This window comes from Artemia sp. Qi Xiang Cuo, chromosome 1, assembly GCF_049724085.1.
Source record: "Artemia sp. Qi Xiang Cuo chromosome 1, ASM4972408v1, whole genome shotgun sequence".
NCBI lineage: Eukaryota > Metazoa > Arthropoda > Branchiopoda > Anostraca > Artemiidae > Artemia > Artemia sp. Qi Xiang Cuo.
The window spans coordinates 29152056-29296234 of record NC_142794.1 but is presented as its reverse complement, the minus strand read 5'-3'; the positions used below and the strand labels follow the sequence as shown (position 1 = coordinate 29296234).

General features: G+C 35.3%; 2 protein-coding genes and 1 pseudogene across 2 annotated transcripts; 1 reads left to right on the top strand and 2 right to left on the bottom strand.

Moving 5' to 3' along the window:
- Positions 1-5359: 5359 nt before the first annotated feature.
- On the top strand, positions 5360-7077 carry LOC148956187 (uncharacterized; annotated as a pseudogene).
- Positions 7078-23131: 16054 nt separating this feature from the next.
- On the bottom strand, positions 23132-30589 carry LOC148956186 (uncharacterized; the record flags this gene model as incomplete). Its single annotated transcript, XM_089097568.1, has 3 exons — positions 23132-23439; positions 27297-27408; positions 29567-30589. Coding segments are annotated over 3 exons (1443 nt in total), but the record flags the coding sequence as incomplete, so codon positions are not given.
- A 42710-nt stretch (positions 30590-73299) lies between these two features.
- LOC148956185 (uncharacterized) lies at positions 73300-114331 on the bottom strand. The gene is made up of 8 exons (XM_089094364.1): positions 114229-114331; positions 98547-98725; positions 96239-96386; positions 88019-88253; positions 85331-85521; positions 80694-80925; positions 78002-78192; positions 73300-73513 (listed from the first exon to the last, which is right to left on the bottom strand). The coding sequence occupies exons 1-8, from the start codon at positions 114229-114231 to the stop codon at positions 73382-73384; spliced, it is 1311 nt and encodes a 436-aa protein (XP_088950490.1). The 5' UTR covers positions 114232-114331; the 3' UTR covers positions 73300-73381.
- Positions 114332-144179: the final 29848 nt, after the last annotated feature.

Genomic DNA, 144179 nt, shown 5'->3' with positions numbered 1-144179 from the left:
AAACAGCGCAACATACCGCTAGAGACGAGTAGGACTAAATTAAACCAACATAGGCATATCAAAAGACGGACTAATAACCATAACAATTCGGAAATCAAGCAATTCAAGAAATAACCAATTAATGCAAAAAGAAGAGAATCCCTCCAAAAAATTGACGTTAGTTACAAATACTCATATCACAAGACAGTATTTAATAATGTTTACTAACCTTATAAGCCAGTTACGACCCCAGATCTCTGCTAATCCTTAATTCCCCCAATAAGTAATATGGCATGGTAAACCACATGTTATTCACAAAATTCAAGCCTTGTGAAAAGCACGGTATTTAAGAGTTCGGAGAATGCGCACTCACTAGTGAGCATGTACTTAACTAAAATTAATAGAACAAAACGAACATTTATACGAAGCATGAATAACTGAAGGATAATTTCTAATGCAATTAAGTGAAAGCAGAAGCCATAAAATGGATTACAACACCTGTGTGGTAATTTAGCCCTTTGTTCGGACATACGCTTCGAAGACCCTAAATCAACAAGGATAAATTATCAAACTTTCTCCCTGAATCAAGCTCTTACAGAAGGATAACCTACTAAAGATTATAGCGATAAAATACAAAAAAAGAATTACAGATATTATAAGTAGTATTCTAATCAAATTTATGAGTTCCCCCCTTCAGTCGTGCGGCATCTTCGTGGCATCAAAGTATGGCATCAACAAATGTATTTTAATTTTCATTTGGGAAATATAAAAGAATTAAATTCATATGTCTTATGAATAGCTCCGAAACTGTTAGGTAACACCGCACTGGATAATAAGTATTACCGCCACGTTGCGTTAACTCCGCCACGGGAGAAGAACGATCTGACACCTTAAAAGTAAAGTTACACTTCAACTCACTTAACTCCCATTAAACTAAGAATATACAAAGCCGATGAAAGTAATACTTTAGTCGCGTCACGACTAAATGAAATATCAAAATAAATGAAAAAAAGCATTACAGCCTAATAGCGGAATTTTGAATGCATTAAAAAATAAGTCTATATTTTCAAAAAAAAGGGCCTTAACGAAATTAATTGAAACTATGGATTTTAAAAAAAAGATTGTTTAAAAAGAAAAATTTGCCTCTAATCATAGATTACTTAAGAAAAATTTTGTTGTAAATAAGGGTTCAACAATTATAGAGATCGAATGCCACAGCAAATTCTAATAGAAAACTTTAGAGTTCCCTCAAACCGATCGACAGATATCGCACTAATTGAAATATGCTAACCTGTAATATAATACAATCCTTTACTTAACGATTCAAACTCTAAAACCCACTCAGACCATGTAAAAGATAATTTTGGCAAAAAACCCAGTAGTAGTACCTCATGTACTTCGCACGGTAAAAAAAAAAAAATTTATTTCAAACAATCACACTTAAAACAAAGCGAAGCATACTCTTAGCTGAAAAATCAGTAGTAACATCCCTCACACTTCGAAGGTAACAAATTTTTTTCTTTCGGCGATTAATAAAAGCTCAATATACATGGCAATTCTAATTCATAAAAGCAAAATAAAATAATCAGCGATCAACCCCATGAAATGCTCTAAAAATGGAATATGAGCAATAATTCAAATGTCTATACAGTATACGATAATGAAGATGGATCAACCCCCAACCATGGGAGGTTAGAACCGAGGATTAGCATGGTGTATATTATCCCACCATGCAATCACTTGACTTTCACCCTCTGTTAAAAAAAAGTTACATGAATACGAGACTTGATTGCACAACAAGGCGTTGCTTAGCAACACTTTATTTGTCAAACTTCTCGAACGAATAGACCCTCAGTTGTGGGTAGCGGTGGCCACAGGGGAATGGCAATGGTGTTATTGTCCTTCTGTTGCCATTGCCATTTGGTCCTAGCCCTCTATGATTAACAACTATGGAAATACAAAAGGCGAATAAGCAACAAAAAAAATAAGTGACAAATGAATGGCCCCTCGGTCGTGAGAAGCTGTGGTCAAGCGGTAATGTTGGGTGGTGTCTATATAACATCCCATTACTATTTGGCCCTAGCTCTCTTATGAGAAACAACCATGCAGTTGCGAAAAGCGATCAACACATAATGAAAAACTACGGTTTGAAGTTGGATGAAACTAACCTAAATCGTGGGGAGCCGTTGGGCAGCGGTCGTGAGGCATGGTGCCTTGTATTCCCATTTGTCGTGACTATTTGGGCGGGGAACTCTCATGAGAGGATCAACTAACCTCTCTATAAAAAGTGACCCGCAAGAATTACCATAAATCATCTCTACCACTAGAACAATAAATGTGACGACAAAATGACCGTGAAAGAATCATGAAATGAAAAAGGCAAACGAAGTCTGGTACGTGAGGGTGATACGTTGAGCAGTGGTGCTGGAGACGTCGAGTAATTTAATTTCGTGTTCAGGCACCGTGCCTAAGGTATTTCTTACGAAGATCAACTCAAATAGGAAAAGGAACCCAAGGATACCAGTGAAAGTTAAATACCATAAACTAGAAGGCAAGTAAACGTACATAATACAACTAAACAATAATAAGCAAATGACGTTAGTCAAATTAAAGGCACCTAATCTAATCTATTATTATGCCTTAATCATTGTAATCATTTTTATATTAAATTAATTTATCTCATAATTACTGATAAATTTTACATAAGAACGCATTTCCAGATACGGTGTATAAGTAACCTTCAACCACTGGTTAAGGGAATCGCCGAAACAAGCGACCATACGGTATGTTGCTTATATTAGCACAAAATCTAATAGAATAGTCAAAAATAGTAACCATGATAAGATACCCAAGTCATCAACAATTAAATAATCGTAGACGGGAAAATAGAATCTTATGGAATCTTAAGATAAGACATAGCGTAGACAATATTAATGTTCCGTTAAGGGAATGGGGACTTATTGACAATTTAATGAAAGAAGAAGAACTTATTAAAGCAGTAGAAAATCTCGACTGTTCAAAATTTTTTTATCTTCTAAAATATCAAAAGACTATGTTGGAACAAAGAATAAACCTAAGATTAACGGCAAGCCTAGTGCTATATAATTTTAGTGCACGTGCGATGACATGAACACTAGAGCACACTAGACGAAATGCCAATCTGGCCTTCCAAATCTTAGTATAACATATCCCATAAACAAAGTATAGTTCGTTGTCGAAATATATTGCCAACAGTATTTGGTACGATCATGATGATAATAATATAACTACAATTTGGCCCATTAAATTTCTCTGCACATTAATAGATCAAGGACACATGTTGAACTCAGAAACCTTTCTTAAAATCTGATACGTTAAGTGTGTAAATAATACGTATCTAAATCCAATAAAACCTTCACTCGGATCCACAGTTTTCCAGGTTACCCCAAGGGATTATGAGGACGTAAAAAGAATAACCCAGAATTTCTTCCATGAAGATGCAAACTTCGGAAGAGGAATAGTCCCTGGGTTAGATATAACTGTGCTTGAGCAATTGTGCTGTTGCCAATCGCAGGTAAATTTAAGCTTCTCTGTAGTAAAGGTAATAAATGACACATTGTCATTAGCTCAGCTATGCCGAAATTTCATTCGTCAAAATATGTGAATGAATGACATAACCACCACTCTGGAAGGACTGCACCTCCCAAACCAACTTTTATTATACTTAATGTACCTAAGTATGCCTGAAAACGGTAAAAATGACATAGTATTTGAGCTTCAATTCCTCAGCCCAAATGTTTCGTCATGGGAAAATTATCGAATTTTAGATATGTTTACATCTCCAAATTCAAAGGCGGCACTGCCAAACGATTCACCCATATTGAAATTACAACCCAACCTCAGTGGAAGAAACTGTATATATAGATAGTCTTGAATTAAAATGAATGATACAAGAACCCTATAATATTACCTGAAGTGTTATAACTATGAAAATCAATTAATATCAAAAAAAAAATGCGTTATAGACCGGTATTGTGTTAATATTTATGGAACTATGAATTAAAATAAATATCACGAGCTCTGAATACATTATAAATATATTGACAAAAAGGTAGTTTCTCGAAAGTCTCTATACTTTTAAAACTATAAAGCGACCGCAAAGTCGTTAAACTAGAGTACGGAACTTTAGGGAAGTAACTATGTTCGAACACACAAATAGCCAGGTGCAAGGAGGCACCGGTGAAAAAGTAGTTCAACCTCAACCTGAAGTTACCTTGTTTTTCACTCAAAATTGGTTAATATGGAGCTCAGATGACTCGAATTACGGTCGAATGAATAAGTACCCGATGTATTGAGGAAATGCCGGTGAAAAGGTAGTTTGACCTCGACCTTGAGTGTACCATAATCATAACCAATCTTGAAAAAAAAATTGTTAACTAATCAAAGATCAATAGAAACTCCCTCTTATGTCAGAAGAATGGCCAAAGCAATTATTGAGACGGAGTCATGTGCATTAAACATGCCAAGGAGAATGTCATGTACTGAGCGGCAATGATCATTGTGGATAAATCAGGGGAAGAAGTCTTTGCGAAAAAATGGGATGTCAAGTACGACTTAAGGGGATACGACATAGGATCATATATCTTCGGATTACGTCTAGCAAATACGCCCAAATATCGGCCAGCGAGAGGCAAATTAGGAATCAAATATAACGGTAGAAAGGGAAAATACCTCCATTTTATTCAACATGAAATTAGGAAATTACAAAAACAGTATAAAATTCGATACTGGTATGTTAAGGGTCCTTGTCAGACAGATTTATTGCTCCTTGACAAATGTAGAAAGCAGAAGTTAGTTTACAAGATTGAAGGAAACCCAAATTGTGTAAAATATCAAGGTAAACATGACCCCCTCCAAGAAATAAGATATTATAAACAATATTTATATAATCCAAAAAGTGCAATGTATAGCGCAATGAGAAATGAAATTATATTTAAGAGAATAAAAACCTATGTAGCAAAATCAAAAGCAACCAAAAGATAAAAAAAACTGCGCCAACCGAAATGATTAAAGTTAACCAACCTCTTACTTTAAAGGAAAAATTCTTACGTTAAAGAATTAAAATACCTATCCCCCCAGCTTAAGAATCACCCGTGTGATGCCCCTAAGAATCGCAACAAATTAAATAACAGCAAGTTTCAATCTCACCGTGTCTCCTTCGGCCCACAAGAATTATTCATCGAATAGTAAAAATATGATGTCAAACCAGTCCCTTGTCTCCCCCCCCAAAAAAGAAGAAAGAACAAAAAATAAAAATCTGAGTCCTCATTCAATAATCAATCATGAGAAATCTTTCTGTACAATGTCTAATGAAATATTAATTCCAGAAACAGCAAAAAGGATGTGGATAACAAAGGTCATAACAATCTTCATTTCTCAAACTATAGCCCAAGACATCGTAAAACACGGAATAATCTTTAAACACGAAAACTCATTACTTGCAAGCCACAATGCCTGGAGAATATTCATGCAACTAGATCCTAAACCGATTGAGACCTTGTTTCAACAGGTAATAAGACTGGAGAAAAACACCAATGAATTAAAGGATTCCATATTCCAATTTTTAAAATCAGATAAAAGCTTGCAGACCACAAAAGACATGCACCACAAGGAAAATACAGGAAATCTACCTCCCATTCTTCCCAAACTAAAGTCGAAATTCATAGTGGACGATTTTGACAAGAAAATGGCAGAAATCGATAAAGCTCTAGGAACTAACAATACAGGAAACAGGAGAAAAAGAGAATCAAGCAATATGGACGGATCTATAAACGAATATACCACGGCAAAATATACTACCGATTCCCTCTTGACAACTTCTAAGAAAAATAAACTCGCTGATGGAAATTATGCCATGCTAAATGAATTACCGAGCGTATGGACCTTCCTCAAGGAATTGTGGCGAAACCATGCCAAACAGAATGTTACGGAATAAAAATTTTCAAAACTCAAGAAGGAAAAAGACTACAGACAAATTATTAACCTAAAGGAATTAAAATTCTCAAACAAACAACAAGATGATAAGAATAAAAGTCCTACAGAAAGAAAAAGAAAAGACACCAAGACAACCACGCCTACATATGAGACCCCAGTGAGAGATATACAATCTTCAATGTCAGAATCTACGACGAGCACATTCACCGAAATGAGTGTACTTAGCAAAAAAGCACCAAAATATTTGACCACACTAACTTATCTAAGACCAACGATACTTACAAAATGGACGTGGTCAACAGGACCCATGCATTACCGCACCCAGTCGGTTGGAGTATTTACTATAGGCTTTAGAGCAAGACTCCCGGTAAGACATACCGAAACACAAACAATAAAAGTACAAGCGGTTCAACCAGTGGATAAGAAAAATGAAACTAAGAAAGAGGAAGAAGACGATTACCCACACAAGAAATGTTGGACAATAGACGGTAAACGCACTTGTGCTAGATTAGCAATGGCCGATGAGCCAGCAAAGGAAAATATTGAACCATTACCTGAGCCAAACGAGAAAAACGCTCTAAGAGTATCAATTCACCAATCCTTTCTAATATTATATAGACAGAGACTGCAAGCACTATTTGAATTGTTCAATACAGAAATACAAAAGTTGAAACAAAGTACAACAAGAATTTTCAAAGTATTTTTTCGAAAAAACAAATATCGGAGATCAGCTAGTCTTATACCTATCGTGGGAGAATTAGCCTCACGCTTGTTTGGCCTTCCAACTGAAGAAGACCTAAATATACTAAGGAAAAACGTAGGAAAACTAAATAACGCCATGAACGTGACCTTACATGTCTAAAAAATACAAGCTAGTATAGCTAATTATCAGAGGGACAAAATTGAGGCAATCTCGAAGAAAATATCAAAGACAGTAAATATAATGAATTATTTAAAAAATGAAGTAGATCGTGTGATTACCGATTCAAGCCTCACCATGGTATCACTAGACATAGTGACAATGTCATTACTTAATCTGGCAACTGACGTTAGCAAATTTGAATTTGCATTATTTGCCCTTACCGGAGGAACCTTGTCGTATGACCTAGTGGATCCTTCGAACCTAAAAAGTATCTTGGATGAAATAAAAACACATTTAACGTTCAGTCTACATCTACCAACAGACCCAGAAGTGGCAAACTTATTCCACTATTACACCAAGCTGAAGGTTCACATCACAGAAATTAACGAACAATTATTTGCAGTAATAACAATCCCGTTAATAAATCAACAATCAATATATGACTTGTATAAAATTTCCACGTTTCCAGCCAACATAGGTAAAACTAATTCGTTCATGACTATCACCCCTGAAGCGGAATACTTGCTAGTCGATCAAGATAGGAGGAAATATGCCTTAGCAAATCCACAGGACCTAAAGGAATGTGTAGTGTTCAAAAACCTAGTATGTCAACTAACACTGCCCATTTACAACGTAAAACCCGGATCTTGTATGTTGGATATATTTTTAAAAGAGACTCAACAAGAAGAAATTCCCAACTCATGCGAAGCACTAGTAGGCAGTACTAAAAGAGAAATATTTGTACACCTTAGAAATGACTTGTGGCTGTTTTCTGTTCCGAAAGAAACAGTTGGGACTATCTCATGTTATAATAACACAGAAAGAATTGATCCAAGCTACAAAACTGAACTACTATTACAATATGTGGGAACAATAACAATAAAACAAGGATGCAGGCTGGGGACCAAGGAAGTCACGGTGCAAACACCACTAATAACAACAAGTACGAATGTAATAAGTCCTAAGATAAACAGCTTCCAACCAGTCGATCTATCGTATAAAATTCCCAATATTGATAAAGAAGGAGTAAGGGCCACGATACGGTAAAAAATAGAGAATGTTAAAGGAAAATTACCACTAACAAAAATAAAAGGAGCCTTAGACTCTCTAATTCCCCTATTTACTAATGAAGATCAAAGACTGACGTATGTAGAAAGTAGGTACGGACTATTTTCAACAAATTTTTGGTGGCACACCCTCTTGGCGATAGGATTCGTATTCTTAATCTCGTATTCTATACGAATCGCATTGAAACTAAATTATGGAAGAGTATTGAGAATAACACGAAGAAAAAGAGAAAATTCAGATCACATCGAGCAAAGCGAGATGCAAAAGCTGAACCCAGAACTCCCTGAAAACCCTTAAGGTAAAGAAAAAAAAAGTAAGGGAGGACGTGATCGAGCGAATGGGAATAGAGGTCCTCATTCATGCCATGTCCAGTCCCAAATTTTCACTTGATTCTTTGAGCAAGCCCATACAGCTGCTACGATATATTTCTTAAGCGGCGTGGACGCGCATAAACAGTAAAGATTTGAAAATTTATAGTAAATTGAGACCTCTCACAAAAACCTAGTAACCTACCTCGCAAGTAGTAATATAATAGAAAATTAAATGCTAAAGTAGATGAGAGTTGAATAAAATTTAAAAATGTATTCGACATACAACATGTGCCCAACGCACATGTGTACATGTATACATATAGTCACCAAATCTTGAAAATCTTATAGTGTTATTTTTTTGTAAACAAAATCATTTTTCTTATAATAACTTTGCTTATATCATAGTAATCTAGTGATTGCTGCAACATGCATGTAAAAGCACGAAAGTTGCTTTAGTTGCTCGATTGAATTTTACTGTACCCATACTAAAATTGATATTATTCATATGACTAATCACGACTATTATTTATAAAATAGTCCCCGCATAGTATTATGTAAATTGTATATTATTGCTGTATGTGTCGTAACTTGTGTAATTATAACGAGCATATGATTCTGCCCAGATATTTATATTCTAGGAAGCAGAGTAACCAGTGCAAATTAATTATTGGTGTACCAGCAAGCAACACGGATACAACCCAGTAGCATCTACTCTCATCATTCGTCAACCACCGAAAAGTACTTACCAAGAAAGTCCCTGAAGACAATATCCTGATGACATTCCAAGTCACCCAAGCCTAGTACCAGGTAATATTATCTCAAGCAATATTGGCAAACCAAGAACCCCACATATACGTATATATCTGAATTAATAATTACCTAGAGAACCACCACGACCGCAACGTCGTAAAACTACGGAGAGACCGTCGATGACTATCCTTAGACGGCAACGGCCTTAAGATTTAATGTTTGAAACACCAAGAATAACCCTAGAGTCAATCCCTCAAGGATCATGTATCTTAAGCCCAAAATCAGAGACAATGTGTTGAACCAACATAAAAAGCTGAAGTTTTGACTCTATCCAGTCATTATTAGATGTCACAAAACCAATCCATCCACCATGAGAAGAACCAAACATGATCAATTTAATGGGAAATATAAACTATACGTGCTAGAATTCTTTTTCCCAAAAAGAAGTGTTCAGAGTAGAAAATCAACCAGTTATTAATGTTTTAATCTCCATAATCAAGCCCTCAATGATTGTGCATCATTTAACGGGGAATCAAAGACAATGCGTCGAGCCAAGGCTCTAAGATCCAGTTTTGATCCCGCCATAGTTAACGTTAAATGTAGAAACACAGCCCATAGTCCAAATAAAAGATGGACTGAGCATGAAAAAGTGAACAATTTACGGGAAATACAGACTGTACGAGTATTAGATTTTCCCAAAAACAAAAGTGTCCAAGAAGGACTACCAAGCCAGCGATCAAGATACCCATTTCATGTAATCAATTCCCCTAAGAATATGTACTCAATAGACATTCCAACATCCCTGTGAGATCAAACCCGCGTATTTCACAAGACCAACCATGCACGGACAATTTTGTGCGATAGTCATACTTATGAACAATGCAAACGCTCATCCCAAGCAACAAGTGACAAAAAGCGAAACACCAAGAATACAAACCATAAACAATTATCCAACCTAGTAATTAATTGAATAGAAGCCAAAAATAAGAGTGATAACGTATGTGAGTATTATAGACACGTAGAATGATGAAGTAAGTGTGAAGTCTCGTGTATCTAACTTGTAACTTTAACAAATATTGTTAAACGTATCATAACACAGATGAAAACCAGTGCAAGCTACCTTATCAAAGTGTTGCCATCAAAAATTAAGTTAAAAATGTCAACGTGTAAAATTTTTTTCCTCCAAGCTATTTTTAATTCATACATATCAGTGTATTATTGTTAGATGTTTTAGATGTAGTTAGATGTTTTTGCTGTCAAATAACTATCGTACCAATATAATGTCAGGTGGAAGTATAAACTAGCATTAGAAGTAGCGAATATGTACCACGTTAAATAATGAAGTAATTACAAAAGCGGAACTTAACTAGTTCGAGCCATGTAAAAGTATTAGCACATCAGGTGAAGGAATTTTAATATTAGGTGAAGGAATAATAATATAATCGTACCTATATAACGTCAGGTGGAAGTATAGTCAAGTGTAAAAAAAGGGCAAATATGTACAATTTACTGCGATAAGATAATCATATCGGGTGGAGGAATTTTGATATTAGGTTGAGGAATAATAATTATGATGTAATCATATTATCTTATGTGTTAGTCAATAGTGACTCTTTGGCCCTTTCGCCAAATAGAGTGAGCAGGTGATGGACTTTAAAATAATGTTATCACGTATATAGTCTAATAGAGCAATCGGGGATTTGTAAAAAAAAAGTAGAATAAATTTTACCAAAACAGAGCTAATTCAAGTACTAAAATAAGTTCTTTTAAAGAAAAATCAAAATTTGAAAGTGTAAAGAGAGAGCATAACACAACGATGAGGACATCGTTAAGAATGGGGAGGATGATATGTAATGGAATCAATTTCCAAGACCCCGGAATTTTCCAAGTAAAGAATACCAAGAATATAAACCCAAACAATTTAAGTAACAATTAATTGTCAAATTTAAAAAATAGCGAGATATTGTGTTAAAATAGAAACTATGAAAAAATCTGTCCCACAAAAGAATATAACAGCTATAAATATGCAGAATAACCAATTTCACTTGACAATGTAACCAACCATGTAATCTAAATTTTGAGATGGAAATTCCAAACGATCGACAGATGGTCTCTTAAGATAAGAAATAAAACGAAATGTTCCGCTCTAATCACAAGGTATAAACCTTACAAATATTTTCTTGAGATACAAAATAAAACTAATATTCCGCTGAAATTACAAGGTAAAGCTTTAAAAATATTTTCTTTAGATACAATACAAGAATGTGCAGCTGGCTTTAATTATAGAGTACAAACTTTGTTCAGGTAAGAAAAAAATTCCAAAGTGAAGTCTTAGAGAGTAATAAATTGTATCAAAAGTTAGTTAAAATCAAATAGCTGATTGGTATAGCACTGTCCAATAGTGATGTAGGACAAATAGTGCAGCCAATAAGGACTGTAAAATATACTTGTGAGCAACGCCCGAATGTAACCTCTGGTGAAATTAGGAAGAGTAGATAGTTAGAACTTGGCATTTATTGCGCCAGTCTTGCAGGAGTCTTAGACGAGTCTTAGAGGAATTTTACACCAGTTTCATATGATTTATATTATGTGAATCTATTCCAAATAAACTTTCGAGAGAACTTTTTGTCAGTGCATTAACTTTTGCATAGCGTTGCTCCAGATGACAATTTTATATTAGTGTCTTGTATTACAAGTGTGTTGATATAACCGAAGCTCTGCGACAATTATGTGAGTAACAATAAATGCATTACTTTCTTATTTTATTCTCCCTATGTTAATATTTCTCAAGGTTGTTAGTCCTTGCGGCTCCACTCGCTCCTAAGGGAAACTGAAACTTATCAGTCTGATTTCGACTCAGTGCGGCCGTTAATATAAGCTCCCTACATGTACTCCTAGATTAAGCTCCCCACTCTAGAAATTCAGCCTCTACTCAGGAAGGCCAGACGCGAACCGTCAGATAAGGGCATGACTACTTCCCTATCGAATTACTTGGTTGGAATCTCCATGTTAGGAAACATCAGAAGATATAGGTCCAATTATATTTTAAAAGAAACCCCCACAATTGCACATTTAAAAGAAAACCCCCATTAGAATATTTTTAACTAACCAAGTTCTGCCATTGAACAGTTAACATAACCCCCCCCCCCCCCCATTAGAGTTGCAATAGAAGTCGTAGCTGGATTAGTAGTAGTAGTAATAAACGTAGCAGTGATAGAAGTATTAGTAGTAGCGTGTACACAATGGCTTTTGGTCAGATGTTTCTCCCTTTTAGTGTTCTCTGAAAGTTACAACTTAATACCCTAATCAGATCTTGAGATACGCTCTTTTGAAAATGTGGGTGCACATAGCGTCTTTTGATTTAGTTCAAATTTTCCCTCAACATTATAACCCGAGTAATGTGGTAGTAGTATGTAGTAGTAGTAGTAGTGGTAACAGTACTCGTAGAAGTTGTTGTAGTAGTAGTGGTAGCATGCAAAAATCCCTTTTTGATCATCTTCCTTATCATTTTCCTGAAAGTTCCAAATTAATATGCCCAGTTATTCATGAGTTACACTTTTTTGAGAACTCGTAGCCACATAACGGGTTTTGATTCAGTTCAAGACTCCCCTCAACATTCTCTGAAGGGCTCACCTGAATCAGCTCATCAAAATACAAGTTTTTGGTGATATCTATTTCAATCTTTGGTCAAACTTTAGACGAGGGTATCATCAAATCCACCCCCTCAAAAAATTCGGGGTGTTCAGAATTTGCAATATCCAAAGAATTTGAAGGACCTGAAAACGATGTCATGGCTATTAAGGATCCAACTGGCCGCTTACTTAGCCAGTTGATCTTTAACACTCTACGAATTTGATTCTGAAGTTGTTTTCCATTAAGGAAGGCGGATTTGCACTCCCGACCATATGTCAAGGCTACAAGCCAATGCTGTTTGAGAAGTGGTTTCTGCTTTAACTTCGCCGCCGGATTTAGACTCGGCTATGTTCAAACGAAGCAAAAAAGAGACCGGTTTACTCAAGAAGTAATGGTGTATTTGCACTGCAAAGATGTAATGCCTTTGGGTGTGGAACAAAAGGTTATCCATGAGAATTTCTAATTTTTTTGTTGTTGTTATGGGAGGTGTTTTGGTGCATAAGTTTTTTCGTTCCAGAAGATTCATTAGACCCGAAATTCATGTTGTTCCAGTGTTGCAATCAAAGTTTCTGGAGATAATAGAAGCATTTCACCGTTCCCCGTTCTCTAGCCATTTGGGTACAAAAAAAAATGTTTGAGAGGTCTGGAGACCAAATTTGGTTTTCAAATATCTATGCAGTTGGCAAGATGTATTGTGTTACTTGTGAAACGTGTCTACGTCGGAAAGCATTGAATTTGCCCAGGTTCTCCGTTTCAGAATTTACCAATACCGTCAGTAATTTGAGAAATTTTTTTGTTGATTTGGTTCACTCCTTTCTGAAACCAGTGAGGTTCCATAATTATGTTTTGAGTGATGGATTATTTCAGCCGCCATCTTCATTTGATTTTTCTAGTGGACGCAAAAGCTGGAACATTTTAAAAGGTAATTGTGAATGAACTGTCTTGTTTAGTGTTTTCCGAGAATTTTATTTTCTGATAATGATATGCTTTCAAAAACAAAATATGTCACTAATATCAGCACTAGTGTCCATATTGAGCGCAGTTTTTCTTCAAGTGCACACCCAAAAACAATGGGATTTTTGAAAATCATAACCGTGACCTGAAGAATAATTTTATGCACTATGTCGATCATCAACAAAGATCATATTGTTGGCTCAATTTTGCTAGCTTTTGTCTTATGATAAAGCAATGTCTCATGTGTAATCATGTTTAAGCGCAATGCTGCGTTACCAGTCAATAGGATTGGGCCGATAAATTCCCCTCCGGAAACAAGCCTTACCTAAAGTTTAAGCCCCCCTCCCCTTCTTCTCTGCCCATAATCATACTCACATGTTTCTTCCTGGTCTGCTATCCACCAACGAACAGCCTCAATAATTCACTATGGATTCCAAAATTTAGTCTATTTACAAGAATTGTTTGCTTTTTTTTTACCTTTTCTGATCCGCTCCTGAGCACACAAACGAAATGGCGGATATTTGTGCAAGTGACAAATAAGAAAAAATTTAACTAACGAAGCAGGTTATAAGCAAAAATACGTGAAAATCTGACTGAAAGACAGGCAAATGGGACAGGCAAATGGTGCCTTCAACAAACTACGGCAAGTATGGAGACCTCAGATATTTTCTCTGCGACTGAAGCTATTACCTTTTCAACAGCAATGTTATACCATTGCTACTCTACGCAGCAGAAACATGGCACCTTAATTAAAAACAAGTGAGAAGAGTCTTGGCTTTTGAAAACTCGTGTCTTCGTAGAATATTGAACATCAACTGGTCACAGAAGGTGACAAGCCAGTCCATCCATGAAATGACGCAACAAACTCTAATAACCAACATCATCCGAATCCGAAGGTGCAGATATTTGGACCACGTCCTACATATAAATGACCATAGACTCCCAAAAGTAGCTTTACACTGAAAACCACCAGGAACTCGTAGCCAGGGAAGACCCAAAAACACACTGCACCAGACCAACCAAAGAGATCTACGGAAACTGCACACTTCCGTTCTACCAGAATGGGAGGACCACTGCAATAGCAAACATGAGGGAAGATTGGTGGCTTCTCCTTGATACACTGAGGCCTCAGGATGCACAGGTGGGGTTAAGGCAAGGTCTAAGAAAATACTGCCTCTGTAAAAAACTAAACGTTTAATAGCATCCTTAGGCAACCCAGCTCTAAAATCAACCTCCTTTGTGCGTGTCTCTTTTACCTTAGTATACAAGCCAAGAGAATCAGACGATCCGATCTAACACATTTCTGAATGTCCTGTTAAACTAAAATTGACCGCACCTCTTCATAAATATTCTTTAGTTCCTTAACTTTACTATAACCTCCATTCCATTCACCTGAAATTTAACTGGAACCCAAAACTACCTTAATCTTTCCCATTGGTGGACATCTTCCTCCGTCTTACAGAGACTTCACTATTGCTTCCCTTACTAACCTGTGCTTCTCTGCTCTTCCTCTCTTTCCTAATATTTCATCATCATTACTAGCCTTCTGCTTTTTAAGTAAAAAATCCCAAACTATCAGTCCTCTCACTTAATACTTGAGTCCTTCTACAATAGTTTAATTGTCATCTTTGTAATGCACAACATCTATTCTATCAAAATCTCAAAGTTCTGCTCCATAATCCATTACCATCTAAATATACCATGTTCTGCAACTTATTAACACTAACAACTAATCTAAAAACACTACTTCCGTAGATATAAAACTAAAAATCCAAAAATATCTCTAGGTTCCTTCATGGGTCAGCAAACAGGACAATATGATCAGCAAACAATGAGGCAAAGAACAAAGTCAAAGTAACCTGTACCACTTGAAACAGGTTTCCCTTACATTTTTCCATTATATCCCCCAGATACAGTGGAATCAGTCTTGGAAAAAATAAGCAGCCTTGATTTACTCCTTTCACAACAACTCTAGAGAGAGATTTCCCTTCCCGTACTGCCGTCTTAACTCCGAAATATATTTCATCTTAGATTTCCGTGGTTTGAGAATTGGGAAACTCAGATTGTTTTTATTATATGAGCTTTGCCTACTGGGAAAGCACCACAGGAATCTCAATGTAATAGGGATGACCAAAATTATTGGGCAGACTCATGACGGACAAATAGCTTCAACCTAATTGAAATTTGACTATTTAGAATATCAACAACAGAAATGATATTTGTTTATCTATATTCGTTATCAAAATTATTTTTTTAGAGTTTCAGTTACAATTGTGATGGGTTGCTCTCAACGCACCATTATCACCAACCATTTAGCAATTCAGAATGTGTATATATTCTTATAAATTGTTCATAGCTTTTCATATTTCTTTGTGGAGGAAAGACAAATATCATGGCCCTCTCATCACGACGTTTAGAGACATCTATCTAGATTTCTTGCAAGGGCTGTTTTTTTCTATTCCTTTTTTTGCCAATCTTTTGCTATGTTTGTTCTTTTATTTATTTATAAAACATTTTTTTGTAAATTTTGATTTTGATTTGTGTAAAATGAAAAAAAAAAAACATCCATGAATTTGTTTTTCAGAAATGTTCCCGTGGATTGGTGTTTGATGCAACAAAAGGCGTTTGCGAATGGCCATATAACCTTCAACGAGAATGTGGCGTGAACTAGTCCAAGCAAGGAACATATTTTCAAGTTCTTATAAATTTTAAAGAAGAAAGGTGGGATCCCATATGTTTATTCGTGTAATCAACATATTCATATAGATTTTCAAATCTATATTATCAAAGATATGTCTTGTTCTTTTGTCCTTAAAAATATGCAACAGGAGAGCACTTTTCATTACCTTCAACTGGTGAAATGTGATTCCAAGTAAAGGATCCGGCGTTTCGTAAAAGATTATGTTAAGTAAACAAGCCAGATTTTGGAATACCCTGCTTCGCTCTGTCTTCCAATTTTGTATCTATTTATAATATAAACGACTTCTTTTTTGCAAATAATTTTGTGAGATGCGGTCATTCGAAAATTGTATTGCCATACTTGACTACTATCTTTTCGGGGATTGTAGCATGTTTAGTTTCTTAGAAATATGACGTTTTATTATTTTAGGATTATGAACTTTTTTAATAAGCCTAAGGATGTCCAACTTTACTCAGAGGCAAATAAGCCATCAAATTCTACCCCACAGACCAACGACCAAGCTATATATAATTAATAAAGATGCATGACTTATTTGTTAAGGGGATTCAAAACTTTAAAGAATAATTACATCTCGTTCATATAATTTTTTTTTTAGTTGTGTAGCCAAACTATTTAAAATTGACTGGCCGGTCTTACCATAGCTTGTATACCTTGGATAACAGAGCATAACTTGCAACCCTTGCCCTGCAACCTGTGATGGGTTTATATCCTCAAAGGCCGAATTTCCAGAACTTTCAACTACGTTGAAAAAATAGCTATCTCAACATTTTGATTAGAAGTGCTTCTGGAAATGGTGGGAGTGAGCGGGGGGTTAGATGCCCTCCTATCACTTTCTACTATTAAAAAGGACACTAGCCCTTTCAAAGTCCAATCGAATGAGCTCTTTTTGAAGTTTCCACCACAGCCCTTTCTATTAAAACCTTGTATGTCCCCAGGGCATAGTTTACAACCCTTGCACTAAGGGCTATGAGGGGGTTATCATCCTCAAAGGCCTAATTTCCAGAACTTTCAACTACGTTGAAAAAAATGGCTACTTAAAATTTTGATTGGATGTGTTTTTGAAAATAGTGGGCGTGAGAGGGGTTAGTTGCCCTCCAATCACTTTCTACTATTAAAAAGGACACTAGACCTTTCAATTTCCTAACAAATGAGCCCTTTTTGAAGTTTCTATGACAACATTTTCTATGAAAACCTTATATGCCCCAAGGGCATAACTTGAAACCCTTACCCTGAAGACTCTGAAGGGGCTATCATGCTCAAAGACCTAGTTTACATAACTTTCAACTACATTGAAAAAATGGCTATCTCAAAATTTTGATTGGATGTGTTTGTGGAAATAATGCGTGAGAGAGGGGTTTAGTTGCCTTCGAATCACTTTTTACTATTAAAAAGGACACTAGCCTTTTCAGTTTCAAATCGAATGAACCCTTTTTGAAGTTTCTGCGACAACCCTTTCAATAAAAACCTTATATTTCCTTAGGGCATGACTTACAGCCCTTGCCCTGAGGGCTCTGAGGGGGTTATCATCCTCAAAGAACTAATTTCCAGAACTTTCAACTATGTTGTACAAAATAGATATCAAAATGGACAGGATTTAAGTAATGTAATAATTCAAGCTGCACGTAGTACATATTGCTTAAAAAAAAAATTAATTGTAAATCAGGATTTAACATTGGCAAAATTTTGCAAATGCTAGAACTAACCAAAAGCTAGAAATAGTATTGCTGCTGCCTAGGATACAATAATACCTAGAAATATGGCATCCTTATTTTTAAACTGATGCAAGGAGATATGATGGCTGAATACCCGAACAAAAGACCACCTTTTTCCTATTCAAAAGACCGGAGGAGCAGGCTATTTTGGCCAAATCTATGTAAAAAAAAAAAAAAGGATTCTCAACATCCCCCTCAACATGCCCTGAGAGTTTTAACTCAATACCCTAACCGTTTTAGTTAGTTCACCATCACTCTCAATATGTCCTTAGAGAATTTACTTAATGCTCTAAGTTGTTCCTGAGACATTTCTGTCATTTCCTTTCGACAACCAGCATTACATAGCGTTATGTTTTAGTTTTACATTCTCCTCAATATTTCCATAAAATTTTATCCTTTACCGATAGTTGAAATAGTAGACTAGCTGTAGAAGTAGTAGTAATAACATGCACTAAATGTCCTTTGTTTAGTACAAGATCCCTCTTAGCGTGTCCTGAAATTTTTGTCTTAATTCCCTTAGCCTCAGTAGTATTAGTAATCATAGTAGCAGTAGTTATAGTTGTACGGACATAAGGCCTTTTTGTAATTTCTACATCCCCTGAACATGCCATGAAAATTTTTTATCACCTTATCTGAATAAAATGGATGATTTGATAGGGTTTGCATGTATATAATTTAGTGGTTAGATTGTTTCTAATTTTGGGACCCAACACAGCTTGCTAATTCCGGTACCCAAGAAATTAGAAACGAAAAGGATAATAGATGGCATAATTACATCTCACTGCATATAGGTAAGGATTGGAATATTAGTTGTAAATTATTTTTAAGCTAGGATCTAATAAGATACTATATACATGGTATATTTAGAGGGTACCGTGACGTCGTCAAGTTATCCTTGAAGCTGCTTTTTGCTTGACTTAAGTAGTGTTAAGTCGTCTGAGAAGTCAATATCATTGACCTGGACTTCGGGGCTTAATCTGATGACCTGGACTTTCGGGACTTTCACTATCTACGGAGTTGAAGGCTGTCTCAAAGTCCACAAAGATCATATAAATCTTCGAAAACCACTCCCTGTCTTCTTCAGTAAGAAGTCTAAGCGTGAATATAAGGTCTGCACATGATCGATTTGGCCAGAAGCCATACCGTTTGTCTCGGATGTGATGATCAAGTTGTCTTCGGATCCTCTGTAGGATTATATATGACACCAAATCACTAGAACACTGAAAAGAAATGGATAAAAATAGACTGTGTTGACGGACCTAACTTGCAAATTAGATATTGCAATATGTAGAAAGCCATAATTTTGTCTGGTGATTAAGTGACTGAGGTATAGCCCCCTAAATAACCCTAATTTAGGTGTTCAGCTCCTTCTATTTTCAGCACGGGTGCGTGAAAATTTTTTGGTCCAAGCTCTTATTTGAAATCTTTAAAGTAAGGTCGGAATCAATCTCATTCTGGTTCGAACTACCAAATAGTTATTTTGGTTCAAGTTAAAACCCTTGCGTGTCAGTCGAACTGTTTGTGGGAGTTTGTCTAGTTGCTGTCCTATAAACAGAGTGAGATGTGCTTTTTATTCTAACAGTTGGAAACATAGTATTTGAACTGTAAGAATTCAAAGTATTGTGAGGCTAATAAAGTCTCAGTGGGGCTGACATGGCCACTGGGAGCTAATGTTTGAGAGGAAAATAAAATATCGAATCAATCGTCATTACTATTACTGTCAGGAGGAACCTATGGCAAACTCTCCTCTTTCTCTCAACGAGCTATTCCTGTCAAAGCATGTGAGTTGCCTTCTGATTTTTTGGTGACATAATTTATTTCTCCAGCCATTTCAACAATCCCATAAGGACTAAGGCCCGTTTAATATATCGGCTGACCGATATCATCGGGTCATATAAGGGTCTGTGTCACTATCGGATATCAGAAAAAAAGTATCAGTTATCGACCGATATATATATATATATATATATATATAATATATATATATATATATATATATATATATATATATATATATATATATATATATATATATATATATATATATATATATATATATATATATATATATATATATATATATATATATATATATATATATATATATATATATATATATACACTTAACTTGTCCAGAAAATGGCACCAGATTTCTTCAGGTAATTTTTGCTTATCGAGTCCCTTGGGGTGGAGCCACCAGCTAAATCTGACCATGGTGGAGAGACCAGTAGAGGTGAGTCCAATGAAATCAAAGTGTATTTGTTGTAAATGCACACCCGGTGCAGCAATGTTCTAAATTTATGGTGACTTCAAGAACGGACATCCTCTCCTCTACCAGAACAACTAAAAATAATACGATAAACCATACATTTCTGTTTAATGAATGTTCACTTGCGGGGATGAATGATCCAAGGTTCAATTGGTTAAAACCAAGATATCAAGTCAGGGGCTCAGCTAAGGGGGAGAGGGGATGTTTTAAGGTTGGGAGAAGGGGAGTTCCCAGATGTCGCTACCGCGTGTCAACACCTTTGGAAATTTACCTTGGAAATTAACCTAGTGTGTCCGCATTTGTCGGTATATTGGACGATTTTGTCGACACATTCTTTAAATCCCTCCTCAAAACTTAAAACTCTAGCTACATCCCTTTATTAAGTGTGCCTAGCATGAATTCATTAGTAAGAGATCATATCATATGAAAGTAAAGTAAAGTTTTCATATTAATATGTGACTGGTTAAAATTTAAGTCCTACTATTGAAATTTGGGTTTTTAATAATCAATTTCAATAAATATCTTACGCTTCTTTTTTCAGGTTTTCACGTATTTGTGCTTATAACCTGCTTCGTTAGTTAAATTTTTTCTTATTTGTCACTTGCACAAATATCCGCCATTTCGTTTGTGTGCTCAGGAGCGGATCAGAAAAGGTAAAAAAAGCAAATAATTCTTGTAAATAGCCTAAATTTTGGAATCCACAGTGAATTATTGAGGCTGTTCGTTGGTGGATAGCAGACCAGGAAGAAACATGTGAGTATGAATATGGGCAGAGAAGAAGGGGAGGGGGGCATAAACTTTAGGTAAGGTTTTTTTCCGGAGGGGAATTTATCGGCCCAATCCTATTGACTGGCAACGCAGCATTGCGCTTAAACATGATTACACATGAGACATTGCTTTATCATAAGATAAAAGCTAGCAAAATTGAGCCAACAACATGATCTTTGTTGATGATCGATATAGTGCATAAAATTATTCTTCAGGTCACGGTGTTGATTTTCAAAAATCCCATTGTTTTTTGGTGTGCACTTGAAGAAAAACTTCGCTCAATATGGACACTAGTGCTGATATTAGTGACATATTTTGTTTTTGAAAGCATATCATTATCAGAAAATAAAATTCTCGGAAAAAACAAAACAAGACAGTTCATTCACAATTACCTTTTAAAATGTTCCAGCTTTTGCGTCCACTATTGATGCCTTTTTTATGCTGATTACGAATACAATAAGCATTTCTATCGGAATTTCAACCCCCCCCCCCCTATATATGCCAATTCAGGGTTAGTTTAGTTTTGGTATACCCTATATAGGGGGGGGGGGGCTGAAACTCATTTCCGATAGAAATGCTTATTGTATTTGTAATCAGCATAAAAAAAGGCATCGAATGGTGTATTCACTATAGTCCTAACTCAATAATATTATTTGGTAGATATTTACCAACCATTTTAGTTAGTTCACCATCACTCTCAATATGTCCTTAGAGAATTTACTTAATGCTCTAAGTTGTTCCTGAGACATTTCTGTCATTTCCTTTTGAGAACCAGCATTACATACCGTTCTGTTTTAGTTTTACATTCTCCTCAATATTTCCATTTACCCATATTTCGTCCTTTACCCATAGTTGAAATAGAAGACTAGCTGTAGAAGTAGTAGTAATAACAAGCACTAAATGTCGTTTGTTTAGTACAAGATCCCTTTTAGTGTGTCCTGAGATTTTTGTCTTAATTCCCTTGGCCTCAGTAGTATTAGTAATCATAGTAGCAGTAGTTATAGTTGTACGGACATAGGGCCTTTTTGTCCCTGAACATGCCTTGAAAATTTTCTATCACCTTATCTGAATAAAATGGATGATTTGATAGGGTCTGCATGTATATATTTAGTGGTTAGATTGTTTCTAATTTTGGGACCCAAAGCAGCTTGCTAATTCCGGTACCCAAGAAATAAGAAACGAAATAAATCATAGATCGCATAATTGCATCTCACTGCTTATAGGTAATGATTGGAATATTAGTTGTAAATTATGTTTAAGCTAGGATCTAATAACATACTGTATACATGGTATATCTAGAGGGTACCGTGACGTCGTCAAGTTATCCTTGAAGCTGCTTTTTGCTTGACTCAAGTAGTGTTAAGTCGTCTGAGAAATCAATATCATTGACCTGGACTTCGGGGCTTAATCTGATGACCTGGACTTTCGGGGCTTTCACGATATACGGAGTCTAAGGCTGTCTCAAAGTCCACAATGATCATATAAATCTTCGAACACCACTCCCTGTCTTCTTCAGTAAAAAGTCTAAGCGTGAATGTAAGGTCTGCACATGAGCGGTTTGGCCAGAAGCCATACTGTTTGTCTCGGAGGTGATGATCAAGTTTTGTTCGGATCCTCTGTAGGATTATATGTGAGAGGATCTTTCCAGGTATTGACTGTAAGACCCGCCAGTTGCCCCGCCAGTTTGACTTATACCCCGCCAGTTGCCCGGCTCAGTAGCGTCTCCTTTTCTTAGTATCCTGATGAATGTGCTGTGGTTCCAGTCTGATGGTACTTTGGCCGTTGACCAAATCCGACTGAAGAGTAAAGACCTAAGGGGATGCATAAGGATATTGATGCCCTTATCATCTCGGCATATATGCGGTCCAGACCCGGAAATCTTCTATTCTGTCAGTTTCTTTGCTGCTTCTAGTATCTCACTGGCAAAAGGCGGATCCGTGCTGATATTCAGGAAGAATATGGGAATCTGGTATGTCAGGGGGCTCTTTCGGGGCGGGTCTATTTAGTAAAATTTTGAAACGATTTGCCCATAGTTCATTGACTGCACTCTGTTCTGTCACCAGCACCCCCGATGAATTTCTGACAGGACCGTCTCTGTTTGTCAAACATTTCCCGTATGATATTATTGGTGATTCTGTAAACAGTTCTTGATTATCCTCTTTTTGCTGCTTCTTCTGCCTCCATTAATTTACGCTCTATAACGTTTCGCTTATCAATATTGGCACTTTTCTTGACAATTTTATCAACATCTCTATGCTGCTCGTTTTGGAAACCAAGACGATCAGGAACTTGTTGTTTGAGGACAGAGATTCTTATCTTTTTTCTTTCATCTACTAGTTGCCAAGTTTGCTTGGAGAGCCACTGGTTTTTAGGGCTCCTACGGAATCCCAGGGTTGACTTAGCTATTTTGTGGTAGCATTCCTTTATAGCTTTCAATACTATTTCATATTCAGCTTCCTCTGGTATGGATAGAGCTTCAAATCAAACAGTTCGTGGTAACGAACTGTAAGTAAGGAGCGACCCGGCTCAATAGTAACCGAAACTCTAGAAAACGGGTTTTTGATACCAATAGATATATCAAAAGAATCAGATTTCAATGCTGATTTCAAATATATAACTTTCATCAAGTTTAGTGCTATCCATCAAAAATTACGCGCCTGAGGAAATTTGGCTGATTTTCAAAAAAAGGGGGAAACACCCCCTAAAAGTTATAGAACCTTAATGAAAATCACACCATCATATTAAGCGTATCAGAGAACCCTATTGTAGAGGTTTCAAGCTCTTATCTACAAAAATGTGGAATTTCGCATTTTTTGGCAGAAGAAAGATCCCAGATGCGTGTTTATTTGTTTGTTTGTTTGTTTGTTTGTTGTTTTTTTTCCCAGGGCTGATCGTATCGACCCAGTGGACCTAGAATATCGTGGGAGGGCTCATTGGAACGGAAATTAAAAGTTCTAGTTTCCTTTTTAAGTGACCAAAAAAAATGGAGGGCAACTAGGCCCCTTCCCACACTTATCTTTTTCCCAAAGTCACCCGATCAAAATTTTGAGATAGCCATTTTGTTAAACATGGTCTAGAATATGATAAATATGTCTGTTGGGATGACTTAATCTCCCCAAGTACCCAGAGGGAGTGCTAAAAGATATGAACTTTACCCAATGTTAACATATAGTATTGGTTATTCGGAAGTATACAGAAGTTTTCAGGAGGTTTTTTTCTGGTAGTGGGAGGAAAGGGTGGGTCGGGGGTTATGTTGGAGGATCTGTTCATGAAGGAAGTTTTCATGGGGGAAGGGAAATTGCCATGAAGGGGGCGCCGGACTTGCCAGCATTATTTATTGGTTATTGGGAAGTATACAACCATTTTCAGGAAGGATTTTTTTCTGGAGGGGGGCTAGAGGAGGGAGTTACTCTGGAGAATATTTCCGTAGAGGATGTTTCTTTGGGGTAAGGGACATTTCTATGAAGGGGGCGCCGGATTTCCAAGCATTATTTAAGAAATGATCAGAAATTAAATAAAAAAAACCAAGTTTTTTCAACTGAAATGTAAGAAGGAATATTAGAACTTAAAACGAACAGAAATTATAACGTATGTGAGGGGGTTCTCCCCCAAGTCAATACCTCGCTCTTTACGCTACTGTTTTTTTTAGTGCTTTCAAAAGAGCTATCTATTATAATTAAACGTCCTTTGTGATTCAGTGGTTTGTGAATTAAATTTTTTTTTAACTTTTAACGTAAAGAGCTTGGTGTTGACTAAGGGGAGAACCCCCTCATATACGTAATAACATATATGTAATAAAAAAAACAATAAAAAAAACAAGCGATACGGCTCAATAGTAATAGAAACTTTTAAAAATGGAATTTTGATGTCAATAAATGTATCAAAAGAATGTTTTTATAATGATGATTCTAGATATATAAATTTTATTAAGTTTAGTATTACTCATCAAAGGCTACGATCCTGAGAAAATTTAATCGATTTTTAAAGAGGGGGGAAACATCCCCTACAAGTGAAAGAATTTTAATGAAAATCACACCGTCATATTCAGCGTATCAGAAAACCCTATTACAAACAAAAACCCTATTCCAAAAAGCAAACTTCAGGTTATTATTCGCTTTCATAAATCGTGTCCTTTGGTGCTCTGGTGATGTCATCATTAAGGGGTTTAATCTGAGGCTCAATATCGATGTTTTCAGTTTCAATGAGGAATGTCCTCAAGGTCACGGGAGTGTGTTGCAGGCCCACAGCCCAACCCTCCTCCTTTTTCAGGCTTGGGACTGGCTGCCTGATACCTAAGACACTTCGGCAGGTGGATTTCCATTTTTTCTGCTCAGAGAAAAAAGAAGATATTTCGAAAGGATTAAGATTAAGATTGATCCTTTCAGTTGGACAAAGTGTGGAAAATGGGAGAAAATTTTGTCGTATTTTCTAAGGAAATGTCAAGAGTTAAGGGACTTTAGAAATGTAGTTTATGGATTGGATAAGGGAGGAGAGTTGTTGGTTGAAAAATTATTGAGGAAAGGGTGTTTTATAAGTATTAGGAGTCTCGTGCGGTTTATTTATGTGGGGATAGCCCATTGAGAGGGTGTTCTATGATGGTTTTACTGTTAGCTGTGTTTGTGTTTCTTTCTTAATTGGTTTATTTAATAGTTTAGTTGATTTTATTAATTGTTAACTACCACAAATCAGCATCAATAAATAAATAAAAACCAAAAGCGAACAGAAACCAAAAGCGAACAGAAATTAAAATAAATAACCTAGTGAAACTCAAAACGAGCAGAAATTAGCATGATTCGGGCCCACAACCCTTATGCCTTCTCAAGGCCAGAACATAATTTGCACTTTACTGAAAAAAATTGAAATGTTTTTACTTTTATAACTTCAATAAATCCAAAAATATTAAACTTTTAAAGAATAGATATTCTATGAAAGTTCAAACTTAATACCCAACACCATTCTTGATGTACGCACTTTTGACGATCTGAATGCACATATTGTGTTTTGATTTTCAACTTCATGTGGATAGCATTATTGTGGAGTACTAGTATCATAGGAGTAGTGACAGTAGTAGCAGTAATGGTGTATTATTATTAGTGGTAGTAACAGCAGTAGCAGCAGTATCAGTTGCAGGAGTGCAGGTACATTTTGCCTTTTGGGCAATTCCATATTCCACTCATGTTATCCCTTCTTGATAAGATAATCCGTTCTAAAAATATTGCTGATACGCACGTATCAGCAATCTGTCTGCATATATTGTGCTTCGATTTAGTTAAACATTTCCCCTCAACGTTTTCAAATATATTTATTTCAATATCCTCAGCCTTAGTAGTACCCGCTACAGATGTAGTAGTTTTAGTGATAGTAGTGGTAGTAGTAATTGTGTTAGTAATTGAAGCAGCGGTAGCTGTACTAGTAGTAGCGTGCAAATATTGCCTTTTTGATCAATTAAATCATCTTCCTTGCCATTTCCTGAGATTCCGAAATTAATATACTCAGTCATTCCTGATTTACGCCCTTTTGACTGCCCATATACACATAATATGTTTTAATTCAGTTCAAAACGCCCCTCAACATTCCCTGAAACACCTTGATACCCTTCATATGTTAGGAAAGTAGTAGTCAAACATGCATACCTTTTCTAAATAACATATAATATATGTAAACAACGAACAACTTGCCATTACACCCCTAACCCTGAGGCCTCGAGTAATATCCCAAACAAATAATTACTGAACATTCAACAATGCAGAAAAAAATAGGTGTCTCAAAACTTTGTTTGGATGTTTGTTGATGATGATGGGCGTGGAGGTAGCCTACTGTTAAAGGATTGTCAAAATGGGACAGGACAAATATCTTAGGAACATAATAAGACACTAAGTCTTAACTTCCATGGCAATCTGAGGGAGTCTAACACTAAATCAAAAGCTATAATGTGCATCCGGATTGTAAAAGAAAGTATGTGCAATATCTCCGGAACAGCTAAGGGTGTTACTTTGTAAATTTCAAAGCATATTGTTGAGGATGTTAAACTAAATCAAAGGACACCATTTACATCTAACATTGTCACGAAGGCGTATTTGCGATATATATAATTCTTTTTACGAATCTAGTTTCAACAAGATTGAATTTTCTCACTTTTCTGTTAACGGGCAATTTGATATAAAACGATCCATTTGAGTATTTTTGATAATTTCCCATCAACATATTTCAGAAACATAAAAATTTTGATGGTTTCTACTTCTGGAAAGTATTATTTTAATAGCGCTTAAAAGCCTTTTTAGTTCAAAAGTTCATATACAAATTCATTTATACTTACTTCTATAAATAGCATTTTCGCATAGCTCTGGGCCCTTTCTCCTTGATATAGGTTCGGCTCCAGAAACATCATTTTTGAATATACAAAGCTTCCTCATTGGAATAAAAAGAGTCTTTTAGAATAATAAATTAAAATAAAATATACTTTTTCTTTAGAGACATTTGCTTTATTTTTGAAAATTTTATTATTGTAACTATCATATTGCATTGATAGAATATCTGGCCAAAAAGTCAAAAACAGTTTACAGCTAAATTGCTTTCAATCACATAAGAAAGGTGCACAACTTTATAGTTTTTTTTACCTAAAAAGTTGGTACATTTCTAAGATCATGAATGTGGATCGCTAGTTTTGGTTTCTTTGAAAAATCAATAAGGTAATTTAGATGGTATGTTTAATAGTTTTAAAGATATTTTGTGTTTCTATGGCAGAAAAATGTATGTATATATTCGTTGACACGCTACGTTTCCTCTGAAAACATCAGGCCATATCAACTGAAACAACCAGTGGAAGGGAGGTGAGTGAATAAGGCATTTTGGATGAACATAAATCTTTGGCTTGCAATTATTCTCTAATGATGTAAAATAAAAAGCTTCAAAATAGGCAGAGATAATAAATACAAAATGACAATTAAACAAAAAATTAATATATAAAATTATACATCTATTAAGACTTATGTATGGAGGAAAAAATATTGTATGTTATTAAATCCTAGCTTAAACATAATTTACAGCTAATATTCCAATCATGACCTATATGCAGTGAGATGCAATTGTGTCATCTATGATCTATTTCTTTTTTTTTCTTGGGTACCGCAATTAGCAAGCTGCTTTGGGTCCCAAAATTAGATATAATCTAACCACTAAATTATATACATACAGACCCTATTAAATCATCCATTTTATTCAGATAAGGTGATGGAAAATTTTCAAGGCATGTTCAGGGGATATAGAAATTACAAAAAGGCCCTATGTCCGTACAACTATTACTGCTACTATGATTACTAATACTACTGAGGCTAAGGGAATTAAGGCAAAACTTTCAGGACACGCTAAGAGGGGTCTTGTACTAAACAAAAAGACATTTAGTGCATGTTATTACTACTACTTCTACAGCTAGTCTACTATTTCAACTATGGGTAAAGGAGGAAATTTTATGGAAATATTGAGGAGAATGTAAAACTTAATACAGAACACTATGTAATGCTGGTTGTCAAAAGGAAATGACAGAAATGTCTCAGGAACAACTTAGAGCATTAAGTAAACTCTCCAAGGACATGTTGAGAGTGATGGTGAACTAACTAAAATGGTTAGGGTATTGAGTCAAAACTCTCAGGGGCATGTTGAGGGAGATGTTGAGAATCCTTCTTTTTTTTACATAGATTTGGCCAAAATGGCCTGCTCCTCCGGTCTTTTGAATAGGAAAAAGGTGGTCTTTTGTTCGGGTCTTCAGCCATCACATCTCTTTGCATCAGTTTAAAAATAAGGATGCCTTATTTCTAGGTATTATTGTATCCTAGGTAGCAGAAATACTATTTCTGGCCTTTGGCTAGTTCTAGCATTTGCAGGATTTTGCCAATGTTAAATCTTGATTTACAATTTATTTTTTTTTTAAGCAATATGTACTACATGCATATTTTTTACCTTTTATCAAGTTTTTAAAAGGTTTAGCCCCCGCTTATCTCTCTTGAGTTTACTTCATTGTAAGTTTAACTGAAATTCTTCCTTTTTATATCTGCTCTTTTGTGTTTCATTTATTCATTCATAGCACGAAATTTGTGCTTGTTTTAAGCTTGAATTATTACATTACTTTAATCCTGCTCGTTTTAAGTTTTGATGTCTCTCTTGTTTTTTCAGCAATGAAAAAATGAAGCAAAAATGAATTGGTAAATGAAGCTGAAAATTATTTCAGCGAACAGAAATTACAATAAATAACCGATTCAAACTCAAAACGAGCAAAAATTAACATGAGTAGGGCTGACGACCTTCATGCCTCATCAAGACCGCAACATGATTGTACTTTAATGAAACATACATACATTTTAGATATTTTTATTTTTTTAACCTTAATAAATCAAAAATTATTAAGACTTTAAGGAATAAATATCAGTATATGTATATTAAACTGTCAATCCACATTCATTTGTTCTTTTTAGTTGGATATAAAGTGCTTTGGTCAGAAAAAAGAAACAATATATTGTGCCTGTATCGTTCTTTACTCAGGAAGTGCTACTGCGCTGCCTTTGATGACACGTCATTGAAATTTTGACTTACCTTTAAATACGGAAGTCCATTAGAGCATTGGTAAAAGTATCTGCATTCACTTGGATCTGAGAAAAGACCATTGGGTGTAGGACAGTCGAAGCAGTGGAAAAAATATTCCGCTGTCACATTTTGAAGTGGTCCAATCCCTTCACACACTGCTCCTCGGATAATAGTTCCTCCTTGGATAAATTCTTTCAGAGTTGCATCGCTTGCCAGCCAGTTAATTGAACAATCGCAAATAAGATCAGGGGAACCCCAGCGGCTCCAATCAATATAACCGTAACCATTACCAGCCAACATTTTTTCTTTCCAATTTTCAAAAATAGGCTCAAAAACAGTTTTATTAAGATGTCTTATAGTGTGTCCTCCCAACTCTATATAAACCGATTCTTTTGCATTGTCTACGAAGAATGGTTCAAATTCTTTAAGGGGAACTGCCTCAAAATATATTCTAGCATGTTCATTTCCACCTGACAGCAAATGACTTGGTACAACTGTCAAACGAGGGTTATTTCTGAAAGTAGCATGTTGTGGTACCACCCAATTTTCAGCAAACATATACGGTGGAAGTTTTTCAATTCCTGTATTCTCAATAAGGTATGTTCCCATTATGCTGGCCTTGACTGGACTTATAGTTTTAAGATTTGGCATATTTCTTATGTACAATTCTCTCATATTACTGCCCTCAGTAAAATCAAAAGATATAAAATCCAATTCTCCCCCGTTTAACGACACTACCCTCAAGTTCTCACATCCTTTGAATTGGTTTTCGTTAAGTACCAAAAGTTTTGTACTTTTTATGTATAAATAGTGCAAAGTATAGGTCGAGGCAGAAGGGTCGAGGCAATCAATAGCCTGTGGATGTATTGTGTGCAGGTTCTGTGCAGCAATATTGAGCGTATAAAGACGCAGTTTTTTTAGTGAATCTGTTTTCAGTTCTGTCAAAAAAGGAGAAGATATGTGAAGAGATGTATAAAAGCCGTCAAATGGGTAAATACAAGCAGTCGCTTCTTCATTTGAGGTGGCCAAAAATAAAAATTCCAAATTTTAAATCAAAATCCAAAATACTTTGCTAAAGTATCAAAGTAGCGTATAGATTGCAAATCCTAAACTGTAGATTAGTGAGTCAAGAGATACGATCTTTTTTATTTGTATGCAAGAACTGTAATACTAATAACTACGAGTATTATTTTAATTTTTTCAGCCTTGGAGCCGAAACTATTTTAGACATATAGAGAAATTAAATAAAAAAAGACAAGTTTTTTTAACTGAAAGTAAGGAACGACGTTAAAACTTAAAACGAACAGAAATTATTCCGTATATGAAAGGGGCTATCCCCTTCTCAACGCCTCGCTCTTTAAGCTAATGTTTTTTATTGTTTTAAAAAAATATAGTTGTGAGAAAGTCAAATTTTAGCGTAAAGAGCGAAGCGTTGAGGAGGGGATAGCCCCTTTCACATACGGAATAATTTCTGTTCGTTTTAAGTTTTAACGTCGTTCCTTACTTTCAGTTAAAAAAACTTGTTTTTTTTTATTTAATTGTTGAACGTTTTTGAATTGATGCAGGTTTTGGTTTTGGCTCACCATACATGAATAATTAAAACAAAATTTGCATATTAATTTTACTTTTATTTTGTTAAATGGCTTTCTCGAAACTTGTTTAATTTTATTTGCGAACGTTTTTATTAGTAATAAATATACGTAACTTACGAATTACCTTACATAACGAACTTCTATATTCATAGATTTTTAATACGTATATTAGGGGGTTTGCCTCCTAGTCAATACTTTGCTTTTTACGCTAAAGTTCGAATTTTGTTCCAATTCTTTAAAAATGAACCATTAATCACAAAGGCCGCTAATTAGAATAAATAGCTCTTATGAAAGTACTAAAAAATTTATGGCTTAAAGAGCGAGGTATTGACTAGGGGGTGAACCTAATCATATACGTAATATTTTCTGTTCATTTTAAGTTTTGATATTGCTCCTTACTTTCAGTTGAAAAACTTGTCTTTTTTAATTTAATTTCTGATCTTTTAATAATGTTGGGAAATACGGCGCCCCCTTCATAGCAATGTCCCTTTCCCTGTGAAAACTTCCTTCATGGAAAGATCCGTCCATATAACCGCCCCCCCCACCTACCAGAAAAAATCCCTCCTGAAAACGTCTGTATACCTCCCAATTACCAATGCTATATGTCAACACTGGGTAAAGTTCATAACTTTCAGCCCTCCCTCTGGGGACTTCGGGGTATTAAGTCATTCTAAAAGACATAGTTATACTATTGTCGACCATGCTGAACAAAATGGCTATCTCAAAATTTTGATCGGGTGACTTTGGGGAAAAAATGAGCATGGGAGGGAGTCTTGTTGCCCTCCATTTTTTGGTCACTTAAAAAGGGCACTAGAACTTTTAATTTCCATTCCAATGAGCCTTCCCACGATATTCTGGAACCACTGGATCGAAACGATCACCCCTTAAAAAAAAAAAAAACAAAAAAAAACACGTATCCGTGATCTTTCTTCTGGCAAAAAAATGCAAAATTACACATTTTTGTAGATAGGTGCTTGAAACCCCTACAGTAGGGTTCTCTTATACGCTGAATATGATGGTGTGATTTTCATTAAGGTTCTATAATTTTTAAAGGGTCTTTCCCCTTTTTTCTAAAATCAGCTAAATTTTCTGAGGCGCGTAACTTTTGATGGGTATGACTAAACTTGATGAAACTTATATATTTGAAATCAGCAAAACTGTTTTTGAGCCTATTTTTGAAAATTGGAAAAAAAAAATGTTGGCTGGTAATGGTTACGGTTATATTGATTGGAGCCGCTGGGGTTCCCCTGATCTTATTTGCGATTGTTCAATTAACTGGCTGGCAAGCGATGCAACTCTGAAAGAATTTATCCAAGGAGGAACTATTATCCGAGGAGCAGTGTGTGAAGGGATTGGACCACTTCAAAATGTGACAGCGGAATATTTTTTCCACTGCTTCGACTGTCCTACACCCAATGGTCTTTTCTCAGATCCAAGTGAATGCAGATACTTTTACCAATGCTCTAATGGACTTCCGTATTTAAAGGTAAGTCAAAATTTCAATGACGTGTCATCAAAGGCAGCGCAGTAGCACTTCCTGAGTAAAGAACGATACAGGCACAATATATTGTTTCTTTTTTCTGACCAAAGCACTTTATATCCAACTAAAAAGAACAAATGAAAGTGGATTGACAGTTTAATATACATATACTGATATTTATTCCTTAAAGTCTTAATAATTTTTGATTTATTAAAGTAAAAAAATAAAAGTATCTAAAATGTATGTATGTTTCATTAAAGTACAATCATGTTGCGGTCTTGATGAGGCATGAAGGTCGTCAGCCCTACTCATGTTAATTTTTGCTCGTTTTAAGTTTGAATCGGTTATTTATTGTAATTTCTGTTCGCTGAAATAATTTTCAGCTTCATTTACCAATTCATTTTTGCTTCATTTTTTCATTGCTGAAAAAACAAGAGAGACATCAAAACTTAAAACGAGCAGGATTAAAGTAATGTAATAATTCAAGCTTAAAACAAGCACAAATTTCGTGCTATGAATGAATAAATGAAACACAAAAGAGCAGATATAAAAAGGAAGAATTTCAGTTAAACTTACAATGAAGTAAACTCAAGAGAGATAAGCGGGGGCTAAACCTTTTAAAAACTTGATAAAAGGTAAAAAATATGCATGTAGTACATATTGCTTAAAAAAAAAATTAATTGTAAATCAAGATTTAACATTGGCAAAATCCTGCAAATGCTAGAACTAGCCAAAGGCCAGAAATAGTATTTCTGCTACCTAGGATACAATAATACCTAGAAATAAGGCATCCTTATTTTTAAACTGATGCAAAGAGATGTGATGGCTGAAGACCCGAACAAAAGACCACCTTTTTCCTATTCAAAAGACCGGAGGAGCAGGCCATTTTGGCCAAATCTATGTAAAAAAAAGAAGGATTCTCAACATCTCCCTCAACATGCCCCTGAGAGTTTTGACTCAATACCCTAACCATTTTAGTTAGTTCACCATCACTCTCAACATGTCCTTGGAGAGTTTACTTAATGCTCTAAGTTGTTCCTGAGACATTTCTGTCATTTCCTTTTGACAACCAGCATTACATAGTGTTCTGTATTAAGTTTTACATTCTCCTCAATATTTCCATAAAATTTCCTCCTTTACCCATAGTTGAAATAGTAGACTAGCTGTAGAAGTAGTAGTAATAACATGCACTAAATGTCTTTTGTTTAGTACAAGACCCCTCTTAGCGTGTCCTGAAAGTTTTGCCTTAATTCCCTTAGCCTCAGTAGTATTAGTAATCATAGTGGCCTATGATACAGAGTAGCCTATTAGTAATCATAGTAGACATAGTAGCCTACGGACATAGGGCCTTTTTGTAATTTCTATATCCCCTGAACATGCCTTGAAAATTTTCCATCACCTTATCTGAATAAAATGGATGATTTAATAGGGTCTGTATGTATATAATTTAGTGGTTAGATTATTTCTAATTTTGGGACCCAAAGCAGCTTGCTAATTGCGGTACCCAAGAAAAAAAGAAATAGATCATAGATGACACAATTGCATCTCACTGCATATAGGTAATGATTGGAATATTAGCTGTAAATTATGTTTAAGCTAGGATTTAATAACATACAATATTTTTTCCTCCATACATAAGTCTTAATAGATGTATAATTATATATATTTATTTTTTGTTTAATTGTCATTTTGTATTTATTATCTCTGCCTATTTTGAAGCTTTTTATTTTACATCATTAGAGAATAATTGCAAGCCAAAGATTTATGTTCATCCAAAATGCCTTATTCACTCACCTCCCTTCCACTGGTTGTTTCAGTTGATATGGCCTAATGTTTTCAGAGGAAACGTAGCGTGTCAACGAATATATACATACATTTTTCTGCCATAGAAACACAAAATATCTTTAAAACTATTAAACATACCATCTAAATTACCTTATTGATTTTTCAAAGAAACCAAAACTAGCGATCCACATTCATGATCTTAGAAATGTACCAACTTTTTAGGTAAAAAAACTATAAAGTTGTGCACCTTTCTTATGTGATTGAAAGCAATTTAGCTGTAAACTGTTTTTGACTTTTTGGCCAGATATTCTATCAATGCAATATGATAGTTACAATAATAAAATTTTCAAAAATAAAGCAAATGTCTCAAAAGAAAAAGTATATATTTTATTTTAATTTATTATTCTAAAAGACTCTTTTTATTCCAATGAGGAAGCTTTGTATATTCAAAAATGATGTTTCTGGAGCCGAACCTATATCCAGGAGAAAGGGCCCAGAGCTATGCGAAAATGCTATTTATAGAAGTAAGTATAAATGAATTTGTATATGAACTTTTGAACTAAAAAGGCTTTTAAGCGCTATTAAAATAATACTTTCCAGAAGTAGAAACCATCAAAATTTTTATGTTTCTGAAATATGTTGATGGGAAATTATCAAAAATACTCAAATGGATCGTTTTATATCAAATTGCCCGTTAACAGAAAAGTGAGAAAATTCAATCTTGTTGAAACTAGATTCGTAAAAAGAATTATATATATCGCAAATACGCCTTAGTGACAATGTTAGATGTAAATGGTGTCCTTTGATTTAGTTCAACATCCTCAACAATATGTTTTGAAATTTACAAAGTAACACCCTTAGCTGTTCCGGAGATATTGCACATACTTTCTTTTACAATCCGGATGCACATTATAGCTTTTGATTTAGTGTTAGACTCCCTCAGATTGCCATGGAAGTTAAGACTTAGTGTCTTATTGTGTTCCTAAGATATTTGTCCTGTCCCATTTTGACAATCCTTTAACAGTAGGCTACCTCCACGCCCATCATCATCAACAAACATCCAAACAAAGTTTTGAGACACCTATTTTTTTCTGCATTGTTGAATGTTCAGTAATTATGTGTTTGGAATATTACCCGAGGCCTCAGGGTTAGGGGTGTAAAGGCAAGTTGTTCATTGTTTACATATATTATATGTTATTTAGAAAAGGTATGCATGTTTGACTACTACTTTCCTAACATATGAAGGGTATCAAGGTGTTTCAGGGAATGTTGAGGGGCGTGTTGAACTGAATTAAAATATTTTATGTGTATATGGGCAGTCAAAAGGGCGTAAATCAGGAATGACTGAGTATATTAATTTCGGAATCTCAGGAAATGGCAAGGAAGATGATTTAATTGATCAAAAAGGCAATATTTGCACGCTACTACTAGTACAGCTACCGCTGCTTCAATTACTAACACAATTACTACTACCACTACTATCACTAAAACTACTACATCTGTAGCGGGTACTACTAAGGCTGAGGATATTGAAATAAATATATTTGAAAACGTTGAGGGGAAATGTTTAACTAAATCAAAGCACAATATATGCAGACAGATTGCTGATACGTGCGTATCAGCAATATTTTTAGAACGGATTATCGTATCAAGAAGGGATAACATGAGTGGAATATGGAATTGCCCAAAAGGCAAAATGTACCTGCACTCCTGCAACTGATACTGCTGCTACTGCTGTTACTACCACTAATAATAATACACCATTACTGCTACTACTGTCACTACTCCTATGATACTAGTACTCCACAATAATGCTATCCACATGAAGTTGAAAATCAAAACACAATATGTGCATTCAGATCGTCAAAAGTGCGTACATCAAGAATGGTGTTGGGTATTAAGTTTGAACTTTCATAGAATATCTATTCTTTAAAAGTTTAATATTTTTGGATTTATTGAAGTTATAAAAGTAAAAACATTTCAATTTTTTTCAGTAAAGTGCAAATTATGTTCTGGCCTTGAGAAGGCATAAGGGTTGTGGGCCCGAATCATGCTAATTTCTGCTCGTTTTGAGTTTCACTAGGTTATTTATTTTAATTTCTGTTCGCTTTTGGTTTCTGTTCGCTTTTGGTTTTTATTTATTTATTGATGCTGATTTGTGGTAGTTAACAATTAATAAAATCAACTAAACTATTAAATAAACCAATTAAGAAAGAAACACAAACACAGCTAACAGTAAAACCATCATAGAACACCCTCTCAATGGGCTATCCCCACATAAATAAACCGCACGAGACTCCTAATACTTATAAAACACCCTTTCCTCAATAATTTTTCAACCAACAACTCTCCTCCCTTATCCAATCCATAAACTACATTTCTAAAGTCCCTTAACTCTTGACATTTCCTTAGAAAATACGACAAAATTTTCTCCCATTTTCCACACTTTGTCCAACTGAAAGGATCACTCTTAATCTTAATCCTTTCTAAATATCTTCTTTTTTCTCCGAGCAGAAAAAATGGAAATCCACCTGCCGAAGTGTCTTAGGTATCAGGCAGCCAGTCCCAAGCCTGAAAAAGGAGGAGGGTTGGGCTGTGGGCCTGCAACACACTCCCGTGACCTTGAGGACATTCCTCAGGGAAACTGAAAACATCGATATTGAGCCTCAGATTAAACCCCTTAATGATGACATCACCAGAGCACCAAAGGACACGATTTATGAAAGCGAATAATAACCTGAAGTTTGCTTTTTGGAATGTACGAACGATATCTCAACCATTCAAATGAGAGAAAGTAAAAAAAGTGATGACAGAATACCACCTAGATCTACTGGCATTGTCAGAATCACTGAGAATATTAACAGCAACGTTTTTGGAAACTCATGCTAATCTGTCAGTCGTTGTATTCTACGCCCCTGCAAATGAAGCCACTGATGAAGAAAAAGAGATGTTACTGTAGATCACTCTAAGTCATAGCTAAGGATATACCAAGACATGACGTTGTTTGCTTCCTTGGAGACTTTAACGCTAAAGTAGGAAATGACCGATCCTTCAACCCACAAGTTCTTGGCCAACATGGTCTTTGTCAACGATATGAAAATGGAGATGTTCGGGCTACAGAGGTGTTGACGAATTGGATCATAACCTTATGATAGCCAAACTCTCTCTAAAATTCAGAAGATATGCAACAAAAGGACAGTCCCAAAACCTGTTTTTGACTCTGATAAACTCCAGGACAAGCCACTAAAACAGGCTTTTAAAATGGACCTATACAATAGATTAAATAAAAAAAACAAGTTTTTTAAACTGAAAGTAAGGAGCGACATTAAAACTTAAAACGAACAGAAATTATTCCGTATATGAAAGGGGCTGTCCCCTCCTCAACGCCTCGCTCTTTACGCTAAATTTTTTTATTGTTTTAAAAAATAAAGTTGTGAGACAGAGTCAGACTTTAGCGTAAAGAGCGAGGCGTTGAGGAGGGGACAGCCCCTTTCATACACGGAATAATTTCTGTTCGTTTTAAGTTTTAATGTCGCTCCTTACTTAAATTGCGTAAAGAAAAAAACTGTTAGTTGCAAGATTATTTGAATATATTTTGACAAGGGATTACAACAATTGAAAAACCTTAAGAAAGAAAAACAAAAGTTTGAAACTTTGTAGATATCGTTGTTAGAAATTGAACTAGTTTCAGATATCTTTGAAAATACACATATGAAAAGACATTAAATTGCGTAAGGAACAAAAAATTAGTAATTACAAAAACCTTTGTATATTTTTTAACAAGGAAAAAAAAATTTAAAGGGTTACAATTCAAAAACTTTAAAAAGAAAACCAAAAGTTTGAAGCTTAGCAGACATCGTTGTTAGAAATCGAACTTGCTTTAGTAATCAAATATCTTTGAAAAGACTGCAATATGAAAAGACAGTAAATTGTCGCAAATATAAAGTATAAATAGTAATAGAAACTTACATTGATAATGGAAATACCATTACTATCTGAAATGCATTGTAATTCAGCATTGCATGAAAATTTTATTGAGAACAAAACATAAAGAACTGCCAAAATATGTACAAGTACTGACATTGTGGTAAATTAGAAACTGATTAAAAATTTGAGACAATTTTTTATTTTATATCCATTTCTTAAGCAAACATTCAACTAATTTTTGTTTGCTTCAGTAGATAATTGTTTCTTTGAACGCAAACACATTGTAAATACAAAGTGAACTCCTTTAAGATAGCGAAAACCCCATTTGATTCATTTAATTACGCATGCCTATTTATTAGTTTGGAAAATACTACGGAAAGTTGTAACGCTAAAATTTGCGAGAGCTCCATGGCCTGAGCCCTATTAGTTCAAAATTTATTGAAGGTGCTTCAATTTCTATACTAACATGCCAAACAAGACTTCAAAAATGAATAACAAATCAGAAATAAACTAAATTATGTTGCCTTTACAATATGAAGTGCTGCAGAACCCAATGGTTGGCTTCACTGAGGAAAATGTTGCAGAAGCAATTGTTCTTCACCATCAATTAAAAACAAGAGTTGTCAACTGCAAAATTTTAAAATTGGGCTTCCGAAGAAGAATTTTTCTAATTGTGGTTTCAAAACATGCTGTTTCTGCTTAAAACCAAGTTACAAGGTATTTTAACGCCTATTATTTGTTTCCAATGTTATGTTGATGTCTGCGTTTATCATCAAAACAGTTTACTAATAATTGCAAAATCAAACGACTCTATTCCATTCTTATTTAGAATCATTTCGTAGCAACTTGAAAAAACAAAAAGTTTTCTAAACTCAAAACTATAAACCAGTTACTAAGAATACACCACCAGAACAAAAGGAGATGGGGTTAAGACGCCACTATCAGCCGCCAGAGGATCTACAGAGATTGAATAATACCAACAATTTCATTTACGATGCTTTCATTTAGAGATTGATCCTGAAGTAAGAAACAAAGATAATTTCTTAAACCACATTGGCCTGGCATAACATAAAGAAAGAAAAACGAGTAAAAATGGGGTCTTTAAAGGCCAAATGAAAATACTGAAAAAACACAACAAAGCAAATATTTCGAGAGGACAAACGCCTATCATCTTCAGCGCGAAACGAAATTAATGTATCCAAGGAAAGTGCAGAAGAAAAAAACAACAAAAACAAACGCGGAAAATCAATGTGAAAAGAACCAAAAAAACCAAAGGAAAAACCAAAAACTTAAAACATGAATAAAATTCAATAAATTATAAGAATTAAAACCAAATAACTAACAATCATAAAAGCGAGTTATTCGCCAATTTCCGTTATTTGCACAAAATCCAAAAAATTATGAACTGACATCGACGGATACTAGCGAACAACTGAGAAATAAAAGAAAAGAAAAGAATTCAATCACTAAAAAAAAACGAACCAGCAATTGAATAAGTTGGAGAACTATGTCATCTGATTTCGGATTTTAATTATTGCATTTCTTGAAGACACCCTTTGAGACCTTAGGGGTTGTCAAACACGTGAACAACACGTGATAAACATTTTTGTTTATCTTTACCTCTGTTTTTTTCTGCGCCTTTTGCTTTAGTAGTTTAGATTCATACATCCTCTCATTTAATTTCTTAATACGTTATAGATAACAAATATATAATTAAACATCGTAAAAATAACATCAACGTCCAATGATTTCACGAGAGCGTTTTCATTATACGTGAGATTACTCAGCCTTCTGTCTTCCGTTGCTCATTTAAGATATTTTACCAGGATTAAATTAAAAAAAAAATTCAAATGAAATTTAAAAGGGATATTAAACTTAAAACGAAATGAAATTACACTGTATATGGAGGAGGGGCTGCCCTTTTCTCGACCCCCAAGTCCTTATGCTAAAACTTCATAGTGCTTTAAAATTAACTTGTATTCTGAATCGACGGCCTTTGCGCTTGAGATGTCGTTCGTAAAGGATTAGAACAAAATGTCAAACTTTATCACAAGGAGCGGAGGGTTGATGAAGGGGCACCTCCTTCCTCATACATGGTATAGTTTCTGTCTGCAACAAGTTTTAATGTTGCTCTTTACTTTCATTTGAAAAACTTGTTTTAATTTCTGTTCGTATTCAATAGCATACCCAAGGCTACCCAAAATACGTGACGGGCTACTACCCTACAAAAACCAGACTCTTTATACCAAAGTTTGACGGTGAGTCAAACTGAAAATAAGAGCAAATACACACGCGGTTAGAAAACATGCGACACTGAGCATGTAAGCAAGTCAAAAATTAAAATAAAGAGCAACATGCGATTAAAAGACATGCGACATCGAACTTGTGAGCGAGTCAATGAAAATCAACCAGGACAGCTAGAATCAAAAGTTGTCAAAACTGAAAATGATAACGATGATGATTGGGTTTGGGATTTTGACATGGATAAGGTCGTCAATGCCTACCATACCTTTGTTAAAAAATAACAAAAGTTCGGCGATATGTATTTCATATTAACAAATGACAAGCCGAGGTAAAACAAACCAAACAAATTGAAAATGATAGCGATGATAATTGGATTTTGGATTTTGACACGAATAAGGTCATCAATGCCTACCATACCTCTGAAAATCAGAAACCTTTACCAGATAAATCATTGGAAGACAAAGAAGTTTTTGTCCCACCACCTGAACAATTAAAAGAAACAGAGGTTCGACGATATGTCTTTCATAATAACAAAAGACAAACTGAGCCAAAAGAAAAAGTTTTTGTCCCACCACCTGAACAATGAAAAGAAACAAAGGTGGTCCTCAATTCCTACCATATCTTTGAAAATCAAACACCTGGACTAGATAAATAGTTGGAAGACAAAGAAGTTTTTGTCCCACCACCTGAACAATTAAAAAAAATAAAGATTCGGCGATATGTCTTTCGTAATGACAAAAGACAAGCCGAGGCAAAAGAAGAAGCTTTAGTACCAACCCCTGAACAATGAAAAGAAACAAAAATTCGGCGATATGTCTTTCATAATAACAAAAGACAAGCCAAGGCAAAAGTTAAAAGTCCAATAAAAAAACGTAATTTTACAAAGGCACTACTTCTAATTTAAGGTCCATTTGGATGTCAAGACATCAATAAAAGGCTCAAACTTTCTGCGTTTAGAAGATAAGCGACAATGAGAATCCATATATAGAAGCCTGCCGCATGCTGAGTGCATGCGGAATCCAAGTTGATTATCCCCGAAATCTCCAGTATCCAGCTCAGAGAAGATCACATACTCAAACGCTTTGCTCAGGATGCAAGAGACTGTTATGGGTCTGTAAGATTTACAGTCATTGGGATCTTTTCCTTTCTTGGCGATAGAAGTGATGACCCCTTTCAGGAAACTGTTCGGTACAAAACCCCTGGTGATGCACATCTGGAAGATAAGCTGAAGGTGGGAATAGAAACTTTCAGGTAAGTGCTTGAGATGTTTTGTTGTGAGACCGTCGCCATCTGTCCCATTTTTTCCTTTGGAAAGTACCTTTTTGACCACGATTTTGATCTTTTCCAGGGATATGGGAACAACACAGTGCTGTCCCGAGAAGAGCGCAAGCCAGCTGGGACTTCCTTTTCATACTGGTTGGTTATGGCAAGATTCTCGTCTCCGTATACCAAAGTATAGTAAGAGTGCCAGTCATGCAGTGTCAGGGAAGTATTAGGTGCACAGTCGTCCGGTCAAAGTAGACTTCGCCATGATTTCTAGTTCTCAGTGAACTGTTGCCCGATAATACGGTACTTTTTCATCTCAGCTTTGTATTTGCGTTTTGTACTCCATTTCAGCTCGAATACAGTCCCGCTTAACGGTCTTCCGCAAGCAATCCTAATGTTTATCCACATTTTAGCACGTCGTTTAGCCGTCTGGAGTTCGATGGATTCGGACCACATCGGTTTCTCTGTCCCAATTTTGACTCTTCTTGTAGGAACCGCTTTCGATTCGGCAGCTTTCAGAGCGTGGGTAACTTGATGATAGTAAGTTTTGAGTTCAACTGAGGCTGCCATGTTGGAAAGACCAGTACGGAGTAGATGAAACAGAACTTTTATGCTACTAAGTACCAAAGCTACAGTGGCAATGTATAGGGCAATATTACACTTAAACCAGTTTTGCTTGTAGACCCACCTTCTTGCACAGGCGTTATTAGTGCTCTGTACTGAATGCATGTGGACGAAATTCCGGCAAGGCCACTAATCGGATCGTCAGTACATACTGTAACTGGGAGAACAGGGATGGATGTGGACGAAAGTACATGGTCAAGGGAGTTGGATATATATATATATATATATATATATATATATATATATATATATATATATATATATATATATATATATATATATATATATATATATATATATATATATATATATATACATATATATATATATTCTTTCAAATGAAGGAAAATCAGAGGTCAAATCCTTTATCATCTGAATATCCATCCATAAAATACGATATTTGACAAATTTCACATTTTATAGATAGGTGCTTGAATGCCCTCAAAAAATAAAAAATCATTTGAATATCCATCCATACAATATGATATTTACGAAATATAGATAGGTCCTTCAAGGCTCTCAAAAATTCCGTTTCATAATTTCCTCGTAATCAAACCTTTTTTGGGGGAGCTTCATTTCTGTTTCCAAAATTACACAAATTTTGTATGCTAGCAGCTTTTACCGAGCTTCTTTAAAATTGTTGTGTTTTGTATATTTAGAATCGGCATAAATCATACATTTTATGTTTACAAAACCTTTTATAGAAGTTCATTTCCAAAACCTTTTTGTTTCAATGGATTTATACATCTCTAAGTTCATGGGCCAAAGAAACCCTAATATACAGAAAAGGTTAGGCTGGAGCCACGGGCCTCCTCTAAATTGAGTCAAAATGGGCTAAAATCCGTTTACTGCTGTGTTGAAATCGACATTGGTATTTTCTTGGGTCAAAGGGGTGATTAGGCGCAGAATAGAGCCAATTATTTATTATAAACAGCTGAAAACCTAATTTCTAGTAAACTAAGAAATTTTCTAGTGAGATTAATTAATTTCTAGGAATAATTTATAAAACTATTTCGTAAGTGAAGGGACACTGCCCCTTCCTAATCCCTCGCTCTCTACGTTAAAGCCTTAAAATTCTTCAAAAATACTTCTCATTCAAATTCAACGGCCCTTGTATTTCAGGAGTCGTTCTTAAAGAATTGTGATAAAAGTCAAATTTTAGCGTAGAGAGCGAGGGTTGAGGAAGAGGTATCCCCCCTAATATACGGAATAATATCTTCTCGTTTTAAGTCTGAATTTTGCTTCTTATTTTCAGTTGAAAAAGCTATTATTTTATATTTAATTTTTGAACGTTTTTTAAATAGTACCCAGAAATACCCTTCCTTCCCCCATATAAAATCTCCCCTGTATTCTTTCCTTCCTACCGAGAAATTTCCTCGTGGAACCAACCCCCCCCCCCCTTAAAAACTTCCTCTTCAAAAATGTCCGTATATTATCCAATAACAAATAGTATGGGCGAGCAATGGGTGAACTTTGTAACTTTGTAACTTTGTAACCCAAAGACTTGGGGGTCATGCCAATCCCAATCCCCATCCCTTTCAACTGTACTGAATCAAATAGATATCTAACAGTTTTGGTCAGATGTCTTTTGGGTAAAAAGGGGTCTGGGGCTAGTTTCCCTCTAATCTTTTTATTTGCTTGAAAAGGGCACTAAATCTTCTGATTTTTGTTCAAATTGGCCATTTCCTGACCTTCTAGAATCATTGGTTCGATATGATCATCACTTATATATAAAATTAAATTATATAAACACACATCCGTGATCTTTCTTCTCGCAAACAATACAAAATTTCACGTTTTCAAACAGTTCTTGGTAACGAACTGTTTACGGCTCAATAGTAGCCTAAACTCTAAAGAACGGAATTTTGATATCAAACGATATATCAAAAGAATTGGCTTATTATGTTGATTCCAATATATATAAGATTCATTAAGTTCATTGTTAAGCTTCAAAAGCTACGAGCCTGAGAAAATTCACCTGATTTCCCAAAAAGGGGGAAACACCCCCTAAAAGTCAAGGAATCTTAATAAAAATCAAACCATCAGATTCAACGTATTCAAGAACCCTGATGTAGAAGTTTCAAACTTCAATATGCAAAAATATAGAAGTTTGTATTTTTTTTTTTTTTTGCCAGAAGAAAGATCACGGATGCGTCTTTATTCGGTTTTTTTTTTCAGGGGTATTGCATCGAACCAATAGTACTAGAAAATCAAAAAAGTAATTATTCGAACGGAAATTAAAAGTTCTAGCGCCCTTTTTAAGTGATCTAAAAGATTGGAGGGCAACTGGCTCCCTTCCCAACCACCTTTTCTCCTAAAAATAATCCCAATCAAAATTCTGAGGTGGCCATTTTTTTCAAATTGGTTGTATAGCCCAGTAATTATATCTTTGCGAATAATATAACCCCCACAGTCCCTGGGGAAAGGTTTGTAAGTCAGGAAATTTGCCCATTGTTTACTTATTGTATTTGTTATTGGGAAGTATAAAAACATTTTCCTTGGGGGGAGGGAGAATTTCCTCCTAGGAGAATTTTCTGCAGGATAATGTTCCGTGGGGAGGGAAGTTCCCGGGGGTGAACTTCCCAAGGGAAATTTTACACTGGGGGAATTTGCTATGATTCCTATACAAAATTCTTTTTATTTGTCTTACTTTCTCTTTGCCGACTCAATTTTACATCTGGAGAAAGTAAAGGGAATCGTCTGGGGGAAATATTTTCCTGGTTGGAATTGTCTAGAGTATCTTTTCGTGGGTGGGGGGATTCTCAACGGGAGAAATTCTCCATGAGGGAACTTTCAACACGATAAATTCTCCAGAGGGAATTTTCTGCAGGAGCAATATACGGGTACGGGGGCAAGGGGTATTCATAAGAACAATTTTCCATGGAGGGAGGATTTCTGGCATGATTTTAAAAACAATCAGAAATTAAAGTGTTTTTCAAATAAAAGTGTGCTAAGAAAAAATTTTCCACAGGAATCGTCCGCAAAAATTTTCCAGGGGTAATTTTCAGCTAGAATGGAACTGTCTGGGGGAATTTTCCTGGTGAGGGGTATTTTATATGCTGAGAGCTTTACATTGAGGAATTTTTCACGAGGGGAAAGTAATTTTCCATAAAGGGGGAACCAGATTTCCTGGCATTATATGAGGGGAGAGCCCCCTTATACACATAATAAATAAATTTGGTTTTATACTGGGGAATTTTCATATTTGGAGGGTAGGTTTTGAATGTGAACTTACAGAGCAAATTTTACACCGGGGAAACTTTGCCAAAATTAATATGCAAATTCTGTTTTTATTGTTCATGTATTGTGAGCCAAATTCGAATCTGCATTAGTTGAAAACGTTCCGAAATGAAAAAAAAAAAAACATTTTTTTTAACCGAAAGAAAGGAGCGAAATCAAAACTTAAAACGAGCCGAAATTATTCTGTATATGAAAGGGGCTGTCCCCTCCTCAACGCCCCGCTCTTTACACTAATGTTTCTTATTGCTTTAAAAAGTAGAGTTTTGACAAAGAGGCAGTCTTTAGCGTAAAGAGCGAGGCGTTGAGGAGGGGGCAGCCCCTTTCATATGCAGAATTATTTCTGTTCGTTTTAAGTTTTAATGTCACTCCTAACTTTCAGTTACGATTTTTTTTTTTTTTTTTTTTTTTTATTTAATTAAGACAGAAGCTTGAAACCTCTACAGTAAGGTTCTCTGATACGCTGAATTGGACGCATAGATTTATACTTTTAAAGATTCATAATTTAATAATACGTCAAATAATACGTAAGGTCACTAGACTGTTTGGGGTCTTTCCCACATTTTTCAAAAAAAAGGAAAATTTTCTCAGGCTTGTCGCTTTTGATGGGTAACATTAAACTTAATACATTGGTATACATTTGGAATCAGCATAAAAAGCCCATACTTTTGACGATTGCTATGAAATTCCTTTTTTTAGAGTTTCGGTTACTATTGGGCCGAGTCACTATTTGCTTAGAGTTATAATATTTATGTTTATTGTTATCAGACAGTTCGGCACCATGAACTGTTTTCCAATGTAATATCCATAGGCGGCCTGAACCATGACGTATTTCTAGTGGTAATGGTAATCATAATAACGAACAGTTTATTAAGTATTAAAGTTTTTTTTATTGAGTACTAAAGTTACATTCAATATTTTGGTGTAAATGTGATGTTAGAAGCTTCATTTCCAAACTATTCCTTGAGGCGAGAAGAGGATTCCTTTTGAGGAATATATGTGGATTAAGCTTGTAATATGGTTGCTGAATGGCTCCCTTTTATTGTAAAGGTATTTTTAGAATAACGCAGAATTATGTATTTAAATGCACAGGATTCAAATAATGGAGGAGGAGCCCTCTTTTAGAATACAAATTTTATGTAAAAAAAACCGTCCAGACCCGTCTACAGAAGTTTTTTTTCTAGGAAAAATTACATGTAGGGGAGTGGGAAACACCTAGGGGCTGTTCAGTAGGTCTTTCTACGTCAGAGCGGACAGCAGCTTCAAAGAGTGGACATAAGGGTAAACATTTCATAAATTTTACTGTAATGCCTTTAGATTCATATGAAGGGAAAATGTTTACTCCCTTACCTCCCTCATTTCGAGGATTATATATATATATATATATATATATATATATATATATATATATATATATATATATATATATATATATATATATATATATATATATATATATATACTATGTATGCATTATGGGAATAGCAATTTTGAAAGCTCCCTGGTATTTTGCAAAAATTCTCAATGTTAAGAAAACTGTATTCGTATGTTTGCCTGTCCAGAGGTGGAAGTTTTGGAGGTAAGTATTCAATAAAATCTTTTCTAAATAATTTCCACTCTCATGTTGAAAAATTTTGAAGTTATGAACTGAACATTCTTATTCGACATTTTTAGACCCCTCCCTCGAGACACATACAAACATCAAGAAACCCATATATATGAGATATTTTTTTCTAAATCCAAAAATAGTGACAAAAAGTTGAGTCTACCAATATATATCTTTTCTTATATTTACCAAAATGTTATATATATATATATATATATATATATATATATATATATATATATATATATATATATATATATATATATATATATATATATATATATATATATATATATATATATATATATATATATATATATATATATATATATATATATATATATATATATATATATATATATATATATATATATATATATATATATATATATATATATATATATATATATATATATATATATATATATATATATATATATATATATATATATATATATATACATATATATATATATATATATATATATATATATATATATATATATATATATATATATATATATATATATATATTAACCAAAATGTACTTGGCAATAATCAGAACATCAATATTCGTGAGAAAAGTGTGAGGTCTGGTTTTAAATCATGACATTTTCAAAAATGTAGGTATATACATAAGCGTTATATCATTTTTTTTTTAGGTTTCTCAACTCAGGGTAACAAGTCAACCCTATGAAACTCATAAAAGGTCCCTATTAAACCGCCTGAACTTGTCAATTGTCCAAACATTATTATGCTGTTTCTTCTGATAAGTAAATATGAACGTAGGGCATTTTGCGTACTTAAAATCAGCATAAATGAATTACTCTAATAATTAAGATTGGACTTTTTTGGATTGTTCTATAGATAATCTCTGACTGCCCATAAGATTTAAGTTATACAGCGTCTATGTGCATACGATGCAAGGGACCAGGGGACATTGGAAGAGGTATGGTCCCAAAAGCCCAACTCAGGTTCTCTTGCCCTTCCGATTGAAAATTATGTTTTGACTCTGATTACCTATGAAAATCGAAATCTATATGTTATTTATGCATAACCTTGAACCCTTGCCTTTCGAGTTACATGGATCGTATAAACTGGAAGCATACTTTTTGAATCTCACGTTGCTGAGTATTAGAATTGCTAACTGAACATTATGATTTGATGCACTGAGGAGCTGTAAGGGCAAAAGTGGTCTTAAGGGCCATCTATGATCTAAAATTGCCCGTTGTGTATATTCAATCCGGATGAAAATAATACGTGGAAGACATGTGACTCCTTACCAAGTCTAAGCGAGAGCGTAGACCTTTTTGTGTATCTTTCGTTTGTGGGCTCATACGGCCTTGGTTAATGGCTTTGTTGAAGAAATCATGGCTGTTTTACTTTTAACGTAGCATCTTTCTTTTTGGATGAGATGAATTCAGTCGTACATGCTGTTGTAGAAATGACTGTCATTGGGGAAATATGCGATTTCTTAGCTTCAAGATGTACATTATAGCCATCCTGGTTAAGTGGTTGGCGTGCTGGGTTGGGAATACTTTGTCCAATGGGCATGGGCTCGATTCCTGGTGTAGCCGGTTATTTGGTTTGGGATGGGGGTCAGTGGTTTAACTCTGTAAGCTCAACAAGAGAGTCAACCCAGCTCTAAATGGGCTCCAGGAGAAATCTTGGGAAGGTAAGCAGGAAGGGTGTGCGAAAGCACAGGATGGCTGGCCCTCAGCCCCCTTGGATTTCCTGGCTGAAGGGCCACAAAACGGAGATCAGCACCGCCGGTTCTTACTTTATTTTTCAAGATGTACATTGAGTTTTAATAGACAAGTTTTTACTTTAATATTAACGTATTAACGACACAATTTGCATATATTCAATCTGGATTTTAATCAAATATTTAATTTGCTATCACAGACTTTCTCATTATTTACCATTTATGACGTACGCTATGCTTCTGTGAATTTGGAACTAATCCGTATAACGTCAAGACCGGTATCATAGGTCACTTTCTTTTTTGTACTGCGTCACTCTAATTCCTAGCATACTGTGGTAAATGTTGTTTTTTGGGGAGCTGAAATGAAGATGACGCAGGTTTGCATAAAAAAGATTAAATTCAGTTTTGAGAATTAGTCAAATTAATAGGCAGGTTTGTTTGCGTTCATAAATTTTATTCCGAAAACCAAGGAAAGATACAATTCTAGCTAGCCTAATATTGGTATAAATATAAAAAAAAATGGGAAAAGTCATATATTTGCATTCTTGACCCTGGCCGATCTCGTGTGCAATTTGGAAGAGTCTGCATTGCAAATTATGGATGTAAGATTTTTTGTTCTGGAGTATATTATATTATATAGTAGCTTCACTGGCTTAGCGGCTAAATGTCTTACTAAAACGTATAGTTTTTGAAAGAGCACTGAGTTTTGGCGTTCTGACTTCGACCCACTAAGGGACATCACGACAATTTTTAATTACTATTCAATAAATCAAACCAAATTAAAATTTAACTTTATCAAACAGCTTGCGGTAAAGAGCTGTAAATAAAGAGTAGCCCGTACCAATAGCAACCAAACCCTAAAAATTAATGCTGATACAAGTGTATCCATCAAAAGAACTCATTTCTTGCGGCGATTCCAAGTATGTAAAATTCGTTAATTTCCAAACGAAAATTATGAAGCTAAGAGCATTTGTAAAATTTGAGAAAAGGAGAAAATACCTCCTAAAAGGTAGGCAAATTTTGTTGAAGACCATCAAGTTAGAGTGTTCAAGGGCATTTTAACAAGGGGATCTAGCTTCAATATGGACATGGAGAGAACCATGGAATTTCTCCTTATTTTTGAGAAAGCTGGTCACGAATTTTTTTCTGGGTTTGTTTGTCGTTTTTTCTCATGGGTGACTGCATCGAAATGATGGTCTTAAAGTATCTTTAGGCCACTCATCCCAATAGACAGCCAAGTTTGTATAACCATTTTTGGCAAGAAATAGATCATGTCAAGAAATAGACTGTTGGTAAAATACCAATTTTCTTCTATTTTTTACACTACCACTACTACTACTAACAACTCACCGCAGCACCAAGCCGCCTGAGGCCAACACAACTACGCACGCTCCTCCTCCATCCCAATCTATTCAAAGCCTCCCTTTTTACACCCGCCCATGAAGTTCCCATTTCCTTGAAATCTTCCTTTATGACGTCCTCCCACCCCAGACTAGGACGACCTGCTTTCCGTTTAGCCCTAGACGGTTGGCCAAAAAGAACAATCTTTGGCAATATGTCATCCTTCATCCGCACAACGTGCCCTAGCCACCTCAATCTTTCTTTCATTATAGCTCTAGAGATCGGTATTGAACCATATTTTTCGTTTAGCCTATTGTTTGAAATACGGTCAGTCAGCCGGGTACCCAGAACAATCCTTAAGCAATTTCTCTGGAAAACATCTAATAAATCTTCATCCGCTTTTCGGAGCGCCCATGCTTCAAAGCCATATTTGACCACTGTCATCATTTCTTACACGGTAATATGGTAAAACACCAATTTCATTCCATTGTATGCCACCGGATAACGATTTTTGCCTGACTAGCACAAAAAACTCTACCAAGTGAAATTTTTGAGATAGCCAATCAGTTTAAAACTATGAACAAGCCATATGCGTAGCTTTCCAGCTTCGGAGGCCGTACTGCCACGTGGTGGCGTATTCGTCCCTAGCATTTGCACCTATACAAATTCCAAACTTGTGAGTAAAGAGTAGGAATTCAGAGGGTGAAAACTCCCCTCAATATTTTCAAGTCAATTGACTATTTAAGAATTGTCATTAAACAGCATTTTTGTACTATATAAGGCTGAATTTTTGTGGTATAAAATAGTAGAATTTGGCACAATCTCTTGTGCTTAGGCATGATCTCGCTTGCTGCTGAGCTATGAGCAATGTTGAATGGGCACGCTCCAAATACGCTATGGTCGTTAACTTAATAGTATCCCTCATGCTGAAACAAAGCAACAATCAAATAGTTCATGGTAATTTTCTATCTATGAAAATTGGGATTTTTTTTTTTTTGCCAGAAGACATATCACGGGTGCGTGTTCACTTGTTTTCGGTTTTTAATTTTTTTCGGTATGCTTGATTTTTATTATTTTCAGAAAATCATGTGATCAGGAAAGGGGTTATTTGAATGAAAATAAAATATTCTACCGCCTTTTTAAGTGACTAAAAAGATTAGAGTGCAACTAGCCTCTCTCAAAAAGTTACTCTTAAGTTTTCTTACTCGACTCTATCAGCGTCATAATTACCCCAAGTTTTAGCTTGAAACACTGCTAGATGTGATCGTTACGTTTAACATAGATAATGGTGCTCCTATGTACCCGAGTGTCTTAAATCGATCTGACGGGTCATCGATTTACGACTGTTGCTCGTTTGAAGCACAAAGTTTTTTTTAACTATCGTTCCATGGCTCAAAACGGAGGCATATGTCTCTTTAATAATGAAGCTCTTCTGAAAATGCAAAATTTGCATTTTTACAGACAGGCAATTGAATCCTTAGTGATAGAGTGCTCTGATATCAGACATTTTGTCACATGATTGCCGTGAAGATTTGTGCTTTTTCTGGACTTCTCCCTTTTTCAAAAATTTGGGAAATCCTCTAAGGTTTATAGCTTGTGACGGGTAACTTAAGTCTTAATATATCTTTCTTGAACTGAACTTCAAAACTTGAAATGAACTAAAATCTTGAACTAGAATGAACTGGTAAAATAAAATAAACTAAAAGTTTGAAATGAAATGAACTTGAAACTATGAATTTCCTATGAATTCAGCACTTCATTTTCCTTAATGAAGTTTCAGTCACTAGTAGCTCGAGACGTTTCTTTCTTAGAGTTTGTTTCCTTGGACTGCTTGATTGAGTAATTTTTTTCTAAGAATCAGTCAAGTCTATTTGCTAAACTATTCAAATTGTTTCTATGAAAAACTTTAAGTTTGTTTACCGATCACTTTACTTTTCTAAGCTCTAATCCTAAGGATAATAACAGATATAAGTTATCTACTACAATTTTGATACAAGTATAAGGAACAACTTTATAGAATTTCCTGGATTCGCTTTCTAAATGGCTATCATGTCGCTTGCTAAATCTGTTGTATATTCAGTTAGTATCCTCTTACTGACATTACCATTGTGCCGTTCAAATTTGGAGTGTATTCATGAAGAGTCAACACTGACTATAGTCGATCTAAGTAAAGCTTCAAATCTTTTCCCATTAAACAATAAGTAACGTTTAAAAAAAGTACGAGTGTTTAATAGTGCTTTTAGTACTTCACCGTCTCATAGTTCAGTGCCCACTTGTCCCTCCCCCTTCAACACTCTTTGGAACTTTTAGCTTGATGTTCGAATGCGTTCCCAAGATATTGCAAACACACCATTTTGATAATCAGGCAAAAGGTAGTGTCTTTTGATTTACTTTGTTTCTTAATTCTACATACATAGGTCATAAAACCGAGAGGATCTTTTGGTGCAAAGTTATGGTGGATCAGAGAAACAGTCGTTCAGCCCATTCCCTCTTCCCCGACACCGTATTTGAAGTCTCTTTACCTCAAGCTCCCTTTTCCCCTTCCCATCGGCTCTTTAAAAAATCAACTTTTCGTTCCCCATGCCATTTCCAAGATGTTGTAGACTGGCAGTCTCAACGACCTGAATACCCATATTGTCTTTCAATTTACCTCCCACTCCTCCTTCAATTGAAAATTAGCTTTACACCCCCCCCCCCCAACATTCCCTGAAAGTTTCAATACGATCTTCCAAGCCATTCCCAATATAGTGTAGATAATTTGAAAACTCGGGTGCACATGACATCTTTTGATTTACTCATGTGCGCGTGTTCTTTCCAGAATATGACCTTGAGGATTCTGAGGATCTTGGCCTAACAGACACTCCCTAAGTGCTCCTATCTGATCAGGTAGCCAAGAGCAAACCTGGTCACTTTTTCTAATTAATTCAAAAACTTTTTCCGCAAAATAAGTTTTTCAAGGAAAAGTAAAGAACTCCATTAGACCAAAAATGAGCAAAAGAAAAATCAAATAGTCTACCAAGCGTGAAACTACCACAAACCAGCATCGATAGATAAATGAAACCCAAAACCAACAGAAATTACAACTAATAACCGAGTCAAACTCAAAACGAGCAGAAATTAACATGAGTAAGGCTCAAAACCCCTATGCCTTCCCAAGGCCAGAACATAATTTGCACTTTACTGAAAGAATAAAAATGTTTTTATTTTTATAACTTTAACAAATCGAATAATATTAACATTTTGATAACTAAATATCAGTATAGTCTATGTAGATTAAACTGACAATGCACATTCATTTGTATTTTTTCAGTAAAGTGCCAATTATGTTCTGGCCTTGGGAAGGAATAGTAGTTTTGAGCCCTACTCATGTTAATTTTTGTTCGTTTTGAGTTTGACTTGGTTATATATCCTTTTTTAGGAGTTTTGGGTTTTTATATTTCTTAGCATTGGACTGATCGTCTCTTACTAGGTTGCTGGCTACTGCTGCAACCCAAATTCATATATATATAGTTATGAGAGGCAGATTGGCCAAGTGGTCCAAGGCGCTGGTGTTGCCACCAGTCTCTTTGGAGGCGTGGGTTCAAATCTTACCGCTGGTATGCGATTATGTTTGAAAGACTGCAGTATGAAAAGACATCAAAAATGCAGTTTTTGGTGGAAAAATTTATTCTCTCTTAGAAATAATTTATTTTGGCTACTATAGATTTGTAACCCAATTAATTTCCTTTTAAATGAGCTATTGAACAACTTTTTACGAGGTTCCAGTGCCAAGCTATCTCTGGAAAACAAGAAAAAAAAGAGAAAGAAAAAAATAACCCGTTTGTGGAGAATAACGTGGTTATAAAGTCAATTTTCTTGATTTTCAAGCCAATATATTTCCCTTGCTGTTCAAGCCAAGGGACAGAAATTTTACTATACAGGGGTTTTGGACAAGGCAGTTCTAATGGTGTACTTTTTGTTTTGATCTGACTCCTTTTTAGGAGTTATGGGTTTTTATATTTCTTAACATTGGACGTGATCGTCTCTTACTAGGTTGCTAGCTACCGCTGCAACCCGGATTGTTTTGATCTGACTCTATTTTAAGGAGTTACGGGCTATTATATTTCTTAGTAGTGAACGTGATTGTTTCTTACTAGGTTTCTAGCTACCGCTGCAGCCCGGATACCGCTGCAGCCCCGATACCACTGCAACCACGATAGGTCATATAGTGACTCAGTATTTCAGTGCACATGGGCTAGAGTTCGTTCTTTATTGTAATATGTAAAAACTGGAAAAATACCTGAAAATTTTAAAATTAGTTTTATTTTTGTTAGGTTTTTGTTTAATAACAAGCAGACATATTTTCTTTGTTGTTAAGCAAAGAGATTTCGGGTTGCAGCTACCGCTGCAACCCGGATACCGCAACAATCTGGATAGCTTGTAGATACCCCTGGAACCACCGTATATCAGTTACTATGGGTGAAAGATCGTTCTTTACTGAAATTTTCTTCTTTGAAATAGTAAGAGACGAGCCTCAAACAACCAAGTAGCTAACTAAGTCCAAAGTCTGCAATGGTTTGTTATTGCAATGATCGTCCCTTAATGTAACTATTTTTACGAATTATGGGCCATTTTATTTTTTACCATGGGACGTGATCGATCCTTTATGTAAAATATTACAAACAGGAAAAAGCCTACGGCTTTTTATTCTTTTAAATAGTAAGAGACGAACCTCAAACGATCAAGTAGCTAACTAAGTCCAATGCATGCAATAACTTTTTATTCCAATGATCGTCTTTTAATGTAACATATCAGTTACTATGGGAGAGAGATCGTTCTTTACTGTAAAACACTGGTGTTAGCCACCAGTCTCTTTGGAGGCGTGGGTTCAAATCTTACCGCTGGTATACGATTATGTTTGAAAGACTGCAGTATCAAAGACATCAAAAAGTTTTTGGTGGAAAAATTTATTCTCTTTTAGAAATAATTTATTTTAGTTACTATAGATTTTTTAACCCAATTAATTTCCTTTAAAATGAGCTATTGAACAACCCTCTACGATGTTCCAGTGCCGAGCTATCTGTGGAAAAGAAAGAAAAAAAGAAAAAAATATCTCGTTTGTGGAGAATAACGTGGTTAAAGTCGATTTTCTTGATTTTCAAGCCAATATATTTCCCTTGCTGTTCAAGCCAAGGGACAGAAAGTTTCCTATACAGGGGTTTCGGACAAGGCGGTTCTAATGGTGTATTTTTTGTTTTGATTTGACTCCTTTGTTAGGAACTATGGGTTTTTATATTTCTTAACAATGGACGTGATCGTCTCTTACTAGGTTGCTAGCTACCGCTGCAACCCGGATTGTAATTTCTGTTCGTTTTGGGTTTCATTTATTTATCGATGCTGATTTGTGGTAGTTTCACGCTTGGTAGATTATTTGATTTTATTTTTGATCAATCTTGGTTTAATGGAGTTCTTTACTTTTCTTTGAAAAACTTATTTTGTGGAAAGTTTTTTTAACCAATTTTTGTTTGTTTTATATTGACATAGTCTTTTCAGGAAAAAAGAAAATAATTCATTAAACTTTGTTCGTTTTTTTTAAGACTTTATTATTTGGCCTGCTATTTGTATACTGGAGAAAAATTTTCAGCAATTTTTAACAACATATACCCTTTTAGAAATCTGGACACACATAGCAGTATTTAATTTCGTTTCACACCTCCTCTAGTTGACCTGAAATAGAAAACTTGACACGATTCGCAAAAAAAATCTGTTTACTTTCTTTGACAGCTTAGATACATTTCCGGTATTTTGATTTGGTTAAAATTTTAAGAGCAGAAGTAGCCCTGAAAGTTTGAATGTAATACTCTCAGTCGTTCTTGGGATGCTGCTGAGATGCCTTATTGGGAAATACCATTAACACAGTGCATTTTGATTTAATTTCAAGGCATTATTTAGTTTTTAAACATAAAGGGCAAATGAGAGGGTGGGCGTGGGAGGGGGACTATTTAACCTCAAGTCACTTTCGACTATTAAAAAGGGCATTAGCCCTTTCTATTTTCAATCGAATGAGCCCTCTTCAAAGTTCCTAAGACAACTCCTTCGATACAAAGTGCCCTGGTCTAAAAAAAAAAATAATAATACATTGTACCCACATCGATGTTTACTATAAAAATGTGAAGCCCTGAGGGCTGTGAGGGGGGTGTCATCCTCAAAGACCTAATTTCCAGAACTTTCAACTACGTTAAACAAAATGGCTATCTCAAAATTTTGATTGGATGTGTTTGGAAATATGTTGGGCGTGAGAGGGGCGTTAGTTGCTCTCCAATCACTTCATCTATTAAAAAAGGCACTAGCCCTTTCAATTTCCAATCGACTGAGCCCTTTTGAAGTTTTTACGACAACGCCTTCTATAAAAAAAAACTTATATGCCCCTAGGGTATAACTTACAACCCTTGCCCTGAGGGCTGTGGGGGGAGTGTCATCCTCAAAAACACAATTTCCAGACTTTATAAATACGTTGAACAAAATGGCTATCAGAAAATTTTGATCGGATGTATTTGGGGAAATGGTGTGGATGAGAGGGTTGTTAGTTATCCTCTAATCACTTTCGACTGTTAAAAAGGGAACAAACCCTTCTAATTTCCAATTGAATGAGCCTTTTTTGAAGTTTCTACAACATCACTATCTATAAAAACCTTATATGCCGCCAGGGTATAACTTACAACCCTTGCCCCGAGGGCTCTGAGGGGGCTGTCATCCTCAAAGACTAATTCTAAAACTTCTAAAACTTTTAACTGTGTTGAACAAAATGGCTATTCAAAAATGTTGACTGGATGTGTTTGGGGAGAAAGTGGGCATGAGAGGGGGGTTAGTTACCCTCAAATCACTTTCGACTATTAAAAAGGGCACTAGCCCTTTGAATTTCCAATCGAATGAACCCTTTTTCAAGTTTATACGACAAAGCTTTCGATGAAAACCTTAAATGCCCCCAGGGTATAACTTACAACCCTTACCCTGAGGGCTGTGGGGAAGTGCAATCATCTTAGATATAATTTCCGGACCTTTCAACTACTTTGAACAAAATGGTTATCTCCAAATTTTGATTGGATGTGTTTGGATAAATGGTGGGAGGGGTGTTAGTTGCCTTCCAATCACTTTCGACTATTAAAAAGGGTACTAGTCATTTCCATTTCCAATCAAATGATCCCTTTTGAAGTTTCTACGACAACACTTTCTATAAGAAACCTTGTATGCCCCCAGGGCATAAATTGCAACCCTTGCCCTGAGGGCTGTGGGGAAGAGGGTTGTCATCCTCAAAGACCTAATTTCCAGAACTTTTAATTACGTTGAACGAAATGGCTATCTCAAAATTTTGATTGGGTGTGTTTGGGGAGAAGGTGGGTGTGAGAGGGGGGTTAGTTGCCCTCCAGTCACTTTCGACTGTTGAAAAGAACACTAGCCCTTTGAATTTCCAATCGAACGAGCCATTTTTGAAGTTTCTACGACAACGCTTTCTATAAAAACCTTATATGCCCCCAGGACATAACTTACAACCCTTGCCCTGAGGACTGTAGGGAAGTGTCCCACTCAAAAACATAATTTCTATCTGGAAATCAGCTACGCTGAACAAAATAGGCTATCTCAAAATTTTGATTGGATGTGTTTGGGGAAATGGTGGGCCTGGAAGGGGTGTTAGTTGCCTTCCAATCACTTTCGGCTATTAAAAAAGGCACAAGCCACTACAATATCCAATCGAATGAGCCCTGTTCGAAGTTTCTACGACAACTCCTTCGATAGGAAGTGCCCTGGTCTAAGACCAAGAACAAAAAAAAATAATACACTGTGACAACATCGCTCTTTACTTAGGCAGTGCAATAGCGCTGCCTATCTGTGAACAAATAGTAATTTTCAAAAATTAGGGTCTTTGTCCCTAGGGTTGTGGGGTTGAAAGCGACCACGAAGCAAATGATAGTTTTAGTGAATAGCTGTGCCCCTCCTATTTTGGCCTCATAGTTCTCTTTTTTCAAGCTTTATTTTACTCTTTACCTACGCTTGGAAAACAATTTACTTTCTTTGAGTCTGCAAAAACATAGGGACACAGGGAGAGAACGCCCGCTCCCCTTCAGATTATTTCGTACTACCAAGGAAACCGAAGAAATGTCGACGTAAAAACACACTTTTCCACCTTCGAACAATCTTCTCCTCATAGAGATTTTGAAGATGATTGCACGATTTGTATTCTAAACTCAAGCTATCAAATTAGTGTCCATGCATACCGTTCATCCTAGCATCGCGGGTTCGATGAAAATCTCAATATTAGTATAACGGATCAAAACTGAAAGACATACTTGGTTAAATACTAGGGATTGGTTAAAATTATTATGAGTTTACCGATGGTAAAAAGTAACCGGAATGCAAACAACCTTTGAACAATCCACGGAAAAAAGGTTAAGAATCATATCTATGTGAATAGCCTTATGCTTATAAGTAAGTATTTTAGATATATTAATTATGAAAGCTGTTATTCATTTAATTTATATTACTATAAAAAGGGTGTTACTAGCTTACGATTATCATCTACCTACAAGCGGGATTACCTGGTTATCCTAATTTATCCTCCTTTTCAAGAGGACTAATAAGAGAAATAGAAATAAGAGAAATAGAGACATGTGAGGACCTGTCCTAGGGCAATATAAGGTTCCTCTACAGGCATTGGTCATCTCGCTTGATCAAAAGATCGGTTTTCTGAATAAGTGTAAGTTAACAAAAAAAAGAAAAAAGCATGTAGTATTTCAACTGGAACTCTCGAGATAGCTACTGAGGATCAAAACAAAAAGCACACAAAGTACCGAAAGCTTTCTTTCAAAAGCTTTTTTCATTGCGCAAAGCGGTAATTTTCAAATGTTTTTAAGTGTTTATTTATTTATTTATCTTGCCACTGCTACCGCGGGTGATGGCTCAGCCGCTGTTATCGCTGGCCACCTCGGTTGCCAACCCGGTCTCCGGGCATCCCAATTGTCTATTTAAATATATTCAAGTGTTTTCAAAATGTTGTTGTATATATTTATGAATTAAAAGAACCATGTATTCAAGTGTTTCCTCTTGACTATTTATTCAACAGATTGAAGTTAGGATAGGTTAGTCGCATTTTGACATTGGAAGAGTATTTATCAATTTAAAACACCCTTCAGATCATTTCTTTGTGCACCGTCCAAGTCCGGCAAAACAACATTTTTAACGAAAATAATTCAAAACCGTGAAAAAAGTTTTTAGATAATCCAAAAAATATGTATTGTTGCTAAAGTATATGGCAGTAAAGTAAAGAAGAATGGTCCAAGCATAAAATTTATACAATAAATTGATGTGTTTACTAGTATTGCGCCAAACTCGTGGTTGATTATTCACGATTTAGCTGAATCTATTGAAGAATGGTCGTAGGAACTGTTACAATTATTCACGGTCTGGTCGCATCACGAAAAAATTTCTGTAACTATTGTTCTCCATAATCTTTTTCATCAAAGTAAATGTATGGGAACACTTGCTTTGAATTGTACCTACTATATCATCTATAGAGTTGTTCGCGATTCAAGTTCTCTTATAACTCTAAAAAAACAAAAGTACCCTAGTGAACCTAAATTTTTACTTTCCGCATACAATCAAGCAACTAATAAACCTAATGGATACATATTATTGACCTGAAACAAAACAAGCCTGAAGGGTTGCGAGCTGTCACTGATATTATCGATAATGAAATTATTGTATATCTACCTGTGAATAGTAAAAAAGGTCATTAGTCGTAATCATGACATTAAAGAAGCTACATGAAAACTGACATTTATTTTCCGTGCTAGCCAATTCAAATCCACGACTTAGAAAAGCAATAATCAAGCTTGGTGTTGACAAGGAACTTATCAATCTGTTGTCGGAACTTTGTTTAAGTTTAACGGAAGGTAATGTTCAGCTGTCAGATCTTGTTAAGCAATGGCCAAAGCAACATCAGTCACTAGTACGTGCTCTAGCTTGCAAAAAGGAAAGCAAATTGTAAAAGAAAACGTCTTGTTCAAACGGGTGGTAATTTCTTTTCAGTGTTATTACCGATAATCGCCGGACTTGTAAAGACTATTCTCTAGAAATGGCTAAACCCTATACATTGACACCAATTGAACTTTCTCTTTCACCAAAAGAGCACTTTGAAGATAATCTTGATAAAATGTAACAATTGCTGATGATGAAAAATTCATTTTACTTCAAAATGTCCTTCGTCGTGTCAACAAACATAAACCTTATCGTGCAAAACCACTTAAAGTCGATGTCATTGATCAACCTTCTGAAAATAGTGAAACTTTTGAAACTTTGAATAAAGAAGGTTTATTAAAAAGTGCTGTAAATATGTTGCCTCAATCCTATAGTGAACAAGATAAAGACTCTTGACGTATCTCGCTGAAAATCAACAAATTGATGAGAAAAAGAATGAAGTTATTATCCAGGGCAAGCCTTACAATTTAATTGATTTGTTATCAGATCTGATTACAAATCGTAAAAGAGTATAATCCTTTGATGGCCATTTATATAATTTTTTAAAATCGTCCAAGTTTCCTAAAAGTCTTATTAGTAATAAGCAAATTCGAAAGGAATTAAAAGAACGTATTCCATCAAGTACATCAAAGGCAAAAGATGATTTTAAATCTTTGTTGGAAAGCACACTTAGTGACGATTTGACACCGGTATCTAGACAAAAGCGAAGACGTTTTAATTCACCCGGTAGTATGCAAAAGGGTAGTGGACGGTTACGATCAAAATGGATCAAGTTTTGAAAGGTGTTTATGAAAATATTGGACAACCAGGGAGTTTAAGTTCTTCCTCTACGCTTGCTTGGGTTACCGGAATTAAAAAGAAGCTAGCAAAAGAGTATTTGCAAAAGGAATCCAGTTATACTCTTCATCGAAATCATAGGACTAGGGGTCGTGACTATCGAAAAACTAAAGCCTTTTACCCGCTGCATATATTACAAATAGATCTTTTAACTCTAGACGCGAGTCAAAGACGTCATAATAAACCCTACTATATTTTACTATATTTTTCTAGTATATTTTACTTGCCATAAGTGTTTTTAGTCTGTATGCATACGCAGTTTCATTGCAGTCAAAGAGAGGCAATGAAGTTGCTAAAGCCCTTGAATCAATCTTTGAACAAAATTCGTATAAAAAGATTCAAACAGACCGTGAAAGTGAATATTTTAGTCCCCATGTAAAGAAGGTTTTATTGAAATATAATACAATGCTCTATCATACTCATTGTCCTATAAAGGTAGCAATGGCTGAACGTTTAATACGAACCATTCGACTTTTAATTTCAACATATTGCACATTGAAAAATAAGGCTGTATTTATTCATGATTTAGATAAAAACAGGTTGATTTATATTCAACGTCCACATCGATCCCTGTTCAATACTAGCCCTCAGGAATTTCATCATAGTGACGATACACATTTCCTTAAACAATATTCTAATGAAAAGGTGGAGAAGAAAAAATTTACTTTTGGTGATATTGTTCGAATCAATCGTATAAGAAATATTTTTGAAAAGGGAAAATACTTGTGGTCTACTGATCTTTTAAAAGTTTGAAAAATCCTGTACACTGGGCTTAGAACATGTCATTTTCGGGACATGAAAGATGAAGAGCTTCTTGGTGGTTTTTATGATTATGAATTAAAAAAGTTGAAAATAGTGAAATTTATGAAATTGAAAAGGTATTAAAGACTCGTAATTGCCAGGGTAAGCAACAGTTGCTTGTTCAGTGGCTTGGATAAAAATCTGATTTTGATTCGTGGGTACGCGCTGAAGACGTTCGTAATGTCTGAAGGTTGTTATATGACATTCATGTCCAATTTTTCCGATCCTCTTTATGACGATTTGAATATAACGAGCTATTTTTGGACAAAACTTTCCCCTGCCATTAAATTTGAGGGAAGGTATGAAGTTGTTGTTGTAGATTGTATTCTTAAAAATACATATGATATCCTAAGAATAGACCGTACATATAACATAATAATTAGACCCCATGATTGGCCAATTGTTAGCGATCAATATGTGATTGAAAATATGAATTCATTTGAATACCCCTTTGCCATATTATCATATGAGGAGTTTGGGACTATGAACGAAGTGTGTCGTTCTATAAACAACATTCATATTGTAAAAATGGTGCCTTTCAATTCAATTATTCAAAGGAAGAGGGTACAATCTACAATAGTTCACCCATCGACAACGAAAAGGTAATTCTCAATGATAATCTAAGAGAAATGCTTGGTTTTAAACATAAGTTAATCAAGGGTAATAGTGCAGGAAGCGCTAGTGGCGTAAATCATGTCATTTTCACAGAGTATCAACCCGCTTTTTCCTCGGATTAAATAAAAAAACAACAAGTTTTTTAACTGAAAGTAAGGAGTGACATTAAAACTTAAACGAACAGAAATTATTCCATATATGAAAGAGGCTGTCCCCACCTCAACGCCTCACTCTTTACGCTAAAGTTTTTCATTGTTTAAAAAAATAGAGTTGTGAGAAAGTCAAACTTTAGGTAAAGAGCAAGGCATTGAGGAGGGGACAGCCTCTTTCACATACGGAATAATATCTGTTCGTTTTAAGTTTTAATGTCGCTCCTTACTTTCAGTTAAAAAAAAACTTGTTTTTTATTTAATTTTTGAATGTTTTTTAAAAAATGCAGGTTTTGATCTTGGCTCACCACCCATGAATAATTCAAACAAAATTTTCATATTAATTTTACTTTTATTTGGTTAAATGGCTTACTCGAAACTTGTTTAATTTTATTTACAAACGTTTTTATTAGTAATAAATATACGTAAGTTACGAATTAACCTACGTAACGAACTTCTATATTCACATATTTTTAATACGTATATTAGGGGGTTCGCCCCCTAGTTAATACCTTGCTCTTTAAGCGGAAGTTCGAATTTTGTTCCAAATCTTTTAAAATGACCGCTTAATCACAAAGGCCGTTAATTAGAATAAATAGCTCTTATGAAAGTACTACAAAATCTTTGGCTTAAAGAGCAAGGTATTGACTAGGGGTTGAACCCAATCATATATGTAATATTTTCTGTTCGTTTAAAGTTTTGATGTTGCTGCTGTTGCAGTTGAAAAACTTGTTTTTTTATATCTAATTTCTGATCTTTTTTAAATAAGGCTGGGAAGTCCGGCGTCCCCTTCATAGCAATGTCCCTTCCCCCATGAAAAATTCCTTCATGGAAAGAGCCTCCCACATAACCCTTGACCCACCACCCCCCCCCCCACTACCAGGAAAAATCTCCCCTTAAAACGTCAGTATACTTCCCAATAACCAATACTATATGCTAACATTGAGTAAAGTTCATAACTTTCAGCCCTCCCTCCGGGAACTTTAGGGGATTAAGTCATCCTAAAAGACATAGTTTTCATATTTTTGACCATGCTGAACAAAATAGCCATCTCAAAATTTTGATCGGGTGACTCCGGGCAAAAATTAGCGTGGGAAGGGGCCTAGTTGCCCTCCATTTTTTGGTCACTTAAAAAGGGCACTAGAACTTTAATTTCTGTTCCAATGAGCCCTGCCACGATATTCTCGGAACACTGGTTCGATGCGATCACCGCTGGAAAAAAAACACATAAAAACAAATAAACACGCACCCGTGATCTTTCTTCTGGCAAAAAAAAATGCAAAATTCCACATTTTTGTAGATAGGAGCTTGAAACCTCTAAAGTAGGGTTCTCTGATACGCTGAATATGATGGTGTGATTTTTATTAAGGTTCTATAGCTTTTAGGGGATCTTTCCTCCTTTTTTCGAAAATCAGCCCAATTTTCTCAGGCTCTTAACTTTTGATGGTTAAGACTAAACTTGATAAAACTTATATATTTGGAATCAGCATTAAAATCTAATTCTTTTAATGTATCTATTTCTATCAAAATGCCGTTTTCTAGAGTTTTGGTTACCATTGAGCCGGGTCACTCCTTACTTACAGTTCGTTACCACGAATTGTTTGACAGTTGTATATTTCTTTATTCTTCCTTTGTCGAGAGATCAAGAGTTGTTAATACCAATGTCCCCCTCCAACGTGTTCTTGAACGAAAAATATCGAATGACCATATTCACAACTACAATATAAAGCACCTTCAATACATTCCAGTCAACAATTCGTATTTGGAGCTCTGTCAGTTAACATTAAGAAGCGAAAATTTTGATCCACTAGCAATAACAAAAGGTTTGGCTGTAATTACATTTCAATTTGGACCCATTCAGTGAAATGGCTAATAGAACTCAGCTTGTATGTCCTGATATTGATTGCTATGTTGCTACTCTTGGACCAAGGCAGTTTGGACATGGAATGGACTATTATAAGGGTCATTCGTCAATGTCCAGGTACGGTCTCGGCAGTTGTTTTGTTAAGCTTCTTTGCTCTTTACTACCCTTGGCAGGAAAATATATTGCACCGGTTGCAGCGGATTTTGTGTCCTCTACATTACATGATTGGGGCTCTGGGAAAGATATTCAAGAAAGTGTTTCTCAAAATCTCAGGTCGAGCGCGCGATCCCTCGGCGAGCGATTGAAGTAACGGGGAAAATGTTTAAAAAGGAGGAAAAAGACCCCATCACTCATCAGGCTCAAGTCAGCTTGGAAGCAAAGCATCAGAGAAAGTAAAAAGATCCAAAAGGGATTTCTTTTCCTAGAAAAAACGGCATATCTACCACATAAAGATTCTCACCCTTCGGTCACCTCATTGCTAAATCTTTTCAATGCGGAAAATGTAGATATCAGTGTAAAGCATGGATACTATGAATAATTTTACCCGTAACAACCGCTCTCTGAAAATATCCATTTTCAAATTTATTCTTATGAAAACTACTTTATCGATTTGAATTCTACATTTAAAGATTTAAATGTCATTGTTAAAGAATCGAACAATGAAGAATTAATTGCTGCCAAGGGGTTATCATACAAAAATTGTTTACTACATAATTTATGTCGACAAATAAGCGTCTTCATAAATGAAACATTGGAGAGCACGAGCAATAATCTTTCAAATTACGCAAGTTATATACAATTTATGTTGATGACACTAATGTCCTATAAACAGTTGAGGGGTATGACTGTTGGATATAAATATAAAACAAATACTGATACTACCAATATTCTTAGAGAGGCAACAACTAAAGACTTACATTTAGTTGGGAAACTAAATCATGAGATATTTGATATACCTCAATAGCTGCCTCCTAATGTAAAGATTGATATAAAACTACAACTCGCGACCGTCCAATTAAATAATGCAAAAAGTATTGGACGCTACACCCGATGTAACAGTCTCTCTCACGTCGGCAATACTTCATGTACGAAAACAACAAGTTATGATTTCTGTGGCTTTGGCAACTGAAAAATTAAGAGCTGCTGGAAATAATGTCAAATTACTCGTGCCTCAAACAATTAGCAATCAGCATCATATTGGTACAGGGACGCTTACCTATACCGATTCTTCATTTATCAATGGCGAAATTTCTTCAAAAGGGGCATTGGCTTTTGTAAAAAGTGCTAGCGCAGTTGGCTCATGGAAAGATTCCCCGCATAAATTTGAAATGTTTGGACTTTCATCGCTTGTAGGTAAAGTAAATAGGATCCCGCTCTACAATTTATCCTTTGATAAATTCTACAGGACGCTCTATGAATTGACAATGCAATCCCTAGATCGAAATTCTCAATTGTTCGAAAATGATATAAGTGAAGAAATGTTTGCGAAAACGCATGGCATCATTGTATTGGATTTGCCGTGTACTCAAGATATGAGTATTGTCCGGACAGGAAATATGCGGATAGAGTGTACCTTTTCAAAACCGTAGGAGTAATGTATTGCATTAATATCGCTAAATCAATTTGAAACCTATCGGGAAATTACCCCTGACGGCAGTGTTTTATTAGACTTGGCACCATGAACACGAATCAAATAATCGATGTATTTAACATGGACCCATACATGTCGAAACATAAATCCTATTGTATACCTTCAGATTTTCTAGAGCATATTCAACATGTTGACAATGCCCTAATTATTGCTAATAGCAGTCCATCGAATGTAAGGACGGGGCATTGGTTATGCATATTTCAAACAAGAAGCAATGTAGAATTTTTTTTTTGATCCGCTCGGCCTACCGTATACATTCTACACACCTCATATTAAAAATTTTCTTGAGCAGAGCGAAAATCTATTATTCAAAATTGGAGCAGAGTACAAGATCTATCAACGAAAAGCTGTGGTTTTCACGTCCTATTATATTTAATTTTTCGAAGTGGTGGACATACTTAAATGGATTTTATCAAGATATATGGTGACAATCCTCGATTGAACGGCTTTCTAGTTGAAAATACTCTTTTTTACCCCTATAATATAAATTTCAGCCCTAAAAGTGAAATGCTTTAAGAATGTATGTAAGTTTGTTTATTAATAAAATTTATATGTAAAACACTGTGTCCTTTAGATTTCTTCTTCTACGTATTGGTAATCATCAGAAATGAAATGTGGTAACAGCTCGTCAGGATTCAAATTGTATTCGTCTTGACATGCAAAGTCAGGGTCACATTTTCTACAATATAGTGTAACTTCGTTTTTATTAAATCTCTTTATAAAGTCAATAAAACTGCTCTGATTCATATTATCAAATTCACGTGTTTCAATTTGCTTATTTGAAGCTATTTAACATACAAAATTTTCATATGAAGAATCACTTTCTGTGAAAGCCAAACAAAAGTCTGTAGTTTTATAATCAAAGTAGCCAGTATCTTCACAACGATGTCGTAAAAACCAGACTCTTTTATTATTCCAGCAATTGAAGCGTAGACCAGGTTCTTCTTCCCAAAATAACTTAAAGCTACGACGATACCAGTAACTCACGTTTAGGGTTTTTTGCAATCATGTCAGGGTAAGCATTTTCCCATTGATCGCATTTATCATAGTTACAATTGGAGCTTAAGAATCCTCTAGGATGAGATTCACAAATCTCTTCAAGACAAGAATTACAGTCTATAATTTGCGCTGCATATCCTCTATACAATTTACATGGATTGCATAGTTTACACTTTTCATTATATTCATCATCAAAAATATAATTCTCACAGGATGACCATCTAACCAAAGTATACAAGGATAATGACTATGTGTAAAACATTTTTGATGTTGACACTCTCACTTCCAAGAAAGAAACTGACTCGGGGTCAATGAATGTTCTTTGCTATCATTTTTAACTTATCGAATCATTAAAGGAATGGCAGGAGTAACTGAAATTGTTTAATCTTCAAACAGGTATGCAATATCATTTTGTTTTGTCTCAATCAATATAGCTATAAATTGAGTAAAAGCCTGGGGGCCACAACACATAAGTATTAGGCAATGGTCAAGCGATGGATATTAATTTTTCATTATATTATCAATCATCCTCTTAGTGATGATTCTCTTCTGCACTGACAGTCTTCGAAATTTATTGTCTAGAATTAGCCATTTCTCCAAAGTGACAAGACTACCTAAAATTTTCTGTCCCTCCACTTTATTCATTTTAATCCCGACAGTCCTCTCTCACCACTAAAAAGAAACTGACTCTCAAACAACGCTCTTACGACCAAATATAGACTAACCGCTTTCTATAAATTGTTTTCTTCAATATATTTCGACAGCACATTTAATCCATCTTGTAGTCTCTGTATATGCGCTATATTCACCTTGCCGCAAAGCACAATTGTTCATCCGACTTGAATTTGCTTAATGTTATAACATATCCGTTATACATCTTGTCCCATTCTAGGGTTAGCCGGGAGCCCCTTGTAATTTCCACCACCACCTTAGGTGCTCTAGGTCCCGTTTCGTCAACACTTTCAATATTCAATAATGCATAGGAACCCATGTTGACTGTACCACTTCCAGAAAGAAACTGATCCTCAAAAGATAGTTTCTAGCACCTGGGAACGTGTCTAGATATGATTTTGCCTAGTAGCAACGGGGGAATTTTGCCTAGTAACACTATTTATTTCAAATATGTCCTGCAAACATAACAAACAACATAACCATCAAATCACATAACCTACAGCCAACAAATCACATAATCAAGGAACATCAAACAACATCAACAAGAAACATAATCATCAAACAACATAACCAACAAACATCAAAAAACATAACATAACCAACAAATATCAAAGAACATCAACATAACATAACCAACAAACATCAAACATAGCATAACCATCAAACAACAAACATCAAACAACATCAACAAGAAACATAACCATCAAACAACATAACGTAACCAACAAATATCAAACAACATCAACATAACATAACCAAGAAACATAACCATCAAACATAACCATAAAACATTTACATAACCAACAAAAAACATGACCATCATACATCAACAAACAACGATAATAACCATCAAAAATATGTTGATTTCCCTATGTTACAAGTAAAATAAAAAGTGTCCGGATCGGGATTTGAACGGGAAGGCATGTCCTTGAAAATATTATGGCGTCACTACTCCTGAAAAGGGTTGTTTGATAGTGCAGGATAACCTATGACAGAGATTACTTTTTACTGGGTTTCTCAGCTACTGACTTTTTAAATGCCACTTTCTTGGCGGAAGCTCTCTTGACTGATGAAGCCTTCTTAGGGGGTCAATTTCTTTACTGAAATAAAATTAAAAAAACAAGTTTTTTTTAAACTGAAAGTAAGGAGCGACATTAAAACTTAAAACGAACAGATATAATTCCGTATATGAAAGGGGCTGTCCCCTCCTCAACGCCTCACTCTTTACGCTTAAGTTTTTTTATTGTTTAAAAAAATAGAGTTGTAAGAAATGAGTCTAACTTTAGCGTAATGAGCGAGGCGTGGAGGAGGGGACAGCCCCTTTCATATACGGAATAATTTCTGTTAGTTTTAAGTTTTAATGTCGCTCCTTACTTTCAGTTAAAAAAATTTGTTCTTTTATTTAATTTCTGAACGTGTTTGAATTAGTGCAGGTTTTGATTTTGGCTCACTGTACATGAATAATTAAAACGAAATTTGCATATTAATTTTACTTTTTTTGGTTGAATGGCTTTATCGAAAGTTGTTTAATTTTATTTATGAACGTTTTTATTAGTAATAGATATACTGAAATTACGAATTAACTTACGTAACGAACTTCTATATTCATATACTTTTAATACGTACATTAGGGGGTTCACATCCTAGTCAATACCTTGCTCTTTACGCTAAAGTTCAAATTTTGTTCCAATTCTTTAAAAATTACCCCTTGATCACACAGGGCGTTAATTAGAATAAATAGCTCTTATGAAATTACTCGAAAATCTTTAGCGTAAAGAGCGAGGTATTGACTAGGAGGCAAACTCAATCATGTATGTAATAATTTCTGTTCGTTTTAAGTTTTGATGTTGTTCCTCACTTTCAGTTGAAAAACTTGTTTTTTTATTCAATTTCTGATCATTTTTTTTAAATAATGCTGGGAAATCCGGCGCCCCTTTCATTGCAATATTGCTTCCCCAGGGAAACTTCTTCTATGTAAAGATCCTCTCACGTAGCCCAACCCCCCCCCCCACTTCCAGAAAAAATCCCCTGAAAACATTTGTATACTTCTCAATAACCAATACTATATGTAAACATTGGGTAAAGTTCATAACTTGCAGCCCTTCCCCCGGGACTGTGGGGGATTAAGTCATCCTCAAAGACATAGTTATTATTTTTTAGACCATGCTGAACAAAATGGCTATCTCAAAGTTTTGATCGGGGGACTTTGGGAAAAAAGGGAGCATGGGAGGGGGCCTAGTTTCCCTCCATTTTTGGGGGGTCACTTAAAAAGGGCACTAGAACTTTTAATTTCGGTTTGAATGAGCCCTCTCGAGATATTCTAGGACCACTGGGTCGATACGATCACCCCTGGGGAAAAAAAAACAAAACAAAAAACAAATAAACACGCAACCGTAATATTTCTTATTGCAAAAAATTCAAAATTCCACATTTTTGCAGATAGGAGCTTGAAACCTCTACGGTAGGGTTCTATGATACGCTGAATCTGATGGTGTGATTTTCATTAGGGTTCTATAATTTTTAGGGGGTGTTTTCCCTTTTTTGAAAATCAGGCAAATTTTCTCAGGCGCATTACTTTTGATGGGTAGAACCAATTTTGATGAAACTTATATATTTGAAATCAGCATAAAAATCTGACTTTTTTGATGTATCTATTGTTATCAAAATTACGTTTTTTAAAGTTTCGGTTACTACTGAGCCGTATCGCTCCTTACTTACAGTTCGTTACCACGAACTGTTTGATATGGCTCTTTTGGCAATAGTTGGGTTCTTTTGCTACCAGACATAGGCTTAGTAGCTTTTTTGGATGAAGTTGACTTTTTAACTGCAGCAGTTTTGGTTATTTTCTTGAATATGGGCCTTTTAGCATTAGGCTTTGCAGCCTCGGGTTTTCGACCTTGTCAGGTTTTACAAATTTAAGCGAATCAGTTCCTCCAGTAAACTTCAGACTTTAACAATTCCATTTGCCTAGCAACGCTTTAAAGGTGACTCAGATATGCTCGGAGATGCATATTCACAATTTTCACTTCATCGCCAACTTGGAAATTTGCCATTATATATTTGAGGCCAGACAGCTAGTTCTCCCACCTTATTTCAGGTCAGCAATGGATTTGTTGATTATTTCCGTGTATATTGGGTAGTTTGCCTTGTCATTTTTCTCCCTTTTACATTTTGCAGCCTTAGCTGATTTTAGAGCCTTTGCTTTCTTTTCCTTCTTAGCTGATGAAGGAAGCCATGCTCTGGGATTATGAAGATATTGGTACCACTTCAGCTTCAACTTTAGACATTGTAAATTCCTTTCAGCGTTTCTCTTTCACTATTGTGATAAAATCTGGAATACATGCTTATTTTCAAAGTCCAGTATTTATATTTTGGAAACCACCTAAACTAAAGGTTAGACAGGTCATTCTCTTATAGGTATATTTTTTCATTGCTTCGTCTATACTAATTTGCAAATGGGCAGAGAATAATGGAAATCCGTCAAAACTACTCTTCATTCTCAAAAACACGTTTGTACTAGCAATTTGGATCCTCGATGTTAACTTTTTATTTTTTATTAGTGAAATCCAGTACAAGTGCTTTCAGAAAATGTAAGTTATATTCATGTATGTTAGCAAATTCGTATTGAAATTAATTCTGAAACTCCAGCAAAAATACAGAAGGTAAAATAATAAGAAAAGAGACCAAATATTGAGGATTGTGTGTCAACTTTGTATTCTAATGAAATGAAATTTCATTTCGTTCTAGTATATTCAAAAGACTAAAATAGCGTTGTAAGGTTTGTGAGATGCGGAGGGGGGGGGGAGGGCTAAGTAAAAGCTAGCTGCTTTTATTTGTTTAGATCACAGCCTATATAAAAGTTCAATATACATGCCACTTCAAATCGAAGTATTTGAAACCTTTGAAATGTCTCTTTTTACTGTATAATTTTTAGTTTTGCTTAAAAACGAACAATAGAGAATACAAATTAGTGTAGTTATGAAAAAAAAAGTCCGATACATTAAAAATCTTTACATTTATATGAATAAGTAAGTAAAGCATGACTGCTTTTTATATTTCGGTATCTAAATCTGCATTAATGGTTGCACAGGGAGGATATCAGGAGGACACGGAGGCTTCTAAAAATTCTAAGAACAAGCATCTCTGGGTTTTTTTAATCCCTCTAGCACGACAGTTTTTTTTAAAAGATGAGGCGAAGGAACTCGGATACCTTTTTTTTAAAGCAAAGGCTTTTAATTCCTATGGAGTCTTTCAAAAGGCCAAAAGAAGTGTTGGGGCGAACCAATATGTTCAATGCTCACACTAAAACTCCTAGATGGTGGGATGAGATACAAGAACCCCGTGGCACTGGCTAAAGGCTTGTTTGTTAGAAGCAATGAAGGATTACATTTAAAAAAAAGGAAGAACAGAAATAGAGATTTTTTTTCTCATAGACCATTTTAGGGACCTTTGTACAACTGTTATTTCTACTAATTAAATCCAAATTTATACTAAACTAGAGTAAGTAAGATTAATTTGGCTTAAGCGGTGAATTTGTCTAGATTTGCAGGGCAATGCTCCATTGTAATTTGGGTCATTTTTAAGTTATTTATATTTTCTTTTATTTCAGTTCGTTTTACAAGCTGAAACTAGGTTTTTTTAAAAAACATTATATAAAACAAGGGATAAAAAAAAACTCAATTTCTTTTAAATCTGTATAGGAACCTCAAAGAGTCCTCTAGTATCAGAGTTTTAAGCGTTTTGTATCAAATTGTATGTGAATGCACCCCAACAGACCCGAACTTGAAGTTTACGATTAATTCTTTAATCTTTTTGTATATACTGAGGCGTGGGAAGAATACAAGGGAGAAAGGTCATTCTCTACTGAATAAAATACAAAACTAGCTTCCTCAACTGAAAGTAAAGAGCGACAATAAAAAAATGACTATATTTTATCATAGAGTTTAGGATATGCTGCCAACCCTTTAGTCCCCCACTCTTCACACGAAAGTTATAACTTATGCTTTATTAAGTTTTATTAGGTTGAGAAGTAAACATAATTCGGTAATTCCATAAAAACCTCTTAGGCATATACTCGATCTGAAGTACATTTGTATTTACAGTAATCGCCGGTTGATGCACCAAAGTGTTATCCTATACTATTTTTCTATACGCTTTATATCAAATCACATGCATCTGCAGCCTAATGGGTTCGAACACGGAGTGCACGATTAAATTGGCCTTTTCTATACTTTTCAAGACCATTGTTGTATATAAAAATGCATGGGCGATACATCACTGTGGACTGAATCTAGTATGCTAACTTTAAAAAAATAAAAGTGATTTCAAAATTCAAAAGGAACAGATATTATTCATATAAAAGGATAAATTCATATAAAAGGAATATAAACAAAGAAAATTGAAAAAAAAACTGCAAGACTATTCATTGTTGAATTTTTTCTGTATCTCTAAAATATGGCGAAAAATATCAACAGCAGGGCCAATTTTTATCCCAAAACCATTGACCAAATCAGATCTATGCATGACCAGTAAGGTGATTCCGTTAACTTCCTAAAATAAATAAAAACTTTCTTTACAAGCTCCCTGCAACTAAGACTGAGAAATTAAGATATACCTCAAACTTATAGCAAGTACAACTTTAGAATCTGGATTTTGTTCTTATGTATCTGTGTATCTTGTTATCATAAAAAAAATCATAGATGATGAAAGGAAAAAACATTGATGGCAGAAATTGAATAGTTGTTTGTTTGTAGATTTATAGTTTTTGGATGGCCTGCGGTGAGCAGTTTTTATACTTTTCTTAATCCAACTTTTTAATTATTTATTCATTTTATTGATCTACGTATTTATTTAAATTTACAATTCTTTTTGTTGTTGTTTTGGTTCGTTTTTTTCTAGTAATCGAGTCAAAATACATTCTAAGACCACACTGGCTACGCATGATGACAAACAACAAAAACAAATTAGGATTATTAAATAACCGAGAAAAGGGAGGTTATAACAGCCAGTGACAGAAAAGGTGTGAACAGAAAGAAGTAAAGCAGAAATTTCGGCTAGGACAGCCAAGCCGTCCCAAGCGCCCCAAAAAAAGAGTAGTAATAGTTGTATTGCTACGTACATAGTAACAGACTCGATGAATCAATTCAGGAATCTGTATCTTGCCCTAAGAGCTATATCCCTTATGTTGAAGGAATTTATTTATCTTAAGTTAACACAATGAGATTAAATAATTATTACTTTCTTCAATGCATCGCTGACTTCATTAGGTAATATACATTTTATTCAAAATTACTATATCATAAAAACTAACATTCTAATAATTCTTATTAGGCTAAATAGTCTGTTGACACATGACAAAAAAAAACAGCAGTGCAAATAATATATCAAAACGAAACAGAAACGGAAAAAAAAATTAAGACAAAAAAGAAGAACAGAAAGCGAAGAGAAGGTGGGCCCAATTATCTAGAAAAAATCCCACAAAAATGAGCAAATAGAAAAGAAACAACCAAAAAAAAGGATTACAACTCCAACACAGTGTCATAAAGCTACTACAACTCCAACACATGTATCTAAATACATCTTTAAGCACTTCTTCATCTAAACGCGTCCTTGAATAGTTTTTTTTTTCAAAAGTATTTGTAAATATTACCTAAATGCTTTTAAGCGAGATTTTGTGGGCTTTCCCGAGGAGTCCACCCATGCGATACGAAAAAAAAATTAAAGATAACCGATTTTTTTTTTTTTTTTTTTTAAGGAACTTCTCACATGGCCCGTCCAACCATACTCTCCCAAATAGTCTCTACAAAATTCCACACAAAATCCAAAGAGAAGGCAAGACAAATACTGAATATAAAATCAAATTAAGGAAAATTTTGAAAGAAACAAGGTGTATATTCGGCTGGAGTTCCTTGAGCAGAAGTTATTTATTTTAGGGGTCTAAAAAAAGGTTGAAAAGCAATAAGCTAAAAGTCTATCAGCGGCACCATCTATGTCCTGTCCCTTTCATCATTGATATTGTCTCCAGTACTGCTAAGCATAGCCGCTCGTAAGGACACAGGAAGATCTAAAATTTGAAAAGGATACTACTGTTAACGTTTTAGGGAAAGAAGGATGAACTTAATGAAGCCACAGAGGAGCTTTTATAGCTAAAATACTTGTAATTAGGATTAACTTGAATACAAATCAAACCGTGATATTTTGCGTGTACTAAATGCACTTGCCAAACGCTTTGTGCAAACGAACTATAGGTAAAGAGTTACCTGTGCTAATAGCAACTGAAACTGTAATGAAGTTAGGAAGTGAAACCTATATTTAATGCTAAATTGTAACAAATATTGCATTAACTTCTTTAGTTTCATCACCTAAGTTACAAAATCTTTTTATAGGGTTTATTCTGTGAATTAAAAAAAAACTACAAACAAACAAAAATCCATACTAAGAAACAAAGCTAGCTTTGCTTATGAAAGTAAAGAGTGAAGATGAAACTATAAATGACCAAAAATTACTGCTCAAAATATTATGCAAGGAATTTATACAAAACTATCCCAATTATTCTGACTTATGATATTTCCCTAAGATTTCTTAGAATTCTAAGAACTTCATCTTTACTGAGAACTGAACTTGCTTGAGTTTGTTTCTACTAAAAGTTGTCAAATGTCAGCCAGTGAAAGATACTGACAGCAAGGTCTTAGCCAGGATTTTTCTTGGGGGGTCGAGGGGGTTAAAATATTAATAAACGCATCAAAAATTATATTTTGAAGGCGATTATTCTTATTGTACAGTTTTGCCTTTCATTTTGAAAATGATACCAAATAACTTGAACTAAACAGCAAATGCATAGTAGCTACTTACTCAAATTTCATGTGCCTTGGTATATATTCCACTTAGAACACTAACTAAAGTACATATATTCCTTTCATCTTCAGTGTTTAGCTGCAGAAGGGTCTCATAAGCAGCTTGATTATTAAAAAAAAATTCACAATAAAAAAATTGCAAAATTTTTTTATGGCGACAGTTACAATCACTCAAATTCAATTACATTCACTCGAACTCTGTGACTCTTTCTTTTTCAGTTCACCATATGTTTACACTATGAGCATCAGAAACATCCTCAGTTTTTGAATATTAGTCAGACTAGAAATTTCGCTAAAGATAGAAGCAATTTCAGAAAATAACTTTAAGAACTAGTTTTAAATCGATGTGACAAAAACACCGTCGCTTACTATTGGGTATGATTCTGCAGACTAGAAAAAAAAAAGAAAAGCTTCAAGACGAGTTTGCTATAACAAATCAAATGAAGTTCCAGTAAAAGGTGAGAACATAAGCCTAAAATAAAGCCAAGTGGGTTTCTCTCAACTCGGCAAGAAAATTAATCCTCGATGGACTAAAACTTCTTCTTCTTCTTTCGAAAAACAGCACCTGGAATCTATAATAGACTCCTTTCGGCCTCTAACAGGTTTCACAGTCGAATTGGATGGTTTGTGGGAAGTACGAGTACTGTAGCTGCCATTTCCCAGCAATTTAAGGCCTATGAAGCAAAAGAGAGGATAGGAAATAATAAATGAAAAATAAAACCAAAAAAGGGTGAGAAAACGAGGATTTTGCCAGCCAGTGGCAAAACATGAAGACGAACAACAGGCAAATATTTCGACACGGACCTCCGCCAAGTCGTCCTCAGTGCTAAACAAACACGAAAAAAATAAATATAACCTTTTGGAGTTTACTGCACAAGATACGAACAGACACTGAATGAAAGACCAAGCCGAAACCATGAAAACGGGATCCCGTGTTCATGTGGGAGACTTTACATTGCTAGGACCCATCAACAACTTGGTGAACGTTTGCATGAACACAAAATTTTAATAGATAAGTCCCTGAGATTTAAAAATAAAAATGGCAACTTTGATTCTGCCTTGGCCCAGCACATTTTCGAAAATCCTACACATTTTGTTCTTTTTAAGGAGGCAACTTTAATATCTAATGTAAATGGCCTACCGCAATCTTTTAAAGAGGTAATTGAGATAAAAAAAAATATATAAACAGAAATGTGGCTATAAATAGAGACACAGGAGACATTTCATTAAGCCCAATTTATGACTAAAAGACTCAATTTATATTTGCACCCAGTCAAATTTAAGAGAGCCTATTTGCATATCTAATGCAAACTGAAATTTCAGACGAGCAAACAGTATTGCGAGGCAAAACATTCTTGCCCAATCTCTTTGGTAAATCCTTTTTTCATTGGTTTCGGCTTGGTCTTTCATTCAGTGTCTGTTCGTATATTTTGTAGTAAACTCCAAAAGGTTATATTTTTTTTTTTTTTTTGTTTTGTAATGAGGACGAATTGGTGGAGGTCCTTGTCGAAATAATTGATTGTTTTTCGTCTTCATATTTTGCCACTGGCTGACAAAATCCTCGTTTTCTCACCCTTTTTTGGTTTTATTTTTCATTTATTATTTCCTTTCCTCTCTTAGCTTCATATTTCATGTATAGCCAGTGTGGTCTTAGAAAGTATTTAATTTAAGGAAGTAACTATTCAACTCTTGCTACTCGCTCTCGCTCTCTTCTGCAGTCACTTCGCTCTCTTCAAACAACATTAATATCCACAAGAAAATTAATTATGCTTTCGTTCAAGTATCTTTCATCTGTTGCATTATAATTGGCTTTAAATAGCTCGTCAATATCTTTATTCGTCTTCAGTCTTTCAGATGTACGTTTGATATTTGCTGAAAGGTAAGCTGCGCTGTAGCATTCAAAATTATATGTTGTAAAGTCTCAGGCACTTTTAAAAAAAATCTGCAGTGTGGGTCGTCCCTTTTATTCCATTCATGTTCTTGCTTTATATGAACATGGAAAAATAATATGCTTAAACTACATCAGAGCAAGAATATTATAGAAACGTTAAAAATGGAGTTGGTTTATTTTATTACAACCTGTAGTTAAAAAACATATTGTAATAAAGAACATATTGTAGTTAAAGAACATATTGTAGTTAAAGAACATATTGAACATATTGCCAGCCCAGTTTCGCATACTTACTTCTTCTTTAAAAATGTCAGCTTCCCTTTTGAATCCAGCCTTGACGAAATAATCAAACACATCATCACTGGTCCATTGTACAGGGTTAGGAACGTCGCCGTAGGGCATGCTTGGTATATCATCATAATTCTTTCGCTCTTTCTTTACCAATGGAAATGTTCTTTCTTTACCAGTGACAAAGATGTTTGGTCCTGATATTAGGAATGTGCAATAAGCATGAGATTTATTAATAAACAGAACCAAATACCTCTAAAAGTTGTTCTTCTAATGGTTGAAGAAAGTGGTATATTCAGCGTCCAACGATGGACCTAGCAGCATTCATTTTTATCAGTAAAATTAATACCTGCTTGTAGTGATTTTTGTTCGTTTTAAGTTCTACTTGAACAAGTTCTACTTAGCTCAATAGTAACCGAAACTCTAAAAAGCTAAATTTTAATATTAATAGATAAACCAAAACATTTGGCTTGTTATTCTGATTCCAAAAATAAAAGATTCATTAACTTTACTATTACCCGTCAAAGGTTATGAGCGGCTCTGAGAAAATTTGCCTGATTTTCAAAAAAGGAAGAAAACATCCCCTAAAAGTCAAGGAATCTCGATGAAAATGACGCCATCAAGTTAGGCGTATCCGAGAGCCCTCTTGTAGAAGGTTCAAATTCCCATCTGCGAAAATGTGGAAATGTTGCATTTTTTGCTAGAAGAGAGATCAAGGATTCGTGTTTTTTTTTTCTGGGGGTGCCAAAAAAAGACTATGTCAATAAAAAACGGACAGAAATTAATTTAAAAAAAAAATTCCACGAAACAAGTTAGTCAAAATGAGCAGACGTAAATTCAAATAATCTTCAAGCTTAAAACTGCCACAAATCACCATCAATAAATAAATTAAACCCCAAACGAAAAGAAATTACAACAAACAGCCGAGTCAAACTGAAAACCAGTAAGAATTAAAATGAGTATGGCTGACAACCCCCAAACCTTTTCAAGACCAGAACATAATTTGCACTTTACTGAAAACAAAACACATTTTATAGATTTTCACCTTTTTGACTTTAATAAATAAAGGAGTATTAAGACTTTCAGGAATGAATATCAGAATATTTATTTTAAACTGACAATCTAAGGTTATTAGTTTTTTTAGTAAAGTGTAAATTATGTTCTGGTCTTGAGAAGAGATTGGGGGTTGTCAGCCCAATTCCTTGTCATTTTCGCTCAATTTGAGTTTGACTAGGTTATCTAATTTAATTTCAGTTCGTTTTGAGTTTCATTTAATTATCACTGGTGATTTGTGGTAGTTTTACACTTGAAACATAAGAAAAACTAACTCGTAGAATTTGACAACGCTTTCGTCCGTAAAAACTTAAACAATACGAATTTGATGCTTCCCAAAGCCAACTATGCTTTCAAAGGAAAGCTTCACCTTCTTAAACTTGTTTGCGCCATATGTTTTAGCTTAGTTTTGATGATTTTTAGCCTAATTTTTTTTTCTCCTTTTTTTTAATTTAGCACCCGCTACTGCCAAAAATTGTAGAAATTCATATGGAAGTCTTTTCAACAAAAATGAATTTTCAGTATTTTCTAAGTTTTGAAGATACTTATGGTGTATAAATTCCTTTTTTTTTCATTTTCCTTAGCACTCCTCAACGAAAGTAAAAAAAAACAAATAAAATTCTCAAATTTGGAAAACTCTATTTTCCGCGGGGGGGGGGGAGTATTTTCCACGGGTGAACAGTATTTTCTGCGAAGCAGTATTTTCCAAGAGGGGGGGGGGTATTCTCAGGGGAGTATTTCCCGCGGAGAGTATTTTCCATGGGGGGGGGGGTGGCAAACACCTAGAACCACTCTTCATATGGAAGAGCCTATAAGAAGCTTTTTTGTACCTGTGATGCTTTCCCCTAATCTCATAATAGCACTAATTGAGAAAAACTTGGGTCCAACCCTTTTTTTTGCAATGGTACTAGGAAAGCCTATGAGCTGCTAGTTGCTATAAAATTCGAGATAATCAACTCATTTCAGACTATGTGTATCATGTATATATATTTTAATATGGTTAGAGAAGTGTTTTATATGAAGTGAAAAATGTTTTCGCATAATGAGAAGGGAGTAGCCCTTTGCTGTCATGGGCAATAAGAAATCAAAGATATTTCTTTTAATAAGTTACCCGATTGTAACCTCAGTAAATGTTTTTTTTTTCTTTTTGTGTTATAGGAAACTGTTGAACTGAAAGGATAGAGTAATTGGGCCGAGGAGAGAAGAAATAGTAGAGTATAGTGGCTGTGAAAAGCAGAGGTAATGTATTTGATAGCGGTAGGAAGGTTGTTTTGTGTGTTTTTTTTTTATAACTGAGATATTATATGAGTATTTCAATGGTAGAAAAGATGAAGTAGTGAAAGGGAATGTAGAAAAATTATGTGAGAAATATACGAAGGTAACAAATTTATTTTCTAGAAAATGAAACAAGGAAAGGAGTTACATTCGGGATATCTCACTGTGGACCAAGAACCACAAGACAAAAGGAAGAAACGAAGAAGAATTTAAAAATTATACGGTCCCAATATTTTGGTGGTATGACAGTTCATGCTCATAAGACCCATACAGATAGGCACACTGACTCCATGAACAAACGAAGAAACAGTAATGTCTTTAAGAAGAAAGAAATAGACAAAAGAAGAAAACAAATATGACATGCTGCTACCTGCTGTTGATTCTATTTCCTCATCGCTGCTGATTTGAACCTCCTCGATTGCAGAAGATGGAGGGTGGTCAACATCAACTAATACCACCTCCTCCTCACTGCTAATTTGAATCTCTCCGATTTCAGAAGATGGCTGGACAATGGCAACTGGCTCATGAGACAGTTCTTCTTCTCTGGTACGTTTTTTCGATGATTCGTCAGGCGTAGAATCTGGCTCTCTCAGTCGTTTTGGCTGGAAAATACGGGACTTTGAACGGCATTGTAAAGACTATGGCAGGAAATTTGCAAAGCCCGAACGGGACGTTTTCTAGTACTTTTCACAAAGTTTGGTTGTGACCTTATAGTTCCTTCGGTGCTGGTTCTACGAACGAATTATGACCTAAGGATATGCAACCCTCCATCTCTGTAGACACGAGCATGTAAAGTTAGTAATTTATTTGCACTCAAAAAATTTTTGTTTATAATAGCAGCAATGTGAATCAATATTCAGATGGTTACGGAATATATATATATATATATATATATATATATATATATATATATATATATATATATATATATATATATATATATATATATATATATATATATATATATATATATATATATATATATATATATATATATATATATATATATATATATATATATATATATATATATATATATATATATATATATATATATATATATATACATAGTAACAGACTCCACATAGTAACAGCTACGTACATAGTAACAGACTCGATGAATCAATTCAGGAATCTGTATCTTGCCCTAAGAGCTATAGCCCTTATGTTGAAGGAATTTATTTATCTTGAGTTAACACACAGAGATTAAATAATTATTACTTTCTTCAATGCATCGCTGACTTCATTAGGTAATATACATTTTATTCAAAATTAATATATCATAAAAACTAACATTATAATAATTATTATTAGGCTAAATAGTCTGTTGACACATGACAAAAAAAAAACAGCAGTGCAAATAATATATCAAAACGAAACAGAAACGTAAAAAAAATTAAGACAAAAAAGAAGAACAGAAAGCGAAGAGAAGGTGGGCCCAATTATCTAGAAAAAATCCCACGAAAATGAGCAAATAGAAAAGAAACAACCAAAAAAATAGGATTACAACTCCAACACAGTGTCATAAAGCTCATAAAGCTACTACAACTCCAACACATGTATCTAAATACATCTTTAAGCACTTCTTCATCTAAACGCGTCCTTGAATAGTTTTTTTTTTTCAAAAGTATTTGTAAATATTTCCTAAATGCTTTTAAGCGAGATTTTGTGGGCTTTCCCGAGGAGTCCAACCCTTCTATAATAAAAAAAAATTAAATATAACCGATTTTTTTTTTTTTTTTTTTAAGGAACTTCTCACATGGCACGTCCAAGCATACTATCCCAAATAGTCTCTAATAAATTACACAGAAAATCCAAAGAGAAGGCAAGACAAATACTGAATATAAAATCAAATTAAGGAAAATTTTGAAAGAAACAAGGTGTATATTCGGCTGGAGTTCCTTGAGCAGAAGTTATTTATTTTAGGGGTCTAAAAAAAGGTTGAAAAGCAATAAGCTAAAAGTCTATCAGCGGCACCATCTATGTCCTGTCCCTTTCATCATTGATATTGTCTCCAGTACTGCTAAGCATAGCCGCTCGTAAGGACACAGGAAGATCTAAAATTTGAAAAGGATACTACTGTTAACGTTTTAGGGAAAGAAGGATGAACTTAATGAAGCCACAGAGGAGCTTTTATAGCTAAAATACTTGTAATTAGGATTAACTTGAATACAAATCAAACCGTGATATTTTGCGTGTACTAAATGCACTTGCCAAACGCTTTGTGCAAACGAACTATAGGTAAAGAGTTACCTGTGCTAATAGCAACTGAAATTGTAATGAAGTTAGGAAGTGAAACCTATATTTAATGCTAAATTGTAACAAATATTGCATTAACTTCTTTAGTTTCATCACCTAAGTTACAAAATCTTTTTATAGGGTTTATTCTGTGAATTAAAAAAAAAACTACAAACAAACAAAAATCCATACTAAGAAACAAAGCTAGCTTTGCTTATGAAAGTAAAGAGTGAAGATGAAACTATAAATGACCAAAAATTACTGCTCAAAATATTATGCAAGGAATTTATACAAAACTATCCCAATTATTCTGACTTATGATATTTCCCTAAGATTTCTTAGAATTCTAAGAACTTCATCTTTACTGATAACTGAACTTGCTTGTGTTTGTTTCTACTAAAAGTTGTCAAATGACAGCCAGTGAAAGATACTGACAGCAAGGTCTTAGCCAGGATTGTTGTTGGGGGGGTGAGGGGGTTAAAATATTAATAAACGCATCAAAAATTATATTTTGAAGGCGATTATTCTTATTGTACAGTTTTGCCTTTCATTTTGAAAATGATACCAAATAACTTGAACTAAACAGCAAATGCATAGTAGCTACTTACTCAAATTTCATGTGCCTTGGTATATATTCCACTTAGAACACTAACTAAAGTACATATATTCCTTTCATCTTCCGTGTTTAGCTGCAGAAGAGTCTCATAAGCAGCTTGATTATTTAAAAAAAAATTCACAATAAAAAAAATGGCAAAATTTTTTTATGGCGACAGTTACAATCACTCAAATTCAATTACATTCACTCGAACTCTGTGACTCTTTCTTTTTCAGTTCACCATATGTTTACACTATGAGCATCAGAAACATCCTCAGTTTTTGAATATTAGTCAGACTAGAAATTTCGCTAAAGATAGAAGCAATTTCAGAAAATAACTTTAAGAACTAGTTTTAAATCGATGTGACAAAAACACCGTCGCTTACTATTGGGTATGATTCTGCAGACCAAAAAAAAAATAAAAGCTTCAAGACGAGTTTGCTATAACAAATCAAATGAAGTTCCAGTAAAAGGTGAGAACAAAAGCCTAAAATAAATCCAAGTGGGTTTCTCTCAACTCGGCAAGAAAATTAATCCTCGATGGACTAAAACTTCTTCTTCTTCTTTCGAAAAACAGCACCTGGAATCTATAATAGACTCCTTTCGGCCTCTAAGAGGTTTCATAGTCGAATTGGATGGTTTGTGGGAAGTACGAGTACTTGAGCTGCCATTTCCCAGCAATTTAAGGCCTATGAAGCAAAAGAGAGGAAAGGAAATAATAAATGAAAAATAAAACCAAAAAAGGGTGAGAAAACGAGGATTTTGTCAGCCAGTGGCAAAATATGAAGACGAAAAACAAGCAAATATTTCGACAAGGACCTCCACCAAGTCGTCCTCAGTGCTAAACAAAAGAATAAAAAAATCTAACCTTTTGGAGTTTACTACAAAAGATACGAACAAACACTGAATGAAAGACTAAGCCGAAACCATGAAAACGGGGTCCCGTGTTCATGTGGGAGATTTTACATTGCTAGGACCCATCAACAACTTGGTGAACGTTTGCATGAGCACAAAATTTCAATAGATAAGTCCCTGAGATTGGAAAATAAAAATGGCAACTTTGATTCTGCCTTGGCCCAGCATATTTTCGAAAATCCTACACATTTTGTTCTTTTTAAGGAGGCAACTTTAATATCTAATGTAAATGGCCTACCGCAATCTTTTAAAGAGGTAATTAAGATAAAAAAATATAAACAAAAATGTGGCTATAAATAGAGACACAGGAGACATTTCATTAAGCCCAATTTATGACTAAAAGACTCAATTGATATTTGCACCCAGTCAAATTTAAGAGAACCTATTTGCATATATAATGCAAACTGAAATTTCATACGAGCAAACAGTATTGCGAGGTAAAATATTCTTGCCCAATCTCTTTGGTAAATCATTTTTCATTGCTTTCGGCTTGGTCTTCCATTCAGTGTCTGTTCGTATCTTGTGCAGTAAACTCCAAAAGGTTAGATTTTTTTTTCTTGTTTGTTTAGCACTGAGGACGACTTGGTGGAGGTCCTTGTCGAAATATTTGCTTGTTTTTCGTCTTCATGTTTTGCCACTGGCTGACAAAATCCTCGTTTTCTCACCCTTTTTTGGTTTTATTTTTCATTTATTATTTCCTTTCCTCTCTTAGCTTCATATTTCATGTATAGCCAGTGTGGTCTTAGAAAGTATTTAATTTAAGGAAGTAACTATTCAACTCTTGCAACTTGCTCTCGCTCTCTTCTGCACTCACTTCGCTTTCTTCAAACAATATTAGTATCCACGAGAAAATCAATTTTGCTTTTGCACAAGTATCTTTCATCTGTTGCATTATAATTGGCTTTAAATAGCTCGTCAATATCTTTATTCGTCTTCAGTCTTTCAAATGTACGTTTGATATTTGCTGAAAGGTAAGCTGCGCTGTAGCATTCAAAATTATATGTTGTAAAGTCTCAGGCACTTTTAAAAAAAATCTGCAGTGTGGGTCGTCCCTTTTATTCCATTCATGTTCTTGCTTTATATGAACATGGAAAAATAATATACTTAAACTACATCAGAGCAAGAATATTATAGAAACGTTAAAAATGGAGTTGGTTTATTTTATTACAACCTGTAGTTAAAAAACATATTGTAATAAAGAACATATTGTAGTTAAAGAACATATTGAACATATTTCCAACCCAGTTTCGCATACTTACTTCTTCCTTAAAAATGTCAGCTTCCCTTTTGAATCCAGCCTTGACGAAATAATCAAACACATCATCACTGGTCCATTGTACAGGGTTAGGAACGTCGCCGTAGGGCATGCTTGGTATATCATCATAATTCTTTCGCTCTTTCTTTACCAATGGAAATGTTCTTTCTTTACCAGTGACATAGATGTTTGGTCCTGATATTAGGAATGTGCAATAAGCATGAGATTTATTAATAAACAGAACCAAATACCTCTAAAAGTTGTTCTTCTAATGGTTGAAGAAAGTGGTATATTCAGCGTCCAACGATGGACCTAGCAGCATTCATTTTTATCAGTAAAATTAATACCTGCTTGTAGTGATTTTTGCTCGTTTTAAGTTCTACTTGAACAAGTTCTACTTAGCTCAATAGTAACCGAAACTCTAAAAAGCTAAATTTTAATATTAATAGATACACCAAAACATTTGGCTTGTTATTCTGATTCCAAAAATAAAATTTTCATTAACTTTACTATTACCCGTCAAAGGTTATGAGCGGCTCTGAGAAAATTTGCCTGATTTTCAAAAAAGGAAGAAAACATCCCCTAAAAGTCAAGGAATCTCGATGAAAATGACGCCATCAAGTTAGGCGTATCCGAGAGCCCTCTTGTAGAAGGTTCCAATTCCCATCTACGAAAATGTGGAAATGTTACATTTTTTGCTAGAAGAGAGATCAAGGATTCGTGTTTTTTTTTCTGGGGGTGCCAAAAAAAGACTATGTCAATAAAAAACGGACAGAAATTAATTTAAAAAAAAATTCCACGAAACAAGTTAGTCAAAATGAGCAGACGTAAATTCAAATAATCTTCCAAGCGCAAAACTACCCTAAATTACCATCAATAAACAAACTAAAACCAACACGAGCAGAAATTACAATAAATAACCGAGCCAAACTCAAAACGAGCAAAAATTAACATAAATAGGGCTGACAACCCCCAAACCATTTCAAGACCAGAACATAATTTGCACTTTACTGAAAACAAAACACATTTTATAGATTTTAACCTTTTTGACTTTAATAAATAAATGAGTATTAAGACTTTCAGGAATGAATATCAGAATATTTATTTTAAACTGACAATCTAAGGTTATTAGTTTTTTTAGTAAAGTTTAAATTATGTTCTGGTCTTGAGAAGAGATTGGGGGTTGTCAGCCCAATTCCTTGTCATTTTCGCTCAATTTGAGTTTGACTAGGTTATCTAATTTAATTTCAGTTTATTTTGAGTTTCATTTAATTATCACTGGTGATTTGTGGTAGTTTTACACTTGAAACATAAGAAAAACTAACTCGTAGAATTTGACAACGCTTTCGTCCGTAAAAACTTAAACAATACGAATTTGATGCTTCCCAAAGCCAACTATGCTTTCAAAGGAAAGCTTCACCTTCTTAAACTTGTTTGCGCCATATGTTTTAGCTTAGTTTTGATGATTTTTAGCCTAAATTTTTTTTCTCCTTTTTTTTTAATTTAGCACCCGCTACTGCCAAAAATTGTAGAAATTCATATGGAAGTCTTTTCAACAAAAATGAATTTTCAGTATTTTCTAAGTTTTGAAGATACTTATGGTGTATAAATTCCTTTTTTTTTCATTTTCCTTAGCACTCCTCAACGAAAGAAAAAAAAACGAAAGAATAAAATTCTCAAATTTGGAAAACTCTATTTTCCGCGGGGGGGGGGAGTATTTTCCACGGGTGAACAGTATTTTCTGCGAAGCAGTATTTTCCAAGAGGGGGGGTATTCTCAGGGGAGTATTTCCCGCGGGGAGTATTTTCCATGGGGGGGGGGGTGGCAAACACCTAACCACTCTTCATATGGAAGAGCCTATAAGAAGCTTTTTTGTACCTGTGATGCTTTCCCCTAATCTCATAATAGCACTAATTGAGAAAAACTTGGGTCCAACCCTTTTTTTTGCAATGGTACTAGGAAAGCCTATGAGCTGCTAGTTGCTATAAAATTCGAGATAATCAACGCATTTCAGACTATGTGTATCATGTATATATATTTTATTATGGTTAGAGAAGTGTTTTATATGAAGTGAAAAATGTTTTCGCATAATGAGAAGGGAGTAGCCCTTTGCTGTCATGGGCAATAAGAAATCAAAGATATTTCTTTTAATAAGTTACCCGATTGTAACCTCAGTAAATGTTTTTTTTTCTTTTTGTGTTATAGGAAACTGTTGAACTGAAAGGATAGAGTAATTGGGCCGAGGAGAGAAGAAATAGTAGAGTATAGTGGCTGTGAAAAGCAGAGGTAATGTATTTGATAGCGGTAGGAAGGTTGTTTTTTGTGTTTTTTTTTTATAACTGAGATATTATATGAGTATTTCAATGGTAGAAAAGATGAAGTAGTGAAAGGGAATGTAGAAAAATTATGTGAGAAATATACGAAGGTAACAAATTTATTTTCTAGAAAATGAAACAAGGAAAGGAGTTACATTCGGGATATCTCACTGTGGACCAAGAACCACAAGACAAAAGGAAGAAACGAAGAAGAATTTAAAAATTATACGGCCCCAATATTTTGGTGGTATGTCAGTTCATGCTCATAAGACCCATACAGATAGGCACACTGACTCTATGAACAAACGAAGAAATAGTAATGTCTTTAAGAAGAAAGAAATAGACAAAAGAAGAAAACAAAAATGACATGCTGCTACCTGCTGTTGATTCTATTTCCTCATCGCTGCTGATTTGAACCTCCTCGATTGCAGAAGATGGAGGGTGGTCAACATCAATTAATACCACCTCCTCCTCACTGCTAATTTGAATCTCTCCGATTTCAGAAGAGGATGGCTGGACAATGGCAACTGGCTCTTGAGACAGTTCTTCTTCTCTGGTACGTTTTTTCGATGATTCGTCAGGCGTAGAATCTGGCTCTCTCAGTCGTTTTGGCTGGAAAATACGGGACTTTGAACGGCATTGTAAAGACTATGGCAGGAAATTTGCAAAGCCCGAACGGGACGTTTTCTAGTACTTCTCACAAAGTTTGGTTGTGACCTTATAGTCCCTTCGGTGCTGGTTCTACGAACGAATTATGACCTAAGGATATGCAACCCTCCATCTCTGTAGACACGAGCATGTAAAGTTAGTAATTTATTTGCACTCAAAAATTTTTTTTTTATAATAGCAGCAATGTGAATCAATATTCAGATGGTTACGGAATATATATATATATATATATATATATATATATATATATATATATATATATATATATATATATATATATATATATATATATATATATATATATATATATATATATATATATATATATATATATATATATACAAACCTAAAATAACCTAACCTATCATCATCAAACCTTGAATTAAACTGAAAAAGTTGAATGGCAACCCTGAATAAATCCAAAGAGGAAAAAAGGTATTTTGGACATTTACCGGTGAATGTCGACATTCACGAATTTTCGGACATTCCCGGAAACACATACCGTCTCATAAGGTTTTTTTTTATTCCTGTTGCCTAAACAAAATATGTTTGGGAATTTCTCTAGTAAATCGAAGCATTGCTGGAAAATCTGAAGCGCAATAGTCAGAAACAAGATAATGCTGAAAAGCAGGATGGCAAGTTTCTATGCTTATGAGAATTTAGGACTGCTTAAGTTTCTTTGACAAAACTGCTGGACATATTGAAGACAAAGCTTTAACCAATAGATTGAAGAAATCACTTTTTCGGCTATTTTGACTTGAACAATTTACTCACCATTTTTTCTTGCTCTTTCTAGATCCTTTTGGCCCCACAAACAGTCCTCGAAATTTTTAAGAATATACATGCACATATCGGATTGACGACGATTCTTCACTTCTATGGTCCTTGCGTTGGCTCTGCAGTGTGCTGCTACAGCTGGACTTGAGTCCTGGGTCCCATATTACCAAGCTAAGATAAAAGCCACTGATCCACCAAAGGACAAATTTTCGAGCATTATGTCAAATCTTTTGTTTCTTTGAATTTCCCACCAAAGCGTGATGTTTCTTCGAATCGGTACCTATCGGTTCTGTTTTCATCCTCCTTACAAAAACTGTTAGCTAATAGTAGGATGGTGAAAAATTCAATGAAAAAATAGCAAATGCAAGCAGTGGTATCCAATCCACTTGTGGGCTGAGAGACATCTTGTGTCATTACCAACTCTATTTTCAACATCGAATTATTAGAGGCTATTGTGCAACATTTATAGTGAGGCAACTCCTTATTTGGAACTTCTCTGAAAGCTCGTAGCCTATTGACTATATTTTTGTGGTATATTCGTGTCCAAATGTTTGATTAGAGTAGAACTTAAAGCAAATAAATCTTCCTAATTACAAAACTTGCTATAAAATCCCAATCTCCCAGAAGTATAAATATCTGCTGGAGGTAGCAAATTTTTTTGCTTTAAAGATCTGAAATATCGCAATTAAATTCGTCTTATTAAGTCAGGAGTAATCTCAAGTAAAATGGGGACTTACTTCAGCAAAAAAGTGGGAAATTTCTGAAATCTGACTGTTTGTCATTACTCCAAGGCTCTAGGTGATTCCACCCGGAACTCCTCCTCCTCCTCCTTTGGAAATCCAACCCCCCATCCCGCACAAAGTATCCCCTCCCCCACGGAAAGTTTTCCCCACATTCAAAATTGAGTAGCCAAAGGGAAAGTATGACGAATAGAAAGAAGGGAGAAAATAAGGGACTCAAAATCTTCTAAAATCTCTACCGTATTGAATTGAGTTTTTAGTTTTACCTCGTGTTTTTTTTACCTCGCGTTTTTAGTTTTATTTTATTAGTGATTTCATTTTAATTTATTTTAATCTACCCAGTCTGACGTGCATTTTCAAATAAGCCTAAGGATAACGTGGCGCTGATTCCGTCGAAAAAATCATTTAAAATTCACACCATTAAGTCTGAGTTTTCATAGCCGAGTTGATCGTAAAGACCATTTCCATTGTATTAAACATTTGCCACAAAATAATTGCTGTGAAATTTCCATGTGGAGCTGTTACGCGAGACGAGTCATTCTCAATTTCAAGTCTTGTTGCACTTGCTAAAACTGGTTAAGTGGATCTTTGCCAATCAAAAATTTGCTTGTGGTTGCAACTCCTTCGCCATTTGCTCCTTTGCTATTTGTCGCCGACAAATGAACTACCTTAGATGTAATTTGGATACGACTTTTAACAGGCTTGATTAAGAAAAAGCATACAAGAAGTATTTTAGGCGCATAATTTTAGGCAGCAAAATTATCAGTTAAGAAATTCAGTAGCCCAAGTAATTCAGACGCCTCCCGGGTGGCGAGCGAGGGAACATTCTTCAGCTATGGAGGATAAACTCGAAAATCAAATAAAAGGGTGCTGACCAGGGGGAGACCCAGTTTCCGGGGGTCTTGAAGTAGTAACAGCCTTGTCTGGGGGATAAATAAAGACAGAGGAGGTGAACCCCTCTCATAGAGATCTTGATGGACCCACCAGAACGTGGATGCATCCCAAAGATGTTAAACTCAACAGCCCAGATAGGAAAACACCCATTGGGGTGTCAATGGCCCCAGACAGAAGCAGAGAGGATCGGCTTGCCGTTGCTTCGAAAGTCAGCCAAGAAACTTTTCTTTATGAATTATGACTGGGCAATCCAGCTGTCCGGGGAAACTGACGAACAAGTTGACGCATCTGGGGCAACTGATGTGTTGACAGCCAACAGTGTTGGAAACCCATCTAGACAATGTATGAGAAGTCCGTCATGAACAGATTTTAGACAGATTTCATCTTCAAAACGAACAACCAAAATCGGAACACAAAATCTTGGGACACTTGCACAACCAGGAAAAGAAGACTTGCTCCTCCACAAAGCACACTGATGCGGATATCATTGTGAGAAGTGGGATATCATTCATCTTTCGGAGACACGTCGACCTGTTGCTCGCGAAGAACGGATGAGAGATGCAACCACCCTGTGCTCCTACCGACAAGACGGACCATGGAGACAAGAAGTCGGCTTTTTTCTAACGAAAGCAAGAAGAAAATGTGCTGTCAGTGGCGTCTGTCTCTGAATGATTAATGATAATCTGACTCACAAGGAAGATTAGCAAGCTCTCTGTGGTACACGTGTACGTTCCTGATTTCCCAAGGTTGGACGAAGATCGGACGGTTTCTACTCTCAGCTTCAATCTTTGTTGACGTCATAAAAAAATGGCACCGCTACAGTCCAGAGAGACTTCAATGCTATCTTGGAAAGTGACAACAGCGAAACCGTAGATATTATGGGCCTCAACAAAACAGGAGAGTGACTCGTTGAATTCTGTCTTGAAAACGAGCTTTCTTGTAACAAACACATCATTTAAGCACCCGTGAAAGAGGAAAGTCGCTTGGTGGTCCTCTGATGGAAGATCTGTCTGCAAATAGATTACATACTGGTATCTTGACTTGTGGAAATCTTTGTTCGACAATATAGGCAGAATATATGGTGCAGAATATCCTATAGTGTTTATTTTTACATTATTATTTCTTTTAATTTTTTAAGCCTTTTTTTTGGGGGGGGGGTAGAGTTATTTGGAAAATTCTACTTATATTCAAAAATATAGGCAGAATATATGGTTTTGAATATCATGTAGCATTATTTTTATATTTATATATCTTTTAATGATATTTTGTGTTTCTTTGGCGTTGAGTTATTTGAAATATTTTAATTATATCCAAAAATATAGGCAGAATATTCGGTATGGGATATCTTACAGTATTTATTACGTTTTTATTTTATTTTTTTCGAGGGCTGATTCGTAATAGCAGTGTATCATAAAGGTTAAAGAAAATAATTTAAAACTAAGAAGTTAGGGGTAGATACTTAGGCTAAGAAGTTGATTTTCACATAGGTAAGGGGCTAGGACTATGAAATACAAATAATTACTTCCCGTGGACTTGGTCTAGTTCCGACATCTATGGTATATGATACCAGTTCACCCGTTGCGATCGAGAACGTATCCACTAGGCGTACATCAGAAGATTTTTCCGCCTGAAGTACCTTTAAGGGGGGTCTTTTTAAATCTAATTTCAATAGCATTTAGCCAAACTCAAAGTCATAACTAAAAAAATTTAAGATGGACAGTACCGTGTATTCTGTTTATATTTTGGATTATTTGTAGAATTGCAGTTTAAAATCCCTTATATTCTTCATTATATTTTTTGTCTTACTTTCTGTTTGGGAAATCAATTTCACATGATGGGGGATTTCACTGGGTAATTGTCCGGGGGAGTTTCAGTGGGAGGGCGAAGGAATTTGCTGGACATCGTTCAAACAAATCATTGCGCTAATAGGGAATTCAGTCATTACTAAAAAAAAAGGCTAAAAATAGCATTGATTAAAAATTACGATGAAAGTCTGTTAAAGGAAAGGCTACAATAGAATTAAACGAACGGTGTAGTAATTGGCTTTAACGTAAAAAAAACTGCACGAAAAAATACGGCACAAGGTTTCTTAAATAAAGTTTTCTCAGACTGTATTTTTACAAGTCAAATCTTGAATTATTATTGCTATTTTTATTGGACGTAAATCAACAGGATTATTTTTTTTAATCTAATATTAAAAACTAATATAACACCCTATCCCCAATAATTTTAGTTATTTTTGGCAATCCATTCTTCGTCTACAGGTATTCGTAACCGCAGCCGTAAACATAAGAAAACACGGGGTAATCTAGACAGTTTGGAGGGGAGAAAAACAGCAGATCAATTTTAACATTCTTTGCTCCTGTATTACGCTGCTTAGTTTCTCAGTTTTCATTTTCAACTTGTATTTTTAGCTCTTATTTGTGTTGACTTTAATAAGTTATAAATGTATGGAAGATAGCCATGGCGAACAACAGGACATTTCCTATTTCTGTATTTAAACCAAAAGAGCGAGAGAGACGTTGCTTAAAAGTTTAGCTACTTGGGCGGTATAAAAGTTGCCTCCCCAGGTTTTGCTTTACTATTTGTACGACTTCTCATGGAGGGTATTCCTTATGGCCATAGGTGAACACAGTTTCAAACAGTAATGACAATCATCATTAGTGGAAGAGTCTCAAGCCACGAAAAGAACTAGTCTCTTGAAATTAAATATATATATATATATATATATATATATATATATATATATATATATATATATATATATATATATATATATATATACATATATATATATACATGTATATATATATATATATATATATATATATATGTGTGTGTGTGTGTGTGTGTGTGCGTGTGCGTGTGTGAGTGTGTGTCTGTGTCTGTGTCTGTGTCCATGTCTATGTCTGTGTCTGTGTCTGTGTCTGTGTCTGTGTTTGTGTTTGTGTCTGTGTCTGTGTCTGTGTCTGTGTCTGTGTCTGTGTGTGTGTGTGTACCCTTAAGATCAATCTAAAAAATCCTCCACTTTTCGGACAATGAAAAGGCTGGGGCGTAAAATACTATTTTCGCGTTCCCCCATCCCCTCTCTATGGAAATTGAGCCTGTGTGCGCATGTTTTAGCTGATAAATACGTAGAGGGTAGTGTCTTAATGATAAATACCGTTTTTGAAAGCAAAACGTCGATTCATGTTAAAAGCCGACGTTTTAAGCGACACAGGTCTAGAGATTACTTGCAAGCTTGTGCTTGATTATGACTCTCGTCACAGTCCAGCATCTCATGTATGCTTGTGGATGGTCATGGTGAACAACTGCTTACTTTCAGAACAGAATGGTATCATCAGAAGTAGATGGTGATACATGTTGTCCTTGCCATATCTCTCTCTCACCTGTGCAGCGCTGGGGAATGTGGTCAATTACTGAAATTTATGGTATACCAGTTGTTAAATTTGAGGAGGAAGTGGGTGACTTCTATCGGGTTCAAACGGAAAACAAATTCACTACTTTTCCCGGATAGGAACTGTTTGAGACATTGGCTGTGCGAGTCACCAAAAAACCCATCAAGTAAGTTAGTATTGATGCGTGTCTGCTGTTAGCAGTGATAAAGAAGAAAAAAGGGTAAAGAATACGGCATTGGACTTTACAGTCCCTACCGGTGGTTCTGATCTCCGTTTCTTGGCCGTTCAGCCAGGAAGCGCAACGGGGGGCTGGAGGCCAACCATCCTGTGCTTTCGCACACCCTTCCTGTTTACCTTCCCCATATTTCTCCACTTTGAGCTTAAAGAATCACGCCACTGACCCCCGTCCCAAACCAAATAATTGGGTACACTAGGATTAGAACCCTCGTCCTCTCAGACAAAGGATCCTAAATCCAGCACACCAATCCACTCGGCTAGGACGTTTGTTAGCAGTGATGGTAATTTGTGGTTTTGTGTTTGGGTTGGTTTTTATATAGATTGCTTGGACTTAGCCAGATTTTTATGGGTTTTGGACAGCTTTTTATAACTTGGATTCAATCCTACTACAATTCTTCGTTAAAATTTTTTTCATAACACCACAAGAGTACATGCTGTTTTGATATGCCAGGGGTTTTTGGTTTGTAATTTTGTATATTTTTACTTAGCTTATTGTTCGCTAACTCCTGGTTATGTGTTCCTGAACATAAAATTGTTACTGAGACAAAAGGCGCTCATTCCAATGGTGCTTTTTTCATTTTTTAAGTAACAAAAAGAGAAAAAAAGTGAAGTCCCTGTGTGCTGATATATCTAATTGGAAGCATAATATTACAGCTTCTTCCGAGAAATTCATTAATAGCAAACTATCTGTTGGAATTTATTGTAGATTTATCCACATTTTTTCGGTAAGAGAAACAAATTTTTCAGTGCTAACTCGAAAGGAGGAACAGTATGCCACAAAACCTTAAACTACTTTAGTTCCCAATATTATGGTTAATTTCTTAGAAAAGGGTAGATAAAACATAAAAATTTTTCGGTGAAAGTTCAAAATCTACCTAACCAAATTATTGAATTTCGTTTTAATATTTTTTCCCTATACTTTTTATGGACTTAACAAAGGTAGCCTCCGAACATACCGGTGCCAGAATAGGCTAAATTATGTATAATTTAAAACATAAAACATAAAAGTTAAAATAATCAGAAAAATATATATATTTACATAATAGATTTTTCTAAATTATACAACTATGTTTTTATTTTATTAAAACAAATTAAAAAAAACAATTAATAAACTTATCAAATATATTTAGGATACAAATATATTTTTACATTTTTAGGGTGAGAATAATACACTTTTGAAACTACGAAAAAAGACAAAACAAAATATATCGTTGAAAATCCCGAATCCATTTACCCAATTACTGAAATTCGTTTTAAACAGGCACATTTATAAAAAAATTCAGCAACCACATTAGCTGCTAAATTATCAAACTGAACATCAAAACTTACCCATTGAACTTATATATATATTTTATTTTTGTGATGACCAAAATGAATTGATTTTGCTTTCAAGCAAATTGGGCACTAAAATTCAAAAATCCACCTAGCCTAATTATTGGGGTACAATTTAAAGAGACCTTTTTTTCTTTGCCTTAAATACAGTAGCTACATCAACTCGAACTTCTGACCAATTCCAACACCATTACTTTGACACTGAACCAAGGCTGTACCCAGGGGGAGGGATGTTACCAAGTTTGAACCCCCTCCCCCTTCGAAATCTTTGTCCGACTTGTCCAAATCCCTCACCACCACCACCACCACCACCCCCCGGAAAGTAACAAAAATACATATAAACACATTTTTTATGCATTTTGTAATTTTTAACCCCCCCCCCACAATAAAAATCCTGGTGACGGCCTTGAACTGAACCTAATATAGCTGTTTTCATTTCTATGATGATACTTTAATGACAACTGTAGGCCTACTTCAGGGATGACATTTCAGCACACCGACATTAAGATTATCAATAGTTGATTTTGTTTTTGTGTTGTTTTTTTTTTACCTCAGTTGTAGGTTCCTTCGATTTCTTCTTAATGATATCCACTCTTTTCTTGTACAGTTTAAGTTCTTCTCTGCTTGTACGATTCACTTCTTTGGCATCTTCCAACTCGTTTTCAAAAACGCCTAAGAGACGCTTGCAATTGCAAATCCTACAATTATAAAGTTTAGATTATTTCATTTTAACCTTCAGCATAATTATTTTATCTCAGCATTTTGCTGAAGGGAAATTCACCACAATTTGTCTAAAAGCCCCAAGCGACGAATCAATGGACACCAGTGGTGGTATTTCAAGAGCAAGGCCATAATCAGATTAAAATAAAGGCCATGACCCCTTGAAAAATAACTCTGGATGTGGCCCTGTTAACAGGTAATCCACAAAGATCCAGTATTACTTAAAAAAAAATCAGTCAATTTTATTTTTGCATGAAGCAGTTTGGTAAGTTTGGTAAGTCTCAGAAGAAGAAAGGAGAAAACCCCTAGGCCTACCGTACAGAAAATTCTCTAGAGATTTCTATTAAAAAAAAAGAAGAAATAAATGTAACAGAATGGCTCAATACAAACTAAACTCCAATACCGAGTACGAGCACTTGGAAACTGAACCGCGTTTGAATTAGCTTCTCTGTCGGCACGATAAGGAATTATGCCGTTTTGTTTTATTCTCGACTGACAAGACGGGTGTTAAATTTGTAAAATGTTGTCATCATGCAGACATTTTGCCAAATTTTGACTACAGACCAAAAAAAGGTCTTCCACTTTCCCTTGTCAACAGAGAAATTATAAATTCAGGAAACAAATTCAAAAAATAAAGAAATCATGATATTTGACTTAGAGAATGGTAAGGAGCATTGAGATCAATTAATTAACTAAACATAAGCTGACAGTTGGTTAGTTTAGTATTAAAGGGTATAATAGCATTACATTTTAAATTACTGCCAAGAAATACGTTGAATTTGCTATCCAAAGGAACAAATTAAACACTAAAGAGGGAAATGTCAACTTTGGAAAGCAAATTCTAACGCGGCTCTGGAAATATTCAAGTGATAACCCTACTAATGCACCATCATCTGAGGCACTGAATGATTGTGGGTCCCCTGCAATCCATTGAGTAAAGATCAGACGTTTCACTTACTAGATTTTATTCTCAGAGATTTCATTTATTGCGCTTATAATGTTGTTGTATCCGTGGGCCTTAACGCGACGACACTCGAAATTGGCTGTCACCCTGTTGCAATCAAAGACCCTGCCAAACAAGTTCTTATGGACCACAGTTTGCTCCGAGGGGCAAACTAGGATAATTATTAAGGAATCAAATATTAAGATTACTTATTAAGGAAGCAAACAGCAAATTGTGCTACCAGGCTTGCCGCGAACGAAATACCATAGTATTAGTAAAAAAATAGGATAAAACAAAATTCTCATACTAACCAATCAAGTCCATGTAGCTCGGATGTCGATCTTCTGATGATGCCCTCACGAGGGAGTGCTAAACCTGGTTTGGGGAAAACTCTTTGATGTTTCCACTGTTTTCTCCAAGATTTGTCTAGGATCCAATTTGCAGTTGGATGGACTTTTGGCTTGACTTTCAGTGAAACGCAACTAAACATCCCCCAAAACCAAACAATGGATACCACCAAGACTGGAACCGACGAAATTTCGCTTGCAAGTCTCGCGAGTTAACTATTTGGACAGGACGGACATACTATTTGTTTATTTTCAGTATTTAAGATTGTCAATCAAGTGTATTTAAATGTCAAAGAATATAACATTTAGTCACTCATTTTGTAAAGCGCAAGAGAGAGTCACAATTTATCCGAGCAATTCCCAGTTTTTCTAAAATATTAATTTTTTAGATGTTAACTATAATAAGCAACTCTAGCCTTCAGAAGTATAACATATTCAAGATTATTTGATTCAAATATAAATCTGAATAAGCTTTCGCTCCATAGTAATAAAAAAAAAAAACAGATGAAAGAATCAGCTGGCAAATCAATCCTATGTAAATTTTTTTCTGCTGAAATCAAAAAGCACAAAACACTCCTGGAGATAATGGTCCAAATTACCATTTCTTAAAATTTTTGACCTTCTAAAATACACCAAAAAAAAATTATTTCTAAAAAAAGACGTTTTTCAAAGAAAAGTAAAGAGCAATATTAGAACGTAAGATGAGCTGAAATAGTCATACAGGAGTCCAAACGAAAGTAAGTTAGGTCACTATCAATGAATAAATGAAACATAGAACAAACAGAAACTGAATCAACTTTTCTGAAAAATCAAAATTATTAGTGTAATCAAAACGCATTAATACATACTTTGCAACAAACTCCACGAGGTTTTCATTTTCTTCAGCTAATTTACTCTGAAGCTTGGCAGTATACTTTTGGTACTCCTTTATTTTCTGTTGCAGATGATTAATTTCCCTCTCAGATACTGAGAGCTCATGCTCTTTCTGTTTAAGCTTAAACAGAAGATCAGAATATTTCGACCCCTCCTGAAAAGAATTATGCAATGAGATTATGCAGTTGGATTCAGAGAACTAGCAAAATTCAAACTCTTTCTCAATCTTGCATCCTGAAATTTGTTGGCTTTTTGGAACTATTAAGTAGGAAAATTAGACCCTTCATGAGCTTGAAAACCTTTTGTGCTGAAGGAACAACTGTTTCAGGAACTGATTTACATGCCAAATTATAGTCCTAGGATGTGCATTTTAATACAACAGTAAAAAATTAAAGAATTTTTTAATATAAAAATAATATCAGAGTTCGAACATTTTGGCTTCACATCTGGAACCTTTTATCGAAAGAAAAAAAAAAAAAAAAAAAAAAAAAAAAAAAAAAAAAAAACTAGCCTAAAGAGACAAAAATGAAACAAACATCAAAAACAAGAAGAACATTAGAGAATTCAAGACAAAAAATACAGTGGAAATTCTTCCTTCATTTCAATGAGTTGCCTTGTTTCATCTCACTTTATTTATCAGTCCTGGTTGAACACTGCAGAAGTAAGCATGCTGCCACTGTTTTTAAAAATGTCGTAAAAAAATTTTCCTTTTAGTTTTTATTGGTTGTATGTTGTTGTAAGCCTTTCTTCTTTTATATATTTATGTTTTACAGAGGACAGCTCTTGGACACAGGGCTGAAATATTCATTTAAAAAAATTTCCACTGTCTTGTGAAAAGAATTTCCTATTGCTCTTCCTGTTTTTGATGTTTGTAATGGAAAGGCAGTGTGGTCTTTGTTGCTATTAAATAAAAAAAACAAGTTTTTTAAACTGAAAGTAAGGAGCGACATTAAAACTTAAAACGAACAGAAATTATTCCGTATATGGAAGGGGCTGTCCCCTCCACAACGCATCGCTCTTTACGCTAAAGTTTGACTTTCTCACAACTCTATTTTTTTTAAACAATAAAAAACTTTAGCGTCAAGAGCGAGGCGTTGTGGAGGGGACAGTCTCTTTAGTATACGGAATAATTTCTGTTCGTTTTAAGTTTTAATGTCGCTCCTTACTTTCAGTAAAAAACTTGTTTTTTTTATTTATTTTTTGAAGGTTTTTTAATTACTACGGGTTTTGACATTGGCTCACCGTACATGACTAATAAAAACAGAATTTGCATATTAATTCTAATTTTAGTTGGTTAAATGGCTTTCTAGAAAGTTGTTTAATTTTATTTACGAACGTTTTTATTAGTAATAAATATACGTAATTTACAAATTAACTTACGTAACGAACTTTTATATTCATATCTTTTCAATACGTATATTAGGGGGTTCGCCCCCTAGTCAATACCTTGCTCTTTAAGCTAAACTTCGAATTTTGTTCCAATTCTTCAAAAATGACCCTTAATCACAAAGGCCGTAAATTAGAATAAATAGCTCTTATGAAAGTACTAAAAAAACTTTAGCATAAATAGCGAGGTATTGACTAGGGGGTGAACCCAATCATATACGTAATATTTTCTGTTCGTTTTAAGTTTTGATGTGGCTCCTTACTTTCAGTTGAAAAACTTTTTTTATTTAATTTCTGATCTTTTTCTTTAATAATGACGGGAAATTCGGCACCCCCTTCATAGCAATGTCCCTTCCCCCGTGAAAACTTCCTTCATGGAAAGATCCTCCCATATAACGCCCGACCCACCACCACCCCCCCCTCCACCTACCAGAAAAAATCCCCCCTGAAAACGTCTTTATACTTCCCAATAACCAATCCTATATGTTAACATTGGGTAAAGTTCATAACTTTCAGCCCTCCCCCCGGGGACTTCGGGGGATTAAGTCATCCTAAAAGACATAGTTATCATATTTTCGACCATGCTGAACAAAATGACTATCTCAAAATTATGATCGGGTGACTTTGGGGAAAAAATGAGCATGGGAGGGGGACTAGTTGCCCTCCATTTTTTTGCCACTGAAAAAGAGCACTAGAAATTTTCATTTCCGTTCCAATGAGCCCTCCCACGATATTCTAGGACCATTGGGTCGATACAATCACCCCTGGAAAAAAAAACAAATAAACTGGCATCCGTGATCTTTCTTCTGGCAAAAAATGCAAAATTCCACATTTTTGTAGATAGGTGCTTGAAACCTCTAAAGTAGGGTTATCTTATACGCTGAATATGATGGTGTGATTTTCATTAAGGTTCTATAGCTTTTAGGGGGTCTTTCCCCCTTTTTTTCGAGAATCAGCCAAGTTTTCTCAGGCGCGTAACTTTTGATTAGTAAGAACTAAACTTGATGAAACTTATATATTTGAAATCAGCATTGAAATCTGATTCTTTTAATGTATCTATTGGTATCAAAATTCCGTTTTTTAAAGTTTTGGTTACCATTGAGCCGGGTCGCTCCTTACTTACAGTTCGTTACCACAAACTGTTTGATTTACAATAAAACACTATACAAAAACACTAGCAATTAAAAAGCATCCAATATGGTAGAGAACCAAAGCCCAAAAAACTAAGGTAAAGAAGCAAAATGTCTACTATATCAATTACACAATAAGAGACTTAAGATGTATAATTCTACAGATAGAGTAGACATCTTGCTTTGTTACCTTAGTGTTTTGTGCTTTATTTCTCTACCATATTGGATTTTGTTTAAATATGAGATTTTTTCTTTCGTTTTCCTTGTTTGTTTGTTTTTTCTCCCACAAGTATAAAAAAAAAATTCTCTCGCAGTCTCACATAAATAGCCCTTAAACTTTTCATTAAAACGTTTTGAATAGATAAGATTGGTATTCTTAAATTAAACGAAGGGTAAATAAGGGCATAATCATAAAAAAAAGATTTGCACAAGAAACGGTTGGATTGAGCAAGCTAAAATCAGGGGGAAGGGGATGCTGTTCCCCTACTTCATAGCAAAGTTTGCCTTTGATGCTGATACAGAGTGAAGTGGAAAGAACATTTTTGGACAATCTCTTGTAGAACTGGCTTGTTGTTAAGGCTTCTTTGAATTACCATATGGGAAACCATGCCACAACATGAAATAATAGTGTAAAGTTTAAAGCTCTTAAGATTAAAAATTAAATTACATTACCGTGCCTCCTCTCTTATGTAGGCAGTGTTGGCAGTCAAGTAATCTTCGAAAAATTCTTGAAGAGTTAATGTTGTTTAGTTTTAAATTGGCTTTAATTTGTTTATTTATTTTTGCCAAAATTAACAATAAGTACAAAGTGCTTTTCATTCCATACAAAATTATACACACTAACAACTGCATAAAAACAAATCAAGGATCGCCATAATTACAGGGATCTAATCAGAGAGATTAAAAAATGGACTGCAACAAGTGAATCTAATCTTGTTATTAGAGATTTACATATAGTTTCAAAAACGATCATGGCGTGCTACCTATGAATACGGACTATTACCCCTCGATCCTGCTTCTGAACTGCCTATTAGTGTTTGTAATACTGTTTCTTTGTCTGATACTGACCTTTCTTTTGATTCTATTTCAAATGTTTATTCTGCAATAACTTGCTCACCCAGTATTTACTCTGTGTTGTTTCACAGTGCAGTATCTGACAACATTGAGTTTTTTAGTTCCTGCTTATTGCAGACCTGCCATCTTTTGGCCTCCTAATTTGAACCAAACGAAGTTCTTTAGTTCTTATGTAGATAGTATACTTTCAGAACTTTCCTTTTACATTATTACAGAAAAAGTGGATGTTACAGCAATTACAGAAGTTGTGTCAAAAAACACCTTGCCAGCTTTATTGCCAGACAAAATTGAAATAAGTGTTACCAACTGTTTTTGACAATTTGGTAAAAAGGAACTTGCTGAAAATTATTGACCTATAAGCATGACATCAAGGGTTGTTAAGGTTCTTAACATAATAGTTAATTTGCAGTTATCTGGCATCTTGAAGCAAATAATCCTCTGCATACCTGATAGCAAGGTTTTCATTCTGGAAGATCTGTTGATACCAGACTCCTTGAACTGTGTGACCACATAACTATATTACTTGAAACTGGGGTGCCTGCTGACATGATTCTGCTTGAATTTTCTAAAGCTTTTGACAAAGTTTATCACAAGCACCTTGCAATCAAATAATGTGTGGTCAAGCTTGAAGAGAAATCTCTGCTCTGGATCCTTGATTTTTTTTTTTGCCAGCATTTTCAGTGTGTTCAGTGTGTGCAATTTCAGTGTCTATTTCATGATTCTGGTAACTGTTTTCTTTCTTCTTTCAAACAAACTCCTCAGTGAAGTGTATTGGGTCTTACACTATTCAACGTTTTCATTCGTGATGCTCCTCCTTCTACTACCAGCAGTGAATAAATGCTCTCTCCTGACGAGTCAAAGCTTCTCAAACAAGCCTTGTCATGTAAAGACCATGCCTTTCTATGATATAATCCTGAACTGCTTGGTCAATTGGCTGAGGCTTGACTTCTTGAATTCAATATTGTCAAGGGTCATGTCATTCGTTTAGCAAACAATCTTTGTTGCTCTTATTTTCTCTCAGGCCACCCAATCACCTCTGCAAATAATGAGCAAGATTTTGGCATCACCACTGACAATGAATTGAAATTCAAGTAGCCATGCCAAGAATTCTGCTCCTGGTACTACATATTCTCTGGGGCTGATCAAGCCTACCCTTTCCACTCCCTTCCCTGAAGTTATTAGTCTTCTGTACAAAGGGCTAGTTTAATCCAAGCTTGAAGTTGGAATGTCTCTAGCCTCCCTGTATATAAAAAAAAGACATAAAAATTTTGGGAGACATGCAAAGATATGTTATCAAGATGATATCCACCACAAACGAACTTTCTTAGCCTGAAAGACTGGCTAGACAGAAATTCCCAACACTTGTATACAGTGTAGCATTCCGCTATGCTTGTGCTTAATTCCCTGCTTGTGCCTATACCAGGCTTGCGGTTACTTAATGCTTGTGCTGTGCTTAGATGTTGCTTTATTTTGTAGGTAGCCTGGGTCAATAAACCTTTACACTAGAGAAGTATTACATGGTGTCAAAAGTGGGATCTCATGGATGTGCTACAGGCATCAATCAACTGGGAAGCCAGCTCCCTAGCAGAAGAATGGGACCGTTTCCAAGAGCATGCCCAACTGTTGTTCGCAAGCCCACTGGCAGGCAAAACAGAGAAGACTCTCTGTGCCTACCTACCTATCTGGGCTGGAGCAAAAGGACGAGAAATATTCAACACCTTCACCATTGCCAACGAGGAGCGGAACAAAATCGAACGGTAACTTGAGAAATTTAAGGCGTACACATCACCACAGAACACAGTTTTTGCACAGTATCTGTTCCAAAAACGAGACCAAACCGAGGCAGAAAGCATAGAAAAATATATTACAGAGCTCAAGACATTAGTGAAACCATGTTCTTACTCGGACCCAAATAAAATGGTCCGCGATCGCATAGTTTGCAGAATACTAAACCAAAACGTACGTGAGAAGCCCCTCGCTGAAGGTGATGAACTTACGCTTGAAAAAGCAACCATTATGTACAGAACCCATGAAGTGACCCAGGCACAGCTTAAAACATTCCATGGAACTAAGTCTATTCCTATAAAGCAAGAGATTGATGCCATATCACGCTACCCAAACCGAAACAGCAGCAGAAACAAACAGGAAGCAAGCAGCTCAAAGAGCAAACGATGCTACTTCTGTGGCGGAATATACTCCCCCTCCCATGTCTGTCCAGCAAAGGGCAAGTCATGCTCCATCTGCAAAAAGCTCAACCATTTTGCACGAGTTTTTTGATACTTCGACAAACTCGACGACAGTAAACGCAGTGGAAGAAGATACTGTCAAAGTGGACTCCATTGAACAAAGCAAAAACAAAGACAAAGCAGTGATACCTTTGATCATCAACATTCAGTTCCCTGTCCAGTCACAAAATCAATACAGGGGTCCAGGTCAATATCATTCCAAAGAAGTACTTAGACCTCATCAACCCAAAGCCCACCGTGAAACCCACAAGCCAGCGCCTCACCAGCTACTGTGGAGCAAGGATCCCTGTAACGGGAGTCTGCGAATTATCATGCAGCTACAAAGATAACCTCAGCAGAAGGCAACAATTCTTTGTTGTAGAAACTTTAGGTGCCCCCATCATAGACTACTGTTCAAGCCTTGATTTGGACCTGATTAAGCTGGTACTGAACGTAAACTCAACATCTTCAAGAGTACCTGAAGGAAAAGCATAGAGAAGTGTTTCAAGGAATCAGGAAACTCGAAGGAGAATGCAACATATACCTGAAAAACCATACCACCCCAACTGTCTACCCAGCAAGACGAGTACCCGCGGCCATGCAGGATAAACTCAAGCAAGAACTCAGCCGCCTAGAAGACCTAGGGATTACTGAAAAGGTCGTTACCCCAATAGAGTGGGTCAATTCGATGGTCATGGTTGAGAAGGATGGATCCATAAGACTGTGCATAGACCCCGTGGACCTAAACAAGTCCATCAAACAGCCCCACTATCCCATTCCCACTCTAGACGACGTCACCTCCAAGCTATAAGGAGCAAAAATATTCACAAAACCCGTTCTGGTTACTGGTCAATTCCGCTCTCCGAAGATTCGTCTTACCTCATTACATTCAGCACGATATATGGAAGATATCGTTTCAAGCAAATGCCCCATGGAATCATCTCAGCACAAGATGAGTTTCAGAGGAGGATGCAAGATACCATTGAAGTCCTAGAGGGTTTCTTCATCATCATTGATGACATGATCGTGTAACGCGCGACGCAAGGAGAGCACAATGAACGCCTAGCAGCAATACTCAAACATGCCCTAGCTAAGGGTATCTGTTTCAATGAAGATAAGTGCGAGTATTTGGCCTCCAGTGTCAGCTACTTTGGACACATAATCAGCTCCACGGGGATGCAGCCAGATCCCAAGAAGATTCGCGCCATTAACCACATGCCAAACCCATCATGCCGAGAAGAACTGCTAACCCTCCTTGGGATGATCAACTATCTCGCCAAATACATACCAAGCCTATCCACAAAAAACAAACCACTCCATGACCTGACCAAAGCAGACCCATTCATCTGGTGGAGGAACACACCCAAAACTCGAGGACCTGAAACACTCTATAGTGTTGAACACCCTGTTCTTTGACCATCAGAGCAAGAACGTCGAACTCATTGTCAACGCCTCCAGCCACAGGCTCGGCACCCACCTTGTTTTGGAAGGGCAGGTCACAGCGTATGCATCAAGATCGCTCAGCAAGACAGAACAGAAGTATTCGCAACCTCAAAAAGAGTTATACGCCATTGTGTATGGCTGTAAACACTTCCACCATTATCTGTACAGTCGCCACATTGACGTCACGACTGACCACCGCCCCTTCAAAACCTTTGTAGCAAATCCTATTCACGAAGCCCCACCACGAGTGCAACAATTAATGCTTCAGCTCCAGCCTTACAACCTGAGTCTGAGGTTCCAACCAGGATCCGAAATCCCAGTTGCTGACGCTCTGTCACGCCTCCATCTTAGCAATACAGATCCAAAACTGGAAGAAGACCTGGATATATATGTACATCATGTAGTACGGAACCTTCCAGTCAGCAACCAGAAGCTTGAGCAGATACGGATGGAAACAACACAGTATGAAACCTTGAGCCCTCTAGTCAAAACGATTCAAGAGGGCTGGCTGAGTACTAGAAAAGAGTGCTCAACCAACATCCCAACCTACTGGAACATCGAACACGAGCTGTCTTTCACAAAAGGCATTCTTCTCAAGGGAGAAAGATTGATCATTCCCAAGAACCTGAAGTTAGCCACACTCCAGCAGCTACATGCAGCCCACTTTGGAACTGAGAAAACCAAACAGCAAGCAAGGATGTTAGTGTACTGGCCAGGCCTCAGCGCAGACATTGAACTGTACATAGCAAAATGCCAAATGTGTGCCAAGCACATGCTGAACGACACAAAGGAGCCAATGATCAACCACAGCATAGAAACGCTCCCTTGGCAAAATATCGCTACAGACCTGTTTGAATGGAATGTCTCCAGTTTCCTAGCAACTGTTGATTATCACAGCTGTTTCTTTGAAGTCGACAGACTTACGAAAACATCATCCAACGCGGTCATAATGTGACTTAAGGCCCACTATGCCCGACATGGCAAACCATTGCAGCTAATGTCCAACAATGGCCCTCAGTTCACTTCTTGGGAATTCATCAATTTTACCAAAGCCTGGGGCATTTCACTGAGCACATCTAGCCCCGGGTATCCCGAATCCAATGGACTTGCTGAGAAAGCTGTGCAGATTATAAAAAACATCATGACCAAGGCAACGGAAAACAGAGAAGACCCCTGGCTGGGTCTACTAGAATACCAGAATACACCAGTTGATGGGTTTGCATCTCCTGCTCAACTCCTTATGTCTTGCCAACTAAGATTCATCCTACCATGCAACACACATCACCTAAAGAAGAAGGTCTTCCTGACCAAACAGTTCACTCAGCAAAGAACTGAAATGCAGAAACGCCAGAAAATTTACCACAACAAATCAGCCGAGGCTTTAAATCAGCTCAACCACAGCAATGCAATCCACATTCAGAAAATGCCTGATGGACAGTGGGAACAGGCCATTGTGGTTTCTCATGCAAAACAGCTGCAATTGTACCAGATGCAGACAAACAAATGTACAATTCTGCAGTGGAACTGCAAGCACCTATCAGCGCGCCCACATCAAAGTCTGAAAGGAACGAGTTTAGTTCGCAAAGGACTTGATGATGCCATAGCGTCAGACGCGACTGCCAAGCCACCACCCTCGCCATTGCAGGCAGACCAGTTCATGTCCCCGTTGCCAATCCAGGATTGGAATCACATCCCTAGCCCTGGCCAGAGTGCTATTGTGGTGCCGCCCCTAGAATCAAGCACGACACCAACAACAGCATGCACAAGATATGGCCGACTTGTAAGAAAACCCCTGAAACTGAACCTGTAAAGAGTGATTTTAAAAGTAGACCTGTAAATAGAGACAGTATGAGAGGAAGAAGAAGTGAACTAGTTAGTGAATATGTAGGAAGTGAGCCTAGTGCCTCCTTGCACATACCTTTCTGAAGGTACTTATAACAGTGTGATTTTAAAAGTAGACCTGTAAATAGAGACAGTATGAGAGGAAGAAGAAGTGAACTAGTTAGTGAGTATGTAAGAAGCAAGCCTAGCGCCTTCTTACACATACCTTTCTGAACATACTTAATACAGTGTGTAAGCCTGCTCACAGTAGATGAGTGGGAGCAAGTGTGGAGTGTTGGTGTAAGAGGAAATGCAGGCAGCTTAAATGACAAAAGAAGGAAGATGTAGCATTCTGCTATGCTTGTGCCAATACCATGCTTGTGCTTACTTAACGCTTGTGCTGTGCTTAGATGTTGCTTTATTTTGTAGGTAGCCTGGGTCAATAAACCTTTACACTAGAGAAGTATTGCATACAAGATAAATAGAGGTGATGTCATTCTAACCTACATGCTAATAAAGGCCTACACACTACCAGCATTACTTTTTTTTTAAGTACAAATGATTCTTCCTTGAAAAGCAAGTTATAATTAGGGCACAGAATAAACCATGAATTATTCCAACAATTAAAGCAGCCATGACAGAGCAAGACAAGCTTTATGAGATAAAGCCACACTCTGTGAATATAAAAGGAAGAGAAACATAGTAGTCAGACAACTAAAGCAAGCTAGGCATCTGTTTGGACACCAAATTTTTGCTAAATTGTCAGCCAGTGAACCAAGGAAGTTCCATACAACTCTATGGAAACTAATAAAAACAAAAGCCTTAATTCACCCTGACAGACCAGCAAGGAGGCAATATAACTGCAGAAACAATTAATGCACACTTTTCAAATATTTGCTGCCAACAGCCTCCCTTCAAGACCGTGCCACAGAAAGGTCCAATCAAAACCATCCCTATCATCACAGTTTCCAATGTCCAAAGAAAATTTAAAAACAAACATTAGGAAAGCCTTGTACCCTGGTTAAATTCCTATAAGGCTGATACATGCACTGCTCCCCCTTACTGCCTAAACGATTGGCTATGGTGCGCAACCAATGCCTAGTGGAAGGCATTTTCCCAGATAAGTTGAAAAAGGCAGTTATCACACCAATTCCAAAGAAAGCATCACCAATGTCACCATCCAATCTCAGGCCAATTTCAAAGATGCCCATCATTTCAAAAGTCTTTAAAGATTTTATTTTACAGTGGATACTAGCAAAAGTAGAACACAAAATCGATCCTATGCAGTTTGGTTTTTGTCAAGGACACAGCATAACACATTATCTAGTCAGATTACTTCATGATCTACTAGAACACCTAGAAAATCCTGAAGCCCTTGCTGAAATCGTCATTTCTAATTTTGTGACAGCTTTCAATCTGCTTGATCATGAGACTTTACTCAATGAAGCCCATGCCCTGGAAGTCTTGCAGTTTCTCTTAGGACTACTGCAAGTTTGCTTTCTTTATTAGTGGGAGCTTTATACTTTGAATGTTTATTTTCTAAATAAAGATAGCTAGGCATTACTAAATCTAATGTTGATTCCTTTACAAGCTGTAAAAGATTCTTTTACTCAATTCATGGTATTAGTAATAGGCCCACTTGTGCTTCAAAAAAAAAAAGATTTGTAACATTGGCAAACTGTGACTAAAATGAAATATATAGAACTAAAGCCAGAGAAAAAGAAATTGATAACAGAAAAGTAAGGTAAAATATTGTTTTGTCAAAATTTCAATAGGCCTAGGTATAGACCTGTCAAGTGGGCAAATTTCTAAGACTTAGAAATCAGAAGGGGGTTAGCATGAAAACTTGGCAAGACCTTCCCAGGGTATGTTTTTACCCTAGATTTGTTACTAAAAGTTTCATTTTCCTAACCTTACCCCATTTCAAGATAGCAAAAAGTAGCTAAACTAGGATTTTACCAGTAATATTTTCTTCTTTCAGCTGGTGAATTAGCCAAACCATGAGTATGTTTACCAAATATAGGCCAGACAAGCCTATTCAAAGTGGCCTACCTACTTTAAGAAAAGAGGTAAATTTAGCCAGCCCTTATAGCTTAACCCATATAATTCTAAGTATGGTAGGGGACAAGCTCTGCTTAAAAATATAGGTAAAAATATGTGGTAGTTTTATGAATAGAAGGTTATTTAACTTTATTTTAGCTCATTTTTGGCATGGTGAAGCTCTTTACTTTTCTTTGAAGAACCTGATTTGTGGAAAACGTTTTCTAAATTAATCAAGGTAAAAAAACAATAGAATATGCAACAAACTTATATCAAATATGGACCACTGAACAGCAATGTCTAAAACAGATTTTAAAATTTTTTTACTAGATTTGAAAATAATTTTAAAAGCTTTTTACCATGTAATACACATTTTAAATATGATTTTTTTTTAAAGAGAAAGTTTTTACAATAAGCATACTTTTGGATATGTTGGACCAAACCCATAAGTGTAAAGAATAACCAGTCATTTATGAAAAAAGGCAGCTACATGATTTTTTTTTTTGCATAAAGATATTTTTCTATTTGGCTTTACATGGACAAGGTGCCAAATGAACAAGCTAATTTCGTTCTTATTCTTTCTCTGCTGTGTTGATATAGTTTTCTGGCATTTTTAACTTGTTTGATTAAATTTACATCATGTCCATAAAATGCCAAACAGAAAGACAGCATAAAATCTCACATGCACTCAAGCCAAATCTGGCAAGAATTTCTATTCATGTTTTCTAATATTCTGTCTCTGGTTATTTAGTTGGTCATGTAGAATTGAAAATATTAAGCAAGATTCAAATGTTGATTTTCCAAAGTTAATTGTAAAAGATCAGTTAATAAAAACCTGTATTGAAAAAGAGGAATTAGCAGTTATGTCATAGGTGTTTGAATATTATTTTGCTGGAAGCCAAAAGGAACCAATTTATGATTCCAGGCTCTTTTTTTGTGAAGATGAAGAATAATTACTACTATTTTAGGAGAACAATTAATGAGATTCAAGCCAATACAAGTTAAATAAGGAGCAACCACTTGCAGTGGTTCATTTCAACTCACAGAGTTGACAAAATCACAGAACTTAATTTTGGAAAAATTAAGTTTTGCTGGGGAGATGTTATTAGTCAACTAGTTGAAAAAATTAATTAAAAATGAGACAAAAATATTCCTCCAGAAAAGAAACAAACAGGTAAATGAAGGAACATACACAATTTATGTCCATTAAATGCAAGATAGAAATGAACAAAACAAAACTTCAAATATGCATCCATTTTCTTTAAACAGACAGGAGGAATAATCCTCCAAGCTTTGACAAATTCAATCTCACTTTTGGGACCAGGTATAAGACTAATTATCCTAGAAATTAAAAACAAAAATCCTTGGCTTCAAAACCCAATATATAACTCAAAATAAATCTCCCATTAAAAGGGAGACAGGGAGAGAGACAGAAGTAGCAACACAATAGTGATAATTAAATTTGAAAGAACCCTATAATATTAACATATTTTATGCTATTCAGAATAAATTCAAATTATTATTAGTCAAATAGTTGGAAAATGAATTTTTTTTCTGGGGCAATGTTTCTTTCCAGCTAATTGGCAAAATTAAGTTTTGCTGGGGAAAAGTTATTAGTCAACTAGTTGGAAAAATTAAGTTTTGCCTGGGAGAAGTTATTAGTCAACTAGTTGGAAAAGAAAAGTTTTGCTGGGGCAACAATTATTGTCAATTAGTTGGCAAATTCAAGTGTTGTTGCAGAGAAGTTATTAGTCAACTAGTTGGAAAAATTAAGTTTTGCTGGGGAGATGTTATTAGTCAACTAGTTGAAAAAATTAATTAAAAATGAGACAAAAATATTCCTCCAGAAAAGAAACAAACAGGTAAATGAAGGAACATACACAATTTATGTCCATTAAATGCAAGATAGAAATGAACAAAACAAAACTTCAAATATGCATCCATTTTCTTTAAACAGACAGGAGGAATAATCCTCCAAGCTTTGAGAAATTCAATTTCACTTTTGGGACCAGGTATAAGACTAATTATCCTAGAAATTAAAAACAAAAATCCTTGGCTTCAAAACCCAATATATAACTCAAAATAAATCTCCCATTAAAAGGGAGACAGGGAGAGAGACAGAAGTAGCAACACAATAGTGATAATTAAATTTGAAAGAACCCTATAATATTAACATATTTTATGCTATTCAGAATAAATTCTAACTATTATTAGTCAAATAGTTAGAAAATGAATTTTTTTCTGGGGCAATGTTTCTTTCCAGCTAATTGGCAAAATTAAGTTTTGCTGGGGAAAAGTTATTAGTCAACTAGTTGGAAAAATTAAGTTTTGCCAGGGAGAAGTTATTAGTCAACTAGTTGGAAAAGGAAAGTTTTACTGGGGCAACAATTATTGTCAACTAGTTGGCAAATTCAAGTGTTGTTGCAGAGAAGTTATTAGTCAACTAGTTGGAAAAATTAAGTTTTGCTGGGGAGATGTTATTAGTCAACTAGTTGGAAAAATTAATTAAAAATGAGACAAAAATATTCCTCCAGAAAAGAAACAGACAGGTAAATGAAGGAACATACACAATTTACATCCATTAAATGCAAGATAGAAATGAACAAAACAAAACTTCAAATATGCATCCATTTTCTTTAAACAGACAGGAGGAATAATCCTTCAAGCTTTGAGAAATTCAATTTCACTTTTGGGACCAGGTATAAGACTAATTATCCTAGAAATTAAAAACAAAAATCCTTGGCTTCAAAACCCAATATATAACTCAAAATATATCTCCTATTAAGAGGGAGACAGGGAGAGAGACAGAAGTTGTAACACAATAGTAACAATAGGGACATCCACCACATGGCTAATACAGGAGTAAATGTCATTTGTGATGCAAATGGATGTTAAATTTAGATTGAGCATGTAATTTTAGGTATATATTTGCACATTAGAGGGTTGGGGGTATATATATTCTGCTGTGAATATATAGGTTCTAGAAAATCAATGAATTTCTTAGAAAAACTGGAAAAACAAGGAAAGAAGTGAAGATAAAGGCTCTCCCCCTGCAAAATGTGTCAACTAGGATTTTTCTGCATATTATGGAGTAGGAATTGTTTTTTTAATATGTTTCCTTATGTCCAGCTTGACTTCTAGGCCTAAAATACTGGTTGGTTGGTTGGCTAATTCAAAGATTTGTATATATATACACTGTCAAATTAGCCATCTGGTGGTATCCCATAAAAATAGTGATAATTAAATTTGAAAAAACCCTATATTATTAACATATTTTATGCTATTCAGAATAAATTCTAACTATTATTAGTCAACTAGTTGGAAAATGAATTGTTTTCTGGGGCAATGTTTCTTTCCAGCTAGTTGGCAAAATTAAGTTTTGCTGGGGAGAAGTTATTAGTCAACTAGGCTAGTTGGAAAAATTAAGTTTTGCTGGGGAGAAGTTATTAGTCAACTAGTTGGAAAAGGAAAGTTTTGCTGGGGCAACATTTATTGTCAACTAGTTGGCAAATTTAAGTGTTGCTGGGGAGAATTTATTAGTCAACTAGTTGGAAAAAATTATTTTTGCTGGGGAGAAGTTATTAGGCCTAGTCAAATAGTTGGCAAATTTAGATTTTTCCTATACAGATATGCCAAATTTTCTAACTACATGATTAAAATGTTTTTAATTATAAGGACATTGGATAGTACCATTCTATATAAGCCTATAAACTAATTTTTTCCAATAGTCAAAGTGTGGAGTCCCAAGAAAAAGAAATTGATAACAGAAAAGTAAGGTAAAATATTGTTTTGTTGAAATTTCAATAGGCCTAGGCATCAACCTGTCAAGTGGGCAAATTTCGGTCAATATATACCAAATCATATTATTGAGTTAGGACTAGCCTAAAGTGAATACACCATTTGATGCCTTTTTTTATGTTTATTACAAATATAATAAGAATTTGTATCAGAAATGAATTTCAGCCCCCCCCTATATATGCCAATTCAGGGTTAGGTTTGGTATAGCCGATATAGGGGGGGGGGAGGCTTGAATTCATTTCCCATAGAAATGCTTTATAATATTTTTAATCAGCATAAAAAAGGCATCAAATGGTGTATTCACTTTATTTGAAAATCAAAAATATGATTTGGTATATATTGACCCAAATTTCTAAGACTTAGAGATCAGAAGGTGGTTAGCATGAAAACTTGGCAAGACCTTCCCAGGGTATGTTTTTACCCTGGATTTGTTACTAAAAGTTTCATTTTCCTAACATTATTCCATTTCAAGATAGCAAAAAGTAGCTAGACTAGAATTTTACAAGTAATATTTTCTTCTTTCAGCTGGTGGATTAGCCAAACCATGAGTATGTTTACCAAATTTAGGCTAGGCTAGACAAGCCTATTCAAAGTGGTCTACCTACTATAAGGAAAGAGGTAAATTTAGTCAGCCCTTATAGCTTAATCCATATAATTCTAAGAATGGTAGGGGACAAGCTCTGCTTAAAAATACAGGCCAATGTGATCATAGCATGAACAAAAATTCCAAAGATTCTAACCATTTCGAAGATTACGACAGGACTGCCAATAGCCTCTGCCAAAAAAGCCGCTGTGCAAATCACAGCCCAAAAAGAGTGTAGCCTTTGGTTCCCATTGATGCGAATTTTTTTAACGAAAAACGGCTCATGGATAGCGGATTTGGAAAATTTGCAAAAATGTTCACACAAAAACGGTTCACTACAGCCGTTGAAGCGCAAATATACTATGTTATATCTAAAAAGCATATGCATAAGAATAGGCTAAATCCAATTCTAGAAGCCAAGAAAATATTCAAAGGGCTAACCTTTGATAACCTTGGCGAATTATGCCTAATGAAAAATATAAGTCTTATCTATAACATGCTTAGTTTCTCAGTTACATGCAATTTATGGCTCTGCAATGCTTTCAATTTAAAATAACGGATGTGATTTTCAACGGCTCAATAGAAATATTTCAACGCAACCGTTGAACCGTTGTGACGCAGAAACTTGCAGCAAAAATGGAGTAAATTTGACGGATCACCCAAAAACGGCCATTTTTGCATGAAATCGCATCTGTGGGAACCCAGGGTAAGTTGCTAAGAAGGAGTGTAATTCAAAAATGTGCACGCGCGCGGCCGGTGCCGCGCGCGCAGCCCCTTTCAGTGTTCTGACCACTTTTATGCCATTTATAAATAATTATCAGTTATCCTTCGATCAATAAATATATTACCTTTAAATTTTTCAAATATGTTTAAGATGAAGTTATGGGGCTCCCTAATGAAATCAATTTCTAAAGAATGGGTTAGATAATGATTATCATTCTTTTTTTTAGCTTAAAAGGTAATCCTCCGCTGGAAATTTGCAGGTGTTTATTTTGATTGCTTGGATCTTTAACTGAACTATAGTTGACTGCATCAAATGTATAGTTAAATTTTTGTCTCCATTTTATCCAAATTTTTTGAAAGGAATATAAGAGGTCCAAGTAATTAGTCGTGAACTATAGGTGACTTTACTGCAGTTAAGTCAAGTACCATTTTTTATTTCGCTTAATACTTTTTCTATCATTATTTCTTCTTAGAGTGCAAAGAACAAATAATGGGCAAAAAGAGTGCAAATCCAGTCCTTGGTGTGAAAGAGTGCAATGAAATAAAAAGAGTGTTTTTCACACGAAAATGTGCAAGTTGGCAGTTTTGCTTCAAGGAGATTGTTCATTCTAGGCAATCTAACGGTCCTATGTCTATTTTAAATTCTTGATGTACCTGCCTGAGACTCTAGGCATGCTGGCGTGCCTTTCCAAAAACTAACACACAAGTATTTGTCCAACAAGAGAGGCATACCTACTCCCGCCATTTACCCGTGCCATTTAAACATTTTTACCTCTCAATTACTCGGACTTTCTGTCTTGTCTTTTTTCTACAGTTATCCATGTCTTGATGCCTACTGCAAAATACTTGATTTTTCAATTCAACAAAAAGCAGTCAACAGTATTGTCTGACGACAATTCTTCAGCGCCTAAAAAAAAGTAGACAAACAGACAACGTCAAATATGGGGACGAAAGAGCCAAATTATAAAGTACGTTCCTCTAACAAAATTAAAGCAAAACTTAAAGAGGAGTAATTTTGATAAGCTCACTTTAAGATATGCAAAATGGAAGAAAATAATATCTAAAACACTTCTTCCAAAAATCCATGATAATAAAAACTTATAATTTGGCTTAATGATAAATTAGTATTCGGACTGAGAGACAAAGTAGTCGGTGCAAAAGATGGATTAAAAAATCTTCATCGGAATATAAAACAATGAAATTATAAAGATTATAGTGATTATATACTATTTAAAACAAAATTGTGGAAACTACTGAACTACTTATAGTAAATGAATATTTGTTATTGAATACGTGTAGTAAAATGTTATTTCTAACTTTGATATATTTATCCCTTGCTATTGCGCAAATTATCAACAACTGGAATGTCTCCTATATTACACTCTCTGTCTTTTTCCTAACCTGCTACTTCCGAACGGGTTACTATAGAAAAAAGTTGCTGTTACCCATTGCTAATATTTTCACGTAATCACCCGCTGTTTAAAAATGGTTACTATAAACTAATGCGATCCCTGAACGTTAATAATTCAATTTTAAAAGAGGAAGTTTTTTCAACTAAGGGTAATGAGTAAGATTGAAACAAAAAAAAACCAGAAATGATTACATATATAAGGGGGTTACCCCTTTTTCGGCTCCTTGTACTTTACGCTGAAGTGTTTTTAAACTTTTTAGAAAGTTTGTTAAGAGACGCTATAGCAACGCTATAGCGTTGCCTATAATAGATGCCATAGAGCTCAACTGTTTTATTATTTATTATTTTCCAGAGGCACTTTATATGAAATGGGGGTCGTATAAATTTTGGAGGAGTCTTATTCGATTGAAAATCGGAAGTTCTGGTGGAACTTCGAAAATTCTAAAGTGATTGGAGGGCAACTAGTCCCCTTCCCACAAGCTCTCTTTTTCCCAAATACAACCGATTAATATTTTGAGATAGCCATTTTGTTCAGAACGCTTCAGAGACCAGATAACAAAATCTTTGGGTAGAAAAAAACCGGGGGGCACGTATTGTAAGTTACGCCCCGAGGACTTATAAGGTTTTTATAAAAGTAGTAGTCGTATAAATTTTGAAGGAGGCTCATTTGATTGCAACTAAAAAGTTCTAGGTCTCTTTCTAAGAGTTAAGAGTGATCTCAGACAACTAGACCCCCACGCCTTTTTTCCCCTAATGCAGGCGATCAAGATTTTGAGACAGAAATATTGTACGAATTAGTCTGAAAATCAGATAACAAAACTTCACAGTCTACAAAACCCCCAAGGGCCCAAGAAAATTGTTTTAAGCTATACTCCCGGGGCATATAAATTTTTGTGAAAGAGGCGGTTGTACAAAATTTGGACCCGGCTCATTTTTTGGAAGTTGACAGTTTTATTTCCAGTGCTAGTCAAAAGCGATCAAAGGGCAACTGGTTTCTCTACAACTTCTTTTCTTGTAATACATCCGATCGTTTTGAGACTGTCATTTTATTCAAAATACTTCAAAGACAATATAAATAGAAATCCAGGTTTGAAACAACTCCCCGGAGCCGAAGGGCAAATTTTGTAAGTTATGCCCCTAGGGCATATAAAGTTTCTATGGAAGTGCTGGTCCAATTGAGCTCATTTGAATGGAAATAGAAAGTTCTAGTTCTATTTTTAAGAGTCAATACTGATCAAAGGGCAGCTAGCCCCCCCCCCCCCCACACGCCTTTATCTTCCCAAATGTCTCCGATCAATTATTGTAGATGGCTATTTTTTCAAAATAGTCCATGTGTCACATAACAATGCCTCTTGGGCTGTTACAATCCCCCATAGCCAAGAGGCAAGGGTTTTAAGTTATGCCCTTGGAGCATATACTATTTTTATGGAAAGGGTCGTCGCATAAATTTTGGACGACGCTCATTTGATTGGAAATTGAAATTTCGAGTTTCCCTTTTAATAGTCAAAATTGATCAGAGGTCAGCTGGCCCCCAAACCCTCTTTTCTCCACTTGTATCTGAACAAAATTTTGAGATAACAACTTCGTTCAATATTGCCTAAATATCCTAAAACATTACTCCGGGATCATCACAACCTCCAGAGCCTGGAGGTATGGGTTTAAAATTTTAACCCGGGGGCACATAAAGTTTTTATGGAAGGGGATATCGTATAAACTTTGGAGAGTGCTCAATTGATGGGAAATTGAAAGTTTTAAGGATCCAATGTGATCCGAAGAGACCAGGCCCCTCACGTCCTCTTTTCCCAAAATACAACCAATTAAAATTTTGAGATAGCCATTTTTTTTTAAATCGTCACAAAAATCCTACATTATTGACTAAAATCCATGACAGACTTCACCTCAGAGGAATATCTGGCAGGCTTCCGAAAAGATCGATCTACTATAGATCAAGTATTTTCCACCCGACAACTGATGGGGAAATATATAGAGACTGCGAAAGAGCTGCTCTTGCTTTTATTGACTTTAAACAGGTTTTTTCCGATAAGCGAGTTTTTGCTAAATGGAAAACGTGTCAGAAAGACCTTTGTGAGATATGTAAAATCTGGTGAAAATATTGAACGGATAAAGTCTAATATAATAAAGATTTAAAGTTAAATATTTTATTACTAAGAACGTATCTTTTGAATCTATGGTCTTTTAAAACATGTGTTAAAAGTCTGAAACCAATTCTCTGGATAAACGGGTCTTCAGATTATGTGCCTAAATGTAGGCTGAAACGTAAAGAAGATGGAAGAATTCGATGTCTTTTTCCAATTTCTAAAAATTGACTCACAAATAAGATTTGTAAATTTTTAACACAATTTAAAAATCTAAAACAATATTGGTCCAATGCCCCCCGTAAGCTAGACGTAAATACATTTAAGACCGCACTGGCTATACATGACGTATGAAACCAAGAGAGGAAAGGAAGTAATGAATGAAATAAAATTAAATAGGTGAGAAAACGAGGATTTTGTCAGCCAGTGGCAAAATAAGAAGACGAAGAACAAGCAAATATTTCGACAAGAACCTCCGCTAAGTCGTCCTCAGTGCTAAAAAACAAAACAAAACAAAAAACAAGAGCAATCAAACAAAATCTAACCTTCCGAAGTGAATCTAACAAGAGCAGAATAGACACTGAATAAAAAAAAACAACCCAGAAATAAATGATAAACATCACCAATAGGATTGAACAAGTATCCGTTGCCTGGAAATAAACTTAGCCATTCTGCAACTTCGATATTCAATAGGTATGCAGACAAGTTGTCTTAAATTGGACTGAGAGAAAATATTGATTCTTTTGAAATTAAGTTGTTATAAATTGGGCTTAAGGAAATATCTCCGGTGTCTCGCTGTCTCCGGTGTCCGGTGTCTCCGATTTCTGTTTATATTTTTTTTTATCTCAATTACCTCTTTCCAAGATTAAATGAAAAAAACAAGTTTTTTAAACTGAAAGTAAGGAGCGACATTAAAACTTAAAACGAACAGAAATTATTCCGTATATGAAAGGGGCTGTCCCCTCCTCAACGCCTCGCTCTTTACGCTAAAGTTTTTTATTGTTTTAAAAAATAAAGTTGTGAGACAGAGTCAAACTTTAGCGTAAAGAGCGAGGCGTTGAGGAGGGGACAGCCCCTTTCATATACGGAATAATTTCTGTTCGTTTTAAGTTTTAATGTCGCTCCTTACTTTCAGTTTAAAAAACTTGTTTTTTTATTTAATTTCTGATCGTTTTTTAATTGATGCAGCTTTTATTTGCATAAAAATTTTACTTTTCTTTTGCTAAATGGATGTCTTTACAAATTAACTTACGTAACTAACTTCTATATTCGTATATTTTTCTTCTGGCAAAAAATACAAAGTTGCAGATTTTTGCAGATATGAGCTTGAATCCTATGTAATATGGTTTTCTGATACGCTGAGTCTAACGGTGTGATTGTCATTAAAATTCTTTCACTTGTAGGGGATGTTTCCCCCCTCTTTAAAAAATCAAGTAAATTTTCTCAGGCCCGTAGCCTTTGATGAGTGATACTAAACTTAATAAAATTTATATATTTAGGATCAGCATTATAAACACATTCTTTTGATACATTTATTGACATCAAAATTTCGTTTTTAAAAGTTTCGATTAGCCTACTATTGAGCCGTATCGCTTGTTTTTTTATTGTTTTTTTTATTACGTATATGTTATTACTTATATGAAGGGGTTATCCCCTTAGTCAATACCACGCTCTTTACGTTAAAAGTTAAAAACAATTTTGATTCACAAACCCCTGAATCACAAAGGCCGTTTAATTAGAATAGATAGCACTTTTGAAAGCACTAAAAAAAAAACTGTAGCGTAAAGAGCGAGGTATTGACTTGGGGGAGAACCCCCTCACATACGTTATAATTTCTGTTCGTTTTAAGTTCTAATATTTCTTCTTACATTTCAGTTGAAAAAACTTGTTTTTTTTATTTAACTTCTGATTTTTTATTAAATAATGCTTGGAAATCCGCCGCCCCCTTACTATAAAGTTCCGTACCCACACACAACCATCATCCCCTTTAAGTTTCTCATTTGTACTACCCGAATATAGCCCCCCCCCCTACATAAAAAATCCTTCATGAATTTTTTTTTATACTTCCCAATAACCAATAAATAATTCTTGCAAGTCCGACGCCCCCTTCATGGCAATGTCCCTTCCCCCAGGAAAACTTCCTTCATGGCACGATACTTCCAGATAGGCCCCCCCCCTCTCCATACCCCCCCTCACCCACAAAAACAACTCACAAAAAGTCTGTATAATTAACAAACACAAAAACAAAAAGTTAAAAATGAGTAAAGTTCATAATTTTCAGCCCTCCCCCAGGAGACTTTTGGGGATCAAGTCATCCTAAAAGACATTTTTATCATATTTTCGACCATACTGAACAAAATTGCTCTGTCAAAATTTTGATCGGGTGACTTTGGGAAAAAAATGAGCGTGGGAGGGGGCCTAGTTGCCCTCCATTTTTTTTTGTCACTTAAAAAGGTCACTAGAACTTTTGATTTCCGTTCGAATGAGCCCTCCTACGATATTCTAGGACCACTGGGTCGATACCATCACCCCTGGGGAAAAAAAACAACAAAAAAACAAACAAATAAAGCCGCATCCGTGATCTTTCTTCTGGCAAAAAATGGAAAATTCCACATTTTTGTAGATAGGAGCTTGAAACCTCGACAATAGGGTTTTCTGATACGCGGAATATGATGGTGTGATTTTCATTAAGGTTCTATAACTTTTAGGGGGTCTTTCCCCCTTTTTTCGAAAATCAGCCAAATATTCTCAGGCGCGTAACTTTTGATGGGTAGCACTAAACTTGATGAAAATTATATATTTGAAATCAGCATTGAAATCTGATTCTTTTGATATATCTATTGGTATAAAAAACCCGTTTTCTAGAGTTTCGGTTACCATTAAGCCGGGTCGCTCCTTACTTACAGTTCGTTACCACGAACTGTTTTATTGTGGTAGGCCATTTACAGTAGATACTATTGTTGCCTGCTCAAAAAGAACCAAATGTGTAGGATTTTCAAAGATATGCAGGGCCAAGGCAGATTCAAAGTTATCGATTTTATTTTCGAATCTTAGGGACTTATCTATTCAAATTTTGTGTTCATGCAAACGTTCACCAGGTTGTTGATGGGTCCTACCTATGTAAAATTTCTCACATGAACACGGGACTCTGTAGACACCACTACCCACTATAGGATCAGTTTTATCATTTCTTGAGTTGAAAAAATGCTCAACTATTTTTTCAGTTTTGAAAGAAACAGAGAGATTATTTTTTTTTTAATTTCCAAGTTTATTGCTGGGTTTTGAGATGTATAGTAAAGTGGTGAGAGTTTTGTTCTTAATCTCTGGAACTGAATCAAGGAATCAAGGGGGACGGGCTCCCTATTTTCTTGCTTTATCTTTTTTAATCGTCTATTTATGATATTTTCAATAAGCTTTACTAGAAAAGCCATTGCAGAAAAGAATGTCTTTGACATAATTTGTTTCAGAATATACATAATTACGTGAACAGATTTTCAGAACTCTGTCAACTAAAGAGATTGTTACTCCTCTCTTCACAGAAGGAGGGTATACCGATCATTGTGGGTCGACTTTCTGTATATAGAAAATTCAAAGCTAGGAGTATTTTTTATAGTTAAAGCATCCAAGAAAGGCAGCTGTCCTGAGTCTTCCAGTTCCATTGTGAAATGGAGGTTCGAATCAAAAGAGTTCAAATGTGCAAACAAATCTCTTATAGATTCCTATTCATGTTCCCAAACATAAAGGATATCAGCAACGAGACGAAACCAGAGAGAGTATTTTAAGTGGAAACTATTCAAAACAGATTATTCTATGAAATCCATGTAAAAATTTGCCAGATAAGGATACAAAACACTGCCCATGGATAGGCCCATGATTTGAAGGAAAAAACTTTCTTGGAACTTAAAAGAAGAAGAGAACTTGTTGCAAAGACGAACAAGCATCATTATTTTGTCAATTTCCAAAGTTGTTCTAATCTGACCAAGCAGAATTTTCTTTGTAAGGCCTGCTCACATTTATGGACATCGGATGAAGTGTACATGGAAACTGGGTCATAACTAGATAAGATAGTTTTTTTATGTTGTTCTTTGATTTTTTAACTTGTTAACAAGATCTATGGAATTTTTTATACAAGATTTCTGTGTTCTTAAAAGAGGGTTAAAAATGGTGGCTAAGAACTTTCCTACACCTGTAGCTGGAGAACTATAGCAACCTACAATAAAACGTAACGAAATAGCTTTCTTATGGATTTTAGACAGACCATAAAGCTTTGGGGCTGAACAACCTTTGGGGTAGAATTTTCTGGACACTTGAGGGGTAATTAGTCTACTGTCTTTTAAAAGTTCTAATTCTTTTCTCAACTGCTGCGTGTATTTGTCTGGGGGAACAGTTTTTATTTCTTTGTAAGTATTTTTATCCATTAAAAGGGTATTTATTTTCAATTCAGAATCTTAAGAATTCCTAATTACAACTGTGTTTCCTTTGGCCGCTCTTTTAATTACTGTGTTTTTATTTTTTTTAAGTTTTGGAGAATTTTAATTTCTTCTTTTGATTGATTTGAAAGCGACAATGATGGCCTATAATCAAGAATACTCTTTACAATTTCTCTTCTGAGTAGGTCTGGATAAATACCCTTTTAATAGATAAAAATGCTTGCAAAGAAATAAAAACTGATCCCACAGATAAATATACACAGCAGTCGAGAAAAGAATTAGAAATTTGTATTTCCAATGAAGTAAGCGTTCTACAAAGTTTATACGACCACCTCTGGCATGAAATCTAACATGCCCCTGAAACGTTACTTGTAACACTTGCTTCCAAGCTCAGGACGGTTGTGTAATCCCCACAGGCATTGTTATATGATCTTTGGACTATTCTCAACAGAATGACTACTTCAAAAGTTCGATCGGATACATTTGGGGAAAGATGGCGTTGGAGGAAGCTAGTTGACGTCCAATCATTTTTAATTTTTTAAAAAGGAACTTCAACTTTCAATTTCTAATCAAATGAGTCTCCTCTAATTCTGAACAGCTATCACTTAAAAAAAAACGTGTATGCACACGGGACAAAACTTACATCCATTACACCCAAGTTCCGGTGAGTTGCGTCAACCCAGGAGACATTGTTACACATTCTTTCAAATATTTTGAACAAAGCAGGTATCTGACCCGTTTGAACTGGCATCTGTGATTGCGGAGGGGGCTACCCCCTCCTCAACATATCACTCATCTGCGTAATAGTTTATGCTGATTTAAAGTTTTAATTTTCTTCCTTACTTTCAGTTGAAAAAACTTGTGTTTTTTGTTCAATTTTTAACCTTTTTTAAATAATGCCAGGAAATCTCACTCTCCTGTTTAAGTCAGGGGCAATCATATTGCACTACCTATTTAAAGACCCATAAGGGTTCAGTGTATTAATTTATTCATTTATTTTTTTCGCAGAAACAGTTTATGTGGAAGGGGTGGTCGAATAAGCTTTGGAGGGGGCTCAGTCAATTGAAAATTGAAAGTTCCAGTGTCCTTTTCTAAGATTTAGTCTGCTTTTCAATGCATTGCTATCAAATGATTGTTACGGACCACAGTGTCTAAAAGAAATTCTTATTCTAGTTAACGGCCCTTGTGTTTCAGCAGTTGTTTTGAAAGAATATGCGGATAAATACAGAATTACCTCTAAGGGAGAGACACTGAGAGGTAGAGGTAAATATCAATATATAATCCTCTGGGCCGTATCCAGGATTTTCGCTGGGGGAGAGGCTTCGGAATAAGCATGGGTCTCCTGAATCAGAATCAAAGTCTGAAGGAGCGGAGCTAGATTTGCAAGCAAATCCTGTTGAAGACAGTTTTAATGACTTTGAAAGTGACTGAATGTTCGTTCTTATGATCCGCTGCTTAGTTAATCATAGTCATCAAAGTGTTACAAATCTCTTTTTTTATTGTATATGGTAATTTTATACATTAATGAAAGATAAAATGTATACGATATGAGGAGTGTGGCTGAATACGGATATTTAAATATGCAAGGCTGTTAGGGTAAAATTTCTTAGGTTTAAATAATGAAAAACTAACTAATATGATTTTACTACCAAATAATAGTAAATTTAAATTAATTATTATTTTTTTATTTATTTTTCATTTTTACAAAATTGATGTCCGAAATCAGGCACTGTCCAATTGCTGAGGTATAACTCTAGGAACAAGATCACCGAAGGGAAAACTCGACAGTTAATTAAATTGATGAGACTAGATGCAAGGGAATTACCTTTTAAGCCAAGGAAAATCATAATCATTAAAAAATTTTCATTTAAAGCTGAAAGTGATGCTTAAAAAGAAATGCTTAACTGGTCTTTTAGCTATAGGGCAACTCTAAAACACCAATTTTACCCTGTATTTCATAGGGAGTACCTTATTTTACCAATTTTACCTTATTTTACCAATTTTATTAATTTTACTTAACGAGTTTTATTTTACGGTAATTTTACAACGCTAGTTGTATGCATAGAAGTTACGCCATTTGTTAGGGGGCTAAAATCCCCTACCCCCCCAGGGTACAGATCCCCTGCCCTTATGGTAAAGTATCCTTGGAACTAGGATAAAGGATGAAGCGTCAAGAATCGCCAACTTCTCCATATGTAAGGCAATTTCAGTGTGTTTTAATTTGAAGGTCTTGGGGAAGGCCTGTGTCGTCTCTATGTTTTTTGTCATCTCTATGTCTGTGTCATCTCTGTGCGTGTTTCATCTCTATGTGTGTGTCGTCTCTGTGTGTGTGTCGTCTCTGTGTTTGTTTCGTCTCTGTGTGTGTTTCGTCTCTGTGAGTTTGTCGTCTCTATGTTTGTGTCGTTTCAGTGCGCGTTTCGTCTCTGTGTGTGTGTCGAATTAAAGAAGAAGAGAGCAAAAGAATTAAAAGAGGAAGCAACTATTTTATAAAGATAAAATCCAAATTTTCTTTGAGCTCTCCACTCCTTTGATCGTGTTTCTTTGTTTGTCTGTTTAATTCCAATTAATTCACGTGAACAACTTCCTAAAATAAAGTGTTAGAATTTGATCTAAGCTCTGAAAAACTCAGAAACTCATAAGCTATCAATCAAAATCTAAGGTGTTTAATAAGTTTATTTTACGAAATGAATTGAGTGTACTTACATATGTTTCATCACTAAATCTTCGTCGCTCTTCAGATAAAAGGGAACATTAACCATCCACCGAGAACTTTAAAACTATCCGATTCGTAACTGTGACCAGCAGGTATTATTTTCGTTCTTGGAAGTCCTACTATAGTCTCTTCTTGAACAGGTGTTTTCTTCAATTTGGGTAATTGTTATGGAAGTTTTGGTCTTTCAAGCTTTATGTTTGTTTGCTTTAATCTTTCACTCTTTTAAAATCTTTGATTGTAACCTATTTTGGACAGACCATTCCTATTTGCATGATGTATGGAAACATTTATTTGTGGTGTCATTAGATCAAGTCAAAACACTGGCCGTTTACTACGCAAAGGATTATTAATAAATCCGTAGTTATGCACCACCTACTGAAACTAAATGCTCAGCGAAATCTCTCCACGCACAAAGCTCCGATTCTACGAAGCCATGGTACTTTCTGTTCTTCTCTATGGGTGTGAAACTTGGTTACTGAAAGCAGTGTGAGAGTCAAACTTGGACGTTTACACAAATGCCTGCGATATATACTAGGAATTCGCTTCTCAGACAGAGTATCGAACGAAGAGGTCAGGAGAAAAGATGGGGATCGTTACAAAGTCTCATGGGAGATCTTTCTTGTAAATTAATTAAAGAAACTTTCCGAAAAATAAATTTTTCAAAGAAAAGCAAAGGCCATTTCAAACTTAAGCTCAGCAGATACAGATACCTTTTAAAATTCAAACTCAAAACGACCAGAAATTACAATTAAAGAATAAATTAAACCAAAACGAACAGAAATTAAATAAGCAATCATAGCAAAAACATACAAATGTTTATTATATAATATCATTATATAAATGAATAAATAGATCTTAAAGCCAGTAATGCTTAGATTGAATATGAATATCAAGGGTCGGTCGAAAACAGAATCAGCCGCTTTGTGGCATGTTTGAAACCGGTTTGATGCGGCCTGACCGCTTAAAAACAAAAATGAATTATTGTCGAAAAGGGGCATGTTTAAAAGCTGACGTCACAAGACTTGTTTTGTTTCTTAAACTAATACGAAGGTAATGGCATGCTAATTCTAAACCAAAAACGACTCTATGGACTAAAAACGACTATGCGGCACGTTTAGGCACTACGTCAAAAACTGGTTTCTGTCACAAAACTTGAATGTCTCTTGTTTTGGCTTTTGGCAAGGATACAAAGACATATCCATCGTATATATGGGTCTGCTAATTACGAGTTATGGAGTTTGTGCTTTGAATAGAAGATGGCATATGAGACGCGAATCTCTTATTTTTAAGTGCTATTTTGAAGTCTAATTTTGGATGTGTCAAACGTTCACAGGTCTAGATAAATATTTGCAGGTACTGCAGATTATCCCATATACAGGTTTTAATGTGTCCTTCGCAGTGAAAATCAGTGACCGGTAGCACTAATTTAAGATAATTTGGGTGGGGGATATTTTCCACTGTTTTTGGTGTTCCAATAAAATACCAAAACAGGTTGTTTCAATAAGAATTCTTCCAAACAGTATTTTTTATTAATGTAGAGGGTTGGTTAAAACGTAGTTCTTAATCGAAAATTTGAATAAACTTGCCCTGAAATCAGGAATGCTTAGCAAACTTTCACATGTCATACACTATTAACTGGGAAATTTGATTCAGGAGGCCCTTTTTAAGACTTTGGAAAAAAGGTTTAACTTTAGCGTAAAGAGCAGGGTATTGAGGAGGAGGTGTAATGGGATAGATTCTCAAAAAATATACATCAAAATTCCCCAATTAAAGTTACCCCAGTAAAATAACATCACCCAAGAATGTAAATTCGAAAATTCTAGTAACCCACAGATCAAACAAAGACCAAGCGTTCAATTTAAAATACAGAAATAAACGTAGTCAATTAAACAAAATTCTTTCCCACAGAAAATGCAACAAGTAAATCTGACCCCCCGTCCCCAAAGTATTCAATAAATATTAGCTTGACCAAATCTCCTCCGGCAGGTGATTAACACCTGTGTTCAAATAATAAGCTCTCGAAAATACCACACTGTCAAGACAGTAAGATTTACAATGCAAAAAAAGTAGTCACTCGAGATGTAAAATATTTGCTTAAGCTAATTGCATTGTCCTGGAGATTAAGTTTAACACCTGAGTATCTTAGTGAAGTTAAATGTTATTATCACTTACAAAATTTAAAATAAATAAAATATACGTCCTCTTAAAATTAAGCGACACCCTGCTGGGAAAATATTACAAATACAAAACTTCGATCGTTCGAAAAATCCCAAAGTGATAGCTTAAAAATCATAAATTAAGCGACACCTGTTAGCAAAATATTGCAGTGTAGAATTTTTAGTTGCTAGAAAAATTCCAGAGTGACATCTTAAAACTCATAAACTGTAATTAAACCCGAGTAGCTCATTGGTGCAAGCCAGTCCAATAGTAATGTAAGACAATAGCGCAGCCAATAAGGACTGAGAAAATATACTTTTAGCAACGCCTAAACGTAACCTCCGGTATAGTTGCAGAGGATAGATAGTTAGAACTTAACAATTTTGGGCCAGTCTTTTTCAGTCTACTATGAGTCTACTATGAGTCTATTGGGAGTCTTAGTTGGAGTCTTTTACAGTCTTCTACAGTTTTTAGTTTGAGTTCAGTTTGAGTCTTGCACCATGATTGCGTTGTAATAAACTTTTGAAGTTTACAAACTTTGAATCATTTCCTATGTTGTGAATTTGTTGATATAACCAAGAACTCTGCGACCATTATGTAAGTACAATAAATGCATCATTATTTTATTTTACTCTCTTGTGTTAATATTTCTCAAGCTCGATAGTCCTTGTGGCTCCACTCGCTCCTAAGGGAAACTGAAACTCATCAATCTGATTTCGAGTCAGTATGGCCGTTAATATAAGCTCCCTACATGTACTTCTGGATTAAGCTCCCCACTCTAGAAGTTCAGCCTCCACTCAGGTAAGCCACTCGCGGACCGCTAACCAAGAGCTTAACTAAATTTCCCATTGGATAAATCAATCGGAAATTCCCAAAAAAGATAAAAGAATTAGTCGTTTTGAAAACCCCCCAATATAACTAGCTTTAACTAACCAAACTCGGCTGCTGCACATTTTCAAAGGAAAACCCCCCCATTAGAATTGGCGCAGTCGGTTTAAAGGAGCAAAAACACAAGGACAACATTGAAAACAAAAAAAGGGAAAATCGTTGAGAAATATTACCAACAAGAAATCTTTTTTCTCTCTTTGCATGCTCTAAAGTGTAATTTTGTTTACCTGTTTTCAAGTTCAAAATTTTTTTTTAGGCCTAAATCTTCTGGAAATAGTACAAAAAAGAAAACACTTAATTAAAAAATATAAATTTTAAATAGTATCAAACAATTAAAAACCAGTACCGAATTTTAACCCAAAAAAAAAAAAGAAAACCAATATGTCGTTAGATCAAAACGCACAATTATTAAAGCAAAAACTTATCGCCAAAACAGTGGAAATATCAAAATCACAACCCCCAAATAACGGAGACTCAGATGTGGATGAATTTATTATCCAATTAAATCAATTTGTAGAGGTAACTCAAACAGACTTGAAATCATTAGTAAGCATGTTGCTAATGAGACTTCAGGGGCAAGCACTAACATTTCTAAAACAAATTGAAAATACGATAGGGGAGGTTAACAATCCTCCTATAGACTCAATAGAAAAATTACTAAAAGCGTTCCGAGAAAGATTCGTTGAAACCAGTTCAACACACAAACTAAAGCATGGTACGGTTTGTTTCGACGAAACACAAAATGTTAGAGAATACCTGCACAAAGTAATGGTATCCATTGAAGCCAAGTACGGAAAAGAGTTTGGTCCCTTATACGATAAAATCGTACTAAATGCTTTCATGCAAGGATTAAGCCCCAAACTTTACCGAATGTTGATATAAAAAAATATCCAAACTTTAGACCTAGCAGTCCAGGAAGTGGAGAGAATGATAGAAATTGACTCAATTGTGGCGAACCACAATAAGTCAAGAATAAATAATGTAGAAAATTCAACTCCGGGACGAGCACGAGCAATTTCTCAAAATTTCTTTCCAAGAGATAACTCACCCAAAACAAACCAAAATAGATCCCCAACCCCGACGAGACAAAGAATGGTACGTTTTGGACCCACGAATACAACAAACTACGTACAGAACCCCCCAATTACATGCTATGCATGTAATAAACAAGGACATATTGCCAGAGAATGCCGCACTAGAAATAACTTTACACCAGTAACCCCCAATTTTAATAACCGTTTGTTCAGGAGAACAAACTCAAATGCAAATGGGGCAGGAAACTATAGAAATAACCCCCACGTCTACCCTCGTACCGCAACTCGTACCAACAAGGATTCGTGTGTACAAATCCAACGAATCCTTCCCAATATACGAATCCCCAAACCTATACAAATCCTTCCCCCAACCGACAAAATAATTATCGGTTCCCTAACCCAAAGCCGCGACAAAACATGTATCACTTTAATTCACGAACAGTGTATCCAACTAGATTCAACAGAAATACAACCGATAACAGAGGAAATTTTTTTCCGACGGGAAACGAAAGAAATTTTTCGTCAATACAAAATGAACAAATGCCGCGAGCCGTCGGCACGAGAAACTTTAACCCACGCAATAATACGTGGCAAACAAGACAGTCAAATGTCAATCAAATGGGAATTTCACATGCTAGTGAAGTGGAGGGTGAAAGTCCCGTCGAACCTCAATCTCCAACCCCGACTTATCAGATAAGCGCACAGGGAAACGAATAAGGCCACCCAGAAAATTAACCGAGACCCGGGAGGCCAATATTTCTCATAAGTCTCATCCTGACCTAGTAACTTCCTTTAGTGATAATGATGATATGCTACCTTTATTGAATAATTTTAGTGTGGCAAGTATTAACTTCAAAGCGTTAATAGATTCGGGTGCATCGGTTAACATAATAAATTCGGATATATTTAATAGACTCCCAGTATATATTAAGCGACGGAAAAATTTCAATATTCCCAATTTAACGAGTGTCACGGGGCATAGGCTGGAAGCTATAGGCTCCATATGCCTAGATGTGATAAAAGATAATAGGATCTTTCCTACAAACTTCATAATCTGCAAAAATTTTCCATATGAAGCGATAATTGGTGCTAATTTTTTAAAATCTAATAAGGTTTTATTAGATATAGAAAATAACTGACTCGTGTATCCACACGACCCTATTCTCCAACGCGTGGAGAGAGGGGAAGCAACAGTGAATAGAATCAAATCTTTTGTACCCCACGTCACGTCATTTCCTCCTATTTCTCGTCCCGTGGGAAATCAAACGAGCAAACGGATCGAAAATCAAAATCAATGGACCAGACGAGAAAGAAAATCAAACAGCAAATGGATCGAGTCAGTAAAAATAAAAATAGGAGAAATGCAGGAGTATAGACAAACAGAAATAAAGAAAATAGCTGAATTGTGGAATGAAATAATAAATCCAAATACTATTTTAAGAGGAAAGGACTTAAATTTACCCCTACAACCAACCCCAAAAACGGAAGACTTGACGCAACCAAGCCCCAATCTCAACTTAATAGAAAATAACTCGGAAGAGAAATATTATGGGTTCGCAGTACGTAAAACAAAAATCCCCCCAAATACTATGCAAAGAGTACAAATCTCTCAAATGGTCACCCCTGTAAATGACAATCCTGAAATCTGGTTTGCATCCCCGTGCAAAGAAATTCCAGAAAATCTGTTTTGTGAAGAACAGATCATTTCATACGAAAAAGGCGAAGGTTTTATTTGGTTAACTAACACACATGAAAACGATATGATTACATTGAAAAAAGGATCATGTCTTGTTGAAATACAGGTTATTTCTGAGCATGAGCTAAACAACTGGAGAAACTACAAGGAAATCTTAGTTAATACCATTGGAACTAACAATCCAAAGAATAGGTACCCCCTAACAAAACCCCAATTTTTTGAAAAATTTGAATTAGATCATATCCAAGATACGCACTTAAATGAAAAATTATCTTAATTACTATGGAACTTTAGAGATATTTTTTCTACATGTGAGGAAGACATCGGTTTGATACCATTTTATCAACACTCTATCCAAACCACAGGGTTACCTGTAGCTAAACAGCCCTATCGCATCCCCCATCCCTACAAAGTCTGGTTAAAAAATAAAATCCGCGAGTTAGAAAGAAGTAACATAAGAAGGCCGAGCATAAGCCCGTATTCAGCCCCCGTTATACTAGTACCAAAAAAAAACAAGGATTTTAGAATTGTATTAGAGTATAGAGCCTTAAATAAGCAGGTAGTAAGTGACAAATTTCCCCAGCCCCGAATTGATGAAATCCTGGAGTCCATTTCAACAAAAAATAAAATTTTTACATCTCTTGACCTTACCCAGGGTTATCACCAAGTTAAAGTAGCAGATGATGACGTCTATAAAACGGCCTTTTCAACGACAGAATGTGGATCTTATGAATATTTGAGAGTACCCTTTGGACTCAAAACCAGTTCAAGTGCATTATGTAGACCCCTATTACACTTATTAAGAGGTATAGAAAATATTATCCATTTTGTGGATGATGTGATATGCGTGGGAGAAACACCAGAGGACCATTTAAATACATTAACCAAAGTTTTCGAAAAATTCAGAGAGGGTAATTTGAAATGTAGGCCGGAAAAAGTAAATTTGTTTCAATCCGAAATAAAATTCTTAGGAATGATAGTGACCCATGGTTAAATATCACCGGACCCTGAGAAGATAAAATGTGTAGAGAATCTTAAGCCGCCAAAAACTATGAAACAATTAAGAGGCATCATTGGTTTAACCAGTTATTCTAGAAAATTTATACGTAACTACGCCCAAATCGCACAACCCATAACAGATCTAACTAAAGGGAATTCCCAAAAGGTTACCTGGTCTCAGGAAGCGCAAACTTCTTTGGACACTCTCAAGAAAGCTCTTACCTCTGAACCAATATTAGCGTTACCAGACTTTGAAAAAGGAACATTTGTGGTTACCACCGATGCTTCAGCTCTAGGTATCGGTGCAATCCTTTTCCAAATAATCCCCGTGGAAAACAACCCCGAATCCCAACAGGATCCCCCTCAATATATGGAGAAAGTCATATGCTATTCAAGCAGAACTCTAACCAAAGGCGAAAGTAGTTATTCAGCAACGCAATTGGAGTTACTATCTATAATTTACCACTTAGACAAATTTAGACATTATTTAGTAGGTCGAAAATTTAAGTTGCGTTCGGACCATAAAAGCTTACAGTACCTAAGCACATTCAAGAATCCAACCGGAATCTTAGCGCGATGGATAATGAAAATCCAGGATCTGGATTATGAATTTGAACACGTGACCGGTAAACAGAATGCCCCTTGCGATTACCTAAGTAGATACCCTGAGGATAACCCTTCAGATAATGAAACTAAACAAATAAATGCCATTAATCCCAGTAAACAAAAACGAAAGAAGAATATACCAAAAATCCTTACAGAAGAAAAAGGACCACGAGTAATTCCCTTATCCCTAGCCAATATTAAAAGAAACCAAGTTAAGGATGAAATGTGTTTGACCCTCATCAATTACTTTGTGAATTCAGATATCCTCCCTGATAAGTTCAGAGCCCGAAAACGGGAAATAGATAGTTTCTACTACGACCTTGACGAGGGCCCTCTTTGCCTGGTGTAGACGATCGAGAAAAGGACACGTAAAACCCCTGTAAGCCCAAGGATCCAACGCATTTTAATAATACATGCCCGCGTACCTGTCACTTTAGTGATTGGTAGAGAATTGTTACTAAGCAAGATATTCCAAAAGCAAAAACAATAATTTTATGTCCCGTCGTTATTAACAAAACTCAAAGATTTTATAAGTACATGTGAAGCTTGTAACTTAAGAAAAAATCCTCAAACGTACCCAAATCCCCCCTTGGGAAGAGTGCCAATAGCAAGGTTCCCTTTCGACATCGTTTCATTTGACCTTTTTGGTACAAGTGGAGGATTACCTGTTTCTAATAGAGGTCATACTTGCATCCTCTCAGCAATAGACCATTTTACCGGCTTCACTTTTGCCAAAGCATTGAAAAATCAAGGCGCATATGCCACCAGTAAAGCCCTAGCAAAAATATTTTTAGAGTTTGGCGTTCCTCAACGGGTCATTAGCGACAATGGATCTAACTTCGTTTCTAAAGTAACAAAGGATTTGATGAGTTTCCTTAAAATAGAAAAACTAGTAACCTCCCCCTACCATCCCCAAGCTAATGGAAAAATTTAAAATAGTCACAAAATATTTTCCAACATTTTAATTATTTATTCAAAAGACAACCGAAGCAATTGGGATCAATATCTACCTTATTTGACTAATGTAATTAATACGGCATACTCGGACACGACTAAAGAAAGTCCATTTTTTCTTTTGTTCGGACGCGATTTTAAAATACCTTATCAAGAAATTATAGAATCAAGACAGTATTACAATAGTACAGAGGACTATAAACAAGATTTTATAAATAAGATGAGAAAAACCTATAAAATAGTTAGACAAGAGTTGGAAAAATGTAAAATGAATCAAGAGTTGAGGAATGAACCCAAAATCAAAGGAAATATAAATTTTAAGGTAGGCGACCGTGTCTATTTGAAAAATGAAGCTAAATTGGAAGGCAAAAAACTTTCCAATAAGTATTCAGGACCCTACAGAATAATCAAAAAATATGACAACGAATTTACTTTTAAAATGATAAATCCAGAAAACGGAAGAACATACAAGGCACATGTAAGCCGTATGAAAGGTGCCAAATACCCCGTTGAATGGGCACCCGAACCCTCATCTTCAGATTCATCAAACGCGGAAAATCAATTTCCTAAATCCAGGCTATCCGAACTAAAACCCTTTAATTTCAAACAAAACTATTTTGAAAACAATAGCGAAGAGGAAGATTTTGAAGAATTTTTGGCCATGAAAAATCTAGTCATCCCTAAAAGAAAACCCCTAATACCCATGCCTGTAAGAACCCCAAAAAGCCCAGAGAGCTCATCCACAGAAAGCTCAGAGCAAGAATTGGATTATACGCTGTCGCCAAAAACCCGATTTTTCCCCGATAGAATTTCAACTCCATGTCCCCCCAAAAGGTTTCCTGATGACATGGTATCCCCAGCAACCCCAATAGAAAGACCCCTGTCGCTACAGGAGGAACTAAACAGAGCCGTGGAAACCCCCGGTACAAAAAGGAGGAAAACTCCTCCCAGCGATAAAAATACAAAAAACCTGAGAGAGGCTATGGACATTATCAATTATCCGATAAAAACAAGGCAAAGTACCTTGCCGTGGACACAGAAACGCCCTGAAAACGAAAACTTGGGACAGTACCATCACATAACGGTATCTAAAGTGAAACCCAAGGACTCTCACTCCTGGAAACAGACCAAGCTACGAAATACACCTCACCCCCCGGACGATATGGCATTCAAGCAACGGAGACATTCTCCGAAAGTATTTGACTCCTCCCAAAGTTCCCAGGAATCATTTAACTCCCCCGAGGCAGGACCTCAGCGTGAGGAAATAGAAAATAAACCCTCAACTTCTAGAGCAGATGAGATATATGAAGCAACGGCAGGTGATACCACAAAACCTCAAAGGACAACCCCAGAAAACCATAAGGATGAATCCTCAGGAACTAGCTCGACCGAGTCCGACGATGAACCCCAAGACGCACAAAAACAAAAACCCACTTCGGCTACTGCCCATGCAAAACAGGCTAAGGCAAAAGGTAAAAAATTTCTTTTGAAACAATATAAGAAATTTGATCTGATCTCCATGGGACAGTCAAAAAAAAGTAAAACCCCAGAAACCGAACAGGAAACTACCACGAAATCCGGCAGAATCAGTAGGAAACCAGACAAATGGAAATACGTCTAGGAATTGAATAACCCAAAAACTTATAAGTAGATAATAATAAATCGAAATGAGCAGTTGAAAGAAAAAGAAACATATAGAGAAGACATACAATAAAAGCAACCCTTAAGATTCAACAAGTTGATAGTTAAATCTTTCCAGATAAACGGAATTCCGGCTTGACAAAGAAAAACCTGACGATAAAAGAAAAACAAGAATTGTTCAACCCCTTCTACAGGAAGAGGGATAACTAGTGCAACCCTATTACCGACAGAACAAGTATGGATCAGCTATTTCAAGCACGAGCAAAACTCCTAGTGGCTTCGGCCGAATTAATAACGGAAAAATCGAAAATTGAAAATATGATAGAAACCATACTTAAATCGCTCAGCGAAGTTAAGGCGTCCCAAGAAAAAATGAACAAGAAGATAAATGAGATCCTAATTACTAAGCAAGTAGACAAGTTAATAGAGGCCCAATTTATAGAGGTGAAAGAACAAATCACCAAAATCCAGAATGAAATGGAATCAATTAGTGACACAGCAATTGTCGAGGGATACAATTATCCCGACCAGATCCTAAAATTACAAGTATTGTACGATAAATTGCAGGAAATTGGAAAGAAAGTACAAGATTACAAGAATAGTACCATCCTGTCCGCGACAATGGCAATACAAGAACTCCTAACACCCCAGAGGGCAAAGATTCTGGAAATGCAACATAAGTACGACCACTTGAAGGCACAAAAAGAAATAATTAAGCTGCAACAAGATATCTTAGAGAAACAGCTAAAAGAGAACCATATCGAAATTAATAAGGAACTACAGAAACAGAGAGATTTTTGCTCAAATTTAGAACAAATGGTTGCAACATATTTAACCGTTGAAATTGATCTACCCCTCAGCCCCCATTTGGAAAATCTTCTTACTAATAGTTACAACGAAGGATCATCCCAACCTGCATATTTTACGATTCCAAATCAGACTCGTCAGCATCACATGAAACCCCAAGTGAAAACAAATCAGCATTATCCTCCAACGGGTAATGATATAATTGCGAGGAACCAGGACAATGAGGCCCAAGAGAATGCTGTTACGGGTCAAGACCCCTCAAAAAGTTAAGAGCGACAAAAACCACCCACACCCCAACCGTCGCTAGAAGCCTCAGACAAGTAAGAAATGCAAGACACGAGACTAAATCGAGCTTAACAAAAACAAAAAGAGGTAAAAATTCTTCCTCGTCAAAATCCCCTTCTAATACATTAAAACAACTACATTTTATAGAATGTGATGTTTAGCGACAAAAAAGTAATAAGTAACCCAATGTTCGAGCGAAAACTCGTTAAACTAGATAATTATTTTTTTGCTAGACATAAAATATTAATTCCTTAAAAAATAAATATAAAAAAAAATGCAGATTAAAAAATCAATGGTAAAAAAAAAAAAAAAAAAATGCAATTGAAAGCCAACCTAAGTAATATTTAAACTGAATTTCGGATACCCCCCCTCAGAGTCGGACGCCAGACGATCACAATGGATCGCTTAATGAAGAGATTTACTTCAGGGCACGAGGAGCAAATCCGTGTCCTAGGTTCGGCCGTCTATCAATCCATAACCCCAGTCCACTAAATCCCAAAAAAAAAAATTACTTTTAATTCAAAAAAAGTATTCGGATCGGCGCTTCAGTAGATTCTGTATCTTCTCAAAATCAAGTTTGTAGAATATTTATTTTTAATCCTCATGCCTACGACATAATCAAATACGGAACTCCAAAAGGTACTAAATTTAATCAAAGGAAAAGATGACCGAAAATAACCACAACCGAAACTTGCCGTAAAGACTATGAGATACCAAACGACTTAAAATGTTAAGTCAAAAAAGCATACACGCGAGTTAGTATTGTATTAATCGCCCAGCTAAGAAACAATTAGGAAAACAGGTAATCGGCGGCAACATAATAAGCAAGCTTATCACGGCTACTAGATGGTTAGATGTGTACATATATATGCGTATGTATATGTATATATATATATATATGTGTCAGAGAATGACAATACAAGGCATGATTTACCCGCAAATAAGCATACGATAATTAACCAAATTATAGATATAGGGCCTCTGTCAATCCAAATAACAGAAGCAGGCCTCAGTCATTATGTGAACTGAAAATTCTGCAAAAAATTAAACAATCGAAAACAATTCAAACAAACAATAATGGTAAATTGATAGACTCGCCAACGTGTTCCTCCGAACACAACCACAAACTCCACTGCATTCAACAAATTACAAAAGCCAAAACGGCGAAATCTGGCTATCCACAGCCTTACCCCCGTGTGTTTTCGCTTGCTTTACCTCAAAAATGTACGTACCACAAGTGAATACAAAAAATTTATTTACCCTAACGTGCACCATGCGTACTAGTCGGCCTCCACTCCAACCCATAGGGTAGGAAATACGCTAATTTTCCCTTAAATATTAGTGCAAATTTTCATTATTGTAGACACAGAGTTATTAATCAATCAGAACAACATAGCCGGCCTTACTATTCCTTCAAATCCTTTCCTAAATTTAAAGAATTCAAAAACCAAATTCCCGAAATTTGAAAGGAAAAATGACGTTGTGATTCTTCAAGAAAAATGATACTAATTTACCTCAGATGTCAACAATCGCATGTACAATTCAATTGAACCCCAAGTAAAGCATCGACACGATAAGTTGCAACAATAATCAAAGCCCGTAATTTCCAGACGTAGTTCAAACCACTAAGATTTATGGTAGTATAGTCAAACCACATAAGCATAAAGCCCTCGAGTTAAATCGTCTTCACTTTTCATTTCTTCACCCGTGTGATATCGTGTACTCTGAGTTAATTGCATACCTATAATTGATAGTCTATTCGCCTAAAAACTAAGAATCAGCTTACCATACCAAGATGTTTCTCAAATATCAAACCCTCACAGCAAAAAAATTGACACTCATAAAAATGAGGAGATTATAAAAAAAAAAATATATAATAGCTTGCCTTCAAAAATTGATATCAAAAATATATCCTTAATTATAAATTTGGTCGTATATTGCTTATAGAGTGGTCGGGTATAACAAAAAACAAATAAAATAGTACAAAGTTCCGTTCCGGAATCCAAGTGAATAAATTAAATCAATTGATAGAATATTGATATATAACTAAAATTTAAGTAACCTTAAAAAAAAAAAAAAGAAGGAAAAATATTAACCAAGCAAAACTTAAAAATAAAAAAGAAAAAAAAACCCTATAGAAATTAAATATAAATCAACATTGTAGAACTTAAAATGCTAAATTCCATAGGCAGACTTCAGCCTATAGAAACGTAATAGAACATTTTAGTAAGGGATAAGTCCTTTCGTAGGAACTAAAGATTTCTCTTTTGTTTCCTGTTTTAGAAGTCTCGACATCTTTTTCCAATAGTTGATCACATATTTTTCATTGAATGATTTAGTACAATTAAGAATATATAAAGTAAACATATAATCCTCTTTAAAAAAGAAAAGCATTGTCAGAAATTCAACGTGCAATAACCATAGGTGAAAAGTAAAAAAAAATTTTAAAATTTAAATACCGATCTCGGGCATAAATTTTGACCCATAGAGGTGCCATATAATCCGTGTTTCCAGAGGTGCGTCCCCATAAAAAAAAAAAAGACAAGAACCAAAAAAAAAAAAGAGAGAGACAATTTGTTTAGTTTAATTCCTGTAATGGCGTAGTCGAACGCTAATTAACATATATTTAAGCCCTGTATGAAAATAAAATACATAAAAGTTATTCGATAAGTAATTCCTTTAATGTATAGAATAATTTCGTATCATTAGTTAATCAAGAAAAGACGCAAATAGTTAACAATTTCATATAATGACGTAACTGAGAAGCACCAGTAAGACAGGCTAAAGCAAAAAAAAGATGAATTAATTAATTTATATTTTTTACTAGTGACAACACTCTCTCGTAGAATCACTTCGCTCTCAAGAACATCAGCACAACGAACAAAAAACTATAACCAACGTCAAAGGTAATTAAACCAGAAATTGTATAAGTGACTGTATTTGTAATTGTATAAGTAATTGTATTAAATACAATGTCTTTTTTGCCAAACAGCCGCTATGTTTAGAACGAAAACAAACATCAAAAAAAACTGCCAATTTTATAAATTATCATAACTAGAAATTTTCCTATAAAAAGATGTAGCAAAAAAAAAAAAATAACCCAATATAAGACCAATACAATTATGCCTCGATGCGGCCCAGTAAATTCTTCACAAACCAAATAATAAAAAGATAAGAAAAAATTTTTCTCTCAAGACAATTATCGCGTGTACCTGCAGAAAAACAGTGTTTACCAAATTTTTACTAACCTTATAAACGAGCCACGGCCTTTGGTCAGAGTTAATCCCTATTCCCCCCAATAAGGAATATAATATAGTAAGTCACACATGTTTCAAGAGCTAAGTCTCGTCCACTATGGAACAAGTATACTTAACTGAAGTTAACAAGGCGATAATGAACTTATATATGATTAATTCAAGGGCAATTTCAAAGATAGTCATGCGGAAGTTAAATTGTAAAGGAGAACAAGCGAATAAATTGTAGCATCTGTAAAGCGCTACTGCCCTTTGTTACGAGAAATGTTTCCGAAAACCCTAAATCATAAGGTAAATCAAAGCTAAATCCTTGAATTCTCTCCTTAAATCAAGTTCCGACAGACGAAAAACCTAAGGAAGATTAACACGATAAAATGCCAAAGAAAAGGAACCACAGATTGATATGGGTACTGTTCAAATCAAAATTGCGATTTCCCCCCCCTTTTTTTTATATTCGCACCGCTCACTGGTGTGGCACGTACGTGGAATAACGCATAGTGCCGCGATAAAAAAAAAAAAAAATTTAAGAGACTATTCGTCGAATACTTTTTAGGTTCATCTTAAAAAAAAAACATATACCTGTGAAAATCTTAATAACACCATACCTGCGCCATGTGGCACAACCTCTATCACAAAAAAATGTGTAAACTTAACTAATTAGAAAAAAAAAATAACAGCGACAATTAAGTATGTGCACGCTTTTGGGTGAAAAACGGGCCAAACCGCCGATTCAAAATTAGACTCCCCCAGAAAAGGGATAATGAACAGTACAATAACCTAGAAGGATTATTATTGAAAATAATCTACTTTATTATATAACAAGACCGCCATATAAGACAGTCCCTTGCGTGTAATGACCTGGTTTTCAAGAAACCCTAAATCAATCAAGCTTTAGACAACGCATCTTAATTTCTACCCTTCAACTAATACGCTAAAAAATTTAAATATATCTTAATTTCAAAAAAAAAAATCCAAAGAAAAAAGAATCACATATATTATAAGTAAAATTCTCCTCACATTTATGAGCCCCCCCCCCTCAATCGTGCGGCATCTTAGTGGCATCAAAATATAGCAACAACGAATATATTTTAATTTTCATTTGAGAATTATAAAGGAATTAAGTTCATATGGCCTATGACAAACTACGAAACTCTCAAGTAATAACGCCACGTGGTAGAGATGTGAAAAGCAATTATAGACTAGTGTGTTGTTGACGTGCTATGTACCGAATTTTGACTCCCAAATCAGTATCCTTGTTTGTGAGGACTATTCAGCAAAAATTTACTTGATGATAAGGCTTCAAAGGCTGTATATTTGGAAATCAAGTTAGAACTCGATATTCGGTGGCGTTATCTCCGCCACGAGAACAGAATGAGTTGACACCTGAGAAGTAAATAAGCTTACCTTTAACTCGTGCAAGCGGGAATTTTACTTTAACTAACAAACTTTTGTATCCCATCAATTTAACATTATTTTAGAGTATGCTAAAATAGGGAATTTCTCCTTGTGTAATTTAAAAGGAGTTAAGTAAATAGCAAAGCGCGACTCTTCACACAGTTCGACTTGAACCAAATAGCAATAGTAAATAGCTACCGAAACAACAAATTAGGAATAAGTCGCATTCGATATAAAATAAATCAATCCCCTTAATTAAGTATGTGGAAAGCTACATAAATAAATTAATAAATATTTTAATCAGAGTAGACGGAACTAAACAAAGTAATAGTGCTGTATAAAGTAGTAGTAATTCTTCATGCGCTTCGCAAGGTGATGAAAAAAAAAATATTTTCTTCTGAAAAAAATACTTAAGGCAGAAGAAACAGACCCTTAATTAGAAATCGGTAGTATAACCCTATACATTCCCAAGGTGGCAATAAATTTTTTTGTATGAAAAGCGACCCGCGAAAACTTACCCCAAATCATCCCTACCATAGGAAAATAATGTGACGACAAAGTGACCGTGAGAGAATATGAAGTGAAAAAGGAGACGAAGTCTGATGCGTGGGGAATGCTTTTACTCTGTACGCCTTCCCTGTTGATTGTTTGGGGTGGGCGTGCAGAGTGGAAGTATCTCTTGCGAAATACAACTAAAACAGAAAGAAGAATGCCATAGAAACTAGAAAAATTAATTATGCGATCCGCTAAAATTACCCTACATTGGTTTTATTACCAGAATATTTACTATAACAAAAGTAACCATGCAAAAGAATCTACGAAGAAAACAAACAAACAAGCCTCATACATGAGAAGTTGTGTCCGGAAAGTGGATGATTTTAGAATTGGTTTTTGGAGCTCAATTCCGGAATTAGTCCTGGGGGACTGGTTCCGGAGCTAATCTTCAGAAATTACTTTCAGTCCCGACATCTTGTTACTCTTTGAATCTATTCTTGCAGCAGTAGTTTCCTCTGCAAAGAACAACTTGTACCAAAAGGAATGCAAGAGCACTAGTGAAAATTAAATAACATAAAATTAAAAAAAAGCCAAGTAAACAGCAAATATTACAATTAATCATCAAATTGATAGCACTAAGCGACGCGCCGTGTAGCCAACTATTTAATTATCTTAATTATTTCATAATCATTATTATACCTTAAAATACCATAACCATTTTGAAAATAAATTACTACTAAGTAATCGCTCATTTATTGATAAATTTTATATACGAGCACGTTTACAGATACTGTACGTGAAGACCTTCAACCACTGGTTAAGAGAAACGCAAGAACACGCAACCATACGGTATGTGCTTATATTGAGCCTAAAATCTAGTAAAACAATCAAAATAGTAACTATGATAAGATACCCAAGTCATCAACAATTAAATAATTATAGACGGGAAAATAGAATCTCATGGAATCTTAAGATAAGACATAGCGTAGACAATATTAATGCTCCATTAAGGGAATGGGGACTTGTCGATAACTTAATGAAAGAAGAGGAACTTATCAGAACAGTAGAAGATCTTGATTGTCCAAAACTATACTATCTTCTAAAATCTCAAAAAACTATGTTGGAACCAAGAATAATCCTAAGGTTAACGGCAAGCCTAGTGCTATATAATTTTAGCGCACGTGCGATGACAAGCACACTAGAGCACACTAGACGAAGTGCCAACCTGGCCTTCCGAATCTTAGTGCAACACATCCCAGCAACAAAGTATAGCTCATTGGCTAAATATATTGCCGACAATATTTGGTACGATCAAGATGATAATAATATAACTACAATTTGGCCCCTTAAGTTTCTCTCCATATTAATAGACCAAGGACATATGTTAAAAGGTGAAAGCTTTCTTAAAATCTTATACGTCAATTGTGTAAATAATACATATCTAAATCCGATAAACCCTTCAATGGGACCCGCAATTTTCCAGGTTGCCCCAAGAGATTATAAAGACATAAAGAAAATAACCCTGAATTTCTTCCAAGATGAAAAGTTTGGGAGAAAAATAGTCCCTGGGTTAGACTTAATCGTGCGTGAGCAATTATGCTGTTGCTAGTCGCACGTAAATTTAAGTTTCTCTGTAGTAAAGATAATAAATGACCCATTGTCATTATCTCAGCTGTGCCGGAAAGTCATTCGTCAAAATATGCGAAGGAACGACATAACCGCCACTTTGGAAGGCCTGCACCTTCCAAACCAACTTTTAGTGTATTTAATGTACCTAAATATACCTGAAAACGGTAAAAATGACATAGTATTTGAACTTCAATTTCTCAGCCCAAATATTTCTTCATGGGAAGATTATCGACTTCTAGATATGCTTAAATCTCCAAATTCAAAGGCGGCACTGCCGGATGATGCACCCATATTGAAATTAAAACCCAACCTCAGTGGGAGAAACTGTATATATAAATAACCTTGTTAAAATGAATGATGAAAGAACCCTATAATATTACCTGAAGTGTTATAACTATGAAAATCGATGAGTATCAAAAAATGCACTATAAACCAGTATTGTGTTGATATCTATGGAACTGCGAATTAGGGTAAATGTCACAAGGTCTAAATACATTATCAATATGTTGACAAGAGGTTAGTTTCTCAAGAGCCTCTATACTTTTAAGTTGAAAACGCGACCGCAATGTCGTTAAACTAGAGTACTGAACTTTAGTGATGAAACCATTGTCGAACAAACAAAGAACTAGGTTCAAGGTGACACTGGTGAATAAGTATTTCAACTTTATACTAAAGTTGCCTTGTTTTCCACTCAAAGTAAATATTCATTATTGGTTAATATGGAGCTTTAAGTAAGTTATGGTCGAACGAATTAGTACCCGATGTATTGAAGAAATGCCGGTGAAAATGTAGTTTGACTTCGACCTAGAGTGTACCATGATCATAACCAATCTTGAAAAAAAAAATTATTAACTAGACAGGGATCAATAAAAACTACCTTCTTTTGGCCATTATT

Coding starts and splice junctions, on each gene's coding strand:
- LOC148956185 (XM_089094364.1), bottom strand. Junction 85,522..88,018: donor GGAAATAGAATCAACAGCAG/GTAGCAGCATGT, acceptor TCCTAATATCAG/GACCAAACATCTATGTCACT. Junction 73,514..78,001: donor CTGACATTTTTAAAGAAGAA/GTAAGTATGCGA, acceptor TATTTATTTTAG/GAAGTTAACGGAATCACCTT.